Below are 144,179 nucleotides of genomic sequence, written 5' to 3' on the forward strand. Positions count from 1 at the left end.
TCAAGCAGAACACAAAGTGCTGGAGGAACTCAGCAGGTCAGGCAGCATCTGTGGAGGCGATGTTTCAGACTGATCCCAACCCGAAACATCGGCAGTCCATTCCCTCCACAGATGCTGCCCGACCCGCTGAGTTCCTCCAGTACTTTGAGTTTTGCTGAAAGAGCCAGCATCTGCAGTTCCTTTACTGAACCATTTGACTGGGAGTGAGTAATATTGGACTAGCATCACATTAAATGTGTGAGTGAGCGAGAGAGATAGACAGATAGATAAAGAGAGATCTGCACACTTACTTCGATACCTCAGGCTTTCCTTTCCCTGGTCATCGATTACTCTGAGATGTTGCAAGGAAGGACCTTGAGGAAGTCAAAAGATGAAGAAGCCTTCTGGTGACAATGTGAACGAGCTGAGTGGTGTGGGCAGCACAGTTCACATGGTCAGTAGACAGAGATTGCGTAGAATAACTCACCCCTTCAGGAGAACAAAAATACAAGCGAGAACTTTGGCAGATTTGTCACTGAAGCTTTTATTATATATTTTGCTGCCAAAGCTTTCTTATATGTGCAGACTTTTAATCGTTTGAACATTTAATTAGGGAGCCACATTTAAAAGGGTCATTAGGGGAATCACTTTTCAGAGACACATCCTCAAAGGGAAAATACTATGCAAATTATTTAACGTTTCGCTTTGATGTTTGGTGCATACAACTGGACAGAGTTAAATAAAGCATTAAGTTTTCAGAATTAACACCAACTTTCATGCTTCAAAGCTGGGACATGACTAGGCCTGATTCAGAGTGAGTTGAAAGAGGTCCCGTTTAACTAAGCATCTTATGTCGGTCGAAGACGGTCTTTCTCTGCTCCTGCACCTGACGCTTCCATCGCTGCTGAGCTCCCTCCACCCTCTCCAGGACCGTGTTGGCACGGGCTTGTCCATGAGATGGAGTGAACGGACGGGTGTCCTGGAAGATAGATAGATGCAAAAATAAAATCACTCACTCAATTTATAACGCTTGTCTTTTTAGACTTATCCTTGACATGCTAGACCTGCCTTTGGTTGTTTAGAAATGAGAAACTGCAGACGCTGGATTACCAAGGAAAAGACACAAAGTGCTGGGGCAACTCAGTGGGTCAGGCAGCATCCCTGGAGATTATGGATAGGACACCAAAGATAGACACAAAGTGCTGGAGCAACTCAGTGGGTCAGGCAGCATCCCTGGAGATTATGGATAGGACACCAAAGATAGACACAAAGTGCTGGAGCAACTCAGTGGGTCAGGCAGCATCCCTGGAGATTATGGAAAGGGCACCAAGGATAGACACAAAGTGTTGGAATAACTCAGTGGGTCAAGCAGCATCCCTGGAGAACAAGGATAGGTCACCAAAGATAGACACAAATTGTTGGAGTAACTCAGCGGGTCAGGCAGCATCTCTGGAGAGCAAGGATGGGTTACCAAAGATAGACACAAATTGCTGGAGTACCTCAGCGGGTCAGGCAGCATCTCTGGAGAACAAGGATGGGTGATGTTTCAAGGGTCGGGACCCATCTTCAAGATCACATATCCATGTTCTCCAGGGAGGCTGCCTGACCCGCTGATTACTCCAGCTTTTTGTGTCTTTCCTTCCTTGATTTTTTATTCCTTCTTTAATGGTAAGGCTTATACATTTTAATCTTGTCAACAGATTTTACCTTTCCCACTTACCTCACTCACCACCTCACATACAGTTTCCTACTTAGGTCCCTCCATAATTATATAAAACCACAATTAAATGTGCACAATATCAGGATGAATGATAGAAATGGGACATAAATTTAAGGTGAGCGTGGAAAGATTCAATAGGAACCCGAGTGGTAACTTTTTTACACAAAGGGTGGTGGGTGTATGGAATGAGCTGCCAGAGAAGGTAGTTGAGGCAAGGACTATCGCAAAGTATAAGGAACATTTAGACAGGTATATGGATAGGATAAGGTTTAGAGGGATATGGGCCAAATGCAGGCAGGTGGAACTGGTGTAGATGAGGCATGTTGGCCGGCGTGGGGAAGTTGGGACAAAGGGCCTGTTTCCGTGCTTTATGACTCTATATAATTTTCCTCTAGATAACCCTCGAACCTAGTAAATGTCTTCCCTGCTCTCACTAAGGCACTTCACATCAAATGAGAACAGGCCACATAAGAAAATGTTTTATGCCCAAATGTTTGGTCGAAGCTACAAGTTTTAAGCAAAGGAGAATTGAAGGAAAGGGGTGCGTTTTGAGGGTCGAGAGCTTATGATTGTGGCAACTGAAGGCACAGCCTCCAACAACAAAATGAGGGAATTTGGCAAAGAACTGGAACCAAGTACAATCCCCAAGAAAATAAATATTTGGCATTTAGGGACAGATAAAGGTAAATCCTTTTATGATAATGGGCAGAGACTTTTAAGCTCAGAACTACATCCAGTTTACTCATTGGGTGCAAGCACAGGGAGTGGGGAACATAGGGGCAGTGAAGTCTGCATTGAGAGGCATGAGGCACTGAACATCTCACATAGTATTTCCGCAGGTCCTCTGTGATGCTAATAAAGTTTAAAATTAGTCATTGAGGAATTTGCTGTGAAAGTTTGCGAAATGTCTTCTTTCATAAGTTCATAAGTGATAGGAGCAGAATTAGGCCATTCGGCCCATCAAGAATAGTCCACCATTCAATCATGGCTGATCTATCTTGCCTTCTTAACCCCATTCTCCTGCCTTCTCCCCATAACCCCTGACACCAGTACTAATCAAGAATCTATCTATCTCTGCTTTAAAAATATCCATTGACTTGGCCTCCACAGCCTTCTGTGGCAATGAATTCCCCATATTCACCACCCTCTGACTAAAGAAATTCCTCCTCATCTCCTTCCTAAAAGAATGTCCTTTAAGTCAGAGGCTAAGACCTCTGGTCCTAGACTCTCCCACTAGTGGAAACATCCTCTCCATATCCACTCTCTCCCAGCCTTTCACTATTCGGTAAGTTTCAACGAGGTCTCCCTCAACCTAGACCCCAGCGAGGGCAGTCCCAGTGCCCATTTTCCGCTGCTAGCATTTAAGATTCGGATGAATTGCTCCAGCAATGAGATTTTATAGTTTAGTTTGCCATGTGTACCGAGGTACAGTGAAAAGTCTTTTGGTTGTGTGCTATCCAATCAGCAGAATGGCTATGCATGATTACAATCATGTCCACCGTGTACAGATACAGGATAAAGGGAATAGTGATTAGTGCAAGATAAAGTCCAGTAACGTCAGATTAAAGATAGTCTGAGGGTCTCCAATGAGGTAGGTGGTACGTCAAGGCAGCTTTCTAGTTGCTGCTAGTACGGTTCGGTTGCCTGATAACAGCTGGGAAGAAATTGTCCCTGAATCTGGAGGTGTGTGTTTTCCACTTCTGTACCGCTTGCCTGATGGGTGAGGGGAGAAAAGTGACTGGTGTAAGACTGGTCCTTGATTATGCTGCTGGCCTTGCCGAGGCACCTTGCTAAGGTGTAAATGGAGTCAATGGAAGGGAGGTTGGTTTGTGTGATAATCCGGGCTACGTCCGTAATTCTCTGCAACTTCTTGCGGTCTTGGATGGAGCTGTTCCCAAACCAAGCTGTGATGCATCCCGATAAAATGCTTTCTATGGCACATCTGTAGAAGTTGGTATATCGCAATGTTTTAACAACAGATATTGTCCTCGGTTTCCTCTAAAAAAGGCATTAAGAGAGGGGATGTCCTATTTAAACTTGCACGTGATTGAAAGGAATGGGAGCATTACAATGGTTTGGATGAACAGACAGCGGGTAACAGCATCAAAGACAGCCAGGAAATGGTCCAATTTCATTAAAAAAGGGATGACTAGAATTGCACTTTCATGAGTTTGAACTATTTCCAATGAGAAAAATCTGACGGCCAGCCTCAGCTGAATGCAAGACAACGCTAGTCTACACATGCCCTCAGATATCACATTTCCCCATGCAACCACATCCAGAGCAAAATGGTTCATCTGCTCATTGAGGCTGATGAGAGAACAGCCACAGAGTCATAGAGCCATGCGGCATGCAAACAGGCCCTTAGGTCCAACTTGCCCATGCCCCTAAAGATGTTCCATCTACACTGGTCCCACTGCCCGCGTTTGGCCCATATCCCTCTACGCCTTCCCTATCCATGCACCTGTCCAAATGCCTTTTAAATGTTGTCATAGTACCTGCCTCAACTATCTCCTCTGGCAGCTCATTCCATATACCCATCACCCATACACAAGGGTCCCGACCAGAAACGCCACCCATCCTTTTTCTCCAGAGATGCTGCCTGACCCGCTGAGTTACTCCAACGCTTTGGGTCTATCACCCATTCACTAAATATCAGCCCTCTTCTAACTTCTCCTTGCTGCGCAATCTTGCAGAGAGACCCTGGATCTCTTTCCGCGTCTCAGCGGAGGTTGATGAAACCACACTTCCCCCAAATACAATAGCAAAGCCTTTGGCCATTTGAGAACAAGAACCTTCAAAGAACAAGACCTCAAACTTGGCTCAATGCTCATGGTCTACTGAGCAGCTGTGATCCTTGCCTTCCTATAGGCTTCCCACACAAATGCTATCCAAAGTAGACACAAAATGCTGGAGTAACTCGGCGGGACAGGCAGCATCTCTGGAGAGAAGGAATGGGCAAGGTTTCGGTTCGCGACCCTTCTTCAGACCCTTCTTCTCAAGCTGGGCCTCCACCTGAAACGTCAGCCATGGAGTCTGAAGTCAACTATTGAGTCAGGTGGCAAATTCGACCCGCCGATCGGCGCCAAAGTCCCGATGAGGCCCAGATCGATCGTCTCACCTGGTCTAGCCACCACATTTTCGGGGAGACTTCCGGGGAGAATTTCAAGTGCGGTTTCGTAATTTTGACCGGATTAAAGGAAATGTCGGACCATCAGTTGCTGGAAAATTGGTCGTGGACCTGTGTACATTGCCATTTGGGGAATCAAGCTTGTATGACAGAACTCTAAATACACCAAGTGATGTTTAACTTGGATTACTGACAAATAATATTCTGTTTACAGCTTAAGATCTTCAAGAACCTCCTATTCTTAAAAAATATATATTTTTTAATCTTTCAGCAAAGCGTGAAGCCAGCTGGCAGAGGAGTGTTTTCATCTTTCCATATTGTTATTCACTGTGGTTTCCATGGTTTGATAATGTAGTACTCAAATTTCAACAGGCATACAAAAAAAGGAAACAATATTGTTTGTGGTTTGTTGTACTTGTGAAAACTTGCAAGCTTTTGGAATAAAGCTGACTGAGACAGGAGTGTTATCCAATAAATATATGGACATGTATCAGTCTGAGAATGTATACTAACAATATGGACAAATATTGGCTTGTGATAAACTATAAGAGTAATCAACACTGTAACAGAATACAGAAGGATGAGGGGGGACTTCATTGAAACTTACCGAATAGTGAAAGGCTTGGATAGAGTGGATGTGGGGAGTGTATTTCCACCAGTGGGAGAGTCTAGGACTAGAGGTCAGAGCCTCAGAAATAAAGGGCTTTTCTTTAGGAAGGAGATGAGGAGGAATTTCTTTAGTCAGAGAGTGGTGAACCAGTGGAACTCTTTGCTACAGAAGGCTGTGGAGGCCGTTTCTGGACATTTTTAATGCAGAAATGGATAGATTCTTGATTAGTATGGGTGTCAGGAGTCATGGGGAGAAGGCAGGAGAATGGGGTTAGGAGGGAGAGATAGATCAGCCATGATTGAATGGCGGAGTAGACTTGATGGGCCAAATGGCCTAATTCTGCTCCTATCACTTATGACCTGATGCAGGACTGTGTGGGCAGGCATTGGTTTATAATGACAAACGGTAAGGTAAGTATTAGTCTGTGACAATTCACTGAACAAGTATTGGTCTGTGATGGCATTTATTGATGACTGGAGTTGACATGTATCAGCAACGCAGGATTAAAATGGGTCAATTCTACCACATGTAGCAACAACCTGAGTTAATGCTGCATTAAAGACTTTTAAATAATTGCTAATCTACTGTATGTAACATCCTCATAAATCTTCTCTGCCCTTTTTCCAGTTTAGTGCCATCTGTCTTACAGCAAGGCAACCTTAACTGAACATAATACCAGTCTGAAGAAGGGTCTTGACCTGAAACGTTACCCATTCCTTCTCTCTAGAGATGCTGTCTGTCCCTCTGAGTTACTCCAGCTTTTTGTATCTATCTTTGGCATAAACCAGCGCCTGCAGTTCCTTCCTACGCAGTACCTCAAGTGTCCTGTACAACTGTAATATAACGTCCCAAATTCTGTACTCAGTTCCCTGCCTAATGAAGACCAGCTTGCCATAAGCGACCTTCAGGGAACTATATACTTGCACTCCTCGATCTGTCTGCTCCACAACACTCTTGAGGGTCCCTACTGTTCACTGTGAAAGGTGAGGTGATCACTATTTCCACAGAGGGTGTCGCTGAGGTGCCAGACTATCACTAACACTTTGATGCAACTTTTTTGGATTATATGCACTGCCTTTCAGATGTTTTAAACCACCGGCCTATCTAACTTCTGACAGGAGCAGAAGGATCCAATTTGGCTCATCAGAAGAATAGCAGAGAATATTTAAAGTGACCTCATCAGTTCATAAGTGATAGGAGCAGAATTAGGCCATTCGGCCCATCTAGTCTACTCCGCCATTTAATCATGGCTGATCTATCTCTCCCTAACCCCATTCTCCTGCCTTCTCCACATAACCCCTGAAACCGGTACTCATCATGAAGCTATCTATCTCTGCCTTAATAAATATCCATTGACTTGGCCTCCACAGGCTTCTACAGATTCACTAACCTCTGACGATAAAAAAAACCTCCTCATTTCCTTCCTAAAGGAACGTCCTTTAATTCTGAGGCTATTACCTCTGGCCCTAGACTCTCCCATTAGTGGAAACATCCTCTCCACATCCACTCTATCCAGGCATTCTTTTCAATCCGATCGAAAGGCAAGATTAATTAGGCATTATTACATTACTGTTTGTGGGTCTTGTGTGCACAAATATACAAATGTCTTCTCACAATATAGGAGCTCCTGCACTTCCGATGTACTGAGTGAGCAATGAGACACCCTATTTTTCCTCAAAGGTAACATATAACTAAACATGCATTCATTTTAGTAATGTATGCATAGCTTGGAAAAGTTACCCACATGTGCATATTTTATTGCTTCTGAATGCTCCCTGCGGTACAAATGAGCTAAAAATAAGGGACTAGCACAACAATACATAATTCTAACTAAAACAATAGAACACAGAACAGTACAGCACAGGAACAGGCCCTTCAGCCCACAATGTTTGTGCCGAACATGATACCAAGTTAAACTACTTTCCTCTGCCTCCATGTGATTTTATTTCGGAGTCACGTGAGTGACTACGTGAAGACCCCGTCCAGCACGTATGCGCGACATTAGCGTTCATGCAGTGCACCCGCGACGAACGGGAGTTCAAGGTGCTCCCGCTACAAATTGAAAATTCGGGCCGACAGGTAAGTTTTACCGTGGCCGTGAGTATTTTCTCTGTGGTCTGCTTTATGTTCCAGGAAAATGAGCAAGACCAGAGGGAAGAAATTTGCAGCTCGCCCCCGTTCGTCTTCCGTTGAGGAACGTTCCTTGGAGGGGGGGCAAGAGGCGGCAGCAATAACTACCGAGCCGAGCCCAGCACCGCTAGTGCAGCCTGAGCAGCGAGCTGTAGGTACCTGCAGCCAGAACCGGGCGGTAGTATCCGACGATTCGGATGAAGATGCCACACCGCTCGAGAGCGGCACTGGCAGCCGCCTAAGCCGAATGGAACGGCTTATGGAGCAAATGCTCCAGCGAGATCTGCTGAGAGAGCAGCAGCAGACTCGCCAAGGGAGCCCAGGCACTCCCGCAGTGCCTTTTACGGCACTGGCCATTGCCTCACCTTCTTTTGAAGGCAGCATTGGCGACCAGGTCTGGGCTGGTCAACAAGAGGGGTTGTTGGCTGAAGATGTCCGGAGTACGCAGAGTGTACAGGATCAGGAAGAGCTGCTGGGTGTGGTCAACCGCTACGTGGTCATTCCACGAGGGGGTCGGCCTTTAGAGCCGAAACTTGCAGCCAGCATTGACCACCTGTCCTCAAAACCCCTACAAGAACGGGTGGTCAATGAGGCTCTTGAACTATATACAGCCCCAGAAAATTGTACATCATTGAATGTACCAGCTGTAAACAGCCAAATTTGGGGACATTTGGGGCAGAACATCAGGAACCTGGAGTTGAAGCTCCAGAAAATCCTTAAACTCCTGACTGCAGGGATGACATCATATGCTCGGTCCATTGATGGTGTGGACATCTCCACAAATCAGCAAGATACATTAGCTCTGCTGTGCACCACTCAATATCAGATAAACAATTTACGGAAGGAAATCATCAAGCCTGCCCTCAACCCTAAGTTTGCGGGACTTTGCAAAACACCGGGTTCAGAACCTCCAATTCTGCTTTTTGGAAAGGACCTTCCAAAAAAGGTGAAAGACCTAGAGGAAGAATCCAAGACCTTTGGTCTCGTGAGGGCAGGTTTGGGACCGAGCAGACCTAACAAACCCAGGCGGCAGTACCCCACGGCGTCCACCAGTCGTAGACCACCATATGGTGAAAGCTCGGGGTCCGCAACCATTCCCCGTAAGCCTTTTTTAGGCCCGCGCCCAGAGCGGACCCCATGGAAAATGCGCCACCCCCAACAACATCAACGTCAACATCTACATCAACAGCAGCCCTCTACAGCCCAGCAGACACCTCATCGTCCAGAGAAGAGGCAGAAGTAGCACCAGTAACCATGGAGGTAGGTGGATCTGGTTCCTCTCAGCATATGAGCAGTAGGGGCTCTATACTATCAGGGGGGAGATTGCACTTGTTTTTGGATGCATGGGAAACCATCACTAATGACAAGTACATACTAAGCTGCATTCATGGCTATAAAATTGACTTTGTTCATGAAAACATTCCGCCAGTTCAGCATATACCCCAAAGGGTATTCACCCTCTCAGTCAAAGAGAAACAAGAGGGTCAAGCTGAACTTGTGAGGCTACTAGCAAAAGGTGTCATTGAAAGAACAAAACATGAACCTTTGGAATTTGTGTCTAATATTTTCACTAAAACTAAAAAAGATGGTGGATGTCGCATCATCATTGACTTAACTACGTTAAACGAGTCAGTTAAGTATACACATTTTAAGATGGAAACTTTTCAAACCGCCAGACTTTTGATTTCTAGAGGGTACTTTCTAGCAGGCATTGATTTAAAAGATGCCTACTACTCAGTACCCATACACAAGGAGCATCGTAAATACTTAAAGTTTATCTGGATGAAACAGCTATGGCAATTTAAAGCCTTACCAAATGGACTAACCTCCGCTCCAAGGTTGTTCACTAAAATCTTAAAACCCGCCTTGGCATTATTGAGGAAACAAAAGCATATAGTCATGGCGTACTTAGACGACATTTTAATAGTAGGGAAAACCTTGGAGACAGCTATTTTGGCAGTAGCAGCCACCAAACGTTTGTTTGAAACTTTGGGGTTTGTCATACATCCAGATAAATCCAATTTTACACCGTCCACTACCATGGACTATCTTGGATTTACGATTGATACTGTTCGCATGTTTGTAACTCTGCCGAAGGGGAAAGCATCAGAATTGGCACTATCATGCCACGAACTAATGCATAAACGTCAGCCAACCATACGGCAGGTAGCTAGAGTTATTGGTAAAATGGTAGCAGCTTTTCCAGCTGTACAATTTGGGCCTTTGCACTACCAAAATTTACAAAGAGCAAAAGTGCACGCACTAAAGCAAAACTCAGGTCACTTTGACCGAGCTATGGATTTAACTGCTGAATCCATTCCAGAGTTACAATGGTGGACAAGGAACATTAGGCTCAGTTCCAGTCCCATAATAATCACCAACCCAGTATTAACCATTCAAACGGATGCCAGTGCTTTGGGCTGGGGAGCAACTAACATGCAATCCAGCACAGGGGGCAGATGGACTAATTCTGAATCATCTTGCCTACAGACACGGGGTATCAACTATTTAGAAATGTTGGGTGCGTTTTATGGTTTAAAAGCATATTCATCTAATACGCATCATGCACATGTCCGGTTGCAATTAGATAATACCACGGTGGTGGCTTATATCAACCACATGGGTGGTGTAAAGTCGATATCGTGTGACAAATTGGTCAACCTAATCTGGCAATGGTGTGTCGAAAGACATACTTGGTTATCAGCAACTTACCTACCAGGTAAGCAAAATACAGTGGCAGACACCAGGTCACGCAAATTTAACGATAACATCGAATGGATGTTAAATCCCAAAGTATTTGCCGAAATTACAAAGCAATATGGCACACCAGATATCGATCTATTTGCATCCAGGCTGAATCACCAGGTACCAACGTATGTCGCTTGGGAACCAGACCCTGAGGCAGCAGCAGTTGATGCATTCACGCTGTATTGGGGGAAAATGTTCGTTTATGCTTTTCCTCCCTTCTGCCTCATCAGTCGGGTATTACGCAAGATTCAATTGGATTCCGCTTCAGGAATCTTGATAACACCCAACTGGCCTACACAGCCATGGTTCCCAGTGGCCCTCGACATGGCTGTCGAAACACCGTTGGAATTCCCCAGCAGTCCGGAATTATTAATCCACCCAGTGTCAGGCATTAGTCACCCGTGCCATGACAGAGTCAATCTCCTCGCTTGCAGATTCTAAAAAGACCTCTACTGGGCCTGGGACTGTCTGAGGACGCCATCAACATGATGATCGCATCCCACCGGGAGTCCACCAGGAGACAATACCTGACCAACATAAGGAAATGGGAACGGTATTGCTCCAAAACAGGAACTACCTACACTACAGCGACACCCACCAGTGTTGTGGAGTTCCTGGTTGGATTACATCGGGAAGGACTCAGCTACAGCGCCATAAATACAGCCAGGAGTGCGTTGTCAGCTTATTTGGTTCCAGCAGCAGGACAACTGGCTTTCGGGTCCCATCCACTACTAATCAAAATCATGAGGGGCATTTTTAATACTAACTCCCCCAGACCAAGGTACACTCAGATCTGGGATGTCAGCATTGTGCTGACGTACCTTAGGGGATGGCCACCGCCCAGGGCACTCACGCTGGAACAACTTACACTGAAATCAGTCATGCTCATGGCACTAGTGTCAGCTCAAAGGGTACAGTCCCTCCACCTTCTGAGGCTGGACAGCATGACAGAGTCATTGGACTGTTTCACATTCCATATTCAGGGACTGGTCAAACAAACTAGACCAGGTACCACGCCTCCAGTCATGGAGTTCTGGGCATATTCATCTGACCCACGGCTGTGTGCCAAGACCCATCTCGCCAATTACATAGACACAACATACAACTTAAGAGGGAGAGAAAAAGCCTTATGGATAAGCCACAAGAAGCCTCATGGTCAGGTGACGAGCCAAACCATCTCAAGGTGGCTCAAGCAGGTGCTTAAGTCCGCGGGAGTCAATACTAATATTTACAAATCTCACTCCACCAGGGCTGCATCTACGTCGGCGGCTAGTCGAATGGACGTGCCTATGGACCATATTCTGGCCAGAGCAGGATGGTCCTCGGAAAGAACTTTCCAAAGGTTTTATAATAAGCCGCTGGCGCAACCTGCTACATTTGCAGACAGAATTTTAGAGTCTGCAGATAATATTTAATTTAAGCCCTGGGGAGCTCTCTGTTTTTTGTTGTCATTAATAAACCTTTTTTGTTCACAAACAGGTTCTTGATTGCGATAACATACTTCCTCCCTCTAAGGTCTTCAGACAGTGAGTGAAGCATGAGCTGGTACACGGTTCGGAATCACAGAGCTTTGAAGTCTTCACGTAGTCACTCACGTGACTCCGAAATAAAATAGTAAGATTAAACGAGAACTTACCAGTTCGAAGTTTGATCTGTATTTTATGAGGAGTTACGATGAGGGATTACGTGCCCTCCGCTCCCACCCTCTATTATACAGATCAACTGGTAATTAAGTTCTTATTTTTTCTTTACTATATTTATTTCAATCGTTGTGTTTTTTCTGTGAATCCACACCGCTGTTTTGAAGAATGTCGCGCATACGTGCTGGACGGGGTCTTCACGTAATCCCTCATCGTAACTCCTCATAAAATACAGATCAAACTTCGAACTGGTAAGTTCTCGTTTAATCTTACTATTCTATATCACCCCATTCCCTGCATAATCCATGTGCCTATCAAAAAGTCTCTTCAATGCCACCATTGTTTCTGCCTCCACCACCACCACCTCTGGCAATGTGTTCTAGATGCCCATTACACTTTACTGAAAAGAGACCTGCCCTGTACATCCTCATTTAATCTTTTACTCTCTCACCTCAAAGCTACGCCCTCTAGTCTTTGACATGTTCACTCTGGGGAAAAAAAAGGTTCTGACTGTCTATCGTATCTGTACATCTCGTAATTTTATATGCTTCCATCAGGTCACCCCTCAGCCTTTGATGCTCCGGAGAAAACAATCCAGGTTTGTCTGACCTCTCTTTGTAGCTAATACCCTCTAATCCAGGAAGCATACTGGTAAACCTCTTTTGAAACCTCTCCAAAGCCTCCACATCCTTCCTGTAATGGGGTGAGCAGAAACGCAGACAATCATCCAAATGCAGCCTAACCAAAGTCCTACAAATCTCAGCGTGTCTTCCTGACTCTTGCATTCAATGCTCTGACCGATGAAGGCAAGCATACAGTAAGTACACTTCCTTTACATTCTACCCACTTGTGTGGCCTCTTTCAGGAAGCTGTAGACGAGATCTTCTGCTGGGGTTAGCAGTTCTTCTATTGAGAACACTGCATATTACATGTGTCCTTTTAGGCTCTGGTTGCTAAGGTAATTTAAAATCAGTGAATGACTCAAAGTATTTAACATAAAGCACCACAGCATGTCACCGGGCCAAGTAGCATTTCTTCAGGCATGGGTGTGGGGAAACAAATTATGTGCTGCATCAGTTTCTGCTGCTTAACATCTTATTATCCCAGAGGATACTACGGAAGTCATCATAAAAGGAACAATTTTCAGGTTTTCCCGGCCTTATTAAATTATTATTATATGAACATAACACAAAAATTCATAACTACTTAATGCATTATTTCTTTTAACAGTTGGCGCAACATTTAAAATCTGAGGGTGTCAGCGTGATTATTCGCCTACAAAACAAAACACTGCACTTCTGTCAGGAATGGTTTAGTTTAGTTTTGAGATACAGCGTGGAACAGGCCCTTCAGCCCAGCAAGTCCACGCCGACCAATGACAACCTGTTCACACCAGTTCTATGTGATCCCAGTTTCCCATCCTACACATTAGGGGCAATTTACAGAGGCCAATTAACCTACAAACCTGCACATTTTTGGAATGTGGGAGGAAACCAGAGCACCCGGAGGAAACCCACGCGGTCACTGGGAGAATGTACAAACTCCACACATATGGCACCCATACACAGGATCAAACCCTCCACCACCCTTATTTATTACAATTGAATGAATATATCCTTTCTTGAAGATAGTCACAATGATCGGATTTCTGAAAACTCCTGGGATACCTTCCCTGATGCAGATGATGTGAGGATAGATTGTGTGAGAGTTTCTTCACCACTCGGTTTTGGAACTTTATTGAAGATACTGTCTGCTCCCAAGACTTTACATTTAGATTTTTGACATATTGCTCAGAAATGCAGCAAGTCTAAACCGAATAAACTGCCGTAAAATGGGGTCAAGGGCACATACATGAGAAAGAACATTGCATTTAAGGAGGTCTTTAGTTTAGTTTAGTTTATTACGCACACACAAGCACGCACATGCGCACACACACGCTTGCAATCTAAATTCCATTTGAAGTCAAAGTGCTGGAGTAACTGCATGTCAGGCAGCATCTCTGAAGAACATAGGCCGGCGATGCTTTGGGGCGAGACTCCTCTTCATACTACTCCTCGTCTGCAGAAGGGTGTCGACTCGAAACTTCACCTATCTATGTTCTCCAGAGCTGCTGCCTGACCCGCTGTGTTACTCCAGCACTTTATTGTCTTTGAAGGATGCCAGGCTCTAATCATAAGGATATTAATATTAATATTAATATAAGACCCGTGCCTGCTCTGATTTTCTTACGTTTTATACAATGTGAACAGGGCTGCAGTTACTACACCATCAAAAATCCCCTTCTCTCTTACCTCACGCATTCAACTCACACACTTACAGAGATGGAGAAAAAGAGCAATATAACCAAGGTCCCTCGTCAAGGAGGTGATTAAAACAACTACGCAATTAAAAAATGTCAAGGCCTCATTTAGCTCTCTGTCTGTGCAAAGCTGTTCCTGTATAGAAATGGCTAATACAACATGGTGATTTGTGAACTGCAAGGTTGAAAGATGTGTGGAGAAGGAAAGCAGTGAGGAATTCGTAGATCTCAACGATTTGCAAAGATCAGAGGCATATCCATCATTGGCAAGCGTTTCATGCCAAAAGTGCACATGGGGCAATTGCGAGAAAAATGGCTCTCAAAATCCCTGTGAGACATGAAGCAGAGAGCATGAAGCAGTTCTGTCAACAGTGACATTCGATAGGAAGTGACTTGTGTCAAAGGAGGGGTTTCACGGAGCTATATCAAAGGCTGGATTTGAACAGTGCTTTCAACAATGATCATCATACATACAGTGCATCAATCAATCTAGAGTACAGCAGCTTGAAGCTGAAGAAAGTAGTCATTAAGTCTGAGACCTGTCATCCAATTTCACACGCAGAGAAACAGAATTCATGAGTCAGGGGAATAACATCACTTTTGAATAGGTATACAGATGAGTAACAGCGATTAATACTTTTATGATCCTTCCAAAAACAATTCCTACTACGTGGCACCTTAGACCCTAAGGCATAGAAACAGAATGAGGCCATTTGGCCCATCAAGTCCCCTCCGCCATTCGATCATGGCTGATCTGTTTTTCCCTCTCCACCCTATTTTCCTGCCATCTTCCGGTAATCCTTGAGGTCCTTACTAATCAACAATCTATCAATCTCTGCTTAAAAACTACCAATGTCTTGGCCTCCACAGCCATTTATGGCATTGAATTTCACAGATTCACCACCCTTGAGAAACCCAGTCTTGAGAAGCTAGAAAAGTTATGCGTAACAATGTGTGGAGTCATACATTTTGGTCCTAGGAATGATTGTGTTAACATGTGATGAGCATTTGATGGTATTGGGCCCCTACTCGTTGGGGTTTGGAAGGATGAGGTGGGACCTCATTGAAACTTACAGAATAGTGAAAGGCCTGGATGGAGTGGAGAGGATGTTTCTACTAGTTTGAGAGTCTAGGAACAGAGCCGTAGAATAAAAGGACGTTCCTTTTGAAGGGAGAGGAGAAGTCAGAGGGTTGTGAATTTGTGGAAGTCATTGCCACAGATGGCTGTGGAGGCCAAGTCATCGGGTATTTTTAAGGTGCACAATAACAGATTCTTGATTAGTACGGGTGTCAGGGGTTATGGAGAGGAGGTTGGAGAATGGGGTTGAGAGGGAAAATCAGCCATGATTGAATGGCGCAGTAGTCTTGATGGGCCGAATGGCCTAATTCTGCTCGTATAAATTGTGAACTTAAGAGCTCATCTACTAGTTCAGTGAGCTGAAGGATACACAGTTTGTAGCTTTTGTTCTATACAGGGAAGTCACAGCCAGCTGCAAGCTGTTCATTGTGTGCTTTAGCTTCAAAAACCTGAGTTATGGAATATTCAACATTCTTATTCCAGTCAGCCTCCTGCACTGGATCATCCACTTGGCTACGGCTGTGAACGATGCATAACTCCATGTTCAGCTGGTTACCCTTGCTGAAAACTATCACTGAGGAAGAAAACTGAAAAATAATCTGTTAGACTGCATCGCCATCAAAAGATAAGAAAGCAGAGGATAGAGGAAGCTAAAGAACTGTGGAAATAGCAGTATTTTCAAATTTGTGTGCAAGCTTGTCTTTGTTTGATACACAGTCCAAATGGTGATTTAAAATCGCAGCGATGTCAGCAGGTAGAAGTGGAGGAATCCAAATGTCCCATAGATCTTGAGAGATTAGCAAAGACTTGAAGGACCTTGAAAATGAGACCGAAAAGTGTAAGGGGCGGTGGTGCAGTGATAGAGTTGCTGCCTCACAGCGCCAGAGACCCGTGTTTGATCCTGACTGTGGGCGCTGTCTGTACAGAATTTGTACCTTCTCCCCCTGACTGCGTGGGATTTCTCTGGGTGCTTGGGTTTCCTCCCACATTCCAAAGACGTACAGGTTTGTAGGTTAATTTGGCTTTGGTAAAAATTGTAAATTGTCCCTAATGTGTAGGATAGTGCTAGCTTGCGGGGATCGCTGGTCGGTGTGGACTCGGTGGGTCGAAGGGCCTGTTTCTGCGCTGTATTTCCAAACTAAACTAAACTGAACTAATCAGGCTGCTCAACCAACAGCCAAACTAGTCTTAGAAAGTGGAAACAAGGAAATGCACATGCTGGTTTTGCAAAAATAGATACCAAGTGCTGGAGAAACTCAGCAGGTCAGGCAGCATCCCTGGAGAACATGGATAGGTGACGTTTGGGGTTGGGACCCTTATACAGACCTTTAGCAATCTACTCTTGATAAATAACATTGATCTGTGTCTCCTTGCACCATCGGATCTTATATCTATGTGAAGTTTGCACATTTCCCCCCTGGGTCTATTCACAAAATGCTGGAGTAACTCAGCAGGTCAGGCAGCATCTCGGGAGAGAAGGAATGGGTGACGTTTCGGGTCGAGACCCTTCTTCAGACTGATGTCAGGAGGGCGGAACAAAGGAAAGATATAGGTGGAGACAGGAAGATAGACCCTCTATCTTGACCCTCTATCTTCCTGTCTCCACTGCAATTCCTACTGCAATTCCTACTGTGGTCCAGATGGAGTGAGAGTGTGCTCTAAGAGGTTCAGAGGGGCATGGAGAGACGGGTACACATATATTTCCCCCTCTGTTCTCTCTGAGGTGCGTGACGTTGTTTGACTTCAATGCAAACTCACACATTTATCCAGACAGCTTTGTTCATGGACGTCTCGGCTGCGGTCACTCTCTACCTTAAGGTCTTTCCAGGTCAGTTCTGCTGATGCCAGTGACTTTTCAGACTTTGTTCATCAGTGCCTTAGAGAGGTCATCCAAGCTCTTTAACTCAAGGAGAGAGATTACCTTTGCACAGAAACATGCATTCTATGGGCACTTCCTCAGCAGTCTCTCCATGTCCCTCTGGACCTCTTAGAGCACACTCTCACTCCATCTCGACCACAGTAGGAATTGCAGTTGGAATTGGTCATATATGTTGGGCATGGAAGTTGTATTCAAAAGGACACAAGGCTCTCTCACACCAACTGGACCGCAGCAGAATTGCGTATCGAATCAGTCATATTTCTTCAACATTTCTTCACACAGAGAGTGGTGAGTCTGTGGAATTCTCTGCCACAAAAGGTAGTTGAGGCCAGTTCATTGGCTATATTTAAGAGGGAGTTAGATGTGGCCCTTGTGGCTAAAGGGATCAGGGGGTATGGAGAGAAGGCAGGTACAGGTTACTGAGCTGGATGATCAGCCACGATCATATTGAATGGCGGTGCAGGCTCGAAGGGCCGAATGGCCTACTCCTGCACCTATTTTCTATGTTTCTATATACTTAGAAGAAACACAACTGGAATCTAACCATTCAGGAGGTGGTCATAGAAACACCGGGCAGTACAGCGTGGAAATAGGCCCTTCAGCCCGACTTGCCTACGCCAACCAACTACACTAGTCTCACCTGCCTGCATTTGGCCCATAGCCTTCCAAACCTATCCTATCGATGCACCTGTCCAAATCCCAGAATATGTAGAAAATCAGAGCATGATAAGATAGAATGAGTGTGCTTTAATGAAACAAAACAATGTAACCACAGAGTAGATAATGGCGAAATCCCTGGATGCAGTTTATTTGGATTTTCAAAGAACTGTCAATAAGACACCACATAATAGGCCGCTTTTTAAAATCAGACCTCAAAGATTTAATGTTTACATAACAGAATGGACAGAGGATTGATTAAAGAGCGGAAAACAAAATGATAGGTCTTTTTTATGTGGCAGACTATTAATGGGGTGCCAAAGATTCTCTTATGAACAGTTTAGATGTGAATTGTGTGCATTGGCAGAATGCAACAGATCCAAGCTTTGTTGCAGGTACAATGCTGGGCGAGAGAATGAGCTGTAAAATAAAACGATCAGGCTAAACACATGGGCAAAGTGGCAGCAGAGGGAATAAAATGTGGAAAAGCATGAGGTTGTTGGCTGTAAAGAATGGAAAATTACTATTTTTTTAAAGAAGTATATAATAATAATAATAATGCATTACATTTATATAGCGCTTTTCATATACTCAAAGACGCTTTACAGGGATTTAGAGAACATAGGGAAGTGAATAAATAGATAAATAAGTAAACGAACAGAGAAAGGAGACAGAAGGTGAGGTGACCTTCAGTGGTTGAAGGCAGTACTGAACAGGTGAAACTTCAGTGATGTTTTGAATGTGGTGAGTGTGGAGGAGTCTCTGACGGTTTGGGGTAGTGAGTTCCATAGGGTGGGAGCAGCGATGGAGAAAGCCCTGTCCCCCCAGGATCTGAGTTTGGTCCGGATGTGGGGGGATAGGAGATTGGCAGCAGCAGAGCAGAGGGTGCAGGTGGGAGTGTGCCTGTGGAGGAGGTCGGTCAGGTAGGATGGGGCCAGGTTATGGAGGGCTTTGTAGGTCATGAGGAGGATTTTGTACTGGATTCTCTGGGGGATGGGGAGCCAGTGGAGTTTGTAAAGGACGGGGGTGATATGGTCACGGATCGGGGTGTGGGTGAGTAGACGGGCAGCGGAGTTTTTAATGTATTGAAGTTTACTGATGATTTTTGAGGGTGCGCCATAGAGGAGGCTGTTGCAGTAGTCCAGACGGGAGGTGATGAAGGCGTGGATGAGGGTTTCTGCAGCTGTGGAGGAGAGGGATGGACGGAGACGGGCAATGTTTTTGAGGTGGAAGAAGGCTGTCTTTGTGATGTGTTTGATGTGTTTGTTGAAGGAGAGGGTTTGATCAAAGATGATTCCAAGATTCCGGATGTGAGGGGAGGCAAACATCCAGAGGGAATGAAATAAAAAACATGTTTTAAATACTCAGCACCTGTGGAGAAAGGAAACAGTTAATGAAATTTTGTCAGAATTTAATCAGAACAATTTTTCATCAGAGTTGTTCCAATTAAGTTCTGATGAACGATCATAAACCTGAAATGTTAACTCTGATTCTTTCTTCCTAGATAATTGCCTGACCTGCTGTGTCTCCCCAGCAATTTCTATTTTGTTTCAGATTTTCAGTTACTGCAGTATTTCTGTCTGATAGAGTCCTACAGCACAGAAAGAGGCCCTTCGGCCCATCGTGTCCGCGCCGCCCGTTACCAAACACAGTCTAATTTTAATCCCATTTTCCTGCATTTGGACCGTAGCCCTGAATGTTGTAGCATTTCAAGTGCCCATCCAAATGCCTCTTAAACGTTGTGAGTGTTCCCGCCTCCACCACCAAAGGAATCTCGATGTGCTTCAAGGAATAAAGTGAATACACAGGCAAGGCAAGTAAACAGGGAGGCAAATAGAACATGTGGATTTAGACATGTGTAAAAGGAAGACTTGCTGAGATTTCACGGGGCTTTGTTGAGACTTTGTTTGGATACTAGGTGCGGTTCTGGTCTGTGCAAGTGACAAAGCATGAACTGACCTTGGAGTCAGTGCAACATAAATTTGTACGATTGATCGCAGGGAAGGAGAGTTCTTGAGGATGAGGGAACGGACAAGTTTGTACCTCGCTCACTGTAGTTTGGATGAATGATAGATGATCTCATTCTGACAGGGAATGACAAAATATACGCCGAGAAATTTTATTTTCACCCTCAAAGCTCATTATAAACGAAAACCTATAGTTTCATTAGTGCTTCTGCCTATTAGGCTATGGAAGCTTCGGAGGGCGGCACGGTGGCTCAGCAGTAGAGCTGCTGCCTTACAGCCCCAGAGACCCGGGTTCGATCTTGACTACGGGTGCTGTCTTTACGGACTTTGTACGTTCTCCCCGCGACCGCGTGGGTTTTTCTCTGGGTCGCCCAGTTTCCGCCCACACTCCAAAGACGTACAGGTTTGTGGGCTAATTGGCTTCTGTCAATTATCCCTAGTGTGTAGGATAGTGTTAGTGGTCGCTGGTTGGAGCGGACTCGGTGGGCCGAAGGGCCTGTTTCCACACTGTATCTCTGAACGAAACTATAATTTAGAGCAAAATATTAGTGGCAAGGAAGATTTCAAAGCAAAACCAGAATCCTGCAAATATCCAGTGTCGGATTGAGGGGTGAAGCTCGCCAAGCTGGATTTGACTTCTGAGGTTGGTTCTAGACAGACATAGGGTGTTTAAAATATGTTTTCTCCATTCTGATTTTGGCACGTTATTATTTATTGCAAGACATGCAATCAGCAATAATTGATACTTTTTGAGTTTGTATAATATATGCAATTCGTTTTATCCGGTTGTAACTTAGATATTAACCGTTTAATTCAGGAGAAGCTTAATGCTGCCCACTCCTTACATTAGCGTTTAAAAAAAATAATCCAAGCAGTATTTAAAAGAACCTGAGAAATAAACAAGTTTTTTTTTATTACCGCCCTTTTTTAATCCACTTTTATTTGTCTAGAATGATTTTGGCAATCATGCTTGAAGATTGTAAAAGTTGGGAGGATACACAATGGGATGTGTGTAGGATTGGTGTAAATGCGGGCGATGTTTGGCCTGAACGTTGCGGGCCGAAGGGCCTGCTCCTTGCTGCTTGACTCTTCAATTAAAAAAAACCCTCTTGACTTTCCCTTAATGCCCCATATATGTCTGTCCTTTCCTCCTTTCTTCGAATGTGCAGCCAGCTCCCAGATCCAAATCCAGGCACAAATGCAGGAACCAAGTTCCAATGGCTTCACCATCATCCCTGTCGTTGCAGGACCATAACATAGCTCTTGCCAAAATTATCAGACAGTTTTAAAGGTGAACCATGTGTAGGAAGGAACTGCAGATGCTGGTGTAAACTGAAGATATACACAAAATGCTGGAGTAACTCAGCGGGACAGGCAGCATCTCTGGAGAGAAGGAATGGGTGACGTTTCGGATCGAGACCCTTCTTCAGACTGGACCCCCAACATCACCTATTAATGGTGAACCACCCTGTCTCATCAATCTCAACCTCTCAGCAACCTTTGGCATCGTTGGCTGTATTAGTTTAGCTTATTATTATTGTCACGTGTACCGAGGTACAGTGAAAAGCTTTTGTTTGCCTGCTTTCCAGTCAAAGAAAAGACTACACATGAATACAATCAGGCCGTCCACACTGCACTAACAAAGGGTAAAACATTGTTATGTGTTGTTGAAATAAAGATTTGAAAGAGTGGAATGTTTGTAATGGATGATAGCAGATCCTCTTCTGAGACTGACAAGCAAAGAGTTGCCATGCTTGGGCGCCATCTTGGATCAATCCTTCTTCACTATTGGATCAATCCTTTTACACTACTTACCTTTGAGACACTCCGTAAAATCCATCTCCTGTCAAGCTAATTGTTAGCTGCAATAATATCTTTTCGTCTATCTCAGTGTCAACTTTTGTTTTGTTCTTGCAAAGTGCCTTAGGACATTTCAACACATTAAATATACTTTATAAGTAAGAGTTCCATCTGAACTTAATGGAAAATTTTGACAGGTTTCACAGACAGGAAGTGTGAGCAGATATCACTTTACTCAGATTAAAATACTTTTTGTCCTCTTGCCTTACTGGAAACTGCGACATCGATACTTCCTAACATCATGTTCTATGACCGTGTGACTATCATGTCCATGCTATTTGTCCACAAGAATCTGTTACAGTTTGGTGTGTCACCAGGTGACACTTGCCCCAACCCAGTAATTCCTTCTTGTCCCTGCTCCCGTCGGGTAAGAGGTACCGAAACTTGAAAGCACACACCACCAGTTACAACTTCTTCCCCTCTGTAATAAAGCTTCTGAACAGTCCTTCCATAAGCTCGCGTAATGTTCAATTTACCTCTACCCCATTATGGACATTGGACTTTGTCTCTGGAACTGATGCGCTACAATGCTGAAAGCTATATATCCTGCGCTCTGTATCTTCACCTTTGCTCTACCTATTATACTTGTGTTGACTTGATTGTATTTATGCATAGTATTATCTGCACTGATTTGATACTGTGGATAGGGTGAGCAGTTTTAAATACTTGGGAGTCCACATCAAAGAGGATCTGACATGGGCAACGCACATTGTCGCACTGGTGGGTAAGGCAAAGCAGCGCCTTTACCACCTTAGATAGCTGAGGAAATTCAGAGTGTCTCTGAGGATCCTTCATTGCTTCTACTCTGGGGCTGTAGAGAGCATCCTGTCCGGCAACATTACAGTCTGGTTTGGGAACAGCTCTGCCCAGGACAGGATGGCCCTGCAGAGAGTGGTGCATTCGGCAGAACGCACCATGGGAACTACACTCGCCCCCCTGCAGGACCTATACATCAGGAGGTGTAGATCGAGAGCAAGCAAGATTATGAGGGACCCCTACCACCCCAGTAACGGACTGTTCCAGCTGCTACGGTCAGGCAAACGCCTCCGCTGTCACGCTGTGAAAACGGAGAGGATGAGACGGAGTTTCTTCCCACAGGCCATCAGGACTGTTAACTTTTATAACTCCAGGGACTAAATTTTGTCTTCTCTGTATTAACTGTATTAACTTTATTTATATGCTGTAACTGTAATTCTTTTTTGTGCACAATCTGCAGGCATTGCCACTTTCATTTCACTGCACATCGTGTATGTGCATGTGACAAATAAACTTGACTTGACTTGGCGTGATAGCATGCAGAACAAATTTTCTGCACACAAGACGATAATAATTCCAAACTGAACCTTGCATACTCTCAAGGGACATACTTCTTGCGATAACTTCCCCATTACCTTTTGTTGACAATACCCCATTAGTTTTTTAAAAATTTGGTTTGCTGAGGGCAACACTATTAGATAGTTGTAATATATAAAAACAGTACAGAGGGGGAGCTTATCTGAAGAAGGGTCACATATTTCTTCTCTCCAGAGATGCTGCCTGTCCCGCTGAGTTACTCCAGCAATTTTGTGTCTAAAACAGAACAGTTCAGCTTCAATGTTGTAAGTGTGTGGCAGAGATATGAGTCAATCTGTTGAACATACAAATCAATCGTTATTCATTCAGAAATACTTGAAGATGTGTAGGTCGGGTTACAAGCGCCCTATGTTTGGGGTTGTTTGATGTTAGCTTCCGAAGTAAAGCACAGCGGAGCGGATACAACATGTCTGCTTTTGAACAGTTGTGATCACAAGGCCATCTCCAAACCACATCAACCCTGTACATGCGTCTGCAAGCTTTCACACTGTCACAGCACCCATTCCTCGCAGCATTTCCTGCGACCATGGACTTGCAACCAGCAGTGCAGCAGAGAACTGTCATTCGAGGGCAAAACGTAATCGCTTTCAAATTAGGAGACCATGTTTGGAGTCATCTTCATTGTAGTCACCCTCATTGTTGACCCTCGGACTATCCTTGATCGGCCTTTGCTGGCTTCCCCTCGCACTAAACGTTATTACCGTATCACATGACACTGTAAATGGCTCGATGGTAATCATGTATTGTCTTTCTGACATGTTTTGTATATGTTTATTTCTCGAATAAAGTATATTTTGAAATAAGAAAAAGTATTGCCTTTCTGCCGCCTGGATAGCACACGACAAAAGCTGTTCACTGTACCTCGGTACAGGTGACAATAAACTAAACTGAACTGATCTTCAAGCTTGCTAAATGCTCATAATTCTTGCCCAACCGTAAAAGGGTCATATAACTAATTATTGCAAATAACTACATCTGTGGGATGGTGCCTGGTAGAGTTGCAAATGTGTGAGTGGGCGGACGCATGGCAGATGCAGTTTAATGTGGATAAGTGTGAGGTTATCCACTTTGGTGGTAAGAATAGGAAGGCAGAGTATTATCTGAATGGTATCAAGTTAGGAACAGGGGACGTACAACCTTTTCAGTCAGAGAGTTGTGAATCGGTGGAATTCTCTGCCTCAGAAGGCAGTGGAGGCCAATTCTCTGAATGCATTCAAGAGAGCGCTAGATATAGCTCTTAAGGATAGCGGAGTCAGGGGGTATGAGGAGAAGGCAGGAACGGGGTACTGATTGAGAATGATCAGCCATGATCGCATTGAATGGCGGTGCTGGCTCGAAGGGCCGAATGGCCTCCTCCTGCACCTATTGTCTATTGTCTATTGCTGTTTCACAACTCCAGCCACTTTTGAGTTTTACTCAGATCTGTGTGGGATTTGTGTATTCTCCCTGCGATCGTGTGACCTGTGTAAATGTATACAATCACAGGGAGAATAAGCCAACCCCACACATCTCCATTCCAGGAATGAGTGGGTTAGCCTATGATGTGCGCTTGACAGCACTGGGCCTGCACTCGCTGCAGTTTAGAAGGTTGAGGGGGTACTTCATAGAAACTTACAGAATAATGAAAGATGGTTTCCACTGGTGAGAGAGTCTAGGACCAGGGGTCATAGCCTCAGAATTAAAGGGAGCTCTTTTAGAAAGGAGGTGAGGAGGAATTTCTTTAGTCGGAGGGTGGTGAAACTGTGGAATTAATTGCCACAGAGGGCTGTGGAGGCCGTCAGTTGATATTTTTTGAGGCAGAGATAGACAAATTCTTGATTAGAACGGGTGTCAAGGGTTATGGGGAGAAGGCAGGAAAATGGGATTAGGAAGCAGAGATCAGCCATGATTGAATGGCGGAGTGGACTCAATGGGCCGAATGGCCTAATTCTGCTCCTATAACTTGTAAACTTGTGATGACAGACACAAAGTGCTGGAGTAACTCGGTGGGTTCTCTGGAGAAAAAGGATGGGTGATGTTTCGGGTCGGGAACTTTCGTCAGACTCCCCGAATGTCCATTTTAAAGATGAGGGAACGGGGCCTGGAAACAGAAAGTCATTAAAGAGCCGAAGGGCCTTTGAGGTTTCAGTAAAGTGTCAAAGGGCTTGTGAGGTGTGAGGGTTTCATGATGTTCGGTTTCCAGGCCTCCATTCCCTCATCTTCACAATGGACATTCAAAGTCTGAAGAAAGGTCCCAAAACAAAACGTCCCCGTCCTTTTTCTCCAGAGGACCTGCCTAACCCGCTGAGTTACTCCAGCACTTTTGTGTCCATCGTCGGTGTAAACCAGCACCTGCAGTTCCTTTCTCCACACTGAATGCATTTCCTCATTGGCAAAGGCTGGATCATTTATCTATGCCACAAAATATTTTCTTTTAGACAAAACCCTCATTCTCCCCTTTCTTTATGTTACACCACGAAACATTAATCTCCAAAGTAAAGTTTCATATTTCCATCTGAGTTTCTCCGTTGAATAAACAGGAAACACGGATGGTTTCGTCCGTACGTTTGCTCATCTTCCAGTATTTTAAGGCTCGTAAAAAGTTTTGCATTTGCCTTGTGGTAGTATATGGTGTTTTGGGTTTGACCCAGGCCTGAATCTTGAGGTATTCACAACCTTCACAACAAGAGAAAAGATGATAAAAGGGCAGACGGTGATCAAAGTGTCAGCGCACCAAGTGGAAGAAAACTACAAAGGAAAGCTGACCGTGAAGATATTAAAACTGTGTTGTGAGCCGGAGTCAAGTCTCCTATGACAAAGACAAACTGTCAAGACACATTCAGATCTCCTCCCAACACTCAAGGGATTAATTCGCATCTCATGGTAGGAATGCAATTGTATGATTGAAAATAAACATCCTTCCTCCAATATGACAGCTCCACTGTTACTCAAATGAATGTAAACCCAAAAATAATAGAGTTAAAAAAACGCATCAGTAATTCAATCTCAAAAATACCGAGGAGTTGGAAGCTGTCAGAGTACAAAATACTCAACCCATGTTTGTAACATGCAAGGGTAAGTACTGTATACACAGTTAATCATTTAGGAATTATGATTTATATCACAATTCTCTATTCAAAGAAAGGAGGCTTCTGCATTGAAACCTATTCTCAGGTATCAGCTACTTACCTGGTATGCTACAACTATGCCACTGGACAAGGGAGACAATGCACTTCAATACCAGTAGCCTGTTGTCAACTGCTGTTGGGACATGACTGTAAACTGAGCAAAGGGGGAATCAGACACTCAGGGAAGCATTGTTTTTTTATCAGACCACCCATGCACTTGGATAGCTCCAAGGCAACATTACACCTAGATATTGAAGGAGGAAAATTATTAAGGGATTGGACACGCTAGATGCTGGAAATATGTTCCCCATGTTGGGGAGGGGGGTCTAGAACCAGGGGCCACAGTTTAAGAATAAGGGGTAAGCCATTTAGAACTGACATGAGGAAAAACCTTTTCACACAGAGAATTGTGAATTTGTGGTATTCTCTGCCTCAGAAGGCAATGGAGGCCGATTCACTGGATGCATTCAAAAGAGAGCTAGATAGAGCTCTTAGGGCTAGCGGAATCAAGGACTATGGGGAGAAGGCAGGAATGAGGTACTGATTGTGGATGATCAGCCATGATCACATTGAATGGCGGTGCTGGCTCGAATGGCCTACTCCTGCACCTATTATCCACGTATCTAGGAGGAGATCATTCGGCCCCTTGAACCTGTTCTGACAGGCAAAATGATCTGGCTGGTCTGCCCCAGGCCTCACCTCAATGATTCAATCAATGACACCTTATTTGTCATACTTTATCATACTAAACTGAATTTTATCTAAATAATAATTTTATCATGCTAAGCTAAATATTGATAATTTACCTCCTCTTCTGTGCCAGTTCCACATAGCCTTCAACCCCCGATCTTTCAAAAATATGTCTATTCGCCTTTTTAATACTGCCCCCCACAATGATTTAGGTTCCACACCCTCTGGGGTAGGGCATTCCAAAGATTCACCACCCTCTGCATTGATCTGAAATAGCTTCAATAACTCGAAACAGCGGGGTGATCAGTGCTGGTCGGTACGGACTAGGGGGGCTGAAGGGCCTGTTTCTGTGCTGCATCTCTAAAGTCTAAAGACAGCGCATCTTGAGATCCATCACCTCACATCTTGAGTTCCTACACACATGCCGAGACCCCATACACAGGCCGACTCCACACACAGGCCGAGACCCCACACACAGGCCGTGACCCCACACACAGGCCGTGACCCCACACACAGGCCGAGACCCCACACACAGGCCGACTCCACACACAGGCCGAGACCCCACACACAGGCCGACCCCGTACACAGGCCGTGACCCCACACACAGGCCGTGACCCCACACACAGGCCGAGACCCCATACACAGGCCGACTCCACACACATGCCGAGACCCCACACACAGGCCAAGACCCCTCACAGAGACCGAGACCCCACACACAGGCCGACCCCATACACAGGCCGAGACCCCACACACAGGCCGTGACCCCACACACAGGCCGAGACCCCACACACAGGCCGTGACCCCACACACAGGCCGAGACCCCACACACAGGCCGTGACCCCACACACAGGCCGAGACCCCACACACAGGCCGACCCCACACACAGGCCGACCCCACACACAGGCCGACTCCACACACAGGCCGAGACCCTACATACAGGCCGAAACCCCTCACACAAGCCGAGACCCCTCACTGAGGCCGAGACCCCACACACATGCCGAGACCCCACACACAGGCCGACTCCACACACAGGCCGACCCCACACACAGGCCGACTCCACACATAGGCCGAGACCCTACATACAGGCCGAGACCCCTCACAGAGGCCGAGACCCCACACACAGGCCGAGACCCCGCACACAGGCCGAGACCCCACACACAGGCCGAGACCCCGCACACAGGCCGAGACCCCACACACAGGCCGAGACCCTACACACAGGCCAAGACCCCAAACACAGACTGAGGCCCTACACACAGGTCGAGACAGGGCCGCACAGTGGCGCAGTGGTAGAGTTGCTGTCTTACAGCGCCGGAGACCCGGGTTCGATCCCAACTATGGGTGCGGTCTGTACGCAGTTTGTATATTCTCCCTGTGACCGTGTGGGTTTTCTCCGAGATCTTCGGTTTTCTCCCACACACCAAAGACATACAGGACCGTAGGTTAATTGGCTTGGTGTATGTGTTAAAAATTGTCCCTAGTGTGTGTATGATAGCGTTAGTGTGCGGGGATCGCTGGTCGGCGCGGACACGGTGGGCCGAAGGGCCTGTTTCTGCGCCGTATCTCTAAACTAAAAAACTAAACTAAACTAAACCCTACACACAGGCCGAGACCCCTCACACAGGCCGAGAACTTCCACTGCTGAAGTTTCCTCTTGAGCCTCAGACCGATGTTTACATACTCTTCCTCCCACTTCCTGCATCCTACTTACATTATCATCAAGAACTCATAGCATATAATTAAAGGCGAGTCTTATAAAATGCTGCGGTTTTCCAGGTAAATAAAGTTTACCACCACTTTAGATGGTTTCTGTTGTCAGATGAGATTAGATAGAGCTCTTAATGACAGCGGAGTCAGGGGATATGGGGAGAGGGCAGGAACGGGGTACTGATTGTGGATGATCAGCAATGATCACATTGAATGGCTCAAAGGGTCGAATGGCCTACTCCTGCACCTGTTGTCTGTTGTCTATTGTCTATTATGTTTCTCAGAACAGAGACGATACTGGGCACTCAGACCAGTTCTACATCTTTGAGAAAATATTTGGAACTTAACTAAGGAAAGCTTTACCCTGCACCTTACGAAACAATCTGAAGATTGTAATACAAAAGACTGTTAGGTCCAGTCAGACAAGTGTTACACACAGCTATTTATTCACAAAATGCTGGAGTAACTCAGCAGGTCAGGCAGCATCTCAGGAGAGAAGGAATGGGTGACGTTTCGGATCGAGACCCTTCTTCAGACTGATGTCAGGTGGGCGGGACAAAGGAAGGATATAGGTGGAGACAGGAAGATAGAGGGAGATCCGGGAAGGGAGAGGGGAAGAGAGGGACAGAGGAACTATCTAAAGTTGGAGAAGTCAATGTTCATACCGCTGGGCCGCAAGCTGCCCAAGCGAAATATGAGGTGCTGTTCCTCCAATTTCTGGTGGGCCTCACTATGGCACTGGAGGAGGCCCATGATAGAAAGGTCAGACTGGGAGTGGGAGGGGGAGTTGAAGTGCTCAGCCACCAGGAGATCAGGTTGGTTGAGGCGGACTGAGCGAAGGTGTTGAGTGAAACAACACTCAGCTATGTAGCTTCATGACTTCATGTCAAAATTAAAATTCTACTTTATTTTCTAATTGTGATTACTTTCTCCTCTGAATTAATGATAGAAATGCTTATAACACCATCTTAACACAGGAGTTACAGAGCCAGGCTGTGAAGGTATCACAAAATGCTGGAGTAACTCAGCAGGTCAGGCAGCATCTTGGAGAGAAGGAAGGGGTGACGTTTCGGGTCGAGACCCTTCTTCAGGCTGTGATCTGTGTACAGTGACTTGTTGGTGAAAGTTCATGTATCTTACCTAACAACAGGCCTCCCAACATTTGATTAGCATGCCGCCTAATTAGTTTAGTTTCGTTTCGTTTCGTGATCACTTACCTGCTGAGCAAGGGAAGCTTTTGCAATGTTCACCATTTGTAGTATCTTTTCTAGTCCCTCCTCTTAGCAATGATCCATTGAGCACATGTTGTTGTGGGAATAAGGTAATTATAAGTGCCAATGTCTTTCTGGTATCTTCACAAAGCAGATAGTGAAGATACCAGACTTCACTGACCCATGCTGACCCATATGGCTTTATAGTGCACATGGCCCACTGGACAATCAACAGGCCACGCATGGTGTTCGTTATTACATAGGACATACAACAGTACAGTACAGGAACAAACTCAATGGGCGAGAATATCCGTGATGAGCATTATGCCAAATTAAACTAATCTCTGCCTGCACATGATCCACATCCCTCCATTTTCCGATTATCCATGTGCCTAACTAAAGCCTTTAAAAGCCATTAGCTTCAAGTTTAGTTTATTGTCACGCATACCGAGGTACAGTGAAAAACTTTTGTTGCGTGCTGACCAGTCAACAGAAAGACAATGCATGATTACAATCGAGCCATCGACAGCGTATAGATGCATGGTAAGGGAATAACATTTCGTGCAAGGTAAAGTCCTATCAAAGATAGTCCGAGTGTCTCCGACGAGCTGGATAGTTGTTCAGGACGGCTCTCTAGTTGTTGGTAGGATGGTTCAGTTGCCTGATGACAGTCGGGAAGAAACTGTCCCTGAATCTGGAGGTGTGCGTTTTCACACTTCTGTCTTATGGATAGCGGAGTGAGGGGGTATGGGGAGAAGGCAGGAACGGGGTACTGATTGAGAGTGATCAGTCATGATCGCATTGAATGGCGGTGCTGGCTCGAAGGGCTGAATGGCCTACTCCTGCACCTATTGTCTATTGTCTATTGTCTATTGTCCCCTTTTGCCCGATGGGAGAGGTGCTTCCACCACCACCACTACCACCTCCCCTGGCAGCCCGTGCCAGGCACCCACCACCCTCCGAAACCATAAACTTGCCCGGCACATTTCCTTTAAATCTCATGTTCACACAGGCTCATCACAGGTGCGTGGAAGTTACCTTCCTTTAAATTGTTCAGTATCATTAACTTTCAAAAAGCATCTATGTACCACTGATAGTGTGCAGTTCCAGAGTTCATTTGCTACCCAAAGCCAAGGCGTAGCCACGGGAGCTACCTGTTTTGACAACCTAATGGTTTCTGTGCATGTCCTGAGACCTGCAAAGGTTTTTGTTGCCAGTAATGATATCCTGAAATGTCTGACCAGGAGTTGCTCACCGACATCAGACCAGCCTCACACTGTCATTTCTCACCCCATAATAAGCACTTTGTACTATTTTACATTTCCTCTCAATATCATTAGACCACCTACATTTTCTCTATCATCAGCCCTCACACAGACTGGCAGGGATTATTTCACCTAACCTAGTGTTAGAAGCATCCTTACACTGTCACAAGGTAGGAAATAACTGCAATAAATCTATTAAAACAGGAGTGGCAGGAAGTGGGGTAAGCTTTTTTAAAAGTCGTTTGATCTTAACTACACGTTATATTTTTAGATTTCACAGAGAATGAACTTGAAGGGATAATTTTAAAAGCTTAAACTATCAACAAGAAACTTCTCAAAGTAAAATTAAAAACAAAATCTCAAAGGCATAGGTGAGTTTTGGGACAATGAGCAAATTTTTGCCCAGATTTGGAAAGTTACACCCATCCATAAAAAAAATAGATTAGTACATAAACTCACTTTTATTTGGTGGGCTATCAGTTGATCAAAATATTTTAAAAGGCTTTGTGTGATGAATTATGCTTTGTAAGCAAGAACGTTGGCAGAGATTCTGTCCTAGAAACTGAAGGAGGGTCTCGACCCGAAACATCACCGATTCCTTTTCTCCAGAGAATGAACCCACAGACCTGCTGAGTTCCTCCAGCTTTTTGTGTCTATCTTCACCACAAATATCAACAGGATAAGCACGAGTCATGTTGGTAGATGGAAGAAAGTTAGCTGGGACATTGAAATACTCGATACTTTTTGAATAATGGCAAATGACTCTTAACATTCATTTAGAGTCATAGAGTCATGAAGTTTTACAGCGTCGAAAGAGGCCCTTTGGCCCAACTTGCCCACACACAGACCAACATGTCCCATCTTCACTTGTCCCATGTCCCACTAAACATGTCCTATCCTTATACTTGTCTAAATGTTTGGGTACAGCTCCTTTCAAGACCGCAAGAAGTTGCGGAGAATTGGGAACACAGCCCAGACCATCACACAAACCAACCTCCCTTCCATTGACTCCATTTATACCCCACCCTTCCTCAGCAAGGCCAGCAGCATAATCAAGAACAGGTCGCACTATCTTCTCTCCTCTCCCATCGGGCAAAAGGTATCGAAGTGTGAAAACACACACCTCCAGATTCAGGGACAGTTTCTTCCCAGCTGTTATCAGGCAACTGAACCATCCTAACACAACCTGAGAGCAGTTCCGAACTACTATCTACCTCTTTGGACTATTTTTGATTGGACTTTACTGGATTTATCTTGCACTAAATGTTATTCCCTTATCATGTGTCAGTACAGTGTGAATGGCTCAATTGTAATCATGTATTGTCTTTCCAATGACTGGTTAACACGCAACAAAAGTTTTTCACTGTACCTCAGTACATGTGACAATAAATTAAAACGAAGCCACTTTTCCTGGCTTTCATTCTGATTCCAGAAGGAAATGTTTATTTCCTGGTCAATCAAAATGCTCCACTACCCCAACATGTATTATCAGACATCATTGTCACCAAAATGTCGCAGATCGTCACTGCGTTTGAATTGCCTTCCATGAGTTTAACTGTTTACTTTTCATGTACATGCATGCCAGGATTGCACAGTAGCACAAACAGATAGTGTCCCTGCCACATAGCTCCCGCTCGTCTGAGAATGAGGGTGGAAATTACGGGTGAGAGAGACTGGGCTATGGGGAAATAAGTGGGGAGATGGGAATCCTTTGAGAGGCAACATGTGCTGAATGCCCACCTCCAGTGTCACAGAGAATATGCTGAATACTGTAAATAAAGTTAAAATATTTGTCCTGACACTCTGAGGCCGCGCCCTCTAGTCCTAGACTGTGGAACAGCATCCCTCTCCCCATCAGAACTGCCCCCTCCATCGACTCCTTCAAGTCCAGGCTCAAAACCTATTTCTACTCCCTAACGTTTGAGGCCCTCTGAGGGGGCGCTGTGAACTGTTTATGTATGTGCTGTTATGTTTGTGTGCCATTGTATGTTCGTTTCTTAGTACCTGAACTGATGTACAGCACTTTGGTCAATGTGGGTTGTTTTTAAATGTGCTATAAAATTGACTTGACTTGACTTGACTAGACTCTGCCACTAGTGGAAACAATCTCTCCACATTCACTAAACCCAGACCTTTTATAATTTGATCAGTTTCAATGAGATTCCCCCCTCATCCTTCCAAACTTCAGCGAGTACAGGCCCAGAACCATCATCATATGTTAACCCAATCATCCCTGGGATCATACTTGTAAACCTCCTTCGGACTCTCTACAATGCTAGCACATCCCTTCTCAGACATATGGCCCAAAACTGCTCACAATGCTCCAAATGCGGTTTGACCAGTGCCTTAAAAAACCTCAGCATTACATCCCTGCTTTTATATTCTAGTCCTTTTGAAATGAGTGCTAACATTGCATTTGCCTTCCTTACTACCAATTGAACCTGCAAATTAACCTTTTGGAAGTCCTACATCAGCACTGCCAGGTCCTTTTGCACCTCCAACTTCTGAATCCTCTACCCATTTACAAAATAGTCTATAACTTATTTCTACAGCCATGATTGCACACTTTGCTATGCTGCAATTCCACCTGCCACTTCTTTGCATGAAGAAGCTGCCGGACGAAGTGGTAGAGCTGGGTACAAATACGATATTTAAAAGACACTTTTCGACAAGAACATGCATAGTAAAGGCTTAGAGGGATATCGGCCAAACGTGGGCAGGTGGGAGTTGTGTAGATGTGGCATCTTGGTCAGCATGGCAAGATGGGCTGAAGGGCCCGATTCCCTGCTGCGTGACTGTTAATATTACCAAATTGGATATTCAAATTATGTTATTAATAATCAACACAAGGCATTAAAAACCAGCCACGGTTTTGAATTGAATTGAAACCAAGGCTCATTTCCAATATATTAATTACGTAAAGGAGCACGATTCCTGCACATCCAGGTATGTGCACATTTTACAAAAATCCACCCAAGGTTTCCATGCACTTTCCTCACCTCAGAGTCTTCCTCATTGTGCAGTGGTTGAATGTACGAGTCGGGTTTACGTATGAGTGGGTCCACGATCATCAGGAATGCCATGTACACAAGGAGAGCTCCAACAACGCTCAGGTAGATGATGATTGTTACCTGTCAAATGACAATCACAGATGCATTCAGTCTGAAGAAGGGTCTCGACCCGAAACGTCGCCCATTCCTTCTCCCCTGAGATGCTGCCTGACCCGCTGTTACTCCAGCATTTTGTGATACCTTGGATTTGTACCAGCATCTGCAGTTAATTTCCTACATCACAGATACATTCCTCATTTGCTTGTCATTATCTGCCCAGTGTTTGTTTATTTTACCATTGCTTTCTCTGAAACAAATGCAACTTTTTTACTTGAAAGTGTTGAAGTACAGGGACAGAACTAGTTTCAACTCCTTGAGTTGGAAAACGAGAAGATCTGGAACTTTTAAAAGCAATCTTAAGAACAAAAAAACCCCAGCTATGTTCTACAGAGCTATTGTTCTGCATCTGACTGCACTGATATGCAAGGCTCCAAACATGATCTACCAAATCACTTTACTTTTTTTTAAAAATGAAGACAGGTTAAAAAAAAAAGTATATTTGATTTATACCTTTCCATTTCGGGTTCCTTATTATTAATACCATGGCTCAACTTTTGTGGAGCCCACACTTTCCTTCGCTCAGATCCTCCACTTTATGTATCCCAGAAGTGTTTATATATTTTTTAAGTACTTCTTTTGGGCGGCACAGTGGCGCAGCGGTAGAGTTGCTGCCTTACAGCGCTAGAGACCCGGGTTCGATCCTGACTACGGGTGCTGTCTGTACGGAGTTTGTACGTTCTCTCCGTGACCGCCTGGGTTTTCTCCGGGTGCTCATGTTTCCTCCCACACTCCAATGACGTACAGGTTTGCAGGTTAATTGGTTTTGGTAATGATAAAATTGTTCCTGGTGCTTAGGATAGTGTTAGAGTGTGGGGTGATCGCTGGTCGGTGAGTAAAGGAGAGTTTCATTCAGCCAGCAAAGATCTAGAGTATGCTGGTAAATTCCTACCCCAATGCGCACAGTGATTGAAAGCACAAATTGAAGCACAATATATTCTTAATGCATTCTCACAATCAGCTCGAAGACACCCAAAAACGAGTCACTTTGATTAGTGCAGGTTAGGGTTGCCAACTTCCTCACTCCCAAATAAGGGACAAAGGGTGACATCACCGCCCCGCGCCCCACGTGACCTCACCCAGCCAGCGGCCACGTGCTCCCGCTCCACCAATGGTGGCCGCCCGACCCGGGAGTTGGAGATGGATCAGATGGAATGGAGGATTAGGTGTACCTTGATTGTGGTGGTGCTTCTTTCTTCATATTTACACTCGCACAGCAGACAGTAAGCCTCCACATCGCGGCCAGGCACTGGCATGGGCTCCACCACATGCAGGCAGTTACTGGAAACAAATGACACCCCGCGTGAATGAGTGAGCGCGACTCTCAATGCAGCACATAACTTTTATAATGCAGTTAGTTCAAAAGGAATCTGTTGAATTACAATGTTTCTGTAAATGCAAGGACTTTGGACAGTCGTAAAATCTAGATTATTGGTGCTTGAGTGAGATCGAGCGTAGACTCAGCGACCGTTTTGCCGAACATTTGAGCTCGGTCTGCCGAGGCCTACCTGATCTCCTGGTCGCTAACCATTTTAACTCCTCTTCCCATTCCCATAGTGACCTTTCTGTTCTCCATTGCCAGAGTGAGGCCACACGCAATCTGGAGGAACAGCACCTTATATTCCGCTTGGGCAACTAATGATGCCCACCAAACATTGAATTCATCAATTTTAGGTAACCTCTAACAATCGCCCCTCCCCTTATCTCCCCCATGCCCTCTTTCCTCCTCCTCCACCTCCCCTGCGCCCCACCTAGACGCACCCATTTCTCCCCACCCCCTACATTCTTTCATCTGCCTTTGCAATTGGCCATTTATGGGGAACATGATAAAGGGAGTAATGCGAATAACGTTCACTGCAAGGTAAAGCCAGTAAAGTCTGAGCAAAGATAGTCCGAGGGTCTCCAATGAAGTAGATAATAGCTCAGGGCTGCTTTCTAGTTGTGGCCATGCAGCAAACGTAAGAATGGAGACCAATTTTTGTGGGCAGCCACATTTGAAAAGGATGATCCACCATATCTCTTGATTAAGTCAATATATATATACATCCTGTAGAACAGGACAGAGTTAGAAACATAGAAACATAGAAAATAGGTGCAGGAGTAGGCCATTCGGCCCTTCGAGCCTGCACCGCCATTCAATATGATCATGGCTGATCATCCAGCTCAGTAGCCTGTACCTGCCTTCTCTCCATACCCCCTGATCCCTTTAGCAAAAAGGGCCACTTCTAACTCCCTCTTAAATATAGCCAATGAACTGGCCTCAACTACCTTCTGTGGCAGAGAATTCCACAGACTCACCACTCTCTGTGTGAAGAAATGTTTTCTCATCTCGGTCCTAAAAGACTTCCCCCTTATCCTTAAGCTGTGACCCCTGGTTCTGGACTCCCCCAACATCGGGAACAATCTTCCCGCATCTAGCCTCTCCAACCCCTTAAGAATTTTATATGTTTCTATAAGATCCCCCCTCAGTCTTCTAAATTCCAGCGAGTACAAGCCCAGTCTATCCAGTCTTTCCTCATATGAAAGTCCCGCCATCCCAGGGGTCAATCTGGTGAACCTTCTCTGTACTCCCTCTAAGGCAAGAACGTCTTTCCTCAGGTTAGGAGACCAAAACTGCACACAATACTCCAGGTGCGGTCTCACCAAGGCCCTGTACAACTGCAGCAGAACCTCCCTGCTCCTAAACTCAAATCCTCTTGCTATGAATGCCAACATACCATTCGCTTTCTTCACTGCCTGCTGCACCTGCATGCTTGCTTTCAATGACTGGTGCACCATGACACCCAGTTCACGTTGCATCTCCCCTTCTCCCAATCGGTCACCATTCAGGTAATGTGCATAGTTACTGTGCATAGTTTAGTATTGATGGTTTGCATGGACATGGTGTATCGTAGGGTCTGTTATGGTGTTGTTAAACTCTTCAACTCTACCCTCCATTTTGAAGACCCAATCATTTGGAAAGTCAGGTAGACCTCATTCCGCAGAACTTTCACCATGAACTTCCATAGACTGTCCTGGGTTGCATGAAGGACTTTGGGTTATAGTGATTATTAATTTATTGAATTTTGAATGAATGAATGAATGAATGTGTAAGTTTATTGGCCAAGTATGAGCATGTACAAGGAATGTGCCTTGGTGCTCCACTCACAAATGACAACACAAACATACAGTTAACAATTAAGAATAAAGCATAAACACGTCAAAGCAATAAGGATACAACATTACGGTCTAAACATGTGGGTGAAAATAAACCAGAGCAAACAAACCACATTTTGTTTATTTTACATTATCTGTGTGTATTCCGTTTACGGACCTTTTATCCTGCTGCAAGTAAGAATTGCATTGTTCCGCTGTCGGTGCACCTGACAATTAAACACTCTTTACTCTTGCTGTAATATAGTTGAAAGTTGTGAGTTCCCCTGTGTGTTCTTGACTGCAGCTGGGAAAGGTGGACCCAAAATTCACAAATTGCTCTTGTGCACCATCTACTGGTTGGTAATGGATTAACATACACGCTGCCTTGGAGAAGTCATAAATAACAGGTACAACAGGTATAACAGGTATAACAGAGCTTTATTTGTCGTTCGGTACCGAAGTACCGAACGAAACTACATAGCAGTCATAGAAGAAAAAAAAGAACACAAGACACATGACCCCAACACAAACGTCCATCACAGTGACTCCAAACACCCCCTCACTGTGATGGAGGCAACAAAACTTCCCCTCTCTTCCCCACGCCCACGGACAGACAGCTCGTCCCCGACCGACCCGCACAGTCCCCGCACCGGGCGCTGAAACGTCTCGCGGCCGAACCGGGCGATGTAAAGTCCAGCGGCCGAGCCGCACCGGGGGATGTAAAGTCCAGCGGCCAAGCCGCACCGGGGGATGTTAGGCTCCGCAGCCGAGCCGCACCCCGCGCCGTGAGGAAGAGAAAAGTTCCCCCCCACCCACACCACCACCCCCTCCCACACATACACAACCAAAAAAATATATATAAAAACCATCCCAACACCGACACACAACAAAAAAAGGAAAAAAAAAAGACGGACAGACTGCTAGTCAGCCGTAGAATATACTGTAATGTAATAAATTTCTCACAAGCATTACTGCAGCTGAGATTTCAGCCATCTAATGCCGTCTAGCAAAAGCTGGGACTGAAAGCTCGGAAAGAATCATCTTATTTTTAATAATCCGTCCCCATTCTATGGTCAGCACAGCTCTGAACAATGTACAATAGCTCCCAAGGGCTACAGATTCAGAATATCAGCTGGAGTTTAAGGTCCTATGGTTACAATGACAGCAAGTCCTGCTAGGTTTACTGTGTAGGAAGGAACTGCAGACGCTGGTTTACATTGAAGATAGACACAAAAAGCTGGAGTAACTCTGCAGGACAGGCAGCATCTCTGGAGAGATGGAATGGGTGGCGTGTCAGGTCGAGTCTGAGGAAGGGTCTCCAGTTACTCCAGCTTTTTATCTTCTGCTAGTTTTACTGTCCATATCCCCTCATTATCACCTCCTCCACAGCCAACAATGGACCATTGTGGGCCCCTTGGCCATCCGTACCAGCTCTGATCTGTTCTGCACCTTTGCACACCTCTCCCCTGACTCTCAGTCTGAAGAAAGGTCTCAATCCGAAACATCACCTATTCCTTTTCTCCAGAGATGCTGTCTGTCCCACTGAGTCACTCCAGCATTTTGTGTCTATCTTCAGTGTAAACCAGCATCTGCAGTTCCTTCATACACAGCGAGATTCAATATTGTTTTGGAGAAGAATGAAGTGAAAAACACACAATAGTTATCAGTAGGTAACGTCAGCATCCCCTGCCTAGGTAATGTCGTCACATTACCAATCCAAAAATAAGATTGCTATTGAGGGAGTGCAACGTAGGTTCACCAGGTTAATTCCCGGGGTGGCGAGACTGACATATGATGAAAGAATGGATCGACCGGGCTTGTATTCACTGGAATTTAGAAGAATGAGAGGAGATCTTGTAGAAACGTATAAAATTCTTAAAAGATTGGACAGGCGAGATGCTGGAAAAATGTTCCCGATGTCGGGGGAGTCCAGAACCAGGGGTCACGGTTCAAGAATAAGGGGTAGGCCATTTAGGACTAAGATGAAGAAAAACCTTTTCACCCAGAGTTGTGAATCTGTGGAATTCTCTGCCACAGAAGGCAGTGGAGGCAAATTCACTGGAACGTTTTCAAGAGAGAGTTAGATTTAACTCGTAGGGCTAAAGGAATCAGGGGATATGGGGAAAAAGCAGGAATGGGGTACTGATTTTGGATGATCAGCCATGCTCATATTGAATGGCGGTGCTGGCTCGAAGGGGCGAATGGCCTACTCCTGCACCTATTTTTCTACGTCTCTAAGATGTGTTGGAAGGAACTGCAGATGCTGGTTTAAACTGAAGATAGATGCAAAATGCTGGAGTAACTCAACGGAACAGGCAGTATCTCTGAAGAGAAGGAATGAGTGATATTTCTAGTTGAGACCCTTCTTCAGCCTGAAGAAGAAAAATAAGATGCTCTGAGTTTGATCGAATATACAATGTATCAATTACTGAAAAGCTGGCTCCACTGTGAAGATGGGTGAGATCACTCCAAAGACTTATCAGCCAATATGACTGATCAAACAAGGCTAACAGTTGCTCCTCCAGATACATTCTACTGTGCAAGAACCAACTCTTTTCCTGCAGTACGTCTCCTTGTTTGGTTGGGGATGAAGGGGAGGAGGAGAATACATCTCAGGTTATGAAAAAGGGCAAATCTCAAATAAGACTCTTTGGGAGTAGACCTTGGATAACAGCAGGAAACTCCTCCACTTTACACGGTTCAACAATATCAACATGTTCAATATACCCATAGGTTAGGCAGTTCCCGTATGGTTGTTTTGTGTAAAACAAAATACAAGATTAAACTGCTGCTGATTAAAGATGTTGTGTTGCCCAATTTACCCCAGGAAAGACCAATCTTTTGACCCAAAGATTAATGGAGTTGAAAGTTTCCAATAATGACAACCAACTTGTGCCTGCAACCCACAGTTCAGCAAATACATAGTGCAAACCTCCCCAGTTTTCAAACTAAGACTGGACAGAGATTACAGGTTTGAAGAAGGGTCTCGGCCCGTACAGTCACCTATTCCTTTTCTCCAGAGATGCTGCCGGACCCGATGAGTTACTCCAGTTTTTAGTGTCTACCAACGGTATGAACATTGAATTCTCCAATGTTAGGTAACCTATAACAACCCCCCCGCGCTCCGCTTTCGCTCACACCACCCTCCTTTCTTCACCCCCTCCCCTCTGGCTGACCTGGACTCACACTCATTTCCCTCCACCTCCTCCATTCTGGCTTCACAATTCACAACTCTTCTATCATTTTATCTCACACCTTCTGTTTTAGCCATTGTCCAACAAGAAAAACACCCTTGCTCGTGTTCACCTAGTACCTCCCATGCTTTGTCCTGCACCTCCTCTCTTCCAGCTTCCTCTCCCCCTAAAATCAGTCGGTAGTAGGGTCCCGACCTGAAACATCAACGATCCATGGTTTCCAGTGAAACTGTCTGACCCGCTGACTTACTCCAGCATTATGTAACCTGCTCTAGTGGATTAACCCTGGTATCATTCTTATACATAAACATTTGTAATGCCCCATCTTTTAACACCTTCCCAAGGAATGTGCCCCTAATTGAATGCAGGGTCTGTCAAAAAGCACCAGACTATTGAAGCAACACTTTTTAACCCCATGAATTTCAAATTATTGAATAAAAGGACCGTATCTACTCACCAGATCTTATTAATGTATATACTTACCCCTCTAAATCTGTCGTGTAAGAAAATAACTGCAGACGCTGGTACAAATCGAAGGTATTTATTCACAAAATGCTGGAGTAACTCAGCATTTTGTAACTCAACTGAAGAAGGGTCTCGACCCGAAACGTCACCCATTCCTTCTCTCCTGAGATGCTGCCTGACCTGCTGAGTTACTCCAGCATTTTGTGAATAAATACCTCTAAATCTGTCTATTCCTCCACAGTTCATATCCTTTTGTCATTTCAAAAACACTCCAATCTATTTTTGCTTGCTCCAAAGCAAAAGTCTTTACATTTTCCCCATATTTGACAGCACTGGGCCTGTACTCACTGGAGTTTAGAAGGTTGAGGGGGGACCTCATTTAAACTTACAGAATAATGAAAGGCACAGATAGAGTGGATGTGGAAAGGATGTTTCCACTGGTGGGAGAGTCTAGGACCAGAGGTTATAGCCTCAGAATTAAAGGGAGCTCTTAGAAAGGAGGTGAGGAGGAACTTCTTTAGTCAGAGGGTAGTTAATCTGTGGAACTCATTGCCACAGAGGGCTGTGGAGGCCAAGTCAGTGGATATTTTTAAGGCAGGGATAGACAAATTCTTGATTAGAACGGTTGTCAAGGGTTATGAGGAGAAAGCAGGAAATGGGATTAGGAGGCAGAGATAGAATGGTGGAGTTGATTCGATGGGCTGAATGGCCTAATCGTACTCCTATAACTTGTGAACTTATTGAATTCTATCTACTAGTAAAAAAAAACCATGAAGTGCTGGTGTAACTCAGCGATTACACTTCCTTGCCTTGCCTTACAAAATACACACTTGGATGCTAATTATATATTGTGGACAAGCTGGAAGTGCCACCGATTTCACACAGACTATTTTGAACTGGTTTTTCTTACACCACCATTTATAATTGTGGTGACATGGTCACAGTGTGTATATATTATGTCAGTATAAACATTCATACAGCTGAGGAAGCAGCAAAGTTTGATGTCAAAGGTCAGCAATCCATTGGATAGCTGCAGGCGAGGCTGGGTGAATGGTTGCGATGCCACTAGAAATGGATATTTCATTGTACACAAAAGTCACACAGGCTGCAGGTTCCTCAGAGGTTTCCGCATTCAGCAACCCACCGCAATTCTTATAGAACTGTTAGAAAAGGAAACAATGCATAATGAATGAGAGAATCCTGAACCATCTGACTTGTTGTAGATATGTATGGGCCTGCGCCTTGGAAGAATGTAGAGGTTTTGCTGTCAAATTGTGCATTTGTATTTGTGATATGATGTATCGTGAACACATCAGCTGCAAAGGGGTGTCCAGGGAGGGTGGGTGAGGGTTATTTTTGTTGTTATATATAAAGAACAAAATGGAGGGGAATGTAATGCGTTACGTTTTTCGTATTGTATCTTTCCTTCAATAAAAATAAATATTATAAAGAAAAGGAAATGAGGGGGACCTTGTATAGCAATCAGAAAGATTCTACTGCTGGATTTTGTAAAGAACACTTTGCGGAAACTGTAACAACTATGGCAAGCTTCATTATGAACTTATTTCCCCAGTCGTTTTTGTCATCAGCTTAATTATTTAGAGTCGTGGTCATACGGTGTGGAAACTGGCCATTGACCCCCAACTCATCCATGCCAATGAAAATGCCCCATCCAAGCTTGTCCCATTTGCCAGTCTTTGGCTCATTTTCCTCTATTTTCTCCATGTACCTGTGCAGGTGTATTTTAAATGTAGTTGTTGTACTTGCCTCAACTATGTCGACCCACCACCCTCTGTGTGAAAGCGTTGTCCCTCAGGTTCCTGTTAAATCTTTCCCCTCTCACCTTGAACGTATGCCTTCTAGTGCTTGATTTCCCTACCCTGTGCAAAAAAAAGACTGAGCATTCACCCTTTCTATTCCACTCATGATTTTATGCACCTCTATAAGATCATCCGTAAGCCCTCTGCGCTCCAAGGAATGAGGTCCCAGCCTGCCCAACCTCTCCCTACACTCAGGCCCTTATGTCCTGGCAACATCCTAGTAAGCCTTTGTACCCTTTTCAGCTTCCTGGCAACTTTTCTACAGCAGGGTCCCAAAAACTGAACAGAATACTCCAAAAGCCTCATGAATGTCTTGTACAACTGTAACACAACTTTCCAACTTCTATACTGAATTCCCTGACTGATGAATGTTCTTCACCACCCTATCTTCATGTGATGTAACCTTCAAAGGACTATGTACTTGTACTCTTCAATCTCTCTTCTCTACAACACTCCCCAGAGCCCCTGCATCCACTGAGAAAGTCCTGCCCAAATTGCAACACCTCACACTTATCTGCATTAAACTCAATTTGCCATTTTTCAGCCCACTTGGCCAGCTGCCCAAGATCCTGCAGTGATTTATGATAACCTTCTTCACCGCCCACATTAGTGTCATCTGCAAACTTGCCAATCATGCCATCTACATTCTTATCTAAAACATTCTTATCTAAAGCGCTTGCAGCGCCAGAGACCCGGGTTCGATCCCGACGGGCGCTGTCTGTACGGAGTTTGTACGTTCTCCACGTGACCACGTGGGTTTTCTCTGAGATCTTCGGTTTCCTCCCACACTCCAAAAACGTACAGGTATGTAGGTAAATTGGCTTGGTAAATGTAAACATTGTCCTGAGTGGGTGTAGGGTAGTGTTAATGTGCGAGGATCGCTGGTCGGTGCGGACCCGGTGGGCCGAAGGGCCTGCGGGTCAGGCAGCATCTCTGGAGATAATGGATAGGTGACATTTCGGGTCAGGGCCCTTCTTCAGACTGATTCTTCAGTCACCCACCAGTTTATTCTCGAATGTTGCTACTGTCCATGCTGTCCACACTGGATTGCTTAATTGCACTGGATTGGTAAATGTAAAAATTGTCCCTAGTGTGTGAAGGATAGTGTTAATGTGTGGGGATCACTGGTCGGCGCGGACCCGGTTTCCGCACTGTATCTCGAAACTAAACAAAAATTGATATAAACTATAAACATCAATGGGCCCAGTGCCTATCCCTGGGGCACACCACTAGTCACGGGTCCCCAGTTCAAAAAATACTCTACCACCATCAATCTCCCTCTGGTTCTTTCCATGAAGTCAATTCTGTATCCAAATAGCTAGCTCTCCGTAGATATAATGCGATCTAACCTTTCAGAGCTGCCTACCATGTAGAACCTTGTCAAAGGCCATGCTGAGGTCCACATTGACAATGCCCATCAACCTTTTTGGTTACTTCTTCAAAAAAGCTCTATCAAATTATGGAGATCTGATTTCCCATATACAAAACTATGTTAACTATCCCTAATCAGCATCTGTCCATCCAAATGCATTTACATCTTATTTCTCAGAATCCCCTCTAGTAACTTCCATAAAGTTCCTTGGCTTTGACTTTATGTAAATGACACAAAAGATACAATATAGTAAAATACAAGGTGGTGGAGCATCTCAGCAGGTTTAAAATTTTTTTTAGATTTAGAGATACAGCGCGGAAACAAGCCCTTCGGCCCACCGGGTCCGTGCTGCCCAGCGACCCACGCACATTAACACTATCCTACACACACTAGGGACAATTAAAAAAAAAAATTACATTTGCCCAGCCAATTAACCTACATACCTGTACGTCTTTGGAGTGTGGGAGGAAACCGAAGATCTCGGAGAAAACCCCCGCAGGTCACGGGGAGAACGTACAAACTCCATACAGAATGCAGTATCTGTGGAAGGAATGGATGGGTGGCATTTTGGGTCAGGATCTTTCTTCAGGATCTTTCTTCAGACATGGCACAATATACTGTAGACATCAGTCTGAAGAAGGGACCCAACTCGTAATTTCTGTGTGTAGAGGTTGGCACACAGTAAATATATTCTCCCGGTGATAATACCCATGATCTCCCAATGGATAAATGCTAGAACCTGTGATCAGCCAGTATTCACCCAAACTTTTTCTCAGGTGCTGTCTGTGTGGCGTTTGCAAGTACGTTCTCTCTGTGACTGCATGGGTTTCTTCCCACATCTAAATGAACTCTGGGTTTGTAGGTTAATGGGCCTCTGTAAATTGCCCCCTAGTGTGTAGGAAGTGGATGAGAAAGGGCGATAACATAGAACTAATGTGAATGGGTGATCGATAGTCAGCGTGCTCAGTGGGCCAAAGGCTGTATCTCCAAACAAGCTGGGAATGTTCTTTGCATTTAATAATGTGATATAAAGAAACTGCATTCTGTCCATATAGCTTCTGCATCTGCAAGTAACCACAAATAGCCCAGAAGAACATACTAATCAGGGAAGTGCTGGTGGGGGAACATAACCTTCTTGTAACAACTTTGATGTATATGAGAACAGACTGCCCAGTAACCAGTGTTCATTGATGTGATAGCTTTGATGTCTAAGGTGGATTAAATCAGATTTTTTTTTTAGTATTAGCTTTAGAGATACAGCACGGAAACAGGCCCATCGGCCCACTAATTCTACGCCGACCAGCAGTTCCTGTTCATTAGTGCCATCCTGCACACTGGGGACAATTCAAAATTCTTACCAAAGCCAATTATCCTACAAACCTGTACATCTTTGGAATGTGGGAGGAAACTGGAGAAAACCCCATGCGGTCAAGGGGAGAACGTACAAACTCCGTACAGACAGCGCCCATAGTCAGGATTGAACCCGGGTTTGTGGCGCTGTAAGGCAGCAACTCTACCGCTGTGCCACCGTGCCGCCCTTCGGATTTTTCTCCATGCTACATTAAAAAAAAGACATTTTTAAATTAGGATTTTGCAAGAAGTTGATTGATGACTCAACAAACAAATCTGCTGCAGGTTTAAGTTCCCTGGGTCAATCTTCGGCCAGTGTTGCCTGGGGCATTACAACTGTAGCAAAATGCATTATGGAGAAGCAGGGGCTTGACCCAAAACGTCACCCGTTCCTTCTCTCCAGAGATGCTGCCTGTCCTGCTGAATTACTCCAGCCTTTTGTGTCTATCACTGGTTTTTATACTGGCCCGACCCAAAATGTTACCCATTCCTTCTCTCCAGAGATGCTGAGTTACTCCAGCATTTTGTGTCTATCTTAGGTGTAAACCAGCATCTGGAGTTCCTTCCTACACATTTATACTGGTACGATACGATACAATACAACTTTATTTATCCCGGTGGGAAATTGGTCTGCCAACAGTGAAAAGATACAGTTACATGGCATTGGAAGTGTCATGTGAATAATAATAATAATAAAAAATAAAAAAAATAATAATAATTAAAAAAAAAAAATAAAAAATAAAAAAAAATAAAAATTAAAAAAAAAATAAAAAAATAATAATAATAATGATAATAATAATAATAATAATAATAATAATAATAATAATAATAATAATAATAATAATAATAATAATAATAATAATAATAATAATAATAATAATAATAATAATAATAATAATAATAATAATAATAACATTTAAGTGACCAGTTATTGCACAGCACAACTTGTCCGGTGCATCAGGCAAGAGCAAATTGGTACCCAAAAACATATAGAAAGTGTAGAATCATTGATAATGAGTGGCTAATTGATTAAGAAAATAACTGCAGATGCTGGTGCAAATCGAAGGTATTTATTCACAAAATGCTGGAGTAACTCAGCAGGTCAGGCAGCATCTCAGGAGAGAAGGAATGGGTGATGTTTCGGGTCGAGACCCTTCTTCAGACTAATTGATTAAAGTATGAATGGTCTCAACCCGAAACGTCACCCATTCCTTCTCTCCAGAGATGCTGCCTGTCCCGCTGAGTTACTCCAGCTTTTTTGTGTCTATCAGAGGTTACATCTTGCATGTCCTAATAACCATCAGCTTTTTCTGTAGAAATTGGAAAATAATATTCCAGGGATAGAATCGTGTTGCTTTGGACAGATGTCTTTTACACTCTGGTGCGCTGCACTAATTTCATCTGTCGGACCACACGCAGGGAACTTTAAACAAGAAGTAAAAACATCAATTAAATGCAAACAAATACAAAACTGTAAGTAAAGAGACCCTTTTATTTTGTTTTTCAAAGACTTTTACGTGTCTGATGTAATGTCATCATTATCCATGTGATTTACTTTAGCAGCTGCCTGAAACACTTCAATTAAAAAAAGGTCAAGTTACAACTGTTTCTGTGGTGTGACTTTTGTGCAGCTTTAATGAATTTACAGTGTGAACACCTTTATGTCTTGGACGTTTGTCCAAATAAATGAATGGTCCGCTCACACGCTGTATTGTAAGTGATACATGTAATGATATCAAATGCCTTCGTGTGTAGAAAGGAACTGCAAATACTGGTGTCTGTCTGTCTGTCTGTCTGTCTGTCTGTCTGTCTGTCTGTCTGTCTGTCTGTCTGTCTGTCTGTCTGTCTGTCTGTCTGTCTGTCTGTCTGTCTGTCTGTCTGTCTGTCTGTGTCTGTCTGTCTGTCTGTCTGTCTGTCTGTCTGTCTGTCTGTCTGTCTGTCTGTCTGTCTGTCTGTCTGTCTGTCTGTCTGTCTGTCTGTCTGTCTGTCTGTCTGCCTGCCTGTCTGTGTCTGTCTGTCTGTCTGTCTGTCTGTCCGTCTGTTTGTCTGTCTGTCTGTCTGTCTGTCTGTCTGTCTGTCTGTCTGTCTGTCTGTCTATCTACCTATCTATCTATCTATTACTTAATAATAACGCAGGTGAGCTTTGAGCCCAACGGGTCCACCCTGTTCTAATATACTATAAATAGACACAAAGTGCTGGAGTAATTCAGCGGGTCAGGCAGAACCTCTGGAGAAAAAGGGTGGGTGATGTTTCGGGTCTGGACCCTTCTTCAGACTGAATGTAGAGGGGAAGGAACAGGAGGAATGATGACCGGTTACTCCTGCACCTTCAGTCTATCGTTGGTCTTCATATTCTCTTTGGAGACCCCAGACGTACTTCAGTTTAACTCATTGGTCAGTACACTGACTCCTAAATCATCTGTCTGAGAATACATCCAGCACGAGATGGCCAATCAGTAACAGTGTGTAGACACGCTGCTCAATTCTCCTTCCCCCAGCTTGAAGTAACAAACTTAATGGTTACACCGTTGGGGGCAGCACTGTGACCTAACGGTAGAGTTACTACCTTACAGCACTTGGATTCGATCCTGACTACGGGTACTGTCTGTATGGAATTTGTACGTTCTCCCTGTGACCACATAGGTTTTCTCCGGGTGCTCCGGTTTCCTCCTACATTCCAAAGATGCTCAGGTTTGTTGGTTAATTGGCTTTGGTACAATTGTAAATTGTCCCTAGTGTGTAGGATAGTGCTAGTGCTGGGCAGCATGGGCACGATGGGCCGAAAGGTCTGTTTCCGCGCGGCATCTCTAACTATCTGTATTTCTTCAACTAACTAGTTGCAGATGGAAGCGATGATTTTCCCGTCTGTACCAAGGGAAAATACTGGGACATTGAGAGTCAATGTTAAGGTACAAAATAAAGAAAACATATGAAAGTATTGCTTGTCTACTTTCAGAAATATTTTTATTCCAACCACTTGCTTCGTAAACATGAACTAAAATCAAGTAGGACCTGATTAAAAGAAGGGCCAGCCACATTCATTCCATTGTGTGTAAAAGCAACACATTGCTCAGATAAATCTAGCTCAAATAAGAAATTAGTTTTTGTTGCCCTTCCAATTTCCTGCATTCAGTGACCAAGTTGCCACAGTTGGCCGATTCTTCTCCAAACACTGATATGCAAAATGGACCACGACCAAGAAAAAAAAAATTAATTGACCTCCAAGTGCTTAAACTAACATGAAGTCTTTGCTTGAAATTAAAGAGATTATCTGTTGCTGGAAACGATCTAGATAATCTGGTACCCTTCGCACTTTCTTGCAAGACTAGCAGCTTTTCCAAATTAGGGGATGTCATTCATATTAATACCGCAACACACTTTTAATTCACCATTTCTCTAAAGGAATCATATGACGGTATAATCAATTTTCCAGAGAACTACAGTAGGTGAATTGAATGGAAGTATGAGAATCAGAAACAGGTGAAAGCAAGAACCCAGCCTGTGGTGGTTTTATACAGAGTAGAGGAAACCAGATACCAATGGGTTTAGAGGCAGCACAGGAGTTGGGGCCCTGGTGAGCATGAAGCCATTGTTGGTAAGGGGACCCTGGTGAGTGGCGAATCTGTGGAATTCATTGCCACAGAAGGCTGTGGAGGCCAAGTCAATGTTTATTTTTAAGGCAGAGGTAGATAGATTCTTGATTAGTACGGGTGTCAGGGGTTTAGGGGGAGAGGCAGGAGAATGGGGTTGGGAGAGAGAGATAGATCAGCCATGATTGAATGGCGGAGTAGACGATGGGGCGAATGGCCTAATTCTGCTCCTATCACTTATGAGTTGAACATAGGGTGGCCACGGTGGCGCAGCAGTAGAGTTGCTGCCTTACAGCGCTTGCAGCGCCGAAGACCCGGGTTTAATCCAGACTACGGGTGCTGTCTGTACGTTCTCCCCGTGTCCGCGTGGGTTTTCTCCGAGATTTTCGGTTTCCTCCCACACTCCAAAGACGTACAGGTATGGAGGTTAATTGGCTTGGTGTATGTGTAAATTGCCCCTAGTGTGTGTAGGATGGTGTTAATATGCGGGGATCGGCGTGGACTCAGTGGGCCGAAGGGCCTGTTTCCACGCTGAATCTCTAAACTAAACTAATCACAAGAAATGGGCCCGATTACTTTAACAAACACAGAGAAGCCAGATCCGGGTAAGTTTCAAGGAAGCGCAGGAAATGGGCCCAGTGAGCTCAGAGAGAGCAGGGAAACAAGATCCTGGTGAGTTTGAAAGGGGTAGAAACTAGGCCCAAAGGATTTTAAGGGAGTACAGGGATGGGGCCCAGTGAATATAGAGGGAGTGTTGGAAACAGCACTCCGATGAGTTTAAGGTGAGCACAGGGGCTCCATTGAGTGTAAAGGAAGTGGGCAAATTAAAGTGCCATGCGTTTGAGGCAAGAAATGAGGGCCTGGTGAGTTTAAAGGGAGAGTGAGCAATGTGGCTCCAAAGAGGCAGATGTTGAACCGCCAGGCTTTCCAAACAATTGGAAAGCGAATTGTTGGAGTTTTATTGTACATTCAGGATATATTTTGTTTAATTTAGAGATACAAGGTGGAAACAAGCCCTTCGGCCCATCGACCAGCGATCCCCGCACATTACCACTATCCTACATGCACTTGGGACAATTTGACTGATACCAAGCCAATTAACCTACAAACCTGTACTTCTTTGGAGTGTGGGCGAAAACCGAAGATCTCGGGGAAACCCCACATGGTCACGGGGAGAACGTACAAACTCTATACAGACAGCACCCGTAGTCGGGATCGAACCCGAGTCTCTGGCACTGTAAGCGCTGCAAGTTCTAGTGATTAGTTTACTTTACTTTAATGAGTTTGCTAAACTGCAGTACAACTTTTAGCAATTGCTGCATTAGTAATCTTAGTAATCCTTCCAAGTTAGCCTAACAGATTGATTTAAACCAGGATACAGTCGTCTATTATTAACTTTCCAAAGAGGGAGATATGTTAAGCACATTGTGTTCATTGCAATATACGCAATATTGAATGATGTCACACATGGAAAGTATAAACTATAGACCTTACATTTCACGGAGAATTTTAACTGCTCATAAAATGGACTTGTTCTGTGAAAATGCCTTGTGGCCCCTTCGTAGCTAAATAGGCTGACAATGTACTTCAATAAGTACTTGTGCATCCATCAATATGTTGGAAATGAATAGGTTTCTTGAATGGTGACTGTTTCTATGCTTCCCACCACCAAACTCCCAAGAGAAGCCAGAAGTTTCATTCAACCAGCGGCCTCAAGTCCAACCTGCCAGTCCCTGCCTGATCTTTACTCCAGGAGATAAAGCCAACTCCTACGTCCCTCTCTGATAATCAACCCTCCTGATCCCCTCTCGGAACCATTTACCCTTCTGCACCACACGCTCCCAGCTTCTCTCTGCTCCTGATAAGAGCAACGCCATTCCTCCCGCTTGTCAGGCTTTTATCTACTGGGATTAATTGGGCAATAAGCAATATTTCATTACTTCTGCACTTCCCATATTAGATCTCTTGTTTCAACTTTATTAATCATCCCATCCAATTTTATCTCCAGTGAAACACACAAACATTTGATAAACTACCTTGCGGGCACAGGATCCTCGCTGTCTGATTTTACTGCATGAGGTGAAGCATAAAGCAGCCTATCGCCAAAGGGAGCTCGTTCATTCAATCCAACAGAACAGGTGGCACGGTGGCGCAGCAGTAGAGTTGTTGACTTATAGCGCCAGAGACCCGGGTTCGATCCTGACGATGGGTGCAGTCTGTATGGAGTTTGTACGTTCTCCTCGTGACCGCATGTGCTCCAGTTTCCTCCCATACTCGAAAGATGTGTAGGTTTGTAGGTTAATTGGCTTAGGGAAAAATTGTAAATTGTCCCTAGTGTGTAGGATAGTGCCAATGGGGATCACTGGTCAGCGTGGACTTGGTGGGCCAAAGGGCCTGTTTTCATGCTGTATCTTTAAACTAAACTAAACTAAACTCTTTTCTTACCTGCCCATTTACCTTCTTTGGAGAGGTGCTAAATACACACAGAGGTCCTTTGGAGGTGAAATGCTTTGATTTGGGGAAATCACATCTTGCGGTTAGAGCCAGCTTGAAAGTAATCCCTTTGCCTTGGGACGTGACCAAGTTTTGAAAATACAAAAAGAATCCCAGCAGGAAACGCCAGGTTTCCTTTTCGTTAATTTTTCCAATTTTATTTACTGTCAGGTTCCCTGACACCAAGTTCCATAATTTAGCTTCCAAGCACGCTCACCCCAATATTCCAGTTCCCTTTCTGCCCACCTGTAATAGATTATAGGGCATTTTAGCAAAATGGCAGGAGCAATTGTTAGTCAGTGGTCTCAAGGAAGGAAACAAAGTGGGTGATGTGCAGCAATTCTTCAAAGTTATGTCTCTGGATCATGGAAAGGCTTAGATGGAGTGGATGTGGAGAGGATGTTTCCACTAGTGGGAGGGTCTAAGACCAGAGGGCGCAGCATCAGAATAAAAGGGATGTACCTTTAGAAGGATGAGGAGGAATTGTTTTAGTCAGAGGGTGGTGAATTGCCACAGACGGCTGTGGAGGCCAAGACATTGGGTATTTTTAAAGTGGAGATTTTTGATTAGAAAGGGTGTCAAAGGTTATGAGGAGAAGGCAGGAGAATGGGTTTGAGAGGGAAAGATAGTTCAGTCGTGATTGAACAGCAGAGTAGATTTGATGGGCCGAATGGCCTAATTCTGCTCCTTTGTCTTATTAACATGACTACACTCTACATGCAAGGTCACCCAAACATATAGAACATGGAATATTACAGGATATAAAAAGGTGTGAAGAAGTATCCCGACCTGAAGCGTCACTTTTCCATGTTGTCCCGAGATGCTGCCTGACCTGCTGAGGTACTCCAACACTTTTGTTCTTTATTTTTGTACAGAACAGTACAGCACAGGAACAGGCCCTTCGGTCCACAGTGTTTGTGCCAACATAATGCTGAAATAAACCCATCTCATCGGCCTGCACATCATCCGTTACCCCTACATTCCTGTCATATCCACGTGATTCCAGGCAATCTCTGGATTGTAAATCCTCAAAGAGGAGAAGAAGCATTTGGGATGGCACTAAAACGCTCAGATCATGAGACCAGGAGCATTGTGAAATATTCAGGACCATTAGCAGCAGAAGACTAAGTGGACCAGCTCACAAGCTATCCACATGTGGTAGAACATGCAGCTCCTACATTGGGCCAGGTCAGAATGCTATCAAGTCATTCTTGATCCGACAAGAAGAGGAATTAGATGGCCCTGCGGCTAAACCTTTCACTTTAGATTCAGAACTGTATTGTCACATGAATCGTCCGTGTCTTTTTTTATTTTTTTAAAACTAAAAGATATAATGTTGGGAACTTGGTGTCCCTGCAGCTTGTAGAACCTCAGTGACTTCTAGATTTAAAAGGTTCAACACCCACTCACATCCCAGAAAGGAACAAACTGTATGGACAAACGGGTGCTCAAAACAAGTTAAAAAGAAGCACTCAAATGAATATCGAACTATTCCATTAAATATTTGAAAGTTTTGTCAACGTATCAATAAACCATTGCAATCAGGTTACATTGTACTTCATGCAGGCCCTTGAGTTGCTTTCCAATTATCCATCATCAATCTGCTTCAAGACCATAAGCCCCAGACTCTCTCTCTCTGTGCTTCAATAGCTCACAACCCAAGCATTGGATTCCCCAATTTTAGGTAACCTCTAACAATCCCACCCCCTCCTTCCCTCCCCTGAGCCCCATCCAGACTCGCACCTATTTTGCCTCTCCCCCTCGACTCCTTCCTCTAGTTTCACAATTTTCAACTCTTCAATCCTTTTGTCTCCCACCTTCTGTTTTTTTCATCAATCTGCTTCCAGTCCTCAAAGGCAATAGAAAATTTTGGAATTGCGCTAATTCATTGTGCAGCACATTCATTGTGACCAGCCAGTGCTGGCTCGAAGGGCCGAATGGCCTCCTCCTACACCTATTTTCCACTTGGAAGCCTTTCATAGACAATAGTCAATAGGTGCAGGAGTAAGCCATTCGGCCCTTTGAGCCTGCACCGCCATTCACCGTGATCATGGCTGATCATCCACAATCAGTACCCCGTTCCTGCCTTCTCCCCATGCCCCTTGACTCCGCTATCATTCTTTTGAAGCAGGCAATGTTACTGAGATATTAAGACCAATCTTACCAGTCTTTTTGGGCGATATTCTTGTTGTAGATGTGGCCAGTCAGGTTCCTGTACAGAGGACAAATGCACTTGCACCTCACATCTTCCGAGCTCTGGAGAAACAGACAGAAATTGTAAGCATTTCCCAACGCTACTAAAACATGACTACTTTCTTCATTCCTTAACACTGTGGAATCAGTGGAACCAAGGAAGGATAAACTACATCACATGTACACTACATCTCCCAAGCAACAACACACACAATAGAACACTGCAACAATGCCAATACAAAGTCCACAACTAAAGCTCGCAGAAACTTACGAAAATCAACAGCAAACGTTGTGTGGTGTTTCTCTCCTGCACTACCTGATGTACTCAGGTATGGCATGATTTGTCCGGATAGCAGGTAAACCCAAGTTTGTCCATTGCATCTAGGCACATGCGAGAATAATAAACTGATATCATACCCTTAGTCATTTCACCTCGTGGAAGTGGTGGTGGCAGGGAAGTGAGACTGCTCAGTTTATATCAATAGCAGGATTGAATTCCATAAGCAATCCAGTGTGGACAGCATGGACAGTAGCTACATTCGAGAATAAATTGGTGGGTGACTGAAGAATCAGTCTGAAGAAGGGCCCTGACTCGAAATGTCACCTATGCATTATCTCCAGAGATGCTGCCTGACCCGCAGGCCCTTCGGCCCACCGGGTCCGCACTGACCAGCGATCCTCGCACATTAACACTACCCTACACCCACTTGGGACAATTTTTACATTTACCAAGCCAATTAACCAATTAAGTGTGGGAGGAAACCAAAGATCTTGGAGAAAACCCACGCGGTCACAGGGAGAACGTACAAACTCCGTACAGACAGCATCCGTAGTCGGGATCGAACCCGGGTCTCCGGCACTGCATTCGCTGTAAGGCAACAACTCTACCGCTGCGCCACCGTGCTTCACTAGTTATATTGCCTCCATATATTGACGGTTTTCATTCAAAAATAATAATCAAATTAAAACAAGAAGAAAAAATTCCATCCACCGTTCTCTCAATTGGTATTCGCCCATCTGTCCATCCCCCTATCAGTTTACAGATATTACAAATTAGGATTAAGCACAGATTAGGCAGAGAGAGACTGGATAGGAAATTGGATATAAATAGACCTTTCACTTTAAGCTGCGCCATTTTTCGCACAATTCAGTTTTGTTTAGTGTCATCACTGGAGTAACACAGATATGGCAGATAATATATGTAGATAATTTCTGGCAGATATATATGGGGCAGATGATTTATAATATATGGCAGATAATTTATGTAACATCAAGTCCCACAAATAAAAGTGAGAAAGCGATCTGTTAAATGGATTCACCCATGTTTTGCTGCAAGTCAAAGTCTTTGGTGAGCCCATGTTTGGAAGGATTTTCTTACCTCCAGTTCCCTCCCCTCTACTTTCAGTCTGAAGAAGAAATCCCGACCGGAAACGTTGCCTATCCTTTTTTCTCCAGAGATGCTGCCTAACCCGCTGAGTTACTCCAGCACTTTTATGTGTCTATCTTTGGAAGGATTTAGTTGACTTGGAGGGTTACAGAATGTGAAGATGGTGTTGAAATTTAAAACACCATAATGGGCGGTTGATGGTTGGGACAGACCGACCAGGTGGAGGGTCTCTTCTTCATGCTGTCTTTTCATACAGCATGATAGAACTGATGTGATGGGAACTTGAGAGGGAAGATGCTGAGAGATTCTCTTCCCCACCACCCTGCCATCAGGTGGCCAGACTAGAGATCATAAGGGTTAGCCACTTACAGCATAGAGTAAGCTAGGGATTTATTTTAAATTTACAATTTTATGATGGAAAAGAATAACTACACTTCAGGATGTCAGCATGGTGTTGCAAGTCATAGATTAATACTTATACAAGGTGGAAACAGGCCCTTTGGCTCATCACATCCATTAAACATCATCCAGGGAGATGGAATTCAATTCAGAGTAGTGTGAAGTGATGTACTTTCAGAGGATCTATGTATAACATTAAGTATTGTAAACAACAATGGTTCAATTTTAATAAAGTACAGATGAATGGCCAGATACACAAGTCTTTAAAAATGCCAGAGCAAGTATATAAGATGGCAAAGGAAGTGCAGAGAAACAAGGAACTACAGATGTTGGTTTACAAAAAAAGACACAAAGTGCTGGAGTAACTCAGTGGGTCAGCAGGATCTCTGGAGTCTGCAGGTTGTACCAGCTTCAAAGTCGTCTTGTTGAGTCTCATTGTCTGTAACCCTTTTCACCTAGTCCACTGTTAACAACGGGCTGTTTTCTTTATCATCGTTACTATTTGCATATCTTTCATTCATTTGTTCTATATCTCTCTCTATATCACTGTCTATATCTCTCGTTTCCCTTTCCCCTGACTCTCAGTCTGAAGAAGGGTTTCGAGCCAAAACGTCATCTATTCCTTTTCTCCAGAGATGCTGTCTGACCCGCTGAGTTACTCCAGCTTTTTGTGTCTATCTGGGGAACATGGATAGGTGATGTTTTGAGTCAGGACACTTACTTCAGACAAGAGTCCTGATCTGAAATACTACTTATACATGTTCTCCGTAGATGCTGCCTAAACTGCTGAGTTACTCCAGCACTTTATGTCTTTTTTTAAAAGGCATAGACGTTACTCATATTACACTTTGAGGAACCTTGCTGGAATTTTGCAAATCACAACTTATATCATATCTGGACAACTTATATCATATGTGGCACCACCATGCAGGAAAATTGCAAACACAGTAAACCCTCGTTATAACGGGCCATAGAGGGAAAAATGGTGTCCATTATTGCCAATTGGCCACTATAATCAATTAAGGTATTATCATTGTATAAGTAGTAGAAACAAACATAGAAACATAGAAAATTGGTGCAGGAGTAGGCCATTCGGCCCTTCGAGCCTGCACCGCCATTCAATATGATCATGGCTGATCATCCAACTCAGTATCCTGTACCTGCCTTCTCTCCATACCCCCTGATCCCTTTAGCCACAAGGGCCACATCTAACTCCCTCTTAAATATAGCCAATGAACTGGCCTCAACTACCTTCTGTGGCAGAGAATTCCACAGATTCACTACTCTCTGTGTGAAAAAAAACGTTCTCATATCGGTCCTAAAAGACTTCCCCCTTATCCTTAAACTGTGACCCCTTGTTCTGGACTTCCCCAACATCGGGAACAATCTTCTTGAATCTAGCCTCTCCAACCCCTTAAGGGGTTGCTGGTTAATACGCAATAGGACACAAAGCGTTGAAGTAACTCAGCAGGTCAGGCAGCGTCTCTGGAGAACATCATGGATAAGTTCCATTGTGGGCCGAGACCCTTCTTCAGACGCTCGGTCCAGAGCTGGGCCTGGAATCCAGGTGAGTTGTTGGTCCCGGCCTGCTGGCAGCCCCAGGAGTGGCGAAGATTGGCGGAGTCAATGGATTGCAGGAACGGGTGGCGAGGCCTGGAAGCGGCCCAGGAAGTTGGGTGGGCCGGTGGTGGTGGCGGAAGGTCCGGCCTGGTCTTAGCGTAAACCGAGGGGGGGCGACGTGGGGGCAGCTGTGGTTCCAAGCGGCTGGGGAGGTGGTACGGGCAGCCGTCTGTAGGACAGGCCGCTATAACTGAAATCCGTTATAAAGAGGTCCATAACACAAGGGTTTATTGTTAATTTCTTGAATCTTTCCAGCATATGGAACTTCAGCTATGGTAAAAAAAACTAGTAAAGTTTTGCTCAGTAAAGGCTAGTAAAGTTAGTGCTATTTGCCTCAGTTCAGAGCAGGTTAAGACTGGAAGTATTAGAGATATTAAAGACAATGACAAGATTCCACAGAAGTAAATCTCTACTGTGTGCTGAGAGGACCAACAACTATGGGGGGTCACAAAATTATCAACGAGACACGAAGGAGAAACTATTTCAAGCAGTTCTGGTCATCCTGATACAGAAAGGATGTGGAGACTTTGGAAAAGATACAGAAGAGGTTTACCAGAATGCTGAACGGATTGGAAGCTATTCCAGTAGCCAGTAGCTGTAAGGCGAGGTTGGACAAATTTGGATTATGTTTTTCAAGAACACCAAAGGTTGGGGAGGAAACCTGATAGAAGTATATAAAATTATATACTAGAACCTGGGGTGGAAATATCAAATTACCGGCGATCGCTTCGCTCAACACCTGCGCTCGGTCCGCATTGGCCAAACTGATCTCCCGGTGGCTGAGCACTTCAACTCTGAAGAAGGGTCTCGACCCGAAACGTCACCCATTCGTTCTCTCCCGAGATGCTGCCCGACCTGCTGAGTTACTCCAGCATTTTGTGAATAAATCGATTTGTACCAGCATCTGCAGTTATTTTCTTATACTTCAACTCCCCCTCCCATTCCCAGTCTGACCTTTCTGTCATGGGCCTCCTCCAGTGCCATAGTGAGGCCCACCGGAAATTGGAGGAACAGCACCTCATATTTCGCCTCATATTTCGCAGCTTGCAGCCCAGTGGTATGAACATTGACTTCTCCAACTTTAGATAGTTCCTCTGTCCCCCTCTTCCCCTCCTCCTTCCCAGATCTCCCACTGTCTTCCTGTCTCCACCTATATCCTTCCTTTGTCCCGCCCCCCCCCTGACATCAGTCTGAAGAAGGGTCTCGACCCGAAACGTCACCCATTCCTTCTCTCCTGAGATGCTGCCTGACCTGCTGAGTTACTCCAGCATTTTGTGAATAAATACCTTCGATTTGTACCAGCATCTGCAGTTATTGTCTCAAATGACCAGGGCATAGCTTTGTGACAAGGGCAATACTTGAAGACGATGTGCAGTGCAAGTCTTTTTTAACAAAGATTGGTGGGTGCCTGGAACAAGTTATCAAGGGTGCTGGTGATGGCAGTGACAATAATGGCATTTAAGAGGCTTGTAGATCTCTGCACTGCCATGGTGGGATTGGATTATGTGTAAGGAGATAAGATTCATTTATCTTGGCATAATGTTCAGCACAGATATTGTGGGCAATCTGAAGAAGGGTCTTGAATATTCCAGACAAAAGGGGAGTATCAATTGGATAACTTTAAAAGGGCCTTAGACAGATATCTGGGGATTAGGAATTTAGCGGAGTGGCAGATAACATGCTCTGCAGATCTGGCCTTTTAAAGAGTGAAGAGAAGCCAGGAAGGCCAAATGACCCGAAACATCACCCATCCCTTCTCTCCAGAGATGCTGCCTGTCCCCACTGAGTTACTCCAGCATTTCGCGCCTATTAAAGGCCAAATGACTCTCCCCAGGTGCACAAATGCATGTTTGAACGTGTAATTTCTGTAATAGGGCAGAGTTATGTTATGATATCTTACATATAAAACCGTCATGCCCAGTGCTGGTGTTAAGGTGGTGGTTATGGTTGATCTCTAGCCTAAGTATAGTGATGGCTGTGCTGATTGATCCCTGTGTATGATACACGTTTGAACGTGTCATTTATGTAATAGAGCAGAATTATGTAATGATATCTTATTTACAGATCATCATACGCGGTGTTGTTGTTGCAGTGTCCATCTCTAAGGTATCTCTCAGACAGTGAAGTGTGCAGATGCTGGGTCGGTACAAACAGTGGAGGCTGTGCTGATGTATAATCACACAAGGCAGCCTCAGGGTGTGTGTGTGTGTGTGTGTGTATATATAATTCAACATCAGACAGTGGGTGACTTGAATCGGGAACTGCGTCTGTCTTCTCGCCCTTACCTTGGAGGATTCAGTCACGGCCAACACGACCAGCAGGTACACCACGGTCAGGACGCTGCTGACCGCCATGGGCTCAGGTTTTGAGGCAGGAGCTAAGGAGAATGGATGGATGGATGGCCTCCTTCCCTCCCTCCTTCCATCCACAGCGCAGCTCTCCTCCCGCCCCCTCTCACCTTCTATTGGTGCCATCTGCTCCCAGATCCGCCTCCTGATTCATCCCCAGTGCCGTCCTTCATCCCTGCGCTTGCTGCACCAGCACCAGCATCTCTGCCGAAGATAGGCGCACAATGCACTGAGATACTCCAGTATTCTGTGTCTGTCTGCGGTGTAAACTAGCATCTGCAGTTCCTTAAGTTCCCACATTCCTTCTCTCCAGAGATACTGCCTGTCCCACTGAGATACTCCAGCATTCTGTTTCTATCTGCAGTGCAAACCAGTAGTTCCTTAAGTTCCCACATCCCTTCTCTCCAGAGATACTGCCTGTCCCACTGAGATACTCCAGCGTTCTGTGTCTGTCTGCAGTGTAAACCAGTAGTTCCTTAAGTTCCCACGTCCCTTCTCTCCAGAGATGCTGCCTGTCCCACTGAGTTACTCCAGCGTTCTGTGTCCATCTGCGGTGTAAACCAGCATCTGCAGTTCCTTCCTACCAACACCTCTGCTTGTGGCCACATAGAAACAGGGAATATTTCACCTGTTGGGTCTTTTCTCCAACATCCATCCAACATAAATACAGACCCACCACCCACCCTTCACTGGATAAGTCCATTTGTTAGAGGAGTATAAGTTCATTAGTCATCGGAGCAGAATTAGGCCCATCGGCCCATCGGGTCTAAAGAATATTCCCCAAATTCTTGAATTGTGGCTTCATTTCCCCTCGCTGAGTTCCTCCAGCACTTTGTGCATTTTGCTCAAGATTCCAGGGTCTGCAGTTCCTCGCCTCTCCAAAGTGCAGAATACACTCTCGCAGCTACAGAGAAAGTGCAGATAAATCAAAGTGCAAGGTCAGTGACAAGGTAGGTTGGAAGATCGCAAATTCATCCTTTGTTCATAAAATCCGTTCAAAGCTTGATAACAGGCGGCACGGCACGGTAGAGTTGCTACCTCACAGCGCCAGAGACCCTGGTTCGATCCTGACTAGGGTGCTGTCTGAGCTTGCACGTTCTCCCCGTGACCATGTGGGTTTTCCCTGGGTGCTCCTGTTTCCTCCCACACTCCAACAAAAGCGTTTCACTGTACCTCAGTACACATGGCAATAAACAAAACTAATAACTGATAACCTTTGATACTCTTACTAATCAAATTAGTCCATCATTGAGATTTACACCCTTTGAGGGGCTATGATTGACAATAAACATGTTTAGTTGTAGGATAGTGTTAATGTACGGGGAACACTGGTCGGTGCGGACTAGGTGGGCCGAAGGGCCTGTTTCCGCACTGTATCTCTAAACTAAACTAAGCTAAACTTTCACTGTACCGAGCGAGGTACAGTGAAAGTTTAGCTTAGTTTAGTTTAGAGATACAGTGCGGAAACAGGCCCTTCGGCCCACCGAGTCCGCACCAACCAGTGATCCCCGTACATTAACACTATCCTACACACAAGGGATAATTTATACTTGTACCAAGTATACAAACCCAAGCCAATTAACCTACAAATCTGTACGTCCTTGGAGTGTGGGAGGAAACTGAGGATCTCAGAGAAAACACACGCGGTCACAAGGAGAATGTAGAAACACCATACAGACAGCACCCATAGTCGGGATTGAACCCGGGTCTCTGGCGCTGCAAGGGCTGTAAGGCAGCAACTCCACCGCTGTGCCACCGTGCCGCCGAAAGTCTTTTTTGTTAGGTATGATCCAGGCAGTGAAGACAATATATGATTACAATCTATATACGTTGCAAATAGCATATGGTAAATTATATAATTTCATTGATTGATATGATCATGTACATGGCAGATACAGTACTGCTCTTGCATAACACCATAAGGCATAGGAGGAGAATTAGACCATTCAGCCCATCGAGTCTACCCCACCATTCAATCATGGCCAATGTGAGACCCTCTGATTTTGCCACAGACGGGTCAAAAGTGGGGCAGACTGACGATTAATCTGGGAAGAGCAGGGCTCCTTCTGCCAGTTAGATTGGGTCTTTGTGAATGGACTGAAGATTGCCAGCATATTCAGAGATACTCTTTCTCTGCTTTGAGCAGTCATAGGTAACTCGGAGTTGGTGGGGTATACTGCTGTTTTCCATAGAACGTGGAACAATGCCACAGAGGAACAAGCCCTTCAGCCCATCATGCCCACACCAAACATGATGCCAATTTAAACTCACCTCCTTTGTCTGCAGATTATCCATATCCCTCCATATCCTGAATCTAGTTTAGTTTAGGTTATTATTGTCATGTGTACCGAGCGAGGTACAGCGTAGATGAAAAAATTAAAATCTTCATTTACTTAATTTTGATTGGAATTAAACAAGGTAACGAAAGGGTGTGCATTTTGGGAGTTTTTTACTGGGACTTGTACACCTCAGTAAACAGGTCTGCGTTAACTTGCTGCTTGGCCTCCATGTCTATGTTCATCAGACTACATTGAAACCTCCAGGACGAGATCAGGGATGGGATCAAACTGACTATCCTGTCACTTAACACATGTGCATTTGGTTGGGGGTGGAGGCAATGTAGGTCGAACAGTTTCCTTTACCTGCTCTTACAGTGTACAGTGATTGGCAACAACCTTGTTGTCCAGTGGGATCCTGGTGTACATATCCATTGCTTCCCGAAAGTGGAAACATGGGTAGCAAATAAGGCGTATGGCATGCTTGCCTTCATTGTTCAGGGTTCTGAGTGTACAAGTTGAAAGTCCAACAAGGGAGGGGGCGGTATTGGACTTAATCTTGGGAAATGAGGCCGGACAGGTGGCTGAAGTGTCAGTGGCAGAGCATTTTGGTGACAGTGATCACAATTCAGTGATATTTAAGGTGGTAATGGAAAAGGATAAAGAGGGACCAGAGGAAAGAGGAAAATTTCTAAATTGGGGCAAGGCCGATTTTAATCTGATAAGGCAGAAGTTGGCCCTGGTGGACTGGGATCAGCTTCTCGTGGGGAGGACCGCATCAGAACAGTGGGAGTCATTCAAAGGAATAATTGAAAAAGTACAGAGGAAGCATGTTCCCCTAAAGTTCAAGGGTGGGACAAACAAGTCCAAAGAACCTTGGATGTCGAACGATATAGTAGGATTGATTCGAAAAAAAAGGGGGGCTTTTGGAAGGCATAAAGAACTTAAGGCACAGACATCATTAGAGGAATACAGAAGGTGTAGGGCGGTTCTTAAAAAAGAAATTAGGAGAGCAAAAAGGGGCCATGAGATAGCACTAGCGGGCAAAATAAAAGAAAATCCCAAAGTGTTCTATAAGTATATCAAGGGTAAGAGGATAACGAGGGAAAGAGTGGGGCCCATCAGGGACCATAGTGGAAAGCTGTGTGTGGAGCCAGAGGATGTAGGAGATGTTTTAAATGATTTTTTTGCATCTGTTTTTACGAGGGAGGAGGGTGATGCGGACTTAGAAATGGAGCAGGAGGGTTGTGATGTTCTTGAGCATATTGCTATTGACAGGGAGGCGGTGCTGGAGGCTCTGGCAGGCTTAAAAGTGGATAAGTCTCCGGGCCCTGACGAGATGTATCCTAGGATGCTGAGAGAGGCAAGGGAGGAGATTGCGGGGGCTCTGGCACAAATTTTCAGAGCCTCTCTTGCAACAGGGGATGTACCGGAGGACTGGAGGATAGCTAATGTGGTGCCATTATTTAAAAAGGGCAGTAGGGATAAACCTGGGATCTACAGGCCGGTGAGTCTGACATCGGTGGTGGGGAAGCTGCTAGAAAAGATTCTGAGGGACAGAATCAGTCTTCACTTGGAGGATCGAGGATTAATTAAGGATAGTCAACATGGCTTTGTTAAGGGAAGGTCGTGTCTGAATAACTTGATTGAATTTTTTGAAGGGGTGACCAAGGAGGTAGATGGGGGTAGTGCAGTGGATGTGGTATACATGGATTTCAGTAAGGCTTTTGACAAGGTCCCACACAGGAGACTAGTCAAGAAGGTAAGAGCCCATGGGATCCAGTGCACCTTGGCAAAATGGATAAAAAACTGGCTTAGTGACAGAAGGCAGAGGGTGATGGTAGAAGCGTGCTTCTGTGACAGGAGGCCGGTGTCCAGTGGGGTGCCGCAGGGATCGGTGTTGGGTCCCTTACTGTTTGTAATCTACATAAATGATCTGGATGTCAACGTACAGGGCATGATCAGCAAGTTTGCAGATGACACAAAGGTAGGGGGGGTGGTGAATAGCGAGGAAGGGATCTGCAAGCTGCAGGAAGATATAGATGAGATGGTCAGATGGGCGGAGCAGTGGCAGATGGAATTTAATCCTGAAAAGTGCGAGGTGATGCACTTTGGCAGAAATAATTTGGAGAGGGAGTACATCATGAATGGAAGGACCCTAGGGAAGACAGGGGTACAGAGGGACCTTGGACTACAGGTACACAAGTCTTTGAAGGCAGCAGGACAGGTGGACAGGGTGGTCAAAAAGGCATATGGGTTACTGGCCTTCATTAGCCGGGGCATCGAATATAAAAGTAGGGGGGTAATGATGGAACTGTACAGAACACTGGTGAGGCCACAGCTGGAGTATTGTGTACAGTTCTGGTCACCACATTATAGAAAGGATGTGATAGCTTTGGAGAGGGTGCAGAGGAGATTCACCAGGATGCTGCCAGGGATGAAGGGCCTCGGCTATGAGGAGAGACTGAGCAGACTGGGGTTGTTTTCCCTGGAGCAGAGAAGGCTGAGAGGGGACATGATCGAGGTGTACAAGATCATGAGGGGCATAGATAAGGTAGATGGCGGGGAACTTCTTCCACTGGTGGAACGTTCAACAACGAGGGGACATAGACACAGGGTAAGGGGAGGGAGGTTTCGGGGGGATGTGAGAAAGAACTTTTTCACCCAGAGGGTGGTTGGAATCTGGAACTCACTGCCTGGGGTGGTGGTGGAGGCGGGAACACTCACAGCGTTTAAGAGGCATTTGGATGGGCACTTGAAATGCTACAACATTCAGGACTACGGTCCAAATGCGGGAAAATGGGATTAAAATTAGACTGTGTTTGGTAACGGGCGGCACGGACACGATGGGCCAAAGGGCCTCTTTCTGTGCTGTAGGACTCTATGACTCTATGACAAGTTGGCAAGGCATGTTGGAGTATTGTTTCCAGTTCTGGTTGCCGCATTACAGAAAGGATGTGGTGCACAATGTGTTCACCAGGATGTTGCCTGGATTAGGGGGTATCAGCTGTAAGAATAGATTGGAAAAGTTTGGACAAACACAAAATGCTGTAGTAACTCAGTGGGACAGGAGAGAAGGAATTGGTGATGTTTCGGGTCGAGACCCTTCTTCAGATCAGTTTCTTTGGAATAGATGATGGGAGACTTGATAGAACTGCACGGTGGCGCAGCGGTAGAGTTACTACCTTACAGCGAATGTTGCGCCGGAGACTCAGGTTCGATCCTGACTACGGGCGCCGTCTGTACGGAGTTTGTACGTTCTCCCCGTGACCTGCGTGGGTTTTCTCCGAGATCTTCGGTTTCCTCCCACACTCCAAAGACGTACAGGTTTGTAGGTTAATTGACTGGGTAATATGTAAAAATTGTCCCTGGTGTGTGTAGGATAGTGTCAATGTGCGGGGATCGCTGGACGGCGCGGTGGGCTGAAGAGCCTGTTTCCACGCTGTATCTCTAAATCTAAATCTAAAATCTAAATCTAATCAGTATTTATGGGGTAGCAGCCTGTAATGCAAACAAAACCACTCTTCAAACTGTTCACATGTCACTTCAAGCAGTATGTTTTCAGGTTGGACTGTGACAAAGATCCTTGTATCCTTCTCCAGAACCTCTTTGCAGATCCACACTCTGTACAGAGTGGGCAACGGTCCCCTTCTCTATGCATGCAACAGTAAAGGCCAGGCAGTATGTGGTGCAATACATTCTAACCTCTGTAACCTGTCTCCCATATCGGCAAAATGTGAGGTCTTGTCCACAGGTGAGAGTGGATCTCAAATCAATTGCTTTCCTGTCCATGGATCGGAGTCAGAGTCTTTGAAATTTTTGGAGAATTGGATGATATCATAGAGTCATGGAGTGAAACAATGTGGAAACAGGCTCTTTGCCCCAACTTGCCCACACCGGCCAACATGTCCCAGCTACACTAGTCCCACCTGCCTGCGCTTGGTCCATATCTCTCCAAACTTGTCCTATCCACACTCTGTATCGGGAGGGCAATGGTCTCCTCTCTACAGCAGCCACCCCCAGGGCAGCATATAATTATACTGCTTTGCAGAATGAGATTGGACCTTCACTATTATCCAGTGCCATCAGAGTCAAAACAACAGTGCCCGCCTGATTCTTTCTTTCAGGACTTTCTAGATTTAGATTTAGAGATACAGCGCGGAAACAGGCCCTTCGGCCCACCGAGTCCGCGCCGCCCAGCGATCCCCGCACATTAACACTATCCTACACACACTAGGGACAATTTTTACATTTACCCAGTCAATTAACCTACAAACCTGCACGTCTTTGGAGTGTGGGAGGAAACCGAAGATCTCGGAGAAAACCCACGCAGGTCACAGGGAGAACGTACAAACTCCGTACAGACGGCGCCTGTAGTCAGGATCGAACCTGAGTCTCCGGCGCTGCATTCGCTGTAAGGCAGCAACTCTACCGCTGCGCCACCGTGCCGCCATTTGAAGGCTGTGATCTTATCTGCCATTTCAAACACATGACATACACTTCTCTGCATAGGCATATTTGTGATTGAAGTAGTCAAATATATCAGCAAGATATGCAAGCTGTAGTAAGTCCCAAAAGAGTTCCATGAAATGAGACTTTTTCTGGGATAGGAAGGATTCAAGTTCACGTTGCAGTTCACGAGCTGAGTTCCAGCTTCACTACATTCAGCCACCGCACTTCAGCATGTGAAAGTAGGTGTTTGGTGATCATCTCTCATACCTCCACGCATGGCAACAATTACATGAGATCTGAGGCCACTTGCTTTTGCAAAATTCATGATCGTAATTACAATAATGAGGACATTGCTGAGCTCCAGAGATAACCACCCACTGTCAATATCTCCATAAGAATGAGCCAATGTCATAGTCATAGAGTCATACAGCGCGTGGAAACTGGCCCTCCAGCCCAACTTGTTCATGCCGACCAACATGCCCCACCTCCACTTGTCCCAGTGTTTGGTCCATATCCTTCTAAACCTATCCTATCCTCGTCCCTGTCCAAATATTTTTTAAACGTTGCGATAGTATCTGCTTCAACTATCTCCTCTGGCAGCTGATCTCCATCAGCATCATAGACAATAGACAATAGGTGCAGGAGGAGGCCATTCGGCCCTTCGAGCCAGCACCGCCATTCAATGTGATCATGGCTGATCATTCTCAATCAGTACCCCGTTCCTGCCTTCTCCCCATACCCCCTGACTCCGCTATCCCTAAGAGCTCTATCTAGCTCTTTCTTGAATGCATTCAGAGAATTGGCCTCCACTGCCTTCTGAGGCAGAGAATTCCACAGATTCACAACTCTCTGACTGAAAAAGTTTTTCCTCATCTCAGTTCTAAATGGCCTACCCCTTATTCTTAAACTGTGGCCCCTTGTTCTGGACTCCCCCAACATTGGGAACATGTTTCCTGCCTCTAACATGTCCAACCCCTTAATAATCCTATACGTTTCGATAAGATCTCCTCTCATCCTTCTAAATTCCAGTGTATACAAGCCTAGTCGCTCCAGTCTTTCAACATATGATAGCCCCACCATTCCGGGAATTAACCTAGTAAACCTACGCTGCACGCCCTCAATAGCAAGAATATCCTTCCTCAAATTTGGAGACCAAAACTGCACACAGTACTCCAGGTGCGGTCTCACTAGGGCCCTGTACAACTGCAGAAGGACCTCTTTGCTCCTATACTCAACTCCTCTTGTTATGAAGGCCAACATTCCATTGGGTTTCTTCACTGTCTGCTGTACCTGCATGCTTCTCTTCAGTGACTGATGCACTAGGACACCCAGATCTCGTTGTACGTCCCCTGTACCTAACTTGAAACCATTCAGATAATACTCTGCCTTCCTATTCTTACCACCAAATCATAAAGAGTCAAGAGTCAAGAATGTTTAATCATCATATGTAACAACAACACAACATTATAATTCTTACTTAAAGCAGCTTAACAGGGCAATATACATGGATAATATATAAAAATCAAAAAATTCAATAAACTAATAAACGAGAAATTGTTGCATTTAAGTAGGCGCAAGGAGCTGCAGATGCTTTTTACAAAATAAACCACAAAGTGCAGGACTAACTCAGCGGGCCAGGCAGCATCTCCCAGGAGGACATGGATAGGTGACATTTCGAATCGGGACCTTTCTTCAGACTCTTGAAGAGGTCAAAAGTTCAGCGGTCCGAAAAAGGGTCCTGACCCAAAACATCCCTTATCCATGTCTTCCAGAGATAGACACAAAGTGCTGGAGTAACTCAGCGGGTCAGGCGGCATCTCTGGAGAAAAAGGATGGGTGACGTTTCGGATCGGGACCCTTCTTCATCCTCCTGAGATGCTGCCTGACCCATCGAGTTACTCCAGCACTTAATGTTTTTGTTTTGGTTGCAATTGAGTGTTACTGTATTAACATCCCTCATTTTGGAAGTAGAAGAAACAGCTTTAAATGAAGATAAAGAATCTTGCCTTATGATAGATCGGCCAGCTATCACTCAGTGCTTGCTGCACAAAGTCAACCTTCTTCATCACACAGTGAGTTGTGTGTGCCTGCAAATTCTACAGGCAGGCAGTAGGTGGCATGTCAGTATAAATGTTTGCTTTGTTCCCACATGCATTTTGAATTCTGCAGCTGATTCAGTTGCTAAGTCAAAGCCAAGAGCAAAATTGCGCAAAACATGTTTATGCGGTGAAGCCTTTGAAGGTGGAACAAATGGGCCACAGAGGGCAATCAGAGGACTGCATACTTTTGCACCTCCGTTTTTGGTTCTGCTTATTTTTTCCATTTTGTTCTTCAAACCGAGTGAGTGCTGGAGGGGTTAACCTGGACAGAGGGCAAGTGTCCCATCACAAATGGGCCAAACCTTTTGGGTGGCGCAGTTGCGCAGTGGTAGAGTTGCTGCCCCTACAGCGCCAGGGACCCGGGTTCGATCCTGACCACGGAAGCTGTCTGTGCGGAGTTTGAACGTTCTCCCAATGATCGCATGGATTTTCTCCGGGTGCTCCGGTTTTCCTCCCACATTCCGAGGACGTATAGGTTTGTCGCATAAATGGGTTCTGAAAATTGTTCCTAGTGTGAAGGATAGAACTAATGTGTGGGTGATCGCTGGTCGGCGCGGAATCGGTGGGCTGATAGGACCTGTATCCACGCTGTACCACTAAACGAAACTAAATGCCAGATAATTATTTATCTGTTCCTCCACTCCGTTAGCAAATAAATCCCCATTTACACCCCCTCAGATCTCCCCACCAACTTCCCCAATCACCTCCCCATCAACATCATCACTCTGAAGTTGGGTCCCGACCCGAAACGCCACCCACAGATGTTCCATCCACAGATGCTGTCTGACCTAATTAATTCCCGGAATGGCGGGACTATCATATGTTGAAAGACTGGAGCGGCTAGGCTTGTATACACTGGAATTTAGAAGGATGAGAGGAGATCTTATCGAAACGTATAAGATTATTAAGGGGTTGGACACGTTAGAGGCAGGAAACATGTTCCCAATGTTGGGGGAGTCCAGAACAAGGGGCCACAGTTTAAGAATAAGGGGCAGGCCATTTAGAACGGAGATGAGGAAAAAAAAATTCAGTCAGAGAGTTGTGAATCTGTGGAATTCTCTGCCTCAGAAGGCAGTGGAGGCCAATTCTCTGAATGCATTCAAAAGAGAGCTGGATAGAGCTCTTAAGGATAGCGTAGTCAGGGGGTTTGGGGAGAAGGCAGGAACGGGGTACTGATTGAGAATGATCAGCCATTATCACATTGAATGGCGGTGCTGGCTCGAAGGGTCGAATGGCCTCCTCCTGCACCTATTGTCTATTGTCTATTGTCTATTGACCTGCTGAGTTACTCCAGCACCTGGTGTTTGAGTTTAGTTAATTGATAGGTGTACCGAGGTGCAGTGAGAAGCTGTTTTTGCGTGCTAACCAGTCAGCAGAAAGACTATACATGATTACAGTCGAGCCGTCCAGTGTTCAGATACATGATAAAGGAAATTTTGCTTCAGATTCCAGTTTCAGCAGTTCCTAATCATCGTATCAGCATCATTATTCCCCCTGTGGAGGTATAGATAGGCTAGACAGTCATAAACATTTCCCTAGGAATGAAACATCAATGACTAGAGGGCGCAGCTTTAATGATAGAGGGGCAACAGATTAAAGGAGATGTGCGGGACAAGTTGTTTTATGCAGACAGTGGTAGGTGCCCGCAATGTGCTGCTATAGGAGGTGCTGGAAACAGATACAATAGTCCCCATTAAAGTGCTTTTAGATTGTCACATGGATATGCAGGAATATTTGGTTTAGTTTAGTTTAGAGATACAACGCGGAAACAGGCCCTTTGGCTCACCGAATCCGCACCGACCGGCAATCCCTGCACACCAAGACTATCCTACACACACTGAGGACAATTTACAATTTTACCGAAGCCAATTAACCTACAAACCTGTATGTCTTGGAAACGTGGTAGATTTACCAAGAGTTGCTGCCTTGCAGCGCCGGAGACCCGCGTTCGATCCTGACTACGGGTGCTGTCTGTACGGAGTTTGTACGTTTTCCCCCTGACCTGCATGGGTTTTCTCCGGGTGCTCCGGTTTCCTCCCACACTCCAAAGACGTACAGGTTTGTAGGTTAAATGGCTTCGGTAAGTTGTGAAATTGTCCCTGGTGTGTGTAGGTTAGTGTACGGGGTGACCGCTGGTCAGCGTGAACTCATTGGGCCAAAGGGCCTGTTTCTGCGCTGTTTCTTTAAAATCGAACATAAGGCATTAGTGTGCGTTCTTGGCCATAGCATCAATATGGTGGGGCAAGGGCAAATTGTTGATGATATCTGCACCTAGGAACCTGAAGCTCTCGACCATCTCCACTTCAGCATCATTGATGAAGCCAGGGGTATGTACTCCACTAGTGTTAGTGTGCGGGGATCACTGGTCGGTGCGGACTCAGTGGGCTAATGAGCCTGTTTCTGTGTTGTATCTCTAAACTAAACTAAACTAAACTAAACTAAACCAAAGATAGACACAAAATGCTGGAATAACTCAGCAGATCAGACAAAATCTCTGGAGAAAAGGAAGGGGTGACCTTTCGTGTCGAGATCCTTCTTCAGAGTCTTGACCCGAAAGGTCACCTATTCCTTTTCTCCGGAGATGCTGTCTGACCCACTGAGTTACTCCAGCATTTTGTGTCCATCTTTGGTTTAAACTAGCACCTGCAGTTACCCCACCTAAACGAAACCCCAGTGCGAGGCAACGCTTGCCACGGTGTGCACACAAAAATGTGCCTGCTCCCAAGATTCCCTCACTGCCTGGGCAGTTGGGAGAAATATGCCTTGTAGCAGAATCCCGGGAGCTGTGAGAAGCAGGTCCAAGACAGAAGACGGATAGTACTCATCCAAGAGTTCATTCCCAGCTCCCCGTACACGTCTGGCCCAGACTGTCTCCTCCCTGCCTTTCTCAGCTGACCCTGGCAGCAGCTGCACCTGATTATCGCTCATTGCAGTCCGCACTAACAACTCATTATCGCCAGACCTGAACTAATACTGCAATAAAACGCGGATTCCAAGTCCCATTATCAGCCATTTGATTTAAAACGTCAGCAACTTGAAAAGAAAACTGGGGACATTTGGTCCTCTCGCTTTTCCGCCAGATTAGTTCGAGTTCAGGCTTCGGGCCATGAGGTGGTGGTTGCATCAAAGCGAAAATAAGTCAAAGGAGACCAAGTTGTGGTGTTGTTTTAATCCTGGGAATTTAGGCTTTGATGGGGGAGGTGAGGTGATGATATGGTCCGACGTGGAAATGATGGGCGAGGGGGCAGCACAGAAAGTTCATTAAATATCCTGGGGATGTCAGCTGAATTTAGATCAGTTGAGTTTTAGTTTTAGAGATGCAAGCATGGAAGCAGGCCCTTTGACCCATCGGGTCCATGCCAATCGGCGATCACCCGAACACTAGTCCTGTTCTACACACTGGGGACAATTTACAGAGGCCAATTAATCTACAAACCTGCAGATCTTTGGAATGTGGGAGGAAACCGGAGCACCTGGAGAAAACCCACGGGGTTACAGGGAGAACGCACAAACTCCGCACAGATAGACCGGATCAAACACGGCTCTCTAGCGCTGTAAGGCAGCGGCTCTAGTGTGGCGCCACTGTGCTGCACTTGCAGATTTATGCTACAGGAACCATGGTGGATAGTAAATTTGTTTGTGCAATATCAAATTTCTCATGAATTTCCACAGGTGTATGATAGAGAGCGTATTGACTGGTTGCATCATGGCCTGGTTCAGCACCTCGAACACCTAGAAATGAAAGGGAATACAAAAAGTGGTGAACAACTTCCCGGCCCATCATGGGTACTGACCTTCCCACCATCGAAGGGATCAACAAGAGGCTCTGCCTCACAATAGCAGCCAGCATCATCAAGGACCCACACCACACCAAGGACCCTCGGACTACCTATGATCAGACTTTACTGGCTTTAAATTGCACTGAACGTTATTCTCTTATCATGCATCTGTACACTGCGACTGGCTTGATTGTAATCATGTGTTGTCTTTCCGCTAGCTGGTCAGCGCGCAACAAAAGCTTTCCACTGTACCTCGGTACACGTGACAATAAACTAAACTGAAACGCCCTGGCCACGCTCTCATTTCACTCCTGTGATAAGAAAGTGAAAGAGCATGAAAACTCTAATGTCCAGGTTCAGGAACTGCTCATTCCCATCAACCATCAGGTTATTAAACACTACGAAATCCAACTGTGCTCAGAACTACAAACTGCCTTTATTGCACTAAAGTCTTTGAGCTTTGGTTTTCTTTTTTGACAAATTGTGTTTTTTTTTAATTTATTGAACTTTTAAAAATGTTTGGTTATTATATTTTCTATTCGGTACTGTCATTATAAATCTGTTGTGCTGCTGCAAGTAAGAATGTCATTGTTCCGTTTCAGTACTTATGGCAACTAGTCACATAATGACAATGACTTTAATAGGGTTAGGAGGGAAAGGGAGGTCAGCCATGATTGAATGGCCGAGTAGACATGATGGGCCAAATGGACTAAGTCTGTTCCTATCACTAATGACTAAGAATAAAGGGGAGACCATTTAAAACTGAGGTGAGAAAAAATGTTTTCACCCAGAGAGTTGTGAATTTGTGGAAATCTCTGCCACAGAAGGTTGTGGAGGCCAATTCACTGGATTAATTTAAAAGAGAGTTAGATAAAGCTCTAGGGGCTAGTGAAATCAAGGGATATGGGGAGAAGGCAGGCACAGGTTACTGATAGAAACATAGAAACATAGAAAATAGGTGCAGGAGTAGGCCATTCAGCCCTTCGAGCCTGCACCACCATTCAATATGATCATGGCTGATCATCCAGCTCAGTAACCTGTACCTGCCTTCTCTCCATACCCCCTGATCCCTTTAGCCACAAGGGCCACATCTAACTCACTCTTAAATATAGCCAATGAACTGGCCTCAACTACATTCTGTGGCAGAGAATTCCACAGACTCACCACTCTCTGTGTGAAGAAATGTTTTCTCATCTCGGTCCTAAAAGACTTCCCCCTTATCCTTAAGCTGTGAGTCCTGGTTCTGGACTTCCCCAACATCGGGAACAATCTTCCCGCATCTAGCCTCTCCAACCCCTTAAGAATTTTATATGTTTCAATAAGATCCCCCCTCAGTCTTCTAAATTCCAGCAAGTATAAGCCTAGTCTATCCAGTCTTTCTTCATATGAAAGTCCTGCCATTCCAGGGATCAATCTGGTGAACCTTCTCTGTACTCCCTCTAAGGCTAGAATGTCTTTCCTCAGATTAGGAGACCAAAACTGCACACAATACTCTAGGTGCGGTCTCACCAAGGCCCTGTGCAACTGCAGCAGAACCTCCCTGCTCCTATACTCAAATCCTCTTGATTGTGGATGATCAGCCATGATCACAATGAATGGGTCGGCATGGTGGCGCAGCGGTAGAGTTGCTGCCTTACAGGTTCGATCCTGACTATGGGCGCCATCTGTACGGAGTTTGTACGTTCTCCCCGTGACCTGCGTGGGTTTTCTCCGAGATCTTCGGTTTCCTCCCGCACTCCAAAGACATACAGGTATGTAGGTTAATTAACTGGGTAAATGTAAAAATTGTCCCTAGTGTGTGTAGGATAGTGTTAATGTGCGGGGATCGCTGGGCGGCGCGGACTCGGTGGGCCGAAGGGCCTGTTTCCACAGTGTATCTCTAAATCTAAAAATCTAAATCTGAATGGCGGTGCAGGCTCGAAGGGCCAAATGGCCTCCTCCTGCACCTGTTTTCTATGTTTCTATGACCTTATGACCTCAAAACACTTTGGACTCTTGACTAAACCCAGACTACTTTGACCCATTTTAATACCATGTATTGTGAGGAAGAAATTGGTCTTGGAGGAAGTGCAGTGAACATTTACCAGAACTATGAAACACTGTTGACATGAAAGACTAATTTTGTTTTTCTTTCCACAGATGCCACCTAATCCACAGAGCATTTCCAGTATTTACATTCCCTGAATGATACCTCAACTCATGGTATCTGATGTCGTGGAGAGAGCTCAAAAACCATACTCTGGAATTTCAAATGCTAAGGGATGATTTGATCAGCGATTTCAGCTAAGATTCACACGGAGCTCAATGTTTCCACTCCTAATCCTTCCCTCCTACGTCATGTGCATTCGAAGCTCTGCAGCTGGTACTTGACTCCACTAGAATCGAGTAGTGAAAGCATTCTCTGCCTGTGCTTGGGTGGCAATAGATGGTTTGAGCGTTTGACAGCACTGGGCCTGTACTCGCTGGAGTTTAGAAGAATGAGGGGGGACATCATTGAAACCTACCGAATAGTGAAATGCCTGGAAAGGATGGATGTGGAGAGGATGTTTCCACTAGTGGGAAAGTCTGGGACAACAGGCCATAGACTCAGAATAAAAGGACGTACCTTTAGAAAGATGAGGATGAATTTCTTTAGTCAGAGGATGGTGAACCTGTGGAATTCATTGCTACAGACGGCTGTGGAGGTCAAGTGAATGGATGTTTTTTAGGAGCAGATTGATAGATTCTTGATTAGTATGGGTGTTAAGGGTTAGGGGGAAAAGGAAGGAGAATGGGGCTGAGAGGGAAAGATAGAACAGCCATGATTGAAAGGCGGGGTAGACTTGATGGGCCGAATGGCGCATCAATCGGTGGTGGCCAGTGCCATCTTCTACACTGTCATGTGTTGGGGCAGCAGGGCGAAGGCTGTGGACACCAACAGAATCAACAAGCTCATCAGGAAGGCTGGCTCCGTCCTGGGGCGGAGTTGGATTCATGGGAGGGGAGGACGTTCCTCAAACTGCAGGGCATCCTGGACAATACAGCTCACCCCCTCCATGACACACTGGTCAACGTGAGGAGCGCCTTCAGCAACAGACTGGTTCCACCAAGATGCAGCACAGAACGCCACAGGAGATCCTTCTTCCCTGTGCCGATCAAAATGTACAACTCCTCCCCCTTCTGTCGTGGGGTGGACTGACTCCCCCCCCCCCAAATCTTTGCATATACACAATCCTAGACTTTCCACTCATCACATTAATTTCATGATTCATGTATCTTGCTGTGTTTTATGACTGTTGGCAGACTAATTTCCCTCTGGGGGGAGAGGCGAGGATCGTCGGAGTGAATGGTCGTGGCCAGCGGGTGACAGGAGAACCGCTACGGTACGGCAGCGGTGGTGGCAGTGGCAAGCCCCAGGATGTGGCCGGGGAGGCAGGGTGAGGCGGTGCTGGCTTTGGCAAACAAACCTGGTCCTGAAGGTCGGTAGCTCCGTCCTCGAAAACAGAAATCTGTTATAAAAAGGACCATAAAAATAAGGATTCGTTAGTCAGATCTGTGGAACTCATTGCCACTGAAGGCTGTGGGGGCCAAGTCAATGGATATTTTTAAGGCAGAGATAGATAGATTCTTGATTAATATGGGTGTCAGGGGGTTATTGGGAGAAGACAGGAGTATGGAGTTGACAGAAAGATAGATCAGCCATGATTAAATGGTGGAATAGCCTTGATGGGCCGAATGACCTAATTCTGCTGTATGAATTACTGTATTTAGGAAGCTCACCATACTATCTGAACACCATCATTTGATTCTGGTTGGCTAATGTGGTTGATATAATATCAGGTAAACAAAAATTCTAAGGAATTTGATGCTTTACTAGTAGGTAGGATAGTGCTAGTATACACGTAATCCCTGGTCGGCGCGGACACAGTGGGCCGAAGGGCCTGTTTCTGCACTGTATCTCTAAAAGTAAAACTAAAACTTCTCACTGTCTCTTGATCAAATCTCATCAGGTAAAGAGACGCACGATTTATCCTTCAGATTCTGAAATTCATGGTTGCCTAGTTTGCCTTAGGGAGTGCTTTGGTGATTTTGTGCCCTTAAGTGAGTTTCCTTACAAAGAGGCAGTCGGGCGAAGAGAGGGACATTGTGTCGCGGGCTTGCAGCAGCCTGGGGCTTACCTGGGCTTACCTTACCTTACCTGGGCTTACCTTACCTTGCCTGGGCTTACCTTACCTTACCTGGGCTTACCTTACCTTACCTGGGCTTACCTTACCTTACCTGGGCTTACCTTACCTTACCTGGGCTTACCTTACCTTACCTGGGCTTACCTTACCTTACCTGGGCTTACCTTATCTTACCTGGGCTTACCTTACCTTACCTGGGCTTACCTTACCTTACCTTACCTGGGTTTACCTTACCTTACCTGGGCTTACCTTACCTTACCTGGGCTTACCTTACCTTACCTGGGCTTACCTGGATCGGGGCACTCCAGCACCTCCAACAAGTGGACCAGATTATGGACTGTTTTTATTCCCTTTGTAAACGGCACAAAAATGTGGTGACTGTGCATTTGTGGGTGGTACAAAAGAATTTCACTGTGCTGTGCTTATGTGACTATAAAGAACCATTGGACCATTGACCGTAAAATCAAATGAGGACAGTTAGCCACCATTTCCTTGTCTTCCTCCTTCTTGAAGATTACCAAAACTTTCATGTAGGTTTAAGGCGAAGGGGGAAAGATTCTGTAGGAATCCGAGGGGTAACTTTTTCACACAAAGGGTGGTGGGTGTATGGAATGAGCTGCTGGAGGAGGTAGTTGAGGCAGGGACTATCGCAATGTTTAAGAAGCATTTAGACAATTGCATGGACAGATGTAGAGGGATATGGGCCAAATGCAGGCAGGTGGGACTAGTTTCTTTGCGACATGTTAGTCAGTGTGGGCAAGTTGGGCCGAAGGGCCTGTTTCCACACTGTATAACTGTATAACTCTATGACTCTACATTCGTATTAACAAACAGTGGGAATTTGTTTGTAACGTGCATGACTATTAAAGCAATTATCCACAGAAGGCCCCCCTTCCAACGATTGCACTGTGGGATGTGTTGCCAATTAAACCTCAGGGGGGATGGTGTTGATGTTCAAATCATACCAGATGCCTTCAAAGGAATCCAGGCTTGTTTCTACTAAAGCCTTGATGTTCCAGAGTCTCAAAGTAGGTCTTAGTTTCATCCAAATTAGATCCAGGCATGTCTGCTCCCACTGTAATGTGGTGGAGCCAAATGTTTTCAACTCTATAAACTCAAGAGAAAATCCTACTTCATCTATATCATATTAAGAAGTATCAGAATAAATGTTTCAATCGTTGCACGCAAATGGTGGAAAAAAGTTTCAGCACAGGGAGGCACAGTGGCACAGCGGTAGAGCTGCCACCTCACAGTGCCCCTGACCCGGTTCGATCCTGACTACGGGTACTGTCCGTGTCGGGGTGCCAACTATCTCACTCCCAAATAAAGGACAAGACGATGTCACCACCCCGTGCCCCACGTGACCTCACCCAGCCAGCGGCCTCGTGCTCCCGCTCCACCAGTGGCGGCCACCCGGGCCGGAGGCGGGTTGCTAAACAACCTCCATTCGGCAACGCCCGGGCCTCCGGACCTACACTGTCCGGAGGTAGACACAAAATGCTGGAGTAACTCAGCGGATCAGGCAGCATCTCGGGAGAGAAGGAATGGGTGTCGTTTCGGGTCGAGGCACTTCCTCAGTCTGGAGAAGGGTCTCGACCCAAAACGTCACCCATCAGTCTGAAGAAGGGTCTTGACCCGAAACATCACCCATTCCTTCTCTCCCGAGAGGCTGCCTGACCCGCTGAGTTACTCCAGCATTTTTTGTCTTCCTTCGATTTTAACCAGCATCTGCAGTATTTTTCCGACACTGTCCGGACCTACAGTGTCCGGGCCTACAGCGCCCCCCGGGCCTAATATGGGACAAGGGCGGTCCCGTCTGGAACAAACCAATTGAGCCCAAAATACAGGATGTCAAGGCTAATACGGGACAGTTGGCAACCCTATGTCCATGTGACGTTCAACCTGTGACTGCCTGGGTTTTCTCTGGGTGCTCTGTTTTCCTCTCACATTCTAAAGTTGTGCATATTTGTCGGTCGATTGGCCTCTGTATTTTGCCGCTCGTGTGGAGGATGCAAACATGTGATAACATATCGAAACATATAAGATTATTAAGGGGTTGGACACGTTAGAGGCAGGAAACATGTTCCCAATGTTGGAGGAGTCCAGAACCAGGGGCCACAGTTTAAGAATAAGGGGTAGGCCATTTAGAACAGAGATGAGGGAAAACCTTTTCAGTCAGAGAGTTGTGAATCGGTGGAATTCTCTGCCTCAGAAGGCAGTGGAGTCCAATTCTCTGAATGTATTCAAGAGAGAGCTAGATAGAGCTCTTAAGGATAGCGGAGTCTGGGGGTATGGGGAGAAGGCAGGAACGGGGTACTGATTGAGAATGATCAGCCATGATCACATTGAATGGCGGTGCTGGCTCAAAGGGCCGAAAGGCCTCCTCCTGCACCTATTGTCTATTGTCTATATAACATGGAACTAATATATGGGCGATCAATGTTCGGCGTAGACTCGGTGTGCCGAAGGTCCTGATTCCACGCTGTATCTCTGATCTATAAACTTAACTGTTCTCCAACCCCACTGACAGGATAGTGGACACAAAAAAAAATTGTTTATGCCACACAAACCAAAAGCTTCCTGGTTTTAATCCCAGTTTGTGGGAATGTCAGCAGCCCAGCACCATTAGTTGAAGTGGGGAACTTAATGTCAGGGAATGTACAAGCCTTGTCTCAGTGCATGTTTCTGGGTGAAATAAACACATGCCAACGCTTTCTCAAATGTATTTTTGGCGAACTGCATGGTCTCAGCTCACAGGAACACTGACTCGCAATATTGCTCTGCACGACAGAGGTTAAGAGCACCAAAGGTAGGTGAAACCCGATTTCTTGGCATCAATCTTTATTATCAAATGTCAAAACGTTGTGCACATGTGCAAAAACTGGCGCAAAGTTCCAAACCTGTAGTAGCACTTCCTCAAAACAATATGTTTTTCAGTGTTGGGAATAACTCCTGTCTCGGGTTCCAACTTCTTACAAAAGACTGTCAGTTTTCAGTCAGAGACATAATGTACAAGAACATTGTGCTACCACATTGAAGTTTGGATTAAGTTCCAAAATTAAAAATAGCTCCACAATACAATAGTTTAAGCAAAAGTAGGAATTCATAAGCAATGAGATTACATGGGGAAAATAGTGTATCATCCGTCATCTGTTCCGTTAACAGGAATATCTGAACGTGATCCATTACAAAGTGATTAACAGTGTGGAAACTGACTAAACAAGTAAAGGAATGAGCTGTTCCTCATTACAGCAGATGCTCTGTGAACTAGTTCACTCCCTGAAATTTTCTAAAAGTGAAGCCATCTTTAATTGGAGTCAATGTCACGATAAAGAAGAACAATCTTATTTATATGATACCACTACAGCGGCAAGAGATTCCAAAAAGTCTCATGGTTACTGACATGCTTCCGAAATGAAATCGCTGTTGCAATCTGCACACTGAAAGCTACCAGAAGCAACAATAGAATAAGTGAGCTAAACATAAATTGTTGGAGGAACTCAATGGGTCAGGCAGCATAAGTTCATAAGTGATAGGAGCAGAATATGGCCATTCGGCCCATCAAGTCTATCCCGCCATTCAATCAGGGCTGATCTATCTGTCCCATTCTCCTGCCTTCTCCCCATAATCTCTGAAACCTGTACTAATCAAGAATCTATCTATCTCTGCCTTAAAAATATTAAATGACGACCTCCACAGCCATCTGTGGCAATAAACTCCTCACATTCACCACCCTCTGACTAAAGAAACTCGTCCTCATCTTCCTAAAGGAACATCCTTTAATTCTGAGGCTACGGCCTCTGGTCCTGGACTCTCCCACGAGTGGAAACACCCTCATCCACACATCCACTCTATTGAGCTCTTTCACTATTCGGTGAGTTTAAATTAGGTCTCCCCTCATCCTTCTGTACTCCAGTGAATGGAGGCCCAGTGCCATCAAATGCTCATCATATGTTAACCCACTCATACCTGGGATCATTCTCATAAACCGCCTCTGGACCCTCTCCGGCAGCAGTACACTCTTCCTCAGATATGGGGATGGACAGGTGAAGTTTCGGGTCAGGATCCTTCTTCAGACTGATTGAATAATAAAAAGATCACCCCCCAACCCCTTCTACTTTCAGTCTGAAGGAGGTTCTGGACAGAAACATCACCTAGTCCATTTCTCCAGAGATGCTGCCTGACCCACTGAGTTACTCTAGCACTTTGTGTCTATATTCGGTATATACTGCATCTGCAATTCATTCCTGCACAAAATAAATTATGAGTTTATCTCTTATTTTTAAGTGTAGGAAGGAACTGCAGATGCTGGTTTAGACCGAAGATAGACACAAAAAGCCGGAGTAACTCAACGGGACAGGCAGCATCTCTTGAGAGAAGGAATGGGTGATGTTTCGGCTCAAGACCCCTCTTCAGACGGAAAGTCCCGGGAATGGGGAACGAGAGGTATAGACGATGATGTAGAGAGATATAGAACAATAAAGGAAGGATGTGCAAAATGTAACAAATGATAAAGGAAACAAGCCATTGTTAGCTGTTAGTTGGGTGAGAAAGAGAAGATGTTGCGTCTATGGGTGTGGGAGAGGGCTGATCCTCCGATTTGTGTTTTAGCCTCACTCTGACAATGGAGGAGGCCTAAGACAGAAAGGTCAGTGTGGGAATGGGAAGAAGTATTAAAGTGTTTAGCAACCGGGAGACCAGGTAGGTCCAGGCGGACTGAGTGATGGTGTTCAGCAAAAATGATCACCCATTCTATGTTTGGTCTCGCCGATGTATAAGAGTCCATATCTTGAACAACGGATACAGTAGATGAGGTTGGAGCAAATGCAAGTGTATTCCTTGCACCTCCTCCAACCTCATCTACCTCTCCGTCGTTCAAGATGTGGACTCTTATATTCACTTGCACCACTGGCCTTCATCAGTCGGGGAGATGAATATAAACCAGCATCTGCGGTTCCTTCTTACACAAATGTGTATAGGAGTTGTAACGTTATGTTCCAGTCATGCAAAGTGTTGGTGAGGCCGCATTTGGAATATTGTGTTGTGTTTTGGTCACCCTTGTAGGATCTACTGAAACCCACGACAGAAAGCAAAGAACAAATGACACTTAGCTGAGGGGTAACTTTGCACCTTGCACCTTGTGTCCTGTTTATTCCAGAAGCCCCTTTCACCTACATACATTCTCACCAATCATAACCCGTGTGCAGATAAGGCCAATTAGTGCGTCTGACCTTGGAGTTGTTATTGAGCTCTTGTGGCTGGGCCTTCTCGAGAGGCTGCTGGCGAGTCGCCAGTGGTGACAGGCTGTATGCAAAACCAACGTGGACGTGAAGGCACCACACCCTGCTGTAAGAAAGATGGCACGAAGCTTGAAAGAGTACTTCAAAGATATATATGAAATATATGCAAATCCACTGATTTACTCCAGCACTTTGTGTCTATCGTTGGTCTAAACCAGCATCTGTAGTTCGTTGTTTCGACTACATGCCAAGTTAAACTGATCTTAATCAGTCGGAAGAAGGGTCTCGACCCGAAACGTCACCCATTCCTTCTCTCCTGAGATGCTGCCTGACCTGCTGAGTTACCCCAGCATTTTGTGAATAAATACCTTCGATTTGTACCAGCATCTGCAGTTATTTTCTTATATCAACTGCCTGTATAAGATCTATATCCGTCTGTACCTTGCACTTCCATTTGCCTATCCAAAAGCATCTAAAAATGCCACTATCATATCTGCGACTCGTGCCAATACAACCAGATCGGCCCTGTTTATTTTCACATCTAGAGCATCTGGGGTGGCACGGTGGCACAGTGCTAGAGTTGCTGCCTTACAGCGCCAGAGACCCAGGTTCCATCCTGACTATGGGTGGAGTTTGTACATTCTCCCCATGACCATATGGGTTTTCACCTGGTGCTCCGGTTTCCTCCCACACTCCAAAGACGTCCAGGTTTGTAGATTAATTGACGTCAGTAAAGATAGTAAAGATAGTAATTTATCGCTGGCTTCGAGGATAGTGCTAGTGTGCGGGGATCGCTGGTCGGCGCGGACGCGGTTGGCCGAAGGGGCCGTTTCCGCGCTTTATCTCTAAACTAAACTAAATTAAACTAAGCTAAACTAAATTAAACGAAATGCTCCTGGAAAATCTACACCATCATAACCACTCTGAAAAATATCAGCTCCAGCCACACAGAGCTGAACAAGGCAATACTCTACAAAACAATGTCTAGACAACAAATCTATCTTTAATGGGAACTTCCCATCGAGATTTTCCTGTGGCTCACATATGGACACTTGTACATTTATCCTCTGAAGTGCTGGATCTGTTTTATTTTGCGTTGTTAAGTGATCCTTAAAGCTGGCCCATGTTCTTTCTGCTTATCATCTGTGAAAACAATGATTCACTTCATCTCTTCAATGGTTGGCTTATCTGGCTTAAAGAAAATAACCAAGTCAAATCTTGTACTCCCGACCTGTTCTTTTCCAGTTCATAATCAGCCAACAGCTGACTCTGCAAAATGCAAATGAAAGAGCACTTCATAATAGAATCACCGCTGTTGCTATTTTCGCAATTAATCAATTTCTCAACTTTAATAAAGAAGCCTGAAATGGGGGAAGTGAAATACCGCAAAAGAACAAAAATACTGGCGGTCCACTGCTTGACGTTGATATACAAGACATGTACAAGACATCGGCGAGGCTGCGTTTGGAGTATTGTGTTCAGCTGGTCACCCTGTGAAAGGAAGGATGTCATACAGTCAGAGTCATAGAGTCATACAGTGGGGAAACAGGCCGTTCAGCCCAACATGCCCACACAGCCCAACATGCCCCATCTACACTAGTCCCATTTGCCTGCGTTTGGTCCATATCCCTCTAAACCTGTCCTACCCATGTACCTGTCTAATTACTTCTTAAACATTGCGATAATCCCTGCTTCAACTATCTCCTCCGCCAGCTCGTTCCATACACCCACCACACTATACGTGAAAAAGTTACACCTCAGATTCCTATAAAATATTTCCCCGTTCACCTTAAACCTATGCCCATTCTGGGCAAAAGACTCTGTGCATCCAGGGCCGTCTTAACGCATGGGCCTGATGGGCACTTGCCCGGGGCCCCACGAGCATAGGGGCCCCATGCTGATCTGTGTATGTTAAGTGACTTGCAATAAATAAATACTACTTTAAAAATGTAGGTTCAATAAGTGCTTTTTTCGCAACATTTTCGGTCACTAAGTGCTTCTCACAGCGATCTGTAAGTGCTTTTCGCAACAATGTAGCACCCTAAGTCCATTGCTAAGTGCTTTTCGGTAAGTGCTTTTCGCCGGCACGACAGGGAGGGGCTGGTAGGGAAAGGGGGGTGGGGGAGAGTAACGGTAGGGGCCCCAGTACACTGCTTTGCCCGGGGGCCCATAATGCTGTAAAAACGGCCCTGTGTGCATCCACCCAATCTATACCTCTCAAATGTTGCCAGTAGTCAAAGGCTGAGCTGTAGGGGAACACTGTGCAGACAAGAACGTTATTCTTTGGAGCGCAGGAATTGTTATATTTTTAGCGCTTTATTCGCTAGTTTGGAACACTTTATTATCTGCTTCTTCAATAATTAAAAAAACTCAATCTATATTTCTGCACATGCAAAGTAAGGCAGGTTAATGTAATATGCTTATGTGACCACCATTACACAATTTCTCCTCAATGATGTCTAGCAAGCCTTTTTGGGAGTGTTTATATTAAGGTTTCTCCCTCGTTACGCTGCTCTGTGTGTGTGTGTGTGTGTGTGTGTGTGTGTGTGTGTGTGTGTCTCTCTCTCTCTCTCTCTCTCTCTCTCTCTCTCTCTCTCTCTCTCTCTCTCTCTCTCTCTCTCTCTCTCTCTCTCTCTCCATTCCCCTCTCCATGCTGCTCTCTATTTCCCCACTCCGTTTGCTTCACTCCCTGCTCCTCTTCATGTCGCTTTCCTCCTTTCCAACCCTGTTGCTCTGCCTCTCTCTCCCCCCCCCCCCCCCCCCCCGTATCCCCCCCAAAATCCCTATCTCAAGGGAGCTCAGGTGCAAGTGCTGAACTTTTCAAACAGGTTATAAGTTTTTAGTTACGTAGATACAGCATAGAAACGGGGTGGCATGGTGGCACAGCGGTAGAGTTGCTGCCTTACAGCGCCAGAGGCCCACGTTCGATCCTGACCACGGGTGCTGTCTGTACGGAGTTTATAGGTTCTCCCTGTGACCATGTGGGTTTTCTCTGGGTGCTCCAGTTTCCTCCCACACTCCAGACGTACAGGTTTGTAGGTTAAATGGCGTCGGTAAGTTGTGAAAAACTGTCCCTAGTGTGCGTAGGTTAGTGTATCATTGGTCAGCGCTGACTCGGTGACCGAAGGGCCTGTTTCCGTGCTGTACCTCTACATTCTACAGTAAGGCATTAGAGTGCGTTATTGGCCATAGCATCAATATGTTTGGGCCAGGGCAACTTGTTGATGATATCTACATGGAGGAACCTGAAGCTCTCGACCATCTCCACTTCAGCACCATTGATGGAGACGGGGGTATGTACTCCACCCCATTTTCTGAGGTCAATGACCAGCTTCTTTGTTCCCCCACCCAGTTGGGTTTGGGCTGATCACAAAGGATGGGTGTCAGAGAGTCTATCTACACACTACTCCCAGTCCTCAGCCTACCCCAGCCTCTCACCCCCAGTCCTAGCTACACTCCATCCCCCCACTCCCTGAGACCCACCTGCCCTCTCATATTCCTTGTCAATTTCTCGTTTTGTGCGGCACGGTGGCGCAGCGGTAGAGTTGCTGCCTGACAGCGAATGCAGCGCTGGAGAACCGGGTTTGATCCCAACTACGGGTGCTGTCTGCACGGAGTTTGTACGTTCTCCCCGCGACCTGCGTTGGTCTTTCTCCGAGACCTTCAGTTTCCTCCCACACTCCAAGGACGTGCAGGTTTGTAGGTTAATTGGCTTGGTAAATGTAAAAATTGTCCCTAGTGGGTATAGGAGAGTGTTAATGTGCGGGGATCGCTGGTCGGCGCGGACCTGGTGGGCCGAGAGGGCCTGTTCCCGCGCTGTATCTCTAAACTAAACTAAACTGGTTGTAAAATTCTACCGTGAATCCATAATATGATAGACCAAAGCAACATCTTGGATCTCTGCTGAATTCAATAACTCCACTATCAGAGTGAGGCCATGTGCAAATTGGAGGAACAGCACCTCATATTTAGCTTGGGCTGCATACAACCCAATGGTATGAATATTGATTTCTCTAAATTCAAGTAACTTCTGCAGTCTTTCCCCTCCAACCCCCCCCCCCCTCCCCCAGCCTAGTCATCCTACCGATTCCACTGTTCATATCCTTGAATCCCTCTTGTTATCACATCTTCCACAGCCAACAATGGGCCATTATGGGCTTCTCCCTACCTGAGGTCATCTGTTGCCGGCCTTTATTTGTTCAGGCCTTTTCTCACCTCCGGTTTATTTCCCCCTCTCCCCTCCCCCCGCCCCCCCCCCCCCCCCCCCCACCTCTACTTTCAGTCTGAAGAAGGGTCCCGACCTGAAAAGTCACCTATTGACGGGCCGAAATAGTGGCGCAGAGGTAGAGTTGCTGCCTTACAGCGCCAGGGACCTGGGTTCAATCCTGACTATAGGTGCTTGTCTGTACGGAGTTTGTAAGTTCTCCCCGTGACCTGCGTGGGTTTTCTCCGGGATCTCCGGTTTCCGTCCATACTCTAAAGACATATAGGTTTGTGGGTTAATTGGTTTGATAGAATTGTAAACTGTCCCTAGTGTGTAGGATAGTGTTAGTGTGCGGGGATCGCTGGTCGGCGCGGACTCGGTGGGCCGAAGGGCTTGTTTCCGTGCTGTATCTTAATACTAAAGAACATTCTTTTTCTCCAGAGATGCTGCCTGACACGCCGTGTTACTCCAGCCCTTTGTGTCTATGTTCAAGAACGTTACACGTTTGGTTGTGTGATGGGACTCGCCAAATGTGGTGCAAGAGCAGAGAGTGTTGTTGAAAGCTCAGCGGGAGTTGCAGAAACTTGCAGGAGGATCGCCGAAATGTGATCCGGCCAGAACTGGTGCCAAATGGCCACTGGTTGCTTGGTACATCACATGAAAATTAACCTCAAAGAACTTCATGCAACGAACTTCATTGAAATTCACGGGGAGTTGTGGCTTAGGCAAATGTAAGCACCAATATCTGCCAGCACCATCTCGTAAACAGTTGATACTTTGTCCAACTTTACAAGCCAAGAAACCACCTTTGGCAAGCTGCTCAGAAAAATTTTTTTTGGTTCTGCTGGTTTTTGTGGCTATCTGCTGGCAATGAACACTGAAACTTTTCATCATTTGGTCACATTTCCCAGCAGCAGGTTCAACATTCAACGTTCAGTTCGCCCACCTCCACGTCCATCATCATCCTTGTCATTGAATCCTTGGGCTTATCCACAGAAGCCCTTATTCATCACTAACGCTGCAATTTCCATTACTAGTCCTGTCCCATCTCAGCTGGTCTATAGTAAAACCTACCTGTGTCTCCTGACCTGACTATCCCAAAGCTTTCCTTGTTGGCGTTCCTTGCTCTAAAACTTACTCCAAAAACGTGAGGTCGTGCAATATCCTCATGCTGCCTCGACAAGGCCACCGGCATAATCAAGGACGATTCGCACCCCGGCTACTCTCTCTTCTTCTCTTTCCCATCGGGCATAAGGTATAGAAGTATGAGAATGCACAGCCCCAGATTCAGGGACAGTTTCTTCCCAGCTGTTATCAGGCAACTGAACCATCCTATCAACAACAAGAGAGCTGTCCTGAGCTACTATCTACCTCACTGAAGACCCTCGGAACATCTTTGATCGGACTTTACTGGACATTATCTTGCACTGAACATTATTCATGTTATTCCCTTTATCATATATCTGCACACTGTGGACATCTCGATTGTAATCATGTACTGTCTCTCCACAGACTGGTTAGCACGCAACAAAAGCTTTTCACAGTACCTTGGTACACTTGACAATAAACGAAACTCAAACTCCTAAAATACACCAAGACCCGCTAATACACTTTTCTAGTGTGTGTTCACATCTTTTGGCTCCTGGTTAGATAATACCTGATTCTACCTACCATTTCAACTCATTTGGTCTCACTCTGTTACCGTTATTCCCTTCCCTCCCCCACCTTCTCTCCTATTGAAAACTACAGATAACACTCGTTATCTGAGTCTGAAGAAGGGTTTCCGACCCGAACCGTCACCTATTGTTTTCCCCTTGAGATGCTGCCTGACCCGCTGAGTTGCTCCAGCATTTTGTGACTATCTTCGGTGTAAACCAGCATCTGCAGTTCCTTCCTACACGCACATTATAATGGGGAATGAGGAGGGGGGAATGACGTCCATGATTTCCGATTGTCCGCTGTAATCAAGGAAGGTATATGATCCAACCTTAGTGGCCACTCCTTCAAACAATGCGTTGTTTTCAAATAAAGTTCTCTTTAGCAGTGAAATATGTATTTTTGTTATGTGTCGAGACCCTTCTTCAGACTGATGTCTTACAGGTGTCTACCTCAACAACAACTTCTCCTGGACCACCCATATTGAAGCCAAGACCAAGAAAGCACACCAACGCCTCTATTTCCTTAGAAGACTTAGGAGGTTCAGCATGTCCCCTACAACTCTCACCAACTTCTACAGATGCACCATAGAAAGCATCTCAAAGGTATTTATTCACAAAAGTCTGAAGAAAGGTCTCGACCCGAAACGTCACCCATTTCTTCTCTCCCGAGATGCTGCCTGACCTGCTGAGTTACTCCAGCATTTTGTGAAAAATACCTTCGATTTGTACCAGCATCTGCAGTTATTTTCTTATACAGAAAGCATCTCATCAGGGTGCATCACAGCTTGATTTGGGAACATCTCCATCCAAGACCGCAAGAAATTGCAGCAAATTGTGGACGCAGCCCGGACCATCACACAAACCAACCCCCCTTCTATTGATGCCATTTCTACCTCACGCTGCCTCGGCAAGGCCAGCAGCATAATCAAGGATGTCACACCCCGGTCACTCCCTCTTCTCCCCTCTCCCATCAGGCAAAAGGTACAGAAGTGTGAAAATGTACATCTCCAGATTCAGGGACAGTTTCTTCCCAGCTGTTATCAGGCAACTGAATCATCCTGCCACAACCAGAGAGCAGTGCTGAACTACTACCGACCTCATTGGAGATTCTCGGACTATCTTGATCGGACTTTGCTGGCTTTACCTTGCACTAAAAGTTATTGCTTTATCATGTTGTATCTATTCACTGTAAATGGCTCGATTGTAATCATGTGTTGTCTTTCTGCTGACTGGATAGACCGCAGCAAAAGCTTTTCACTGTACTTCGGTACATGTGACAATAAACTAAACTGAGACTGAACTGAATCTGGAAATATGCTTAAGGATAGAGGATTTATTTGGAGGCTGAGGGGCACCTTTTTGCCAACAGAGGGTGGACATATGGAAGAGCTGCCAGGGGAGGTGGTTGAGGGAGGTACTATAACTAAATTTAAAAGACATTTGGGCAGGTACATGGATAGGAAATGTTTTGAGGGATATGGGCGTAACACGGGTAGGTGGGATTGGGCATCTTGGTCGGAAATGGCAAGTTGGGCCGAATAGCCTGTTTCTGTGCTGTATGACTATGTCTGTATCAGTTCTTCATCATCATATCATATATATACAGCGCGGAAACAGGCCTTTTTGGCCCACCAAGCCCGCGCCGCCCAGCAATCCCTGTACGTTAACACTATCCTACACCCACTAGGGACAATTTTTACATTTTACCCAGCCAATTAACCTACAAACCTGTACGTCTTTGGAGTGTGGGAGGAAACCGAAGATCTCGGAGAAAACCCACGCAGGTCACGGGGAGAACGTACAAACTCCTTACAGTGCAGCACCCGTAGTCAGGATCGAACCTGAGTCTCCGGCGCTGCATTCGCTGTAAAGCAGCAACTCTACCGCTGCGCTACCGTGCCGCCAGTTTAAGCATTGCCAATTTTAATCAGTCAACTGTTTGCAGATGCTAAAATCTTCCCAAAATGTTCCACCTCTATTTTTTCTTATTGTTTATTACAGTGTGGTAACAGGTCCTTTAGCCCACCTAGTCTGCACCGACCAGCGATCCCCGCACATTAACACAACCTTACACACACTAGCGTCAATTTTTACATTTGCACCCAGCCAATTAACCTACAAACTTGTACGTCTTTGGAGTGTGGGAGGAATCCAAAGATCTCGGAGAAAGCCCACGCAGGTCATTGGAAGAACGTACGAACTCTATACACACAGTACCCACAGTCAGGATCGAACCCGGGTCTCTGGTGCTGTAAGGCAATAGCTCTATCGCTACACCACTTTTTGATGAGATCGTTAAAATTTACTCCTTTTTCGCCTTACGTTGTCTTAGGCTTTGTATGAAATTCTGTTTAATAGACAATAGACAATAGACAATAGGTGCAGGAGTAGGCCATTCGGCCCCTCGAGCCAGCACCACCATTCAATGTGATCATGGCTGATCATTCTCAATCAGTACCCCGTTCCTGCCTTCTCCCCATACCCCCTGACTCCGCTATCCTTAAGAGTTCTATCTAGCTCTCTCTTGAATGCATTCAGAGAATTGGCCTCCACTGCCTTCTGCGCAGTGAATTCCACAGATTTACAACTCTCTGACTGAAAATGTTTTTCCTCATCACCGTTCTAAATGGCATACCCCTTATTATACAGAATACAGAATACAGAGCTTTATTTGTTTATTCTTAAACTGTGGACCCTGGTAATGATGCTTCCAGGACTTGTCTTCACCACATGCTTTACCACATTAAAAGTACCGTTATCTAAGTTGCAGTTTTATTATTTTGGCAGCTAATCATCGGTTGCAGCTGTTTTCACATTCAGTAAGAACATTGTACAAGGGACAGACTATCAGCTTCAAGTTGTTCTTTTTAAATGCAATTTACATCGATGATGAAGACTCCTTGCTGCTTATTTCTGATGAAAGTTCATGTTTAAAATGTTGATCTTTCTCTGTCTTTCAGATATACTAATCCAAAGCCCATTTCCTGTTTTATCTCGGTTCTGTTGGCTTTCATTGTGAGGAATTGTTTATCATCTAATCGCACAGAGAACACAAAGCATCCATTCACCCTGTTCATGCAATCTATCTCAAAGACCTATCCAGTTAGTCATCCCCCCTCAACTCCACAGACACACATTCTTCAGAACCTTGTGCTATTTCCATTTGAGTTGCTATTATTATGACATTTAGAGTCACGGAGTAACACAGCACCCAAACAGGCCCTTCGGCCCAACTTGCCTTGTTTATGCTCGTCCCACCTCCCCGCATTTGGCCCATTTCAGAATTCAGAATTCAGAATCAGAATTCAGAATTCAGTATCAGAATTCAGAATCAGAATTCAGAATCAGAATCAGAATCAGAATTACCTTTATTTGTCATCCAAAAAACAAGTCTTTTGGACGAGATTTCGTCACCCACGCTTTCTTACTTTCTTTCTTTCATTGCTCTTCAGATCAAAATAACTCAGGGTTGAAACAAAAAATATTCTTATCTCTCTGCATACCTGTGTGGAATGGTCTGGAGAGTCCTATATAAGGCATGAGAGACTGATAGCAATAAATCTGGATCATTGGTGCCCATTTTGTTTGGATGCTGGGAGAGTTCTGACCATGCCCTGGTCCACGCTCCATCAGTGGCAAGCTTTGTTCTAGATGTTTAGTTTAGGTTTGGCTTAGAGATACAGGGTGGAAACAGGCCCTTAGGCTCACTGAGTCTGCGCCGGCCAGCGATTCCCGTACACTAGCAGCACTATCCTACACACGAGGGACAATTGACAATTTTTACCCAAGCCAATTAACCTATGAACCTGTAAGTCTTTGGAGTGTGGGAGGAAACCGGAGCACCCGGGGAAAACCCGCGAGGTCACGGGGAGAATGTACACACTCCGTACAGACAGCACCAGTAGTCAGGGTCTCTGGCGCTGTCAGGCAGCAACTTTACCGCTGCACCATGTGCTCATGTGGCCAAGTGTCATAGTGTGTGCACTGAATTCCATCAGGACAATGCAGAGTTGGCCGGTGTTTATGGCGGTCGGCGTGCAATGTTAACTTCGAGACAGCGTTGCCACTGATAACCACAAGATTTCAGGCAATGCTTTCTCTTGACTTCAACAACTGAATGCATGTTAAGCAGCTGGAAAGACACATTATCCCACTTTTATGGGGATTAGCCAACTACTTAGTTACTGGATGTAATTTTTCTATTTTTGGTATTATCTTTGGAATCTGGGCCAGCATTTATTTCCTACCACCACCGCCCTTGAGAAAGTGGTGTGAGCTATCCTGTTGAACCATTGCTGCCCTTCTGGTGAGGGTACTTCCACAGTGAGGGTACTTCCATATTGCTGCCCTTCTGGTGAGGGTACTTCCACAGTGAAGTTTAGACTTTTGGTGTTTAGATTTTAGACTTTAGAGATACAGCACAGAAACAGACCCTTCGGCCCACTGAGGCTGCACCAACCGGCGATTGTCCCCAGTGTGTAAGATAATCCTCGTGTAAGGGGATCCCCTAACACTAACACTATCTTACACATTGGGGCTAACACTAACACTATCTTACACACTAGGGCCTAACACTAACATTATCCTACACACCAGGGCCTAACATTAACACTATCTTACACACTAGGGCCTAACACTAACACTATCTTACACACTAGGGCCTAACACTAACACTATCCTACACACCAGGGCCTAACATTAACACTATCTTACACACCAGGGCCTAACATTAGCACTATCTTACACACCAGGGCCTAACATTAACACTATCTTACACACTAGGGCCTAACACTAACATTATCTTACACACTCGGGCCTAACACTAACACTATCTTACACACTAGGGCCTAACACTAACACTATCTGACACACTAGGGCCTAACACGAACAGTATCTTCCGCACTAGGGCCTAACACTAACACTATCCTACACACTAGGGCCTAACACTAACACTAACCTACACACTAGGGCCTAACACTAACACTATCTTACACACTAGGGCCTAACACTAACACTATCCTACACACCAGGGCCTAACATTAACACTATCTTACACACCAGGGCCTAACATTAGCACTATCTTACACACCAGGGCCTAACATTAACACTATCTTACACACTAGGGCCTAACACTAACATTATCTTACACACTCGGGCCTAACACTAACACTATCTTACACACTAGGGCCTAACACTAACACTATCTGACACACTAGGGCCTAACACGAACAGTATCTTCCGCACTAGGGCCTAACACTAACACTATCCTACACACTAGGGCCTAAGACTAACACTAACCTACACACTAGGGCCTAACACTAACACTATCTTACGCACTAGGGCCTAACACTAACACTATCGCACGCACTAGGGCCTAACACTAACACTATCTCACACACTAACACACTAGGGCCTAACACTAACACTATCTTACACACTAGGGCCTAACACTAACACTATCTTACACACTAGGGCCTAACACTAACATTATCCTACACACTAGGGCCTAACACTAACACTAACCTACACACTAGGGCCTAACACTAACACTATCTTACGCACTAGGGCCTAACACTAACACTATCGCACGCACTAGGGCCTAACACTAACACTATCTCACACACTAACACACTAGGGCCTAACACTAACACTATCTTACACACTAGGGCCTAACACTAACACTATCTTACACACTAGGGCCTAACACTAACACTATCTTACACACTAGGGCCTAACACTAACACTATCTTACGCACTAGGGCCTAACACTAACACTATCTTACACACTAGGGCCTAACACTAACACTATCGTACACACTAGGGCCTGACACTAACACTATCTCACACACTAACACACTAGGGCCTAACACTATCTTACACACCAGGGCCTAACACTAACACTATCTTACACACGAGGGCCTAACACTAACACTATCTTACACACTAGGGCCTAACACTAACACTATCTTACACACAATTGATGCCTAACACTAACACTATCTTACACACTAGGGCCTAACACTAACACTATCTTACACACTAGGGCCTAACACTAACACTATCTTACACACTAGGGCCTAACACTAACACTATCTTACACACTAGGGACAATTTACACATTTTACCAAAGCCAATTAACCTACAAAACTGCAAGTCTTTGGAATGTGGGAAGCAACCGGAGCACCCAGAGAAAACCCACACAGTCACGGGGAGAACGTGCAAACTCCACACAGCCAGCACCCGTAATGAGGACGGAACCCGGGTCTCTGGCGCTGTAAGGCAGCAGCTCTACCGCTGCACGGCCCCTATTCCTAATGTTGTCTGATTTTATTTCAGACTTTCACTACCTGTGGTTTGTTTATCGACTTCTTGGTCTTCTTCTGGGCTGGTGCGAGAAATATTTGCAACACCTTGCGGCTTGACATTGTTTTATGAGATAGCTCACTTGGGCGCCCCATTGAAAGGCATTTAATCACATCTTGTTCTCACTTTCCGGATAATAGCAGGTAGGGAGAGCAAAAGACTTTATCTAGAATCGCAGCCAACTTCACGTATGCAGTGTCGGTGAAGTCACATGAGTTGTTTTCCAGCCACAGTGTGATAGCTTTGCTACATATCAAAAACAAAAGCCAATACCCTCTCTCAACTCGAAGCTTTTGTGTGATCACAGATTGAACAATGTGCCAGCTTCATACTTCTTTGATTGAAGGATGATAAGACTTGAAATTGTTTTCGTTTTTTAAATTCCTGTGAGAAAAAATAACTTTGTTATTGAGAGCCTGAAGCTCTCTTGTCCCTATCAAGCCCCTTGTCCTTCTCCAAATGACACTCTTGTTTTATAACATGCTTTTCCACAGCATGATTTTTCTCTCAGGAATGCAACTATCTTCCAGCAAGGACGAGCCGTGGAGAGGGGGTTGGGGGGGGGGGGGGGGGGGGGTCACCGAGAACAAGGAGAGTCCCGGCATTAGGGGGAGGGGGTGGTCACAGAGAACAAGGAGGGACCATCGGGACTCTAATGTGTACGTTTTGTAACTTTGTTGGCGCCAGATACTCCTTGTGTGCTTTGTGTATTATATGTAAAGACAAAGAATTTCATTGTACCTATGTACATGTGACAATAAAGTATCATTGAATGACTTGAATGAAGGGATTAAAAGTACCATTAGCAAATTTGCAGATGATACAAAGCTGGGTGGCAGTGTGAGCTGTGAGGAAGATGCTATGAGGTTGCAGGGTGACTTGGACAAGTTGTGTGAGTGGGCGGATGCATGGCAGATGCAGTTTAATGTGGATAAGTGTGAGGTTATCCACTTTGGTGGTAAGAATAGGAAGGCAGAGTATTATCTGAATGGTGTCAAGTTAGGAAAAGGGGACGTACAACGAGATCTGGGTGTCCTAGTGCATCAGTCACTGAAAGGAAGCATGCAAGTACAGCAGGCAATGAAGAAAGCCAATGGAATGTTGGCCTTCATAACAAGAGGAGCTGAGTATAGGAGCAAAGAGGTCCTTCTGCAATTGTACAGGGCCCTAGTGAGACCGCACCTGGAGTACTGTGTGCAGTTTTAGTCTCCAAATTTGAGGAAGGATATTCTTGCTATTGAGGGCGTGCAGCGTAGGTTTACTAGGTTAATTCCCGGAATGGCGGGACTGTCATATGTTGAAAGACTGGAGCAACTAGGCTTGTAAACACTGGAGTTTAGAAGGATGAGTGGGGATCTTATTGAAACGTATAAGATTATTAAGGGGTTGGACACGTTAGAAGCAGGAAACATGTTCCCTATGTTGGAGGAGTCCAGAACCAGGGGCCACAGTTTAAGAATAAGGGGTAGGTCATTTAGAACGGAGATGAGGAGAAACCTTTTCAGTCAGAGAGTTGTAAATCTGTGGAATTCTCTGCCTCGGAAGGCAGTGGAGGCCAATTCTCTGAATGCATTCAAGAGAGAGCTAGATAGAGCTCTTAAGGATATGGGGGTATGGGGAGAAGGCAGGAACGGGGTACTGATTGAGAATGATCAGCCATGATCACATTGAATGGTGGTGCTGGCTCGAAGGGCCGAATGGCCTACTCCTGCACCTATTGTCTATTGAATCATTGAATCACCCCGTTATCAAAGAACTACCTGCTTTTTCCTTTTTTGATCATCCGTGCGATTCTTTGGGCAGCTTTATCTTATCAAACAACAGTTTTGTTTTCATTCCAAACGGGTGTTAAGTGCAACTGGAGTGGTGACTTTCCAATTTGTTTGTTTGTTTGCATTGAATCACCTTTGTAATTCATTCACCAAAGCCATTCTTGATACATTCCACATTGTGACCTACACTCTGTGATGATTCTGTTATCAGAATTACATTGTAATGAATTGTCCGAAGAAGGGTTTCGACCTCGAAACGTCACCTAGTCCTCTTCTCCACAGATGTTGCCTGACCCGTCGAGTTACTCCAGCATTTTGTGCCTACCTTCTATATTGTAACTCATTTCTGTCTGGCTGAATGAACCCCAGGTTGTAAGCGGAATATCAACCAACAGGTCGGGATGGTACGCTTAATCCGTGGAAGATGTAACGAAATGGATGTTTTATCCCCTGAGTTTTTTATAGCTCTGCTCTGAGACTCACGTGTGATCAGTTTCAACAACAGCCATTGCAGTTATTGGGGCTGTTGGACTGTGAAGCCTGTTATTGCAAACAGGTTTCACTTTTGGCATATTTGACTTTCTGCTGAGAAGGTTGGATGCACTGACTGAATTCTTTCACACAGCTGTGTGTAGAGTTGTGGCATCAAAGCATTCCACCTTGCCAAAGCACAACCGCCCAACAATCTCCCACATTTCCTACATTGCTCCCACAATCCCTTCCTCCTCCCCCCCCCCCCCTTTCACCTCTAGCTTCACACCGTGCCTCTTCTCCTTATCTCGAGCTTTTGTCCAACCATTTGCCAATCAACCCCTCTCACCTGTATCCTCCTATCTCTTGCCAGGCTTCGCCTACCTCTCTTGCAGTTTTCTTTCCCTCCCCCCCTCCTCACCTCCCCCCAGACTACAGTCGGTCCGATGAAGGGTCCCAACCCAAAACTTTGCCTCTCTCCATGTTTTTAGTGGAGGGTTTTGTTTAGTTTAGTTTAGAGATACAGCACGGAAACAGGCCCTTCGGCCCATCGAGTCCACGCCATCTAGCGATCCCCGTACACTAGCACTATCCTGCACATTAGGGACAATTTACAATTACACCAAGCCAATTAACCTACAAACCTGTATGTCTTTGTACTACGGGAGGAAACCGGAGATCCCGGACAAAACCCGCTCAGGTACAAACTCCAGACAGACAGCACCCATAGTCGGGATGGAACCCGGGTCCCTGGCGCTGTAAGGCAGCAACTCTACCGCTGCGCCACCGTGCCGCCCATGTTCTCCAGAGATGGTGCCTGGCTGGTTCAGTTACTCCAGACCGTGTCTTTCATTGGAATCTAAGTTCCTCTAGATATCTGGATGTTATCTTTTCATTCTTATAACATAAAAAATAACGCATTGTCTAAATAATGTTCACCCATTCACCCCCAGCTACAGATTTTGATTCTGTCCAAGGTACAGATCAATGCTGTTTTAAAGGGAGAGTTAACATTTGTTTTTCCAGATAGTTTTTTTTGTGTCACTGGATAGAATGGGATTGATGGCTTCACATCCCCTCTAACCTTATCATCAAACTCAGGGAACTGTGTGTCTGCCTGCCCCAATGCCATTGCATCCCCAACTTGCTCCACGGCATGTCACAATCAGTGTGAATTGGCAACAATGCTTCTTCCCCAATGACTAGCAACAGAGGGGCACCTCAAGGCAGTGTGCTCGGCCCCCTGCTTTGCTTTCTCGATAGCCATGGGTGTGTAGCCAGACACAACACCTGCACTATCTTTAACTTTGCCAGCGACGCCACTGTTGATGGGCAACAACACGGTGGCGCAGCGGTAGAGTTGCTGCCTTACAGCTAATGCAACGCCAGAGACCCGGGTTCGATCCCGACTACGGGCGCCGTCTGTACGGAGTTTGTACCTTCTCCCCGTGACCTGCGTGGGTTTTCTCGGAGATCTTCGGTTTCCTCCCACACTCCGAAGGCGTACAGGTTTGTAGGTTAATTGGCTTGGTAAGTGTAAAAATTGTCCCTAGTGGGTGTAGGATAGTGTGTGGATCGCTGGTCGGCGCGGACCCGGCGGGCCGAAAGGGCCTGTTTCCACGCTGTATGTCTAAACAAAACTAAACACCAGGTAATGATGGGTCAGAGTGCAAGAGTAGGGTTGGTAATATGATTCAGTGGTTCTTTGTTGTCACGTCTGCACAGCACTGTCAAGTTCTTTTTTACAACCCACAAATGCACAGTCATCGCCACGACTTTGCTGCCGTTTAAAAAGAAACAAAAACAGGAAACACAAAGAGTCGAAGGTCCAAAGTCCAGTCCACATGTTGGAAGTCCTGGAGTGCCCCCGAACCAGCAAACCTGCAGGAAGCCTGTGGCCCGACACCCCTCTCCTCTGCCGCTCGCCCCAGTGTCCCGGGGGGTGTGAGCGCCTCCTGCTGCTGACCTTGAAGACGCAGGAGACAATGCCCCGGTCCTTCTCCTACTGCCCCCTCCAAACATCCATCATCGCCGGCGGCTCTCTCCTTGTCTCTTCGATCTCCGGGGCTGCCAAGCTTCCGCTGTACTAGGCCGCTGGGTCTGTCGTTCTCGGCGGGCAAGGGGTCTTTGTTCTCGGTGGCCATCAGGACCTGTTCTTGTTCCTTTGCCCTCGGCGGTCCTTGTCTTTTCTTGTGGGCACTGTCTCGTCCATCATGGGTAACCGACTAGCTGACAGTCTGAAGAAGGGTCTCGACCCGATACGTCACCCAATAGACAATAGACAATAGACAATAGGTGCAGGAGTAGGCCATTCGGCCCTTCGGCCCTTCGAGCCATCATTCAATGTGATCATTCATGGCTGAACATTCTCAATCAGTACCCCATTCCTGCCTTCTCCCCATACCCCCTGACTCCGCTATCCTTAAGAGCTCTATCTAGCTCTATCTTGAATGTATTCAGAGAATTGGCCTCCACTGCCCTCTGAGGCAGAGAATTCCACAGATTCACAACTCTCTGACTAAAAAAGTTTTTCGCCATCTCTGTTCTAAATGGCCTACCCCTTATTCTTAAACTGTGGCCCCTGGTTCTGGACTCCCCCAACATTGGGAACATGTTTCCTGCCTCTAACATGTCCAACCCCTTAATAATCTTATACGTTTCGATAAGATCCCCTCTCACCCATTATTCCTTCTCTCCAGAGTTGCTGCCCTGTCCCGCTGAGTTACTCCAGCGTTTTGTGTCTGTCTGTGGCTAACTGACTTCCCCAACATCGATGCGGTTCTACCAAAGGCGCTGCCTTACAAAGGCAGCAAATATCATCAAAGAGCCACGCCACTCAGGCCACGCTCTCACCTCACTGCGACAAGTGGGATGAAGGTGCAGAAACCTGGGAGCCGTGACCTCCAGGTTCAACAACAGGTTCTTCCCAGCAACCATCAAGCTCTTCAACTCTGCACAACACTAACAACCTCAGCAACTATGATCGACTACGGGCTTTGTTTTGGTTGCACTACGGTCTTTGGGTTTGCGTGATCATGGTCTGGTTACTGATTATTAAGTTATTGTATTACTGATTATTGGATATTTATTTGTGCGTTATTGCCATAATGGGCCTGTAAAGTTGCAGTAAATGACAAATTCATTGTTCGGTTGCTGATTAAGCACTCTTGAATCTATTAATATTAAGTGGAGCAAGAATATTGCTTCATCGGTGTTGACTATATCAGAAGCTTCCTCATGTTCTGCCTACCGCTAAGTCTACAACCCAATGGGACGAACATTGAACTTTCCAGTTTCAGGTAACCCTTACCTCCTGTGTTCCCCTCTCTCTCATTCTCCTTCTGATCCACCTCCAGGCCTTCAGTTTTTGTTGCCTATCCCTCACCTATTTCCTACATCATCTATCCTCAGGATAAAATAGCTTCAGAATTAAAGGGCATTCCTTTAGGAAGGAGATGAGGAGAAATTTCTTTAGTCAGAGGGTGATGACTCTGTGGAATTCATTGCTACAGAAGACTGTGGAGGCTAAGTCAATGGATATTTTTAAGGTGGAGTTTGATAGATTCTTGATTAGTACGGGTGTCAGGGGTCATGGTGAGAAGGCAGGAGAATGGGGTTGAGAGAGAAAGATAACTCAGCCATGATTGAATGGCGGAGTAGGTTTGATGGGCCGAATGCCCTAATTCTGTTCCTACAACTTATGAACTTATGAACTATCCATTTTCTCCAATGCTGCCTGATCTGCTGAGTAGCTCCAGCACTGTGTCTTTTTTGGTAAACGATCATCTATAGTTCCTTGTTTCCACTCTTGAATCTCGATTCCTCTGACTCTTTCTGAGTCTTTGTCTGACCATCATTACGTTAGGAACGGGATCAGGATAATGCCATGAACTGCTGTGAACACCCTCAGCATCAGGTAGAATCCTCGATTGATAGTTTTGGTTTAAATAGTTTAGAGGGACTGAAGAAAGTTGGGAAATATACATCAGCTGGCAATCTCGTTCTAAGCTCATGTGTCCCTGCGTTTGATCCCATTCACCTTTTCTTTTACAGACAATACTTGAAGCTAATGGATCTGGTGCTTGCAAGGTTAAAACCAGTTGAGGCAATTGGCCTTTTTCTCCTATTGCAACACGTATCAGAGCTGGCAGGGGTGACTTCTGTTTGTCCTTGTTAGGCAGAGAGCCAGTGGCTCATGTACAGCCGACGTCTGATATGATATGGCAAACAAACTGTTGGAGGAACTTGTGTGGGAAAGAACTGCAGATGCTGGTTTAAACCAAAGATAGACACAAAAAGCTGGTGTACCTCAATGGGACAGGCAGCATCTCTGGAAAGAAGGAATGGGTGAGGTTTGGGGTCGAGAAGAAGGGTCTATCCAGAGGGTCATTCCTTCGCTCCAGAGATGCCCCTGTCCCGCTGAGTTACTCCAGCATTTTGTGATCTGCTGGAGGAACTTAGTGGGCCGAGTAGCATCGGAGGGGGACGGCTTGTCTACATGTCGGGATGTGACCTAGTACTGCGACTGAGAGGGGAGAGAGGAGATAGCCAGTGTAAGGAGACAAGAGGGAGGGGTGAGACAGGGGTCGATAGGCCCAAGGTTAGGGGGTGAGGGTTAATAGGTAGATGGGGCCAGGACAGGGAGACGGAGGCAAGTGGGTGATGGAAGCAGACACAGGATGCTCCATCAGCTGACTCCACCTTCGCTCTCCCCATTGTCCACCTGGATGGATCCAGGTGGACAATGGGGAGAGTGAAGGTGGAGTCAGCTGATGGGGGGTGAACAGCGGAGACACCTAGGTGACCAGTGCTGGAATCTGATAAGTAAGGGTGAAGATGTTGGGAACCACTAGGGGAGAGAGGTTCCTGGTGGGGTGGGAAACGGGCGGGTGAAGTAAGTGGAGGGCAGATGGGTGGAAGCAAGAAGGGAAGGGGGCTGGAAACGGGCAATGGGGAGTTAGAGATAGCTATGGAAAAGGGAACAAAAATGGAAGGACTGGAGGTGGATCAGAAGGAGAAAGAGAGAAAGGGGAGTAAGGGGTATCTGAAATTGGAAAATTCAATGTTCTTCAAGTTGGATTGTACTCCAAAGATAGACACAAAGTGCTGGAGTAACTCAGCTGGTCAGGCAGAATCTCTGGAGAAAAAGGCTAGATGATGTTTCAGGTTGGGACCCTTCCTCAGCCTGACCTGTTGAGTTACACCAGCACTTTGTGTCCACCTTGGGTATAAACCAGCACCTGCAGTTCCTTGATCCTCCATATAGTTTGTAGACTACCTAGGCTGAATGAGAAAGCTTCTGATATGGTCGACACCGATGAAGCAACACTCTTGCTCCAGTTAATAGTAGGGCTGGATTTCTCATCTTGGTCTCTTTTCGAACTAAATTCCACGTTGAGGCCACAGAATGGGCTGTGGGCTGCCACATTCTTTGGTGTTGTAGGTGCCAAGCTACAATTCCCTGGGAGGGATACATGTTTGGAGTGCCTTGTAATGTTGGGTCAGTGTGGTGAATGAGTACACCTCTTGCACATGCTGGAAATATGATGTTTAGTCAGTCATAATCTGATCTTACTGCTACCACAGGCAGGGGGAGGGGTGGGAATGATCCAGCTTAGTTGAGTTTAGTTTAGAGATACAGCACGGAAACAGGCCCTTCGGCCCACCGGGTCGGCGCCGACCAGCGATCCCTGCACAATAACACTATTAACCTACACCCACCAGGGACAATTTTTACATTTACCCAGCCTATTAACCTACAAACCTGTACGTCTTTGCTGTGTGGGAGGAAACCGAAGATCTCGGAGAAAACTCACGCAGGTCACGGGGAGAACGTACAAACGCCGTACAGACGGCGCCCGTAGTCAGGGTTGAACCCGGGTCTCCGGCGCTGCATTCGCTGTAAGGCAGCAACTCTACCGCTGGGCCACCGTGACCGCCCTGTTAACTCCAGTCTTTAAGCATGCACGGGGAACTAGAGTGTACATGTACATCTTTGAAGGTATCATCAATGATTTGCAGCTTTGGTGGTGCATTGCTGGGAGTAGATTATGTCATGGCCATAAGAATCATGCAGCTTAAAGGGCGGCACAGTGGTGCAGCGGTGGAGCTACTGCCTGACAGCACAAGCGACTTGGGTTTGATCCCGACCATGGGTGCTGTCTGTACGGGTTTATATCCTCTCCCAGTGACCTGCGTGGGTTTTCTCCGGGTGCTCCAGTTTCCTTCCACACTCCAAAGACATACGTTTGTAGGCTAATTGGCTTGGTATAATTGTAAATTGTCCCTAGTGTGCATGGGGTAATGTTAGTGAGGGGAGATCGCTGCTTGGTGTGGACTCGGTGGGTTGAAGGGCCTGTTTCCTAAACTGTAGGTTGCATCTCTGTATCTCTAAACTAAACTAAACTAAACTAAACTAAACTAAACGAAACTAAACTGAACTAAACGGCTGTATCTCTAAACCATACTAAACGAGGCGTCGCGGCCTCGATGCCTCCCGGATCACCGCGTGGAAGCTCGGGTCGGGGCCCGGCTGGGGCCTCGCGGGTCTGACGGAGGAGCTGGGGCCTCGCGGGTCCGTGTCCGGGTCGGCAGAGCGGGCAACGGAGCCTGAAGTGGGGGGTCGACATCGGTGAAGCCTCGCGACGATGGGGCCAGGGTGGCGGTGAAGCCTCGTGGTGGCCGCGATGCCTCAGGGGTCGACCCACGGTCGATGAGAGCGTGGAGGACCACCGTGACGGGGGAGGGGAAGAACGATGGAGGACCCGGCGTGGGGGGGGGGACCACCGTGAGGGGGAGGGGAAGAACAATGGAGGACCCGGCGTGGGCCACCGTAAGGGGGGAGGGGAAGAACAATGGAGGACCCGGCGTGGGGGAGGACCACCGTGACGGGGGAGAGGAAGAACAATGGAGGACCCGACATGGGGGGGGGACCACCGTGAGAGGGGGGGGGGAAGAACAATGGAGGACCCGGCGTGGGGGGAACCATCGTGTGGGAGGCGGGGGGAGAACGAAGGACAATGGGGACCCAGCGTGGGGGGACCGCTGTGGGGGAGAGGGGGGGGGAGAACAAACACAAGGACACAAGAAAATAGGAGCAGGAGTAGGCCAACCGGCCTCTCGAGCCCGCTCCGCCATTCAATACGATCATGGCTGATCCTACCCCAACCCCCTTCCCACTATCGCCCTTCTTCCCACCGAAAAGAACCGTGTGATCTCCTGGGAGAGGCGAAAAACCGGATTAAAACCCAGGCCAATTTGGGGAAAAAATCCGGGAAATTCCTGTCCGACCCCAAGCTAGGCGATCGAAACTTGTCCAGGAGATTACTCAGGTTTTACTATACTAACCATAGCTCATGTCCACTTCCCTGCCCGCTCCCCGTAACCCCTAATTCCCTTGTCTATTAAAAAACAATCTATTTCTGTTTTAAATTTATTTAACGTTCCTGCTTCCACAGCTCCCTGAGACAGCGAATTCCACAGACTAACCACCCTCTGAGTGAAGAAGTTTCTCCTCATCTCAGTTTTAAAAGAGCCCCCTCTTATTCTAAGACTATGCCCCCTAGTTCTGGTCTCCCCGATCATCGGAAACATCTTTAGAGCATCCACCCGACAAAATGGGGTGCTGGCGTGCTTTGTAACTTTGTCAGCACCGTAGGTGGCCGCTATTTGTGTACATTGGGTATGCAAGCAAAGAATTTCACTGTGCCTAGTCACATGTAACAATAAAGCATTCCTATATGCCTATTTCTAAACGAAAATCATCAAAACAGATTGTTTAGTACACTGAGTCCCGATTGACCATCAAACATTCTTTGTACACAATAATCCCCACAATCCTTTGATTCCTCCACACAATCCCTTATTTTTAAATCTCTCCTTGGCCTTGTCTTCGATAGGAAATATTAACAGCAAATAGAATGATCTAATTCTTTCAATGCATAGCGAGCTACACAATGTACTGAGCGACAGAGAACACCCTTGCTGGATAACATTCTGTCTAGAATACACAAAGAAAACATCAACGTTGAGATATAGTGAACAATGTGAGACACTCTCAGTTGAATTCGCTGCTTGAAAGGAATTGTTTGGAGTCCGAAAGAGACAGATGATGTAAACCACAGCTTTTTGGATCATAGCAAAGAATTTAAACTTCATCGTCTAAGTTGAACATTTTGTGCAGAAACTCTACACAAAGGAAACCACACACTCTTTTGTTCAAGGTCCTGCTTCTTATCAAACTGAAAGTAGGAGTCTAAAACAAAATGGCTTATTAATCTCTTGTAGGCTGACGTTTATTTTATTCATCTCACTTTCAAAGCCACTGACATCAGTCTCTCTAAAACCTTGCTCCGCGTAACATTGGAAACTGTTTGATCAGTTTCAACCTCTCCTTTCTCTTCAAAGTGTTTGAAGGAGACATTGCCTCCCAAATCTCAAGCGATCTTTCCCACAACTCTTCGAACTGCTTTCATAAGGTCGTTTTATCTGCAGCCTTAGAACAACTCGACAAAGACGCAAGCAAAGTCCTTTGTGGTCTTGGAGCGTTATCAGTTCACATCCTCCGCAGGCTCTCGGCAGCTTTTGAAACGGCTCATCCCACGCCTTCCACCTCCTGCGGGTTGGGCTCTGAGGGACCACCCTAGGCTCTGGCCAGTTTCAGCGCCTACGGCCTCGCTTGGCAGGCGAGTGAGAGAGAGGCCCTCCCAGTCAGATCTTTCCTGTACCGTCGGAGTCTTACTCCCGAAGCACGCTGCCCTTGGGAAGGTTGCCACGGAGAGGAGACAGCTGCCCACCTCTTCGCAGGGTGTGGATTTGTGAAGAGGGACTGCAGAAAGATGCAAGGCCCTAGTCATGGGTCATTCTGCACACCTCCGTAACGGAGCACTCAGTGATTAAAGGATGTTAACTACATAGACTTGGGGGCATTGGTGCTGTCTTTTTGCACTATTATTGTTATATATATATATATATGTATACATAAAATGCTGGAGTAACTCAGCAGGTCATACATAAAATGCTGGAGTAACTCAGCAGGTCAGGCAGCATCTCGGGAGAGAAGGAATGGGCGACTTTTCGGGTCGAGACCCTTTGATTTGTACCAGCATCTGCAGTTATTTTTTTAAATATATATATATATATATGTATGCATGTAAGTGTATGAAGGAACTGCAGATGGTGGTTTAAACTGAAGATAGACACAAAAAGCTGGAGTAACTCAGCGGGACAGGCACGCCGGTCACATGGAGAATGTACAAACTCCGCACAGACAGCACCCGTGGTCAGGATCAAACCCGGGTCTCTGGTGCTGTAAGGCAGCAGCTCTACCGCTGCGCCACCGTGCCGCTCCCTGCCATTCATCTCCCAGCCTCTCTCTCTTTGTTGAACATTTCAGGGCGTCAGACCCTGGGTCTCAGTCTCGATCCCAAGGATGCCAAGTTTCCAGGAGTGGTTTGGAGATTCCGGGAAATTAAGTTTATCTCCTGGCGGCCCAGAAAACAAAATGATTCCAAGAGGCATTCAAACAATTGTGCTACTGCGGCATTTCCTTTATCCATTTTTGTTTATAAAAATATTCATGGGAAAAATAACTTTCGGTGCTAAGAGCAGGAATGCCCTGTGATGCAACCTCCAGCTGGAATCTCAACCAGAAATGGCTACTATCATCTGAACTGTGTCGGAAGGAACTGCAGATGCTGGTTCATACCGAAGATAGACACAGTGCTGGAGTAACTCAACGGGACAGGCAGCGGAAAAGGATGGGTGACGTTTTGGGTCTAGACCTTTCATCAGATTAAGAGTTCAGGGGGGGGAGACTAGAGGGAAGGGTGAATGGGTGATGGTTTGGGTCGGAATCCTTCTTCAGACTGAAAGTAGAGGGGAAAACAGAGGAACTGGAGGTAGGGAAAGGCCTGGACATATCTGGGCCGGCAACAGATGGCCAAGGATGGGTGGAGCCCATAATGGCCCATTGTTGACTTCATCTGAATCGTTTGAATATGCCTGATGTCCCTCTTAATTTCCTTTCCTTAATCCGCATCCTGCATGAATATATCATTCAAGGGTCAATAGACTGTGTGCATCCACCTGATCTATTCCGAAAGGTCAAGGGAGATTAAAACATAAGAGTTTGATGTTACCAAGGTTTTAAATACCAAGGAAGATCAACTCTCATCCTCTTGCACTCCAGGGAATATTGTTTATTGTTACTTCACACAGATTGCCCAGAGTATTCACAAGCCCTACAACCCAATTCATCCATGTGTATTAGATGTCTATCTGAACTAGTTCCGTTTGACTGTGTTGATCCACATCTCTCTCCATCTTTTCTATCAATATACCTGTCAAAATGTCTTGTGAACTTTGTAGTTCTACCCACTTCTATAGTTTTCTCTGGCCGCTCATTCCATTTACCCACCATTCTCTGTGTGAAAAAAAACAATTTTTTTTAATGACCATTTTGTCCTTTACTTAACAAAAAATTGTACATAGCTGGGATTACTTATGAACATGTTTTTTGTCCCTCAGATCTCTTCCAAATCTTTCTCCTCTTACCCCTAAATCTATGCCTTCTAGTGGTGGCACAGTGGCACAGCGGTAGAGTTACTGCCTTTCAACGCCAGAGACCCATATGGGTGATGTCTGTACGGAGTTTGTACGTTCTCCCTGTGACCACATGAGTTTTTACCGGGTGCTCCGGTTTCCTCCCACACTCCAAAGACCTACAGGTTTGGAGGTTAATTGGCATCTGTACATTGTTTGTAGGATAGTGCTAGTGATCACTGGTTGGCACGGATTTGGTGGCCTGTTTCCACACTGTAACTCTCTAAACTCTCTAAAGTCCATGCCTTCTAATGTTAGACTCCCCCATCCCGAGACAAAGACTGTGCCTTTAATTTAGAGATACAGCGCGGAAACAGGCCCTTAGGCCCACCGAGTCCGCGCCGACCGGCGATCCCCGTACACGAGCACTATCCTACACACTCCAGATAATTTACAATTTTACCAAACTAGTTAGCCTACAAACCTGTACATCTTTGGAGTGTGGGAGTAAACCGGAGCAACCAAAGAAAATCCTCGCCAGTCATGGGAAGAATGTACAAACTCCATACAGACAGCAGCCACAGTCAGGATCGAACCCGGGTCTCTGGCACTGTAAGGCAGCAACTCTACCGCTGTGCCACCGTGCCACCCTGCCTTATCCACATTCCTCTCTACAGGGTCACCCCTCAACCTCCGATGCTCCAGAGGAAATAGTCTCAGTCTTTTCAACCTCTCGTTATAACTCAAGCCGTCTGTAGCCATTAACATACTCATGAATTTTTCCTTTTGCCTTTCCAGTTTAATGACCTGCTTCCTACAGCTGGGCGATCACAACGTCACACAGCACTCCAAGAGCGGTCTCACCAATAACTTGTACAGTTGTAACATGATATCCCAATTTCTCAACTCAAAGCCTTGACAGATGGAGGCACGCCTGCCAAATGCCATCCCATCTATCTGCGTTACCACTTTCTCAGAATAATGTACCTTTGCCCAAGGTCCCTCTGTTCTACGATACATTCCAGGGGTCCACCAGTTACTGTGTAAGTCAGGAGTGATTGGGTTAACATATGATGAGCATTTGATGGCACTGGACCTCTACTTCCTGGAGTTCAGAAGGATGAAGGGGGACCTCATTGAAACTTACAGAATAAAGGCCTGCAAAGAGTGGATGTGGAGAGGATGTTTCCACTAGTGGGAGAGTCTTGGACCAGAGGCCTTGGCTTCAGAATAAAAGGACATACCTTTAGAAAGGGGATGAGGAGGAACCTCTTTAGTCAGAGGGTGGTGAATCTGTGGCATTCATTGCCACAGATGGCTGTGGAGGCCAAGTCAGTGGATATTTTTCAAGTGGAGATTAACAGATTCGTGATTAGTACGGGTGTCAGGGGTTATGGGGAGAAGGCAGGAGAATGGGGTTGAGGGGGAAAGATAGATCAGCCATGATTGAATGGCAGAGTAGACTTGATGGGCTGAATGGCCTAGTTCTGCTCCTATAACTTATGAAGGTGAAATTATGAAAATGCAATACATCATACTTGTTTAAATCCCATCCACCATTCCTTAGCCCACTTCCCCAGTCCATCTAAATACTTTTGCATTCTTAGATGAACTTCTTCATTGTCCACTCCACAGACAATTTTGGTGTCATCCACAAATTTGCTAACTATCTTAACAATGTTGTCATCCAAATCATCAATATAGATGACCACAATAATGGTCCCTGCTCCAGTTCCTGCACCACAGGTCACTGGCCTCCAATCTGAACAACAATGGCACGGTGGTGCAACGGTAGAGTTGCTGCCTTACAGCACCAGAGACCCGGGTTCGATCCTGACCATGGGTATTGTCTGTACGGAGTTTGTACGTTAGACAACAGACAATAGACAATAGGTGCAGGAGGAGGCCATTCGGCCCTTCGAGCCAGCACCGCCATTCAATGTGATCATGGCTGATCATTCTCAATCAGTACCCTGTTCCTGCCTTCTCCCCATACCCCCTGACTCCTCAACTCTATGTTCTCCCCGTGACCTGCGTGTGTTTTTTCTGAGATCTTCGGTTTCCTCCCACACTCCAAAGATGTATAGGTTTGTAGGTTAATTGGTAAATTGTCCCCAGTGTGTGTGGGATAGTGCTAATGTGCGGGGATTGCTGGTCGGTGCGGGCCCGGTGGGCCGAATGGCCTGTTTCCGCGCTGAATCACTAAACTAAACCCTCCACTAACACCCTCCTATCACCAAGCCAGTGAGGGACCTTGTAAGCTGCTATCATGACTTTGCCAAAGGCCTTGTTAAAGTCTATATGGGCCTTGAGTATTCAGTGATGATAATCATTAAAAATGTCAATGTTAAAATATATATTTTAAATTTCCACTAGTATCATAACCAAAGAAATACAAACTGATTTTTATGCTGCCAACGACTGTATTGCAACACTGTAGGTTCACTTACGACATTTTAAAGGTATTAACTTGCTATTTTGGTACAAAAGATAGACGCGGCGGGCTGTTCTTCAGATTAAAAGGAGATATTGTCAGATCTTTTGACCCGTGTTTGACATAGCCTTATCACATGAAGGACCACATTGCTATCATGATGAAAATCAGGGCGGCACGGTGGCGCAGTGGTGGAGTTGCTGCCTTGCAGCGCCAGGGACCCGGGTTTGACCCTGACAAAGGGCGCTTGTCTGTACGGTGTTTGTACGTTCTCACCGTGACCTGCGTGGGTTTTCTCTGGGTGCTCCGGTTTCCTCCCACACTCCAAAGACATACAGGTTTATAGGCTAATTGGCTTCAGTGAAATTATAAATTGTCCCTAGTATGTGTAGGCCAGTCTAAGTGTGCGGGGATATCTTCTCTCCGCGGACTCAGCGAGCCGAAAGGCCTGTTTCCGCGCTGTATCTCTAAACTAAACTAAACAATGCCCTTCCTTCCATATTAAAGTTGAAAGTGGGGATATTCGTTGGTGATATTCGCACAATGTTCAGTTCTGTTTTACCTACCGCAAAATCAGGACTACATTCAGGGAGAGTCTCTTCCAATAAGAGAGAGTCTAACTATCTACTCTTACAATGTCATGGCATGACCATCACTAGGTTCCTCACCAGCATATCCTGGAGTACGCTCAATTGGACTATCCTCACAAATACCATGGGTGCAAGATCAAGTCAGAGGCTAGGGATCCTGTACTGAGTGTTTTATCTCTGATACCCGCTGCCACCCAGCTATTGGTATTGGAGATAGACACAAAAAGCTGGGGTAACTCAGCGGGTCAGACAGCATCTCTGGAGAAAAGGAAGAAGTGACGATTCGCGTCGAGACCCTTCCTCAGACTGAGAGACAGGGGAAAGGGAAATGAGAGATACAGACGATGATATAGAGCGATAGAGAACAATTGAATGAAAGATTATGCAAAACAGTCAAGATGATAAAGGAAACAGGCCATTGTTATCTGTGGGCTAGGTGAAAACGAGTTACAGGCAATGAGACTGAACAAAACGACTGTGAAACGAGTAACAACTTGGGTGGGGGCGGGACGGAGAAAGAGGGGATGCAAGGGATGTTAGAGAAATGAATATTCATACCACTGAGTTGTAAGCTGCCCCAGTGGTATTGGCATTGGTTTATATTGTCACGTGTACCAAGTTACAGTGAAAAGCAATGTTTACGTGCTATCTAGCCAAATCATACCATGCATGAGTACAATCTAACCAGACACAAGTATATATCTCTCTATAACAAGAAGTATCTCTCCTTATCGTGATCTACATCTCTTGTTTCCCTCTCCGCTGACTGTCAGTCTGAAGAAGGGTCTCGACCCGAAATATCACCCATTCCTTCTCTCCAGAGATGCTGCCTGCCCCATTGAGTTACTCCAGCATTCTGTGTCTATCTTCGGTGTGAGCCAGCATCTGCAGTTCCTTCCTACGCAGACACAAGTACGATGGACAATGCAAAAAGAGAAAGAAAGCAGAGTGCTGAATGTAGGGTTATAGCTACAGAGAAAGAGCAGATTTTAAAAAGTGCAAGGGCCACAATGAGGTAGATTGGGAGATCGGAAGAGGTCCATTCAAGAGTGTGACAACAGGGGAGAAGAATCTGTTCTTGAATCTGTGGTACGTACTTTCAAGCTTTTCTAACTTCTGCTCGATGCAAGAAGGGGGAGCAGGGAATGGCCGAGGTATACGTTGGCTTTGATTATTTTGGCTGCTTTGGAATGACCATGGCCACAGTTCCACTTGACCATCTTATATACCAAAGCTCTGCCAACACTATCCTACACACCACAGGGACAATTTACAATGATACCAAGCCAATTAACCTTTTCACCTGTACGCCTTTGGAGTGTGGGAGGAAACCGGAGCTCCCTGGGTAAAGTCACGCAGGTCACGGGGAGAACATACAAACTCCGTAAAGACCGCACCCGTAGTCAGGATTGAACCCGGGTCTCTGGCGCTGCAAGGCAGCAACACTGCGCCGCCGTGCCGCCCGTCTTAAATATAATCTCATCTCTGAAGATTCATGATCCCTTCAGAAAAGAAACTTCTCCTGATTTTTATCAGGAGTGATATGCTATTCTGGAACAGTGCCCTCTGGAGCTGGAAATATATTGTTGAGTTCAGGAGGAGGCAACTCCTCTGAATTTTACCCATCCTTGACCTTTAAGCAAGCATGAATACCACCTCTTCCAAACCTCCTGACCACCCCCGACCCCTAACCATGCCATGCATGCCCAGAAACTGGATCACATCGTGTGTTTTCTTCAACACCATGTAAATGAAAATGTATTCCGCCTGTTTACATCCAGTTGCAGGAAATTTGACTGGGGACTTCCTGTTATAAATCACACCAGCCGCCCCTGACGCAATTTCTATGAAATAGAACACCCAAACTTCCGACCGAGAGACAGGAGTGTTAGCATCTGAGCACTTAAGATAAGCCAAAGAACCAATGGTAAAGAAATTCCAATGATTAGCCCCCAATTGACCTGTTTGAGTTCGCTTTCAGTTAAGAACCTGAGCTTAACATGGAACATAGAACAATATAGCAGCATCCTCGATGTAAAAAACCTTCCCTGCACAGCTGCTTTGCCACTCTCACCGTAATGCCATCCCCTCTAGTATTTGATTTTTCCATCCCGGGGAAAAGATTCTGACTGTCGACCGTATCCAAGCCTCGCATCATTTTATATATTTCTATCAGGTCTGCCCACAACCTCCAGCGTTCCAGAGAAAATAGTCAATAGTCAATAGTCAATTTATTTGTCACATACACATAAATGTGCAGTGAAATGAAAGATTACCCACAGTCCAACAATGACCAATAAAAATAAGCAATAAAAATAAGCAATAACACACACAATCATGAACCAACACCAAACAAAAAGAAACATCCATCACAGTGAGTCTCCTCCAGTCACCTCCTCACTGTTATGGAAGGCCAGAATGTATTTTCTCTTCCCCTGACGTCTTCTCCCGCGGTCAGGCTGTTGAACTTGCCAGGTCGGGGCAATCCAAGTTTAGTTTAGTTTGGTTTAGTTTGGTTTAGTTTCGTTTATTGCCATGCGTACTGTACTGTGCGGACACCACAGATCATCTCTTGCACAACCATAGACTTGCTTTTTTTTTCTGATTGTGCTTTGCACCAATGTCTTGTTTTTGCTTTCACGAGTCTTTTTGTTTCTTTTTACAGCTCTACAGAATTTGGGTAATTTCTGCAGAATTAACGTTTTTGTGTATTGTCTGAATCACGAGATATATTGAAATGCTTCAGTTAAATCATACTATCCAGGAATATAATTGATCCTCCTCTGGAACAGCATGCAGAGAGATTAGCTCAGTTTAGTTTAGTTGTATTGCCACGCATACAGAAGTACAGTTAGAAGCTTTTGTTGTGTGCGATCCAGTCAGCGGAAAGATTATAATTGATTACAATCAAGCTGTCCACAATGCACACATGCAGGATAAAGCGAATAGCATTTAGCGCAAGATAAAGTCCAATACACGATCACAATCGAGCCATCGCCTGTCAAGTCTCGCTGTTGCTGACACCCCCCCTTATCCAGGCATTATTCTGGTAAACCTTCTCTGCATCCTTTCCCAAGCTTAAAGAGGCAAGTCGTTAGCAATCTTCCATCCCGACTACACACAGGTGTCTTCACTGTCAGGGAGCGGTAAACAGTATTTATAACGGGAAAATTTGCGTGGTGACTCATCAGGTAACTTATCTTTTCATATATGCAAATCTCCGCGCTAAAATGTTCGCTTGAAACGAAAGAGCAGCAAAAGAGGAACGGTCAATTCTTGCTGTTCTTCAATAAGCATCTGGGAGAGGCCAAGAGACGTTTGCCGAAGTGAAGAGAGGTCACCCTAACAAAAGTAATCTGTTTCGAATGACCTCACAGGAAGCCAGAATGTATTTTTGCATGGCACCTTTTAGAACCTTGGAATATCCCCAAGTGCCTTACACTTTATGAAAGGCATAAATTTAAGATCATTGGCAAAAAGACCCCCTCAAAGGAAAGGTAACCTTTGTTTAACGTAGCAAGTTGTTATGGTCTGGGATGCACAATCGCAAGGAGTGTTGAGAGCAAGTTCAATAATACTTCTGACAACGGAATTACATAACTATATGGCGGGGCAGATGGCTGAGACTGAGATGTGAAACATGGACAATTTGCTTTCAAAGATGAGTCAAATGTTTCCATCTTTCCCCCCTACCCCTACTACAATTAGTCTGAATACTACTGATTCAAAACCTACATGTTAATTTGTAATTTTAGTAGAATATGTAACATAGAGCTGGAAGGGGGACAAGTGATAATAATAATTAGTCTGAAGAGTGTGGCACGGTGGTAGAGTTGCTGCCTCACAGCACCAGAGACCCAGGTTTGATCCTGACTGAGGGTGCTGTCGATATGGAGTTTGTACGTTCTCCCTGTGACTGTGTGGGTTTTCTCTGGGTGCTCTGGTTTCCTCCCACATCCCAAAGACTTGCAGGTTTGTAGATTAATTGGCTTCTGTAAATTGTTGTTATTGTGTAGGATAGAACATAGAGTATGGGTGATGGTTGGTTGGTGCGGACCCGATGGGCCAAAGGGCCTGTTTCCGTGCTGAATCTCTAAACTAAACTAAAACGTCACCTATCCTTGTCCTCCAGAGGTGTTGCCTGACCCCTGAAATAATTCTGTTTATCTTGTAAACCAGCATCTGCAGTTCCTTATACCTCCATGTCATGTTATCCTTGGTTCATTTTGAAGGCAAATATATTGAGAATATTTAAGGAACATCTGGATAAGCACTTGAATGGCCAAGGGCTATGGACTAAGTGGTGGGAAATAGAATTAGTATAAATAGGCCGTCTGTACGGAGTTTGTACGTTCTCCCTGTGACCCGCGTGAGTTTTCTTCGGGATCACCGGTTTCCTCCCACACCCCAAAGGCGTACAGGTTTGCAGGTTAATTGACTTGGTATAATTGTAAATGGTCCCTCGTGTGCGTAGGGTAGTGTTAGTGTGCGGGGATCGTCTGTCAGCGTGGACTCGGTGGGGCGGAGGACATGTTTCCGCGCTGTATGTCTAAACTAAGCTAAAAAATGGTGATGATGACTGACTCCTCTGTTTCTGTGTTGCAGTCGTTCTGACTGTGTGGCTGGAAACAGCTCCGACACCATCTTTAAATTCACTGACGACACCACTGTTGGATGAATTACGGCTAACGATGAGGGTGATCGATCGTCTGGCTGAATTGTACCGGAATAACTACCTCGCACTCAATGTCAGTAAAACCAAGGAACTGATTGTTGACTTCAGAGGAGGAAGGCCGTGGATCCACTAGTCTGTCTTAATTGGTGGGATGGCGGTGGAGTCAACAAGTTCAAGTTATCAAGTGCTCTGAAGGTCAGCTCAGCACCCAGCACACACTGATGCAATGATAATGAAAGCCTATCAACACCTCTGCTTCCTTAGAAGATTGAAGAGATTTGGTACGTTGCAATTTGGTCTGGTGAACATCCGGGGGCGTCGAGCAGAGAGAACATCGACTGGTTGCATCACATCCTGGTTCACCGACTCCAACACCGAGGAACGAAGATGATTGCAAAGCGCAAACACTGCCCGTCCATCACGGGAACTGACATCCCCACCATTGAAGGGATCTGCAGGAGGCACTGCCTCAAAAAGGCAGCCAGCATCATCAGAGACCCCATGCCTCTCTGTGCACGCTCCTATTTCCCTTCTTTCCAACGGGAAGAGGGTATAGGAGCCTGAAAACAGTAATGTTCAGGTTCAGGAGCAGCTTGTTCCCAACAACCATCAGCCTATTGAACACTACGAATCCCAACTAAATGCAGAACTAGAAAAATATAGGAGTGGGCCATTCGGCCCAGCACCAGCCATTCAATATGTTCACGGCTGATCATCGAAAATCCCTGTTCCTGCTTTTTCCCCATATCCCTTGATTCCTTTAGCCCTTTAGAGCTAAATCTAACTCCTAAGAGCTCAATCTAACTAGGAACTGCCTTGGTTGCACTAGAGACTCTGGGATTTGTTTTGTTTTTACACTTTATTGCTTTTATTTCTGAATTCATTGAACTTCTTACAGTTGTTTATTAAGGTATCTACTGAGTCCTGTTGTGCTGCTCATAGAGTCATGGAGTCATACGGCGCAGAAACAGGCCCTTCGGCCCAACTTGTCAATGCCGTCCCACATGCTCCATCTACACGAGTCCCTGCTGCCAGTGTTCGGCCCTTCTAAACAAATCCTCTAAACATATCCTAAACATATGCCACTGTATGTTTCTTTTTTTCCTAATCAGATGTGCAGCACTTTGGTCAACGTGGGTTGTTTTTAAATGTGCTATACAAATAAATTGACTTGACTTGACTTGACTATTTAAATGCATCTTAAACGTTGGCACAGTAACTACCTCAGCTACCTCCTCCGTCAGCTCCTTCCATGCACCCACCACCCTTTGTAGAAAAAAGTTACTCCTCTCAACTATTAAAGAAATTAAGTCCTAGCCTGCTCGACCTCTCCCTACAACTCAGGCCCTCGAGTCTTTGTAAATCTTCTCTGCATCTTTTCCAGCTTGATTTTTCCTATAACATGGCGACCAAAACTGAACACAAAACTCTAAATGTGTCCTTGCCAACATCTTATATAACTGCAGCATGACCTCAAAGCTTCTACACTCAACATGTGTAGGAAGGAACTGCAGGTGCTGGTTTACACCGGAGGTAGACACAAAACGCTGGAGTAACTCAGCAGGTCAGGCAGCATTTCTCGAGAAAGGGATTAGGTGATGTTTCTGGTCGAGATCCTGCTTCAGACTGGGAGTGAGAGACATAGAAGGAATATAGAACAAATGAATGGAAGCTATGCAAAAAGCAACGAAAGGTGGAGCCCACAATGGTCCATTGTTGGCTGTGGGGTCGGTGATACTGAGTCACAAACAGACAGTGAAACTCAACAGGACGACAGTGAAACTAATACAACTAGTTAGGGTGGGGGAGGGACAGAGAGAGAGGGAAAGCAAGGGTTTCTTGAAGTTAGAGAAATCAGTAGTCAAACAAGCTGGGCTGTAAGCTGCCCAAGCGAAATATGAGGTGCTGTTCCTCCAATTTGCGCTTGGCCTCACTCCGACTGTGGAGGAGATATACTCAACATGTGATAGAGTCGTGGAGGCTGGAGAATATACTCCACACTCTGACTGAGGAAGGCCAATGTGCCAAAAGCCTTTGTGACCACTATCTACCTGTGGCTCCACTTTCAAGGAAGAATGTTTGGAAATGAGAATTTTGTTGTTCCATTTCGGGGCAGACGATAATAAGACACTCTTGATTTCTGTCTCTCTTGCATGACTGCCACTGAAAGCTGTGTTTTGCACTCTGGAGACTGAGAATACGCATGCACCCTGTCGACTGCACAGAGCCAGTAGATTTCTATCCTTTGGAAGTCAGGCCACATTTAACGTTACTCTATCTCAGCGCAGAATGGTGGACTTTAGGTAACACTTCTTCACCATTAAAAAGGCTCAAGAATTTACTGCGGACAATCCCCCCTGAGCTTTGCAATGTGTTTAGGAAGGAACTGCAGATGCTGGTTCACCCCGACGACAGACACAAAATGCCGGAGCAACTCAGCGGCTCGGGCAGCATCTCTGGGGAGAGATGAATAGGTGTCTAAGTTGTCCTCGACCCGAAACGTCGCCTATTCCTTCTCTCCAGGGATGCTGCCTGGCCCGCTGAGTTACTCCAGCGTTTATGTGTCTATTTGCAATGTTGTTAGGCAGAGTTGGCTTCGGGAACTGCAGTCGTTGACTTAGACAATAGACAATAGGCAACAGGCAATAGACAATAGACAATAGACAATAGACAATAGGCAATAGACAATAGACAATAGGCAATAGGCAATAGGCAGTAGACAATAGACAATAGACAATAGACAATAGGCAATAGGCAATAGACAATAGACAATAGACAATAGACAATAGGCAATAGACAATAGACAATAGGCAATAGACAATAGGCAATAGGCAATAGGCAATAGACAATAGACAATAGACAATAGACAATAGACAATAGACAATAGACAATAGGCAATAGGCAATAGGCAATAGACAATAGACAATAGACAATAGACAATAGACAATAGGCAATAGGCAATAGACAATAGACAATAGACAATAGGCAATAGACAATAGACAACAGACAACAGGCAATAGACAATAGACAACAGGTGCAGGAGGAGGCCATTCGGCCCTTCAAGCCAGCACCGCCATTCAATGTGATCATGACTGATCATTCTCAATCAGTACCCCGTTCCTGCCTTGACTTGACGAAGGTAGACAGACACACACACACACACACACACACACACACACACACACACACACACAATGCTGGAGTAACTCAGCGGGACAGGCAGCATCTCTGGAGAGAAGGAATGAACGGGTGACTTTTCGGGTCGAGACGCTTCCTCAGACATTAACATGACATTTGACATGACATGACTCCAGCTTTTTGTGTCTATCTTCGGTTTAAACCTTCCTTCCTTCCTGCACATGGCACTTAGTTGGCCATGCTTCGGGCAGTGTGCTGGATTTTGTAAAGACTGCCAGGCAAGGCTGCCCACCTATGTGTGGGAATACAAAGTGTATGGGAGAGAGATCTCCTTGCGCCAGCCCTGTCTCCCTGCGCTGCGAGTGATTTTTAAACTGCCCGGTCTGAAGTGACTGGGGGGGGGGTGTTGGAGCAGCTTCACTGAGCCGCTGGTGACTCGCCCAGTGTGACTGACTGACTGACTCCACAACCCGTGCTTGCCGCTTGGACAGAGGAGGGGTGAGAGGGGGTGAATGTGGTTCGTGTCCCGTCCCTCAGCCGGTCCCAAACACGCTTCACCAACACAGACAACTCTTTCTTGCACGCGTTTTTTTAAAAAAAAGTGCAGAAACAAGGAACTGCAGATGCCGGTTTGCCAAGAAAAGACACAAAGTACTGGAGTAACCCAGCGCGCCAGACAGCATCACGAAACATCACCACCAATCCGTGTCCCCCAGCGACACTTGCCCTGACCCGCTGAGTTATCCCAGCACTTATACAGCTTTGCAGTTGTTACACGGCGTGGAAACAGCCCACACCTGCCCACACCGGCCAACATGCCCCATCTACACTAGTCCCACCTGCCCACACCGACCAACAAGTCCCATCCACACCAGTCCCACCTGCCCACACCGACCAACATGCCCCATCTACACTAGTCCCACCTGCCCACACCGACCAACATGCCCCATCTACACTAGTCCCACCTGCCCACACCGACCAACATGCCCCATCTACACTAGTCCCACCTGCCCACACCGACCAACATGCCCCATCTACACTAGTCCCACCTGCCCACACCAACCAACATGCCCCATCTACACCAGTCCCACCTGCCCACACCGACCAACATGCCCCATCTACACCAGTCCCACCTGCCCACACCGACCAACACGTCCCGTCTACACCAGTCCCACCTGCCCACACCGACCAACATGTCCCATCTACACCAGTCCCACCTGCCCACACCGACCAACATGCCCCATCTACACTAGTTCCACCTGCCCACACCGACCAACATGCCCAATCTACACTAGTCCCACCTGCCCACACCGACCAACATGCCCCATCTACACTAGTCCCACCTGCCCACACCGACCAACATGTCCCGTCTACACTAGTCCCACCTGCCCACACCGACCAACATGTCCACACCAGTCCCACCTGCCCACACCGACCAACATGCCCCATTTACACCAGTCCCACCTGCCCACACCGACCAACATGCCCCATCTACACTAGTCCCAACTGCCCACACCGACCAACATGTCCCGTCTACACCAGTCCCACCTGCCCACACCGACTAACATGCCCCATCTACACTAGTCCCACCTGCCCACACCGACCAACATGCCCCATCTACACCAGTCCCACCTGCCCACACCGACCAACACATCCCGTCTACACCAGTCCCACCTGCCCACACCGACCAACATGTCCCATCTACACCAGTCCCACCTGCCCACACCGACCAACATGCCCCATCTACACTAGTTCCACCTGCCCACACCGACCAACATGCCCCATCTACACTAGTCCCACCTGCCCACACCGAACAACATGCCCCATCTACACTAGTCCCACCAGCCCACACCGACCAACATGCCCCGTCTACACTAGTCCCACCTGCCCACACCGACCAACATGTCCACACCAGTCCCACCTGCCCACACCAACCAACATGCCCCATTTACACCAGTCCCACCTGCCCACACAGTCAGAGAGTGGTTAAGGTGTGGAATTCTCTGCCTCAGAAGGCAGTGGAGGCCAGTTCGTTGGATGCTTTCAAGAGAGAGCTGGATAGAGCTCTTAAGGATAGCGGAGTGAGGGGGTATGGAGAGAAGGCAGGAACGGGGTACTGATTGAGAGTGATCAGCCATGATCGCATTGAATGGCGGTGCTGGCTCGAAGGGCTGAATGGCCTACTCCTGCACCTATTGTCTATTGTCTATTGTCTATCTACACCGGACCCACCTGCCCACACCGACCAACATGCCCCATCTACACCAGTCCCACCTGCCCACACCGACCAACATGCCCCATCTACACTAGTCCCACCTGCCCACACCGACCAACATGCCCCATCTACACTAGTCCCACCTGCCCACACCGACCAACATGCCCCATCTACACTAGTCCCACCTGCCCACACCGACCAACATGCCTACACCAGTCCCACCTGCCCACACCGACCAACATGCCCCATCTACACTAGTCCCACCTGCCCACACCGACCAACATGTCCCATCTACACTAGTCCCACCTGCCCACACCAACCAACATGCCCCGTCTACACTAGTCCCACCTGCCCACACCGACCAACATGTCCCATCTACACTAGTCCCACCTGCCCACACCAACCAACATGCCCCGTCTACACTAGTCCCACCTGCCCACACCGACCAATAAGCCCCATCTACACCAGTCCCACCTGCCCACACCGACCAACATGTCCCATCTACACTAGTCCTACCTGCCCACACCGACCAACATGTCTACACCAGTCCCACCTGCCCACACTGACCAACATGCCCCATCTACACCAGTCCCACATGCCCACACCGACCAACATGCCCCATCTACACCAGTCCCACCTGCCCACACCGACCAACATGCCCCATCTACACCAGTCCCACCTGCCCACACCGACCAACATGCCCCATCTACACTAGTCCCACCTGCCCACACCGACCAACATGCCTACACCAGTCCCACCTGCCCACACCAACCAACATGCCCCATCTACACTAGTCCCACCTGCCCACACCGACCAACATGTCCCATCTACACTAGTCCCACCTGCCCACACCAACCAACATGCCCCGTCTACACTAGTCCCACCTGCCCACACCGACCAACATGTCCCATCTACACTAGTCCCACCTGCGCACACCGACCAACATGTCCCGTCTACACCAGTCCCACCTGCCCACACCGACTAACATGCCCCATCTACACTAGTCCCACCTGCCCACACCGACCAACATGCCCCATCTACACCAGTCCCACCTGCCCACACCGACCAACACATCCCGTCTACACCAGTCCCACCTGCCCACACCGACCAACATGTCCCATCTACACCAGTCCCACCTGCCCACACCGACCAACATGCCCCATCTACACTAGTTCCACCTGCCCACACCGACCAACATGCCCCATCTACACTAGTCCCACCTGCCCACACCGACCAACATGTCCACACCAGTCCCACCTGCCCACACCGACCAACATGCCCCATTTACACCAGTCCCACCTGCCCACACCGACCAACATGCCCCATCTACACCAGTCCCACCTGCCCACACCGACCAACATGCCCCATCTACACCAGTCCCACCTGCCCACACCGACCAACATGTCCCATCTACACCAGACCCACCTGCCCACACCGACCAACATGCCCCATCTACACCAGTCCCACCTGCCCACACCGACCAACATGCCCCATCTACACTAGTCCCACCTGCCCACACCGACCAACATGCCCCATCTACACTAGTCCCACCTGCCTACACCGACCAACATGCCCCATCTACACCAGTCCCACCTGCCTACACCGACCAATCTGCCCCATCTACACTAGTCCCACCTGCCCACACCGACCAACATGCCCCATCTACAGCAGTCCCACCTGCCCACACCGACCAACATGCCCCATCTACACTAGTCCCACCTGCCCACACCAACCAACATGTCCCATCTACACTAGTCCCACCTGCCCACACCGACCAACATACCCCGTCTACACTAGTCCCACCTGCCCACACCAACCAATATGCCCCATCTACACCAGTCCCACCTGCCCACACCGACCAACATGTCCCATCTACACTAGTCCTACCTGCCCACACCGACCAACATGTCTACACCAGTCCCACCTGCCCACACCGACCAACATGCCCCATCTACACCAGTCCCACCTGCCCACACCGACCAACATGCCCCATCTACACTAGTCCCACCTGCCTGGGTTTGGCCCGTGTCCCTCTAAACCTGTCCTGTCCATGTACCTGCCTTACACATTGCAACAGTCTCTGCCTCAAATACCTAGGTCCACACACCCACCACCCAATGTGTGAACAAAAAGTCACCCCTCGGATTCCTATGAAATCTTTTCCCCCTCTGCCCTCTGCTTCTCCATTCACCTACTCTGGGCAAGAGACTCTGTGTCCTTCCAGTTTTAAGTGCACTGTCCGGACCGGGACAAGATCAAAGGGGGGTGGGGATGGAGAGGGAGGGGGGGGGGGGGGGGGCACGATTAAAGGTTTTGAGCAAAGTTTAAAATAGTTAACATGTTCCCCGGTACATCTCGTGTGGTGGAGAACTTAATGTACTGGGCTGGCTGCCAATGGAGTTGACCTCTTCTATTTTCAAGCACATCGAGTTTCAGTGGAAGTCTCTCTTCTCACTCTCTCTCTCTCTCTCTCTGGGCGAGGTCCAATGTCAATAAGGCTGTTATTCTGCTGCTTTAATGCAGCGGGTCCCATAGTTCAGTTATCGCTGTCCCCCCCCACAGTCACGCCCACTTCCCCACCGCGCACAACGCAGAGAGAGTACATTCAGTTCCCATTGTAGTTGGCAAACAGCCCGCTCACGTCAGTGCAAACACACTGTTTGTGGCCTGACATTCATCACCGGCTCTGCTGCCTCGTCCTTCTGTGTGGAGAGGCTGTGGTGTTGCCGACCGCTTCCTCTCCTCTATTCTATTCTATCCTCTCCTCTCCTCTATTCTCTCCTCTATTCTCTCCTCTATTCTCTCCTCTCTCCTCCCCTCTATTCTATTCTCTCCTCTCCTCTATTCTCTCCTCTATTCTCTCCTCTCTCCTCTCCTCTATTCTCTCCTCTCTCCTCTCCTCTATTCTCCCCTCTATTCTCTCCCCTCTATTCTATTCTCTCCTCTCCTCTATTCTCTCCTCTATTCTCTCCTCTCTCCTCCCCTCTATTCTATTCTCTCCTCTCCTCTATTCTCCCCTCTATTCTCTCCTCTCTCCTCTCCTCTATTCTCTCCTCTCCTCTATTCTCCCCTCTATTCTCTCCTCTCTCCTCTCCTCTATTCTCTCCTCTCCTCTATTCTCCCCTCTATTCTCTCCTCTCCTCTATCCTCTCCTCTATTCTCTCCTCTATTCTCTCCTCTATTCTCTCCTCTATTCTCTCCTCTCCTCTATTCTCTCCTCTATTCTCTCCTCTATTCTCTCCTCCTCTCCTCTATTCTCTCCTCTATTCTCTCCTCCCCTCTATCCTCTCCTCTATCATCTCCTCTATTCTCTCCTTTCCTCTCTCTGTGTCGGGCACACTGACACTGCGAGCCCTCAGCACTTTGTTCGTGCCACTTTCACGCGACTCAGCAGAACCCCGGTTTCCAAATAAAACCCCACTTCTCTTTTTCCGAGCATTTAAACGAATTAGCATGAGGGTTAGCAATGATTATAACCTCTACGCAGAGATGAGGGAGCGAGGGAGGGAGGGGGGAGGAGGGGGGGGGGGTAGGGGTGGGGGTGGGGGGAGATTGGGAGGGATTCTAGGTACAGATGGCTGCAGGCAGGACTAGCAGCGGTGGAGTGATGTGTGTGTTGGAGGCCAGACCCGCGGGGTGGAAATGCCCAAGAGGGTAGGGACTGGGAGAGAGGGGGAAGTGTGTGTGGTGGTGGCGGGGGGGAGAGGGGCAGTAAGGAGGAGTGGAGGCCGGGGAAGGGAAGGTGGAAGAAGGGGGGGGGGGGGGAAGAGGGGAGGAAGGGGGAGGAGAGGGGAAGGAAGGGAGGCATGGGGAAGGAGGGGAGGGGAGGGGAGGTAGGGGGAGGAGAGGGGAAGGAAGGGAGGCATGGGGAAGGAGGGGAGGGGAGGGGAGGAAGGGGGAGGAGAGGGGAAGGAAGGGAGGCATGGGGAAGGAGGGGAGGGGAGGGGAGGAAGGGGGAGATGCAGGGAAGGATAGGATAAGTGGGTGAAGGAGGGGTGGATGGGGGTGAAGGGGGGAGAAGGGGAAGGGGGAAGGAAAGGGGAATGAAGGGGGGAAGGATGGGAAGGAGGAAGGAGGGGCAGATGTGGGAAAGGGCGATGAAGGGGAGAAGGAGGGGGGAGAGCAGGGGGTGGTGGAAGGAGCAGTGGAAGGGGGGAAGGAGGGGATGGAAAGGTCCTAGTTCCATAAGTTTGGATACAGAACCGATTCTCCAAGTGACCTCACTACGGACAGAGTCCTAAGAGTGATCTTGGGCTCCAAGGCCATGGTTCCTTGAAAGTGGCAACACAAGTAGATCGAGTGGTAAAAAAGGCATATGTTGTGCCTACCTCCATCGATTGATGCATTGACTATGAGAGTCAAGAAGTCATGCTGTTGCTTTACAAAACTTTGGTTAGGTCTCATTTGGAGTATAGTGTGTTGTTCTAGTTGCCCCATTACAGAAAGGATGTGGAGGCTTTAGAGAGGGTGCAGAGGAGGTTTATTAGAATGCTGCCTGGATTCGAGGGTATTAGTTATCAGGAGTTTGGACAAACATGGATTGTTTTCTCTGGGGCATCAGAGATTGAGAGGAGACCTGATTGATGTATATAAAATTATGAGGGGAAATAGATAGAGTAGACAGTCGGCATCTTTTTTAGACAATAGACAATAGCCATTCGGCCCTTCGAGCCAGCACCGCCATTCAATGTGATCATGGCTGAAATGTCAAAGACGAGAGGGTATAGCTTTAAGGAGAGAGCGTAAAGTTTTAAGATGTGCAGGGCAACTTTTTAATACAGAGTATGGTGTGTTGCCAGGGGTGGCAGTGGATCCACATACGAAATGTGGTGTTTAAGAGTCTTTTAGATAGGCACATGGACATGAATAGAATAGAGATATATGAAGAATAGTCTGAAGAAGGGTCTCGACCTGAAACGTCACCTATTCCTCTTCTCCAGAGATGCTGCCTGACCCGCTGAGTTACTCCAGCATTTTGTGTCTATCTTCGGTGTAAACCAGCATCTGCAGTTCCTTCCTACACAGAGGGGTATGCATCATATGCAGACAGAGCAGATCAGTTTTTACTTGGCCTCATGATCTGTGGGGTGAAGGGCTTGCTCTTGTTGCTGTACTGTGCCTCATTCTGTGGCGTGTGCTAAGATGACAGAAATAAAGATACAGATCGGCATTTGGCAGCAGATAAGCTGAGTTAGAGTAAGATACGGAACTGCTCTGAGGTGGAACTGGCAGCTGAAATGATCACATTGATGTGAAGTGTCAAGTTAATCTCGGGGTTAAATGTGCAAATGTTGCAAGCAATGTGCTTCATCATCAGAGAGCTGCTGGAGAGAATGATGGAGGTCCTGGCTGGGGAGTGGAAATAACAACACACCCAAACATTATTCCCGAAGTGTCAAGGGCGACTGTGTGGGTTTTCTGCTGGTACTCCCACACTCCAAAGATGTGTGGGCTTGTAGGTTTATCAGCTTCTGTAAATTGCAAATTGTCAGTTTAATTTAGTCCAGTTTATTGTCACGTGTACCGAGGTACAGTGAAAAGATTTTGTTGCGTGCTAACCAGTCAGTGGAAAGACAATACATGATTACAATCGAACCATCCACAGTGTACAGATACGGGATCAAGCTGGGCCCTCTGGTAAAGTAGGAAATACAACCAAGGTACGCAGAGCAATATTCTACAAACCATCGCAACAATTTGGTGCTGTTAGTTGAGCATTAAACGTGGCCCAGAACACAGGAGAGAATACCATGTTCTTGTTTGAGCAGTGCCAATGCAAAACTTGCATTGACCGGAAAATGGAGGGTTTCTGCTTAACATCATATCTGAAAACTGGCAGCTCCAATCAGTTAGGCGTCCTTTGGTCAAGTCTCATCATGGGCCAGCTTTGCAAAGAAGAATTGGCTCCTAGAGAAAGGTGCAGCACAATGTCACAGCGGTGGAGTTGCTGCCTTACAGCTCCAGAGACCCGGGTTCGATCGTGACTCCGGGTGTTGTCTGAACGGAGTTTGTACGTTCTCCCCGTGACCACGGGGTTTTCTCCGGGTGCTCTGGTTTCCCCCCACACTCGAAAGACGTACAGGTTTGTAGGTTAATTGCCTTCGGTAAAATTGTAAATTGTCCCTAGTGTGTAGGATAGTGCTAACATATGGGGCGATCGCCAGGCGGAAAGGACTCGGTGGGCCGAAGGGCCTGTTTCCGCGCTGTATCCCTAAAGTCTAAAGTAAAAAGTAAAGTCTAAAGTAAAGAAAAAGAAAGGAAAGTGATCCGTTTCAGTCCAGTTTTAGTTTATTGTCACGTGTACAGTGAGAAGCTGCCACATCTCTCTACTTAGACCCAGAACTAGGGGGTGGTTGTGAATAATTAAACCAATGTAACAATTTCGAGTTGCGTGGAGCAACTGAATACATAGAATCTGCATTGAAGTGTTCTGTATCTTAAAGCGGTCGGATGTGGTTTTCCTCACGGCAGGTTGAGCATCTTGAAAGGACCGATGACTGTGGCAATATACCAATTGCAGACACTTCCCCATTAGGTATGGTTGAGGGAACATTGGCTGAGTCATCCAGGCCATTGTCACGTAACTGCAGCCAGCCAGCAAAGGAGAAGCATTTGCAAAGAGCAGGATGCTTGTCGAAATCGCTCGCCAAAAACTGTTGGTATTTTGTTAAGTTTACAGGTACAGCGCAGAAACAGGCCCTTCGACCGGCGATCCCCGCACACTAACACTATCCTACACACTCCAGGGACAATCTACAATTTTACCGAAGCCAATTAATGCACAATCTTGTAGTCTTTGGAGTGTGGGAGGAAACCGGAGCACCCGGAGAAAAACCCATGGGGTCACAGGGAGAACGTACAAACTCCATACATACAGCACCCGTGGTCAGGATCGAACCCGGGTCTCAGGCGCTGTAAGGCAGCAACTCTACCCCTGCGCCACCGTACAGTCCCTTAATGAACCTCAGGATGGGAGCCTATTCTAACTCGGGTGGTTGCCTGGGTTAGACTAATATTGGAAACTGTATGAAGCAGAAGGTTCATTGCCGGGAGAGGAGACAGGCACAGAGGCCCAGTGGGTAGAGGCGCTACCCACAATCCCGTGACCCAGGTTCAAACTTGCTCTTCGGTGCTTCAGAGGAGGTCATTCAGGCAGGTACTATAACATTTTTTTTTAAATTGGGTGAATGACATGGATAGACAATAGACAATAGGCAATAGGTGCAGGAGGAGACCATTCGGCCCTTCGAGCCAGCACCCCCATTCAATGTGATCATGGCTGATCATTCTCAATCAGTACCCCGTTCCTGCCTTCTCCCCATACCCCCTGACTCCGCTATCCTTAAGAGCTCTATCTAGCTCTTTCTTGAATGCATTCAGGGAATTGGCCTCCACTGCCTTCTGAGGCAGAGAATTCCACAGATTCACAACTCTCTGACTGAAAAAGTTTTTCCTCATCTCCGTTCTAAATGGCCTACCCCTTATTCTTAAACTGTGGCCCCTTGTTCTGGACTCCCCCAACATTGGGAACATGTTTCCTGCCTCTAACATGTCCAACCCCTTAATAATCTTATACGTTTCGATAAGATCCCCTCTCATCCTTCTAAATTCCAGTGTATACAAGCCTAGTCGCTCCAGCCTTTCAACAACTTACGCTCAGTCCGTCCAGGCCTACTAGATCTCCTAGTTTCCAACCATTTCAACTCCCTTTGCCGACATATGACATATGACAGTCCCGCCATTCCGGGAATTAACCTAGTAAACCTACGCTGCACGCCCTCAATAGCAAGAATATCCTTCCTCAAATTTGGAGACCAAGACTAGAAAAGGTTAAGAGCGATACGGGCCAAACCTGGGCAAATGGGACTAGCTTAGATTGAGCATCTTGATCGGCATGGTTGAGTTGGGCTCGTTTCTGTGCAGTATCGTCGTATGATTTGATGAGGTGCTTGATGGTCAGCACAGACTCTGTGGGCCGAAGGGCCTGATTCCATGCTCTACGACTCTCTGACTCTAAGACATCCCAATGCAGTCAATGGAGTTCATTTGAAGTGCAGTTACTATCATGGTGTAAGAGACAAGGCTCTCAGTTCGGGCGGCACGGTGGCGCTGCAGTAGGGTTACTGCTTTACAGCGCCAGAGGTCCGGGTTCCATCTTGACTCTATGGGTGGTGACTGTGCTGAGTTTGTACGTTCTCCCTGTGACTGCGTGGGTTCCCTTCGGGTGGTCAAGTTTCCTCCGACACTCCAAAGTCGTACAGGTTTGTAGGTTAATTGTCTTCAGTAATATTGTAACTTGTCCCTAGTGTGCATGATAGCGCCAGTGTATGGAGTGATGCTGGTTGGCGCAGACTTGGTGGGCCGAAGGGCCTGTTTCCACTCTGTATCTCTAAGGTCTAAAGTCTAAACTAAAGTCAATTTGCACACAGCAAGCTGTAACAAAAACAGTAGCGTGTTAATGAACAATCGCCTGCACTGTGGTAAACATTTTTTTTATCCTTTACTGAGGTTAGTTCCTTCACTCTTAGCACTAGTGCCAAGCAATCTTCAATGTCAGACTGAGAGAGCTGTCTGTAGAGTAGCACTTCTGGCTGAAGCACTCCTTCCGAGCTGCACTGGTGTAAGCTTAGATTCTTATATGCGACTGAACTGATCTCTTTTACACTTCCTTTGTTGCCCTCCATGTCTGACCTCAGGAGAGGAGAGGGGAATAATGAGCAGGAAAAGAAAACGGTCAATTGGATCCAGTGCCCGGAATGGCGAAAACCTAATACCATGGAAGGATACACATCCAAACATTTTGGGTGTGAAAGTGTGTGGTTGGTGTTGACTGTGATATGTACAGTATGCCAGGGCTAGGTATTATTTGCCAATGGCGTGGCTGTTCTTGGTGTGGACTGGGACCACCTCTATATTCAACAGCGGATAAGGATATATAAACTAAATAATCGGCCCCTGGAGATTGTTTTGTTACTTTATAATTGATTTATTTTTGGAACCTGATCGTACGTCTTCCAATAACCCAGTGAGGTGCAGGACAGAGCAGTACAGGGAAGATTTATAACCAGGGTTTGAGCTACAGGGAGAGGTTGAGCAGGCCAGGACTTTATTCCTTGGAGCACAGGAGGATGAGGGATGATCTTATAGAAGTGTACAAGATCATCAGGAGAGTAGACAGGGTAAATGCAGAGTCTTTTACCCAGGGCAGGGGAATCAAGAACCATAGGTTTAAGGTGTTAAGTGGGGAAAGGTTTTATAGGAATCTGAGGGGCAACCATTTTCATACAGAGGATGGTGGGTATATGGAATGAGCTCCCAGAGCGGGTAGTTGAAGCAGGTATTATAACAGCATTTAAAAACACATTTGGACAGTGCATGGACAGCAAAAGGTTTAGTGAGATATGGGCCAAATGCAGGCTGGTGGGTTTAATGTAGATGGGGAACCTTGGTTGGCATGGGCAAGTTGGGCTGAAGGGCCTGTTTCTGTGCTCTATGACTCTATGACAACAATTAATGAGGTAAGGGAAGTTTTAAGTGATCATTGATAGAGTTACTGGGTTCAACATGTATTCAACATGGTTTATTGAGATGCCTTGTACATTTTACCAGTTCAGTGAATGAAGTTCTTCTCCTCTCCTAATTGTATTCAATATCTGAGCGTAAATTGCTCTGGGATTCCCGATGTAAATAAAAGCAAGTCTTTTTATCTTTTTTGTAAGTATTGAGCTTTGGGGATATGAAAGCTTTAGTTGATCGCTTGAAGCTAGACCATAGGTTTAAGGCAAGAGGGGCAAAGTTGAAAGGAGATGTACAGGACAAGATGTTTACAGAGCGAGGTGGGTGCCAGGGGTGGTGGTGGAGGCAGATACATCAGTGGCATTTAAGAAACGTTTCGATAGGCACATGGATATGAAGGCAATGGAAATATATGGATCACAGGCAAGCAGAGATTAGTTTAACTTGCTCATCATGTTCGTACATGGGGCGGACAGGTTTGGAGGGATATGGACCATATGCAGGCAGGTGGGACTTGTGTAGCTGGGCCATGTTGCCCGGTGTGGGCAAGTTGGGCTGAAGGGCCTGTTTCGACATTGTCTCACTCTATGGCTCTATGTTCGGCACAGTTATTGTGGGCTGGAGGGCCTGTTCTTCTCTACTGTTCTATGTGATATAATGGCACCGTTTATATGATTAGTTAACTTGAGGTACGGCACAGAGACGAAGAGGTAGAGTTTCTGCCTTACGACACCAGAGACTCGGGTTCGATCCTGACTACAGGTGCCGCCTGAATGAACTTTCTCTGTGTGACTGTGTAGGTTTTCTCCGGGTGCTCCATTTCCCTCCCACATTCCAAAGACGTGCAGGTTAATAAGTTAATTGGCTTCTGTAAATTGTCCCTAGTGTGCGGGATAGAACTAGTATATGGGTGATTGCTGGTCGGCACGGACCCGGTGGACCGAAGGGCCTGTTTCCATGCTGTACCTCATAACTAAACTGATCTAAACTAAACCAAAGCAGTTGGAGAGAAACTATTGACCTTGCCCAGAGCAAAACGGAATAACATTAAAAATTAGAACACGACTATTTATAATTGAAACCTTCACATAGCTGTGGGTGGAAAACTGGAAATCAGTTAATTAAATGGATTTGGCATAAACATTTGCTGTCATTAAGGGTGACCAAGAAATTATTAGCTTGCTTGGTTCATAGTGGGAAGAAAATCTGCATTCTCAGCTGCTCTGGCTTGCATGTAACTCCAGGTCCACAGCTAACCTCTCAGCTAGTCTCTGACTGACCTCCCTGCCTTGAGCAAGGGCAATATTTCGCTTGGGCAGCTTACAGCCCAGCGATGTGAATATTGACTTCTCTAACTTCAGGCAATCCTTGCTCTCTCTATCCCCATCCTAGGTCTCCAACTAGTCTGTGTCTTGCTGATTCAATCTTACCTCGTTGTCAGCTTCTCCCCAACTCACAATGATCTATTCTACATTTTCCTTGACCGTCATTCCCTTTGGTCTCTCGTTTTCACACCTTGCCCTTCCATATCTCTGTGACTCCCTCTCCCCTTGCCTCTCAGTCTGAAGAAGGGTCTCAACCCGAAACGTCACCCATTCCTTCTACCCAGAGATGCTGCCTGATCCTCTGAGTTACTCCAGCATTTCTGGTGTCTATCTTCGGAGTAAACCAGCATCTGTAGTTCCCTCGTACACAATTAGAGATGATGTGAATGTAAACTAAATAACCAAAATGGTATAGGACTATTCATCTGGAATTGCAATAGCACTTTAACAGTCTAAAATGCAGGAAAAATCTTTAAATTAAATATGTGCAAAACTTCTCTTTGCTTTCAAGTTTGCGCTCCCAGTATTGTGTTGAAACAGAGACAGACAGAACTTGTTACTGACACTGTATCTTTTATTGAATTTTTAAAAAATGATTGTGAAATGTTAGTAACCTAAGCTACTGAATACTAAGTCCTCATATTATAAAATCTGAACTGCATGCAGATAGGAAGGGAGTCAAATAACGCCCTGTAATTCAATGCCAATGATAGCTAGCCAGACATGTGACGGAACATAATGTTAGTCATGGATCAACGCCACTATTCCTTTTCCCGATACTTATTTACATCGTCTTCCTGTATTTTGCTGATCCATTTGTGCCAAATGTGCTTGCATGATCATAATATCTTAATGAATATTGTCGCTTGTACCGAGGTACAGTGAAACGCTATCTGGTCAAAGAAAAGACGATACATGAATACAAAGCACAGATAAAGGGTACAAGACATAACATTGAAGTCCGATAAAGTCCATTGAAAGATTCTCTTTGATTAGAAACTTGACCATATTTTTCAGGAAGCAGAGGCATTGGTGTGCCTTCTGGCTGTCACATCAATGTGGTTGGTCCAAGACAGATTGTTGGCAATATTAACTCCATGGAACTTGAAGTTCTCAACCATTTCCACTATTTATAGTGCCTTTTCTTTTTCTTCCTGGCAAAATGCATCACTTGCTTACAACATCGCTGCCAATTCCACCCTTGGCTCCCAAGAGGGTTCTCCCATCAGGCACATTCCCCTTCCATACTTCGCTCTGGTCCAGCAACTGCATTCTCTCCTATAAATCCTCCCCACTCCTCCTCTTTGATTCCTTTGCCATCTGCCTTCATGTAGGGCAGCCAATTATACCATTAACCCGCCAGCACACCTTTGAGATGCAGGAGGAAATTGGAGCACGCAGCATCTACCCATGGTCATAGGGAGAACGTGCACATTGCAGACAACACCCGAGGTCAGGGTGGAAACTGTTCTCTGGAGCACCATTATGGCGCCACCCCGTCACTTCACTCTATTCTACAATAACTGCGAACTACCATGCGTGTACCCGTTCCATCAATGCACCTTTATCTGGTTAGTGTCCAGGATTATCTTCCTCTCCTCTCAGTTTTGTATCATTTGCAAGTTTTGAAATGGCATCTTCTACATCGAAATTCAAGCCGTCAATACAAAACTTGGAAGTGCATAAAATCACGAGGGGGGGGAATGCATTGAATCTTTTGGGGAGTCAGGAACCAGAGGGCATAAGTTGAAGGTGCGAGGGGAAAATGGAATAGGAGGCTGATGGGCAACGTATTCACACAGAGGATGGTGGGTATGTGGACTGAGCTGCCAGAGGAGGTGTTGAGGCAGGTGATGTGACAGCATGTAAAAGACACAGGGACGCAGACATGGATAGGAAGGGTTTAGAGCAATATGGGCTAAATGCGGGTAAATGGGATGAGCTTAGGATGGGACATCTTGGTCGGCATGGACGAGTTGGGATGAAGGACCTGTTTGCGAGCTGTATGATCTTATGTCGCTCTGTTATACAACATATATACAAAAGCACAGTCACAAGGGACTGGCCTGCATGGACCCAACAATCAGATATTCTTTGGAGTACTAGTGATAGGACTGGGGATAGAACTGCTCTTCGGCCTGCTGTCTGGGCTCCAAGCTAGTAGAATTCTTCTGTAAAGATTCTGCGTGAATGAAATGAGTCTGGGTGGTCCAATGCCTGGATAGTTGCAGAGATGCCAACAGGTGAAGAAGGGTCTCGACCCGAAACGTCACCAATTCCTTCTCTCCTGAGATGCTGCCTGACCTGCTGAGTTACTCCAGCATTTTGTGAATAAATACCAACAGAATAAATGGCTGGTATAAGAAATGGAGCAGTAGTTGTGTTCATTTGTGATTCGTGCCAAAGAATGATGATAGGACTCTGCTTACAACCCAGCGACATGAACCCAGCTAACTTCAGATAGCCCTTGCTTTCTCCCTCCATCCCCTCCCCTTTCCCAGTTCTCCCACTAGCCTTACTGTCTCCGACTACATTCTATCTTTTTCCCGCCCCCTCCCCTGACATCAGTCCGAAGAAGGGTCTCGATCCAAAATGTCATCCATTCCTTCTCTCCAGAGATGCTGCCTGACCCGCTGAGTTACTCCAGCACTTTGTGTCTACCTTCGGTATGAATATTGATTTCTCTAATTTAAAGTAACCGTTGCATTCCCTCCCTCTCAGTCCCTCCCCCACTCTCGTCATCCTGCTCGTTTCACTGTTGGTGTCCCAAGGTCATCACCTCTTCCACAGCCAACAATGGACCATTGTGGGCTCCAGCGTTCCTTGGTCATCAGTGCCGGCTCTGATTTATTCTGTATCTTTTCATACCTCCAGTTTCCTTCCCCCCCTGACTCTCAGTCTGAAGAAGGGTCTCAACCTGAAATGTTACCTATTCCTTTACTCTCAAGATGCTGCCTGACCCGCTGAGTTACTCCAGAATTTAGTGTCTATCTTGTTAAAGATAATGTTGATCGTCACTTCTCCATGTGAACATGTGGCTGAAGAGGTTTTAATATTGTCACTTGTACCCAGAATGTTGGTGGTGATATCCATCACCCTGCAGATCTCAAAATGAACACCGTGTGCATTTGCTTGACGAATTTACATTCTGATAAGGCCTTGAAAAATCACTCTATCATTAATTTTGACATATTTTAGGAACCGACTTCACATTTTACAAAATGATTGATCAACAGTTACGCACAAAACAATCTGAGCCGAGCATCAATTGATAAAACCCAGCTGCGGTTTGTTTAAGAACACTCCATTCTACGGAGGTGGGTAAGAGCTAGTCAGCTATTTTCTGGACTGCAGGACGAAGCGACAGACAAGTTTTTCCTTCTCTCAAAGCTGTCAATGATGTTAACACTTTCCAAATTTCTCTGAAATTCGGACATTCAGAGATTATTATTTTTTAAACGTTTTCTAGAGATGCAGCATGGAAACAAGCCTTTTGGCCCACCGAGTCCGTGCTGACCAGCAATTACTACACACGCTAACACTATCGTGCACACTAGGAACATTTTACCGAAGCCAATTAACCCACAATCATGCACGTTTTTGGAATTTGGGAGGAAACCAGAGCACCTGGAGAAAACCCACGCTGTCACAGGGAGAATGTACAAACTCCGTACAGACAGTACCCGTTGTTAGGATCGAACCCGGGTCGCTGGCACTGCAAGGCAGCACCTCTACCACTGCGCCACTGTGCCATCCCTTTTGATGATGAGTTTGTCTTTCTATTCCTTGAGACACATCATTCTATTCCAGATTTTTCATTTTCAATAATAGTGCTCTTCATTTGTTGCTGAACAAGTGTTTAGAAAGAGTCAGTTGTTTTGCCGGTGTCAAGAACATGGATTCAGTCTTCCTGGTCATCAGTTGAAGAATGTACAAACTCAGAATGTACAGACAGCACCCGTAGACAGGATTGAACCCGGGTCTCTGGCACTTCATAATTCGCTTGGAGACCTTACAAGCCAGCAGTATTAATATTGATTTCACTCATTTCAAGTGACCCTTTTATTCCCTTTCTCTCCATCCATCCCATGATTCTGCTAGCTTCACTCTTCATATCCCTTCGTCATGAACTATTTTAAAGCCAACAATGGAACATTGTTGGCTCCATCCTTCCTGGGGTCATCGGTGCCGTCTCTGATTTGTTCTGTACCTTTTCATCCCTCTAGTTTCCCTCTCCCCTGACTCTCACTGAAGAAGGGTCTCAAACCTAAATGTCCCCTATTCCTTTCCTCCAGAGATTCTGCCTGACATCTGAATTTCCCCAGCCATTTGTGTCTATCTTTGGTGTAAACCAACACCTGGAGTTCTTTCCTGTACATACATGATTACAATCGAGCCGCCACAGTGTACAGATAGAGCACCAAGGGAATGTTTAGTACAAGATAAAGACCTGTAGAGTTTGATTAAAGATAGTTGGACGGTCTCCAATGAGCTAGATGGTAGGTTAGGACTGCTCTCTAGTTGGTGGTAGGATGGTTCAGTTGTCTGATAACTGCAGGGAAGAAACTGTCCCTGAATCTAGAGGTGTACGTTTTCACACTTCTGTACCTCTTACCTGATGGGGGAGGGGAGAAGAGGGAGTGACCGGGGTGAGACTCGTGCTTGATTATGCTGCTGGCCTTGCTGAGGCAGCAATCAAGTGTAGGTGGTGTCAATGGAAGGGAGGCATTTGTATGATTGTCTGGCTGTGGTAGAACCTGGGAAGACTTGATGAGAGTTTGGGAAGGATGAATAAAAGTATATTAATGTAGGATTAATGTAAATGAATGGTTGATGGTGTAACCGTGGACATGGTAGACATGATCCTTCATTTCATTAGCGTCCAATAGATAGTCATCCAGATTCCAGATACATGTCTATTTCGGGTGACCCAAATAGTCCACGCTGGTTGAGCTGCTGCCTCACAGCACCAGAGACCCAGGTTTGATCCTGACTCTGTGTGCTGCCTGTGTGGAGTTTGCATGTTCTCACTGTGACTACATGGGCTTCCCCGGGTGCTCAGTTTCCTCCTGCATCCTAAAGACGTGCAGGTTTGTAGGTCAATTGGCCCTTTGTGAAATTGACCCCAGTGTGAGGGAGCGCGATAACATAGAACTACTATGAACGGGCGATCGATGGCTGGCACGGACTTGGGCCAAAGGGCCTATTTCCATGGTCTATTTCTAAACTAAACTTGAAACTTATTGCACATGAATGCAAAAGGAAATTGAGTTCAAAGAATGAATCTGATCTTAGATGAATCCTTAGTGTCTCAATATTGTTCTTTCATTGTCTTACCAGGAAATTGGAGGATCGCTGGTTATTGAAAACAGCTTTGTTAAACAAAAGAAATCATAGGGGAACAAGCAGCATTTTTTCCCCCAGTTAAATGCATGGGCAGACAGCCACTTGCCTGACACCAAGCTATTGATGTGGGATGAATCAAAAGTGCTGAGTTAAAATTTAGAGCTTTTAAGGTTGAAAAGGATCCTAAAGAACATCAAAGGAAACCTGCCAGTCTTTCAGATGAGGTGACATTATGCAAGAGTCCAAAGTTGAAACAAAGAGGAGTGTCCTCGATTGTCTTAATGAAGGATGTATCAAAATAGACACAAAATACTGGAGTAACTCAGCGGGTCAGGCAGCGTCTTTGGAGAAAAGGAATAGGTGACTTTTCGAGGTCGAAACACTTCTTCAGACTGAAAGATAGAGGTGGTTGGGGGGGGTGGAAACTGGAGGCAAGAAAAGGCCAGAACGAATCAGGGGCGGCAACCGATGACCTCGTTATGGAGTCCACAAAGGCCCATTGTTGGCTGGGGAAGATGTGCACCCCACTCTCTGTGTAAAAAACACTTGCCCGCATAACTTTAAACTTGGCCCCTCTCATCCGAAAGCGTACAGGTTTGTAGGTTAATTGACCGGGTAAATGTCAAAATTGTCCCCAGTGTGTGTAGGATAGTGTTAATGTGCGGGGATCGCTGGGCGGCGCGGACTCGGTGGGCCGAAGGGCCTGTTTCCAGTGCTGTATCTCTAAATCTAAAATCTAAAAAAAATCTAAAGAAAGCAATGCCCTATAGTTTCTGAACATTTCCACCCGGGGAGAAAAGTTCTGCCTAACCTGTCCATGCCTCTCATCATTTTCTATACTTCTATCTGGTCTCCTCTCAGCCTCCAGTTCTCCAGAGAAAGCAATTATAGTTTGTCCAACGTCTCCTTGTAGCTAAAAAAACCCTCTAATCAGGACAGTGTCCTGCTAAACCGCTCCTGCATCCTCTACAAAACCTCCGCATCTTTTCCATAATGGGGTGACCAGAACTGCACGCAGCACTCCAAACGCGGCCTAACCAAATCCCTACAAAGCTGCTGCATGACTTTAGACTTTACTTTAGACTTTAGAGATGCAGTGAGGAAACGGAACCTTCAGCCTGTTGTGATATTGCTGGGACTACTTTGTGTATCCAAGAACTACTTTGTATGGCTGTGTATACAAGTGATGGGTGTGATTAGGCAGTCACTCTGGATGCAGGTGGCCACGGAATAAACAGCCTGGAGTTGAGCTCCAGCAATGTAACCTTTTATACACGTGTACTTGTGGTCCTTCCAGAGTCACTAAAGGTACAACAGGTACCGGACCACGAAGTACAACACAGCCCACCAAGTCCATGCCGACAAGCGATCACCCCGTACAATAACTGTATCCTCTACACGAGGGACAATTTACAATTTTACCGAAGCCAATTAACCTGCAAACCTGTGTGGAAGGAAACTGAAGCACCCGGAGAAAACCCACGTGGTCACAGAGAGAAGGTACAGACTCCGTACAGACAGCACCCGTAGTAAGGACCAAACCCAGGTCTTTGGCGCTGTGAGGCAGCAACTCAACCGCTGCGCCACCGTGCCGCCCACTGACTCGTATACACAATGCCTCAACGAATGAAGGCAAGCTTACCATACGCCTTCTTTACCACTCTATCTACTTGTGTTTCCACTTTCAGGGAGCTAAAAGTGTCACTGTTGGTTCTGGCTGGGGCTAGGACAGGGGGTGTTAAGAACAAAAAGGGTGTTAAGAACAACAAACGTCAAGCAACAGGGATCCCCTCCCCCATACCCCCCACCCCAGGGGATGGTTGAGAAGTTTTGTAAAGTTTGATGCGGTTTTGAATGACTACTTTCCTGCTCCAGTGAGATTAAGCTTGGTGTTGTAGAGCAAAGCACTTTCTGAAGAGGGTTATTCCCTCTTGGTTCAGAAGACTTGGTGAACCAGTGTCCTCCTTCAGAAAAGCCTTGCCCCAAAACTGGACTGTCCACTGTCCACGGTAACCACGGTAACCAAGCTCCTTACAAGTGCTAGAAACAAGGAACTGCAGATGCTGGTTTACTAAAAAAAAGGGGCATAAAGTGCTGGAGTAACTCAATGGGTCAGGCAGCATCCCTGGAGAACGCGGATAAGTTAATAAGTTCACGTTCAGAAGTTATAGGAGCAGAATTAGCCTCATGAAGCTTCTCTGCACCCTTTCCAGCTCAACAACATCTTTCCTATAACAGAGTGATCACAATGGGGTGATGTCAAATTGAATCTTATTGTCATACAGTATGGGACCAGGCCATTTGGCCCATCACTTCCACGTCCATCTCCACCTAGCCCCTAGCCTTTTGGATCTAGGTTATGTAATTCATTTTAAAACACTCCCAGACTTTAGCGCATTGAGTCCTGATGTTATTGACCCCCTACTGCATCTATTATTTGGTGATAATGAGAGCCTGGCACACACTGTGATCACAGTTTTCATTCTTTGGCATGGTTATTGACAGATGTCCTTGGCACAACCAGAATTCATGCGATTGTATCTTGGACACGCCCAGTTACTGAGTGTTGTGAATCTTTGTCACATGGTCTAATCACATCGGTAGATCCTTATGTGGTCACTGGCAGTACAGGTACAAATGAAAAACAAACGAGGCAATCATATCGAGATGACTGCCTGAGCCACGCGCAAAGTGGCAAAGGACAAAAAGAGATCAGAGAATTGAATCACCAAAGGATACAAAGTGCTGGAGTAACTCAGCGGGTCAGGCAGCATCTCTGGAGAACATGGATAGGTGACGTTTTGGGTCGAGACCCTTCTTCAGACTGATGGTAGGGGGTTGTGAAGGGGGTGGGGTGTAGAAGAAAGGGAAGAGGCAGGACAAAGCATGGACTCAGGTCGAGGGGGGCAGGTGGTTGGAACAAAGATCAGAGATAAAAGCAGGTGTGAGACAGGGTTGTGTAGGATGGAACTGCAGATGCTAGTTTAGACTGAAGATAGACACAAAAAGCTGGAGTAACTCAGTGGGTCAGACATCTTCTCTGGAGAAAAGGAACAGGTGACGTTTCGGGTCAAGCCGATTCCGGTCTGAGGAAGGGTCTCGACCTTTATGAATTGCAATGCTAGAGGGAGGAATGTAGCAGGTGGGGGGGGGAGGGGGTGGGGGGGGGAGGCAGAAACAGGTAAGAGTCTAGGTGGGGTACAGGAGAGGTGGAGGGGAGGAGGCTGTTTGACATTGTGCTGGATGAACGGGTTTCAGTTTATGGGGAAATGGTGCTGTAAATGGAAAAGAGCGAAATGAAGAGAATTTCATCACCTGAATAACTCGGGGAGCAAGATCTGTCAAGGGCTGTAGTAGTGGCATTAAACTAAATAGTTGAGGTGCGAAGAGGTTGGGGTTCAGGCGAGGGGGAATTTAGAAGATTAACGAGAAAAGACAAAGCAATACAGTTTCACTCTATTGTCTCGACCTGAAACGTCACCCATTCCTTCTCTCCGGAGATGTTGCCTGTCCCGCTGAGTTACTCCAGCACTTTGGGTCGATGTTCAGTTTAAACCAGCGTCTACAGTTCCTTCTTGCACAATGTGAGCCGGGAGAGAAACAGGTCGCATGGGATTCCTCGGTGCAGCGCCCTTCACCCCAGGTCCCTGAGGTAGAGGGGGAGAATCCCTGCGTGAGGGGCCACGAGGCAACACAGCCCGCCATTTTGTGTCTGCACAGTGAACGCGGGCGAGGAAGTGCAGCGTGTGGAGGCAGGGCCGTTTTTACAGCATTACTCTCCCCCACCCCCCTTTCCCTACCAGCCCCCCCCTGTCGTGCCGGCGAAAAGCACTTACCGAAAAGCACTTAGCGATGGACTTAGGGTGCTACATTGTTGCGAAAAAGCACTTACAGATCGCTGTGAGAAGCACTTAGGGACCGAAAATGTTGCGAAAAAAGCACTTATTGAACCTACATTTTTAAAGTAGTATTTATTTATTGCAAGTCACTTAACATACACAGATCAGCATGGGGCCCCTATGCTCGTGGGGCCCCGGGCAAGTGCCCATCAGGCCCATGCGTTAAGACGGCCCTGTGTGGAGGAGGAGCCCGTACAGGAAGGCGCTGGAGGCATTAACCCTCCGACTGGCCCACTCCTCGTTGGGCCGAAGCGGATGTTTCTGCGCTAAAAACCAAAAGATATTTTACTTTGCAGTAAACTTACCAATCATTCCCAAGTCCACAACATCAGAAAAACTGAATGTGCTGAATTGTTCCATGGGTTTTTTGAAAATCAGATCTGTATCACTTCCTTTAATCACCCAGCCCGCAATACTTTTGGGAAGCATCCAACACAGAGGCCAAATAGTGCTCATACTTAAGCTGTCAGGCAACCAGTATTGCCAAACGTACTGACGCATGTTCCCACAAGTAATCTGTTCCAAATGACAAGCCCTAACTACATAACTTCTGTAACCTTCATACTTCACTGCAGTAACTTGTGCTGATCGTTGTCCACTTAATAGAGATTAACCTACATTCTCACTAATGATAAACCGCTTAGACTTACACAAAAGTAAAAAATACTGTAGTCGCTGGAAACTTCAAAGTGCTGGAAATACTTAGCAAGTCAGGCGGCATCTGCGAAGAGAGAAATGGTTGATGATCTTCCATCAGAAGTACTTCGAAAGAGTGTAAGGTGCAGAAACGCAGGGAAAGGACAAGGACGCGGTGATTGTTTTGTTGAGCACTTATAGACAATAGACAATAGGCAATAGACAATAGACAATAGGTGCAGGAGGAGGCCATTTGGCCCTTCGAGCCAGCACCGCCATTCACTGTGATCATGGCTGATCATCCACAATCAGTACCCCGTTCCTGCCTTCTCCCATATCCCCTGACTCCGCTATCTTTAAGAGCTCTATCAAACTCCCTCTTGAAAGCATCCAGAGAATTGGCCTCCACTGCCTTCTGAGGCAGAGAATCCCACAGATTCACAACTCTCTGAGTGAAAACGTTTTTCCTCATCTCCGTTCTAAATGGCCTTACCCCTTATTCTTAAACTGGGGCCCCCAATTCTGGACTCCCCCAACATCGAGAACATGTTTCCTGCCTCTAGCGTGTCCAATCCCTTAATAATCTTATATGTTTCAATAAGATCCCCTCTCATCCTTCTAAATTCCAGCGTATACAAGCCCAGTCGCTCCAGTCTTTCAACAACTTACGTTCAGTCCGTCCAGGCCTACTAGATCTCCTGGTTGCCAACCATTTCAACTCCCCTTGCTGACCCCAAACATCCCCCATTCTTTCTCTCCAGAGATGCTGCCTGTCCCGCTGAGTTACTCCAGCTGTTTGCGTCTATCTTTGGATGGTAGGGGGCATATGGGCCAAACGCAGGAAAGGTGGGACTAATGTAGATGTGACATGTTGGTCGGCGTGGGCAAGTTGGGCTGAAGTCCACGCTGTGTGACTCTACGATTCTATGAATCTATGTGAAGTTGCAGGAAAGGTGCATATTGGCAGCTGTAATCAAATGTCTCCAGTTCAGGTTGGAAAAGACGGTGAAGAAAATCATCAGCGTGCTAGAAGAGATGGGGGAGCGGACCTTATATAGATCTGGAACTCAGTGAAACAAACAGAACTGAAGGTGCTGGAATCCTGAGCGAAACACAAAGTGCTGGAGTAACTCAGCAGGTCAGGCAGCATCTGTGGAGGGAATGGGCAGCCGATGTTTCAGGTCGGAATTCCACACGAACCTCATTGATGTTACTTCATTGATTCTGTAGAAAGCGTAGTGTGGATCCAAAGATAGACACAACATGCTGGAGTAATTCAGCGGGTCAGGTAGCATCTCTGGAGAATATGGATAGGTGATGTTTTGGGTCGGGGCCCTTCTTCAAACTTTTTGCTTTTACACTGAAAATGTAAACACAGGTAAAAGAAAAATAGTTCAATGGGAGGATGTTTAGCCTGGCAAAGAAATGTTATTTCATATTTCAAGTACACGCCAAATTTCGCTCAGGTGTGATTGATGAACTGACTGTTGAATCCAGAATGTTAAATCCAAAGGATAGCGAGGAGCCTGGTTAAATAATGAGCTGCTGCTGTTTGACCTTCCACTAAATATCGAAGGCATCGCAGAGAAGGTGCTCCCCTTGTTGGCGATTTCGTTTAGTTTAGTTTAGACACACAGCACGGAAAGAGGCCCTTCGGCCCACCGAGTACCACTTGCCCCACCGAGACAACACACGTGTCACAGGGTATAAATTCAGTACAGACAGCACCTGTAGTCAGGACCGAACACAGATCTCTGGAGCTGTCAGGCAGCAACTCTACCGCTGCGCCACCGTGCCGCCCCTGAGTATGGCAACTCTACCGCTGCGCCACCATGCTGCCCCAAGTATGCCAACTTGGTCAACATGAACAAAGGGCCTGTTTCTGTGCTGTTCAGCTGTGACACTGGACTCCAAGTCTGGGACTGTGGACAGCCTGGGACTGTGATTCTAAGATCTGAGATTGGCAAAACCCAATCACTCAGTCATTAGCAAGTAAATGCACTTTGACAGAACGGTCGGTGCCACTTTGCAATGCACTGCTGGATCAGGAGCAGACTGATTCACACCAATTGTTCAAGCTGGATTTCTCCAATGTTTTGTGAACAGAACATACTGGGCCATTTTCAACACTGTCAGTCAATGCCAAATTGTAAGTGTACTGGAAATAAATTAGCAGGAGGTGCGGACAGTTCTGGAGGACAAGTCTTCAGAATGACAGCTGGAACGTTGCCTGGTCTCAGATCATTTGCTGGATCCAGTAACTCAGCCATTTCTTGACATCGCATGCAGTGAATCATCAAACTGGATGAAGATTGGCTTATAGAGTCATAAAGTCATACAGCGTGGAAACAGGCCCTTCGGCCCAACTTGCTCACTCTGACCAACATGTCCCATCCACACTAGTCCCACCTGCCTGTGTTTGGCCCATATATCCCTCTAAACCTGTCCTATGTACCTGTCTAAATGTTTCTTAAAAGTTGCAATAGTCCCTGCCGCAACTACCTCCTCTGGCATCTCAGTCCATATTTATGTGTTAGTACACGGAACTGTACATTGCAAGAGCCACTGCAAGATCATCTCTGACCCCTCTCACCCTGGCCACAAACTCTTTGAAGCACTTCCCTCTGGAAGGCGACTCCGGACTGTCAAAGCAGCCACAGCCAGACATAAAAACAGCTTTTTTTCCATGAGCAGTAGCTCTACTCAACAGCCAAAAGTCAGTAGCCTCCTTTTACTCTGGTGCTTTTTTTCACATGTTCAAATTATAATGTTTTTTATTTTTAATTGTCTGCTGTATATCATGTTTTTATCCCTTTATGAGCAAAGCACTAAGTCAAGTCAAGTCAAGTCAAGACAATTTTATTTGTATAGCACATTTAAAAACAACCCACGTTGACCAAAGTGCTGTACATCAGTTCAGGTACTAAGAACGAACATACAATGGCACACAAACATAACAGCACATACATAAACAGTTCACAGCGCCCCCTCAGAGGGCCTCAAACGCTAGGGAGTAGAAAGAGGTTTTGAGCCTGGACTTAAAGGAGTTGATGGAGGGGGCAGTTCTGATGGGGAGAGGGATGCTGTTCCACAGTCTAGGAGCTGCAACCGCAAAAGCGCGGTCACCCCTGAGCTTAAGCCTAGACCGCGGGAAGTTCTTTGTGTGGATACATGGCTAGTAAATTTGTATTAGTTTTTTATTCATTCATTCATTAGTTGAGTCCTCTAGATGGGTTCACTGGGCTGCAAGTGGTTGCAAGTGCCTTATCACACCCATGGCTCCACAATCATTGAGCAGGGGAGCCTTGTCCTCCAGTCAACCATTTAATTGTTCTTCACCATTTACACAATGATGAATGCTGATACGTTATTGTCACATGCGCCTAGGTGCAGTGAAATGCTTGGTCTTTGCAGACAACACAGTAAGATCATGCAGCAGACCTTCCCTCGGCAGTACACCAGTGTCGGCACGTTTCTGGCGCCGACAACATTACAAACGTTCGCCGGACAGTCCTATCTGCTACCAGACCACGTTCTCGGCATCCCCCGCTGGGTGCCCTCTTTGTGCTTGGCGGTGCCCCACCTGGTGGGCCACGGCCGCCCTCCTCACTCTCTACCGATGTCCTTGCTCTTGACGGCCCACCACGCTCTCGACTGTCCAACCGCACTCTCGGGGGTCCACCTCACTCTCCACGGCCATCCTCGGATAACGCAGGGCTACAGAGCTCCGGTCTGATCTGCTGGCTGCGACATGGTCCAGCACTATTTGTCCCACACTTTTTTGTTTCTCCTTAACTTCGAAGTGCTTCTGTACTGCAGCTCTGGT

At 46.1% G+C, this 144,179-nt stretch overlaps 1 protein-coding gene across 1 annotated transcript; it reads right to left on the bottom strand.

Moving 5' to 3' along the window:
- Positions 1 to 508: 508 nt before the first annotated feature.
- On the bottom strand, positions 509 to 59,674 carry tmem9 (transmembrane protein 9). The gene is made up of 5 exons (XM_078420449.1): positions 59,498 to 59,674; positions 53,778 to 53,869; positions 35,367 to 35,475; positions 34,027 to 34,158; positions 509 to 958 (listed from the first exon to the last, which is right to left on the bottom strand). The coding sequence occupies exons 1-5, from the start codon at positions 59,564 to 59,566 to the stop codon at positions 815 to 817; spliced, it is 546 nt and encodes a 181-aa protein (XP_078276575.1). The 5' UTR covers positions 59,567 to 59,674; the 3' UTR covers positions 509 to 814.
- Between the last annotated feature and the right edge of the window lie 84,505 nt (positions 59,675 to 144,179).

The sequence above is a fragment of the Rhinoraja longicauda genome, chromosome 24 (genome assembly GCF_053455715.1).
Source record: "Rhinoraja longicauda isolate Sanriku21f chromosome 24, sRhiLon1.1, whole genome shotgun sequence".
Classification (NCBI taxonomy): domain Eukaryota; kingdom Metazoa; phylum Chordata; class Chondrichthyes; order Rajiformes; family Arhynchobatidae; genus Rhinoraja; species Rhinoraja longicauda.

Excerpts from the sequence above, each read along its gene's own strand:
- tmem9 (XM_078420449.1), bottom strand. The coding sequence starts at position 59,566 with ATGGCGGTCAGCAGCGTCCTGACCGTGGTGTACCTGCTGGTCGTGTTG. Across the intron at positions 53,870-59,497 it reads CCGTGACTGAATCCTCCAAG|AGCTCGGAAGATGTGAGGTG; the intron begins GTAAGGGCGAGA and ends CTGTTTCTCCAG. Across the intron at positions 959-34,026 it reads ACAATGAGGAAGACTCTGAG|GACACCCGTCCGTTCACTCC; the intron begins GTGAGGAAAGTG and ends TCTATCTTCCAG.